General features: G+C 38.0%; 1 protein-coding gene across 2 annotated transcripts; it reads right to left on the minus strand.

The window, feature by feature from the left end:
* Nucleotides 1-26,190: 26,190 nt before the first annotated feature.
* Nucleotides 26,191-92,555, minus strand: RB1CC1 (RB1 inducible coiled-coil 1; the record flags this gene model as incomplete). 2 transcript variants are annotated; one of them, XM_082498876.1, is made up of 22 exons in its annotated part: nucleotides 26,191-27,231; nucleotides 27,591-27,661; nucleotides 30,443-30,579; nucleotides 32,394-32,452; nucleotides 35,358-35,405; nucleotides 36,775-36,826; nucleotides 40,393-40,633; nucleotides 40,754-40,862; nucleotides 42,993-43,152; nucleotides 47,287-49,199; nucleotides 55,674-55,800; nucleotides 57,443-57,546; nucleotides 58,775-58,836; nucleotides 59,690-59,771; nucleotides 59,851-60,037; nucleotides 62,262-62,446; nucleotides 68,848-69,018; nucleotides 72,932-73,367; nucleotides 74,356-74,558; nucleotides 85,319-85,489; nucleotides 85,753-85,879; nucleotides 92,449-92,555. In XM_082498876.1, the coding sequence occupies 22 exons, from the start codon at nucleotides 92,517-92,519 to the stop codon at nucleotides 27,154-27,156; spliced, it is 4,794 nt and encodes a 1,597-aa protein (XP_082355002.1). In that variant the 3' UTR covers nucleotides 26,191-27,153. The 2 variants fall into 2 exon arrangements, with proteins under 2 accessions (XP_082355002.1, XP_082355001.1); XM_082498875.1 differs by having other exon boundaries at nucleotides 30,452-30,579; nucleotides 92,449-92,519.
* Nucleotides 92,556-144,179: the final 51,624 nt, after the last annotated feature.

Here is a 144,179-nt window from a genome sequence, read left to right on the forward strand (position 1 = left end):
TAGGCATTGCTAGTTGGTCTGTAAGCCAGAGGTCTGTGAGGGCCAGCAGTTTCCCTCCCACATTCAAACATGGGCATCTGACACGTAACATATCTGAGGAAGCAAATGCATCTCTCATCCTATGAGAATCCACTAACTTCTCTATTACTGGTAGCTGATGTATTCTGAATCAGGAGGATTAGAGTCTTCTTTTGGTTTTTTGCGTTTTTATTTTTTCCCCTTTAGTTTTAACTGTGAAAAGTATAGCTGCTATATAGCCATATGTATAAAACGTTTAAGTCCTCAAATCACAGGATTATAGAACTGCTGGTTGGAAGCCACCCAGTCCAGACCCCTGATTGAGTGGGAGGACCATGTCCAGCACTAGAGCAGGTCAGCCATGGCTTTGTCCAGTAGAGTCCTGAAAGCCTCCAAGAGCACCAATCCCAGCTCTTTTTGGCAACCTGTTCTAGACAAGAAAGGATACTCTGGACTTCCCAAGTTGTGATGCTTTACCATCTTTCGCTGCCCAAAAAATCCTGGCTTTACTGTGCTTGGAACTCCCCTTCAAGCAATCTGAGGCTGCCACCAAGTACCCCGTTGGCCTGCTCTCCAGTAGTTGTACGCTGCCATTAACAATCCCTCCCTGCCATAGTCTTTCATCACCCTTTCAGCCCCTTCCCACAAGTCAGGTACCTCTGACTATCTTGGTAGCTCTCTGCTAGATCTTCTTTCACTCCAACATCCTTCTGGAACCGAGGGACCCAGAAGAGAACACACTACAGCAGCCTCAGCACTGTCAAGCAGACAGAAGAAAACCTTTCTGCTGGCCATGTTTCATTCAAGGTAGCCCAGCATGGGTTTTGCCTTACTGCTGATGAGAGACCACTGTTGACTCCTATTAGCCTGCTTTCTGCTGTAACACCTGGTCCTTTTTTATCAGAGCTATTCAGCTGGTTGCGCCACAGACTGTGCTGATGTATAAGTCTGGGGGAGCAGAGCTTTTGCACATGTCCCTGCTGAAACATTATGGTCTTTTTTAACCCAAATTTCAGTTTTCTCAAGGTCTGTCCTAATTCAGTATCATCTTCAAATCTGCCGAGGGTTATGTTCTGCCTCATCGTGTGAGGCACATGGTCCACGATGTTTCCAGGAACAGGGGCAAGGCAGTCTAAAGCTCCCCTCATCCTCTGTTTACCTTTCCCATCCATCTTCCATAGTCTCTCACCTGTTGCTCTCAGTGGTGGCTCTCCCTCTTCTTCCCAAACCATGATGGGTTTGGTTTTCATGTGAAGACTGGGAGGAGAGGAAAAAAAAAAGAAGTGTTAAGTACTTCAGCCTTCTCTGTGTCATCCCTCCCTCAGTTGTCTGCCACCATTCACTCAAAGCCCACATTTTCTCTGAGCTTCTCTGTGAGCAAACTTGTAAAATGCTTCTTTTATGCCTCTTACTGTGCTCAGATCCAGTTGGGCTTTGGTCTTCCCAATGTCATATCTACGTGTCCAAGCAATGTTTTTATACTACAGCTCTGCAGCCTGTCATCGTTTCCCCTTTTTATGTGCTTCCTTTTTCCCTTTTAGTTCATCAAAAAGCTCCTTGCTTAGCCAAGTAGGTCTTTTGCCAGAATTATCTGTCTTCCTGTAAAATAGGATGATTTACTCCTGAGCTTTCAGGGCATTTTCTTCAAAAATAAACTGCTTTCCTGTGGAGCATGGCAGCTTCTCACTAGATTTTTTGCCTGACCACCCCCTAAACAAGACAAAGTTTGCTCTCCTACAAGGGGTATTAGAAGGACAGATGCTGTCCCTGCCTTTGTGATATCTTTCCATAACATTAAATTTCCTGAGTTCTGTGTTAAGTTCCTTACATACTGTTCCACTCGCTGTTTTGTGTATCTTCCCTTCCCTCTACAACAAACATCCTGTTACTATTTCCCACTTCCTTCTTGTTTCCCCTCCCCCCCCTCAAAAAAAGGATGCTTTTTTTCTTCCTATAGCCTTCACTATTCACACAATATTATGTAGAGCTGCCCTCGAGTTATACAGAAAAATAGAATAAACTGCTCTTAAAGTGAATATTCCCTCACTGATACTTTTATGTGGAGCTGCCTGCAAGTTATACAGAAAAATAGAATAAACTGCTCTTAATGTGAATATTCCCTCACTGATACTTTATATAACAGTTATTGAGGGCAAAATACTGAGAAATTTATTACTTGGAGAGATGTAGTATTTCTTGTAGTGACCACCAGCTAGCGTTTCCAGATATTCGGTAGTGTAGGACAGTGGACATCTGGGAATCCTGGACAAATAGGCACAACGCCAGTGGGCATCAGGATCGTGACTGCCCACGCAACAACGCACTGCACAGCGCATACGTACCTGGTACCATGGATTCACTCTGTAACGCAGCGCAGGGTTTGCGTCCACACGTACCCTAAGCACAGAGCATCAGGAAGGCATGGAGCCCAGAGACTCCTTGCTTTCCCTGGTACTCTTTCCGGCACTGAAAGACATTGCTCGCTATCCCAACTCCAGGTACATCCTGGCCGCTTCTTGAACCACACTGCACATTTTGGTTTTGTTTGGGTTTTTTTTTTTTTTTTATTACATGGTCTACAGACATAGGCCAGCTGTCTCTTAAGTAGACACATTAAAATAATATAAACAATAGAAATGTAGTAAAATGCTCTTTAAGACTTCCTTAGAAGTAAACGTCTGTGATCCTGTAATGTAATTGTCTCATTTTCATAGAACTCTGCTGTTTGCCATTAGAACTTGCACGCGCTTGGAAAAAATTAAGTGTTTGCCCATTTGTTTTTGTTCAACAGCTATAATAAGAACTTCCTGAATTTCTGTACTCCTTCTGTGGAAAAGGTGTCATAGCGCTCAACTGAAAATAAAAATATTTCTAGACGGTTGTGAAATTTTTCCCTTTATAGAAACTTGCTGATTTTCTAATTATCACATTTTGAAGGCTGCAAGCCTTTTCCCATAATACATTTTGGAAAATATTTCCCCCACCTATGACATCTCTAACTCATTCTGCTAAGGATCCCCTTTTAAGAATATTGTCCCAACTTTAGCTTCACTATTCCCCTTCATTTACTATTTAGGGCTGCTTTCTCCTCTGTATTAGTTTCTGCAGATCTGCTGCAGCACTGCTTTTTTATGACCCATATTTGGGTAATATTCCTACCAATTTCATTTGCCTATGCCTCCCGGTTTTGACAAAAAAGGATAAAAACACTGAGAAAGGTACACGAGAATAACCGAAATGATGCACACATTTCATTTTGGGAGAAGTTTAACGTAGCTCCAAATACTTGCTATTGCTATTTCAAATCAGCTCAGCACATAAACTGTTTACACAAGACCTCAAAGTCAGACTGTATTTAACTAAGTCATACTCACTTATAAGGACTACCATTATTCTAGGAGGGAATTGTCTTCAAGCTATTAAACAAGGCCAATAATTTCTATGATGTAGCCATATTCAAAATGTATAAATGCTGCTCCTACATGTTACTTAGTACTCTGCAATTTAATGTATTACATTCATGAACAAATTTAAATGTCAGACGGTGAATGTATATAAATTCATTATGGCATCCTTTGAAAATACGCCCTTACACTTGTAGAAGTGGACAAGCTTCACCTTTCACCTGAAAGTGATAAAATGGAAACATAATACTGCCCTCCACCTACGAACTCTCATTGCTCTCAGCGGAGCCCAAATCTGCGCTGTTACAGCAGAGATCTCTAATGTAACAAAATGTTATATTAGTCAAAGATTTCGGTAAATACAGGTCATGTCTGCGCTATGATGCGCTTCACAGCTGTGATGCACTTGTCCCTAATGCAATAAAACTATCAAAGCTGAAAGTTTCTTGCAGTCAGTTTACATTTTGTGATGACATTCCCTTGAATCTTAAATGTACCAGCCTTTCTTGTTTGTGTGCTCAGAGCTCTCCTCCGGGAATGGAAACATTAGCTACTGATGAAAATATTCATGAACTCTTTGTCATGCTGTTTTTATGGAAGGAAATTCCATCTATATCATGATCATGAACTGACAAGTAAACTAATCTTTGCTCTTATGTATTAGTCATATTTTCCCTTATGTACTTTGTAGAGCGAGTGGCACATGCGTATTTAATTTAATTCTGTATAAATATTCAACAGGGTCTTTATCATATCACCTTGATAGCTCATTTGGGCTAATAACATTTAGCCTTAGAGCCAGAAAAACAATAAATTTTTCACACTTAATACAACAGCATGTGACGTTTCTCAGCACTCACCCTTGCTGATTTAAGAATAACTAATCCTAAATTTGCATGTCTGATTAAGGAACCGGCCAACGACAACTATGATCTCCACTTTATTGTTGACTTTCAGTTACAGCATTCATCGATTTATCTGCAGATTTTATCCATTATTATGTGCAAGCACTATTCAAAGAAGTTTTCGAGCTATGATACACTTGAATTCTCCCGTTAGCATGTGTCCTGGTTTGAGGTAAAACAGAACCGATTTTCTTCAGTAACTTCACTTCTTAGCTGGGCCTCTTCTAACTACTGAAATTAACTGCATATTGTGCAGAAAATGTTCACTCTCTCAGAGTGATAAGACCAATGTTTATAGCTGATGCCCAGGCATGGGATGGAGAGAGGCTCCTGCTTATACTTATTGCTATAACCCCCAAGGCCAACCAACTTTGTTATTTGCCACGTTGGAGGGTCGGAAGCGGAAAAGCATAGTGGGGTCCCACCTGCAGGGAGGAGCGGACAGGACAGGTGACCCAAAACTGACCAACAGGGTATTCCATCCCATCTGCCTCATGCTCAGTATAAAAGCTGAGAGATCAAAGGGTCACGGGCTCTTCCTTCAATGGCCGACATCTGAGGAGGACTCTGTTTGTCTGCCTGTGATCCTGATCCGGAATCCAGATCCGGAATCCAGTTCCCGTCCATCACTGAGTCCAGCCTGGGACTGCCCCAGTGCCAGCCGGTGATGTGATTGTCATCTCGGGAGCTTGATACGGTTTTGTATATATTTTTCATTATTTCTTTTTATTTTATTATTAATATTTCATTAAAGTAGTTTAGTTTCTTCTAAACTCATAAGTCTCTTTTTCCTCCTCTGCCTCTCTCTTTGTAGAGGGGAGCATCTGTCAGTCCCATCTGGGGTCCCTCGGGTCCCCAGTGGTGGATTTGGCCTAAACCACAACAGCATGTCAGTTGGTTTTCTTCACATTGTTAAATGGTTGATAGTGGAGAATATAGAGTATCCTATATAGAGTATAGACACATCCTGGGTATTGTGATTATTATTATTTAATACTCATAACAACAGTGCAACACAAAACAGATAGACCAAAGCCTCTCTAGCACACATGCTTATGGCCCTCAGAACAGTCCCTGCAGCTTTCTGAAGGGATTTGTGGTTCCGGCTCACCAAAGACCTCTGAGAAACTTTTGTATCTGCTTTGCCTTTTATATATTTCAGAGAGAACATCTCATCTTCATCAACAGGACACGTCTGTGCATCACTATTAAAGTTACGGTTGCCATTAAATGTTCGTGGCAAGCACCTTCACTGCATGTAGCTGCACAGTTTTCCTAGGAAGTGATGGGGGGAATGTTTCCCACCTAGTCTACCTCTTCTTCAGAGGATATGCCATCCAGTGCTCTGCCCCCTCAAAATACAAGAGCTAACAGTGGTGGGAGGGGAAAGAGTCGTGACCATGCAGCTGCACTAATGGGGCACAGAGAAGCAGCATAGGAGCTCTGTGCGTGAACTTGACATCCCTGGCTCTATGCCTGGTTACCACTGCCAATATGACATCACTTCACTAGGACAGCCAGACGAGTTTTCAAACTGCCATTGAACTGGAGGACAACTGAGTTCATCTTTCCCACCTATACTATTTATATGCAAGATTTTCAGGAAAAAGTATATTGCACACTACTCTATTTCTGACCCAAACATATGTTTGCAAGGCAGCCTACGATCACGTACAGCTTAGAAATACAGTGGGACGTAGGAAGGAAAAAATTCTTACGTAAGCTTCAGCTTCACTTACGCTGTAATACCAGTTGTATTTTCCCTACAAGCCAATGATAGGGAGATCAGAGTTATCAAAAGTGAGTTCAGCCATCTGAGGAATGTGACTGGGCAGCTGATTTCCATGATTACCCATTCTGCTCCCCAATGCCTTTCTTACGTGGGAAGATGCTCTAGCTGCTTAACTTCGTCTCACTGGAATGTGTTTTGCAAATGTTTTAATAAGTTGTGACCCTACTTGTCTATGCAACGCGGTTCCTCAAATACTTCAACTATGCTCCTCTCCTCTCAGCTGTTTAAGCTGCGAATTCCATAACGCCTGGGATGTTTAGGAAAAAGGGAAGTTTATATCTCACTAAATAGGGCTGTTGCTGTCCCAGTGACAAATTCTCTGGCTAGATTAATATCTGAGAGGCGCTTTTTTTTTTTTAATGGCATGTTTATTATCTTTCATGACTCTTGTGAGGCCTTCAGAGTATGCTGGATGTTTTCCACCTCCCACAGCAGGAGTGTTGCGGGAGATGTAACCTGCTCACAAATCTCTCCACATCTGGCAGCTGCAGCAGCTGAAGAGATGCTCACAGAGAAGGAGTACATTACCTTCCACTGAAATGCTCATTCCCAGCATTGGCATCGTGTCCTGCTTAGGCACAAATCCTAAGGTGTGGGAAGCCTTGCCATTCATCGGCTATCAAGGGGCCTCTGCTTCCAGGAGCAGCTGTCAGAGGGACACCATTTGTGTTTGAACAGACCTTGATATTACCATACCATCTAAATGTTTAGGTAATAATTTTATTTAACAAATCCAGATCAGAGAAAGATCAAAAGTCTAAAAGTGGCTTCAAACCAAGTTGAAGGGAAAAAAAAAGGCTACAAACCCAACACATCATGCCCATCACATTTCAAGAAGGCCAGCCTGAAGAGACTATTAAATACAGTTTTGAATGAGTTTGGAAAGAGGAAACCATAATCAGTTTTTGCTTTACTAAGCCAACAGCAGCAAATGCCTCTGAAGATGTATTAAAACCGTTATGTCTACACGAATGCTAAAAGCATAAGTCAAGTAGCAATACTTACCATTAACTGTCACTGCCTTGATTGCTTTGATTGCTCTTGTGTTGCCTCCCTTGCTAAGGCCTTGAAAGGCTGCATAACTGCTCTTTATATGATTTTAAACATTACGTTGTTCTCTCTTCTGAGCAAACCAGAGACTCAGTTCTCCAAAAACTAGCCTGGCCTTTGGTCTCTGTAGCTTTGATACAGTAGCAGTCAGTCTACCCAGTTAGCAAAGGTATACTTGTCACAACGCCTCACTGAGATGAGATGCCAGTGTGGGATGTGGTAGCAAGATTTGTCAGTAGGACCTAGGTTCTTGTCATGGGCCCATTAAGCTATAAATAGCTCACCCTTATGTTCCAAGTCCAGATCCACCTAAGCCACTTCAATCTTAGTGGCCTGATCCACCTCCTCTTTGTATCGATGTTCTTCAGTGGCCCAACTCTTAGGTATGTGAGCATCTACGTAACGTACTTTTACAATCAGATTCTCTACCTGAGCAGCAATGTCTTGCCATAATTCAGCAGCCCAGATGGGGCAGCTGATCTGCTTCCATTGCTGTAGCCACCCCCACAGCCCATTTGCTCATCCATGAGTCAGTATAGAGATAAAGTACTGGCCATTTTTCTCATTCAGCAATATCTAAAGCCGGCTGGTTGGCTTTCACTTATGCAAGCTGACTTGATTCCCCTCGCCCTTCAGCAGTTTCTGCAATTTGTCACGTAGGACTCCACACAGCAGCCTTCCACTTCCGATGTTTTCCCACAATACAACAGGATCCATCTGTAAACAGGGCATACTGCTTTTCATTTTCTGGTGATTTATTATACAGAGGGGCCTCTTCAGCACGAGTCACTTCCTCTGGTGGCACTCCGAAGTTTTGATCCTCTGGCCAGTCCATGATCACTTCCATAATTCCTGGGCGGTCGGGTTTCCCCTTTGAGCCCATTGTGTTGTCAGTGCGACCAACTTACTCCATGTAGCATCAGTTGCATGACGCATAGAGGGGACCCTCCGTTTGAACATCCAGCCAAGCACAGGCAATCCAAGTGCCAAAATGAGCTGCACTTCAGTACCACCTACTTCTGAAGTGGCTCGAATTCCTTCATATGCTGATAATACTTATTTTTCAGCGGGAGTGTACCAGGTACCTCTCCGTGTAAAAGCAAACTGTGGCCTGCACTCTGCTGCCAGAGGGATAGAGAAAAACACATTGGTGGTACCAATTGTTGCATACCGCTTGGCAGCCTTTGATTCTAGTTCATATTGGGGTTCTAGCGTGTCTGGTAAAGCAGCAGTCAGTGTTGGTGTGACTTTGCTCAGGCCTCAGTAGTCCACAGTAGTCCACTCCCATCTCCATTAGAATTTTGCACTGGCCATATGGGACTATTAAGAGGTGAATGAATCTTACTGATCACTCCTTGACTCTCCAGTAGCTGGATAAACTTATGGATGGGAACCATGGAGTCTTGATTAGCACAATATTATTGCTGGTACACTGTCATGGTAGCAATTGGCACCTGCTCTTCTTTAACCCACATCAACCCCACAACAGACAGATCTTCTGAGAGACCAGGCAAGGCAAGTTAGACTGCTGTTTAATCTTCTCCATACTCGAGGCAGCTATACCAAAATCCCACTGGTACCCTTTTGGGTCTTTGAAGTACCCTCTCCTGAGGCAGCCTATGCCAAGGATACATGGAGCCTCCAGACTGGTCACAACAGGATGCTTTTGCCACTTCTTCCCAGTTAGGCTTATCTCAGCCTCCAACGCAGACAATTCTTGGGATCCTCCTGTCACTCCAGAAATACAGATGGATTCTGCCCATTTGTAATCTCATGGTATTAGAGTATATTCTGCACCAGTGTCCACTAGAGCTTTATACTCCCGTGGGGCTGTTGTGCTGCTGTGTCTGTCCAGTTCATTATCACCAGGGTGCTGGTGTATGACATCAGTGCATTTCATACAAACTCTCAACACATGGGTTGCATGCACTGGATTTTATCTGGGTCTTTGGATGCCTACTCATCATCCAGGTTGCTATAGATCACCGCCAACACGGCTAATTCACTCAGATACTGGATATATCTCCTTTAATGTTGGTCCATTTGCTTTAGGAATTTACAAGTTCTTCCTTGAAGAGATATCCGTCCTTCACACTTGACAGGAGTTGCCATCAAAGACTGAGGACTTCTGCCTTTTTTCCCAATCTCTTTGTCAATGGCTTTATCCTTATCAAGGGAACCTAGCTGCTGGGCTTGCTTAGCGTCTAATTCATGACTACTGGCCCCAATATCCCAGCATCAGAGTAACCAGCTGAGAATTAGCTCACCTGGTTGATGGCTAAAACCTTTTTGCATATCCTGCGGCTCACTTTGGGATAGGATGGTTTCTGTCTTATTTATGATTTCAGTCTCTTCCTCCTCCTGGTTTTGTGTCTGCTCTGCTGCAGAATCGGCTGCCTCTTCTGATTTTTTCTCCTGCTCCCCCTTGAAGAAGCTTCTTCATCCCTCACTGAACGAGCTGACTTCCGCTTCCATTGTTTCTTTTTAGTTATAAGGGTGACTGATATAGTGTCTGCTTTAGCCATAGTGTCTGTTGGTAAATTTTCCCTTTCTTCTTCCTGAGGGTGCTGCTTAATATTGAGCAGTGTTTGGTAGATGTTGGTCAGGGGTCACCACAGTATGGTAAGTTGGGCCTCTTTGGAATAGCCACAACATATTCTTTTTTTTCCCCCAAACATTCTATCACTTCATCAGGATATTGCAGTTGTTTGAAAGTGAAGCTCCAGACCATTGGAGGAAAGAGGTTCTCCAGATACCTGCCCATACTCTTCCACATGCCTTGCCACCCATCACCATAGTCTCGCAGAGCCTGAGTCATGTTCTTGAGTTGCTTGTTAACCTTAGACAAAACCAGAGCAACATTCCTAAAAAATACCAGCAGAAGTATTTTAACTACCCAAGGATGTTCAAGATACTGAGAAGTTATTGTAAGGAGGGAGAAAACATCACAGAAGAAGGTAGTGAATGTACCATTCCATATTTCCTCCTCAAAAAAACTCTCAGAGGAAGAGGTATAATTGTTAATTGTCTCCATGAGATGGTACCCAAAGTACAGTAATAGCTTCAGTATGAACCCAAATACCAGATTAAGTTTACTGTCACAGAATCACAGAATGGTAAGGGTTAGAAGGAATGTCTAGAGATTATCTAGTCCACACCTCCTGCTAAAACAAGTTCACTTCAAGCAGGTTGCACAGGGTTGTATCCAGGTGGGTTCTGAATATCTCCAGAGAAGACGACTCCACACATCTCTGGGCAATCTGTTCTGGTGCTCTGGCACCCTCAAAGTAAAGAAGTTTTTCCTTACGTGGAGATGGAACTTCCTGTGTTCCAGTTTGTGCCCATTGCCCCTTGTCCTGTCACCAGGCACCACTGAAAAGTCTGGCCCCATCCTTTTGACACTGACCTTTTAGATATTTATAAGATTCCCTCTCAGTCTTCCCTTCTCTAGGCTAAACAGACCCAGGTGTCCCAGCCTTTCCTCATAATAAAGATGTTCCAGGCCCTTAATCATCTTTGTAGCCCTCCACTGGACTGTCTCTAGTAGTTCCCTGTCTGTCTTGAACTGGGGAGCCCAGAACTGGACACAGTATTGCAGATGCAGCCTCACCAGGGCAAAGTAGAGGGGGAGGATGACCTCCCTAGACCCGCAGTCCACGCTTTTTATAATGCACCCCAGGATACTATTGGCCTTCTTGGCCACAAGGGCACATTGCTGCTTCATGGTCAACTTGTTGTCCACCAGGACTCCCAGGTCCTTCTCTGCAGAGCTACTTTCCAGCAGCTCAACCCCTAACCTGTACCAGTGCATGAGGTTATTCCTCTCCAGGTGCAGGACCTTACACTTGCCTCTGTTGAACTTCATTAAGTTCCTCTCCACCCAACTGTCTAGCCTGTCCAGGTCTCACTGAACAGCAGCACAGCCCCCTGGTGTGTCAGCCACCCCTCCCAGTTTTGTATGATCTGCAAACTTGCTAATGGTACACTGTCCCCTCATGCAGGTCATTGATGAATATGTTGAATAAGACCAGACCCAGTACTGACCCCTGGGGAACACTGCTAGTCACAGGCCTCCAACTAGACTGCGCCACTGATCACAACTCTCTGAGCTCTGCCATTCAGCCAGTTCTCGATCCACCTCGCTGTCCACTCATCTAACCCAGACTTCCTAAGTTTACCTATGAGGATGTTACGGGAGACAGTGTCAAAAGCCTTGCTGTAGTTGAGGAAGACATCATCCACTGCTCTCAATATCCCATCTCTCTCTGTGTTTTAATAACAAATCTCCTAGGCAAAATATCACTAATCACTACAGAGCACAGCAAACCGCAAAAGCCAATGCCAATTTTCGACATCCACAGCAAAAAAAAAGCATGCTGCAGATCAGATAAACAAATATTGAGAACAGATGAATCAATATTATGACCTGCAACTGTTAACAGATATAAATCCCTTCTAATACGCTCTGGTCAATCTGTTATCTCAAACCCTTCTATACCCCATGTTGAGAGCCAAAAAGGACTGTCATGGTTTAACCCCAGCCAGCAACTAAGCACCACACAGCTGCTCGCTCATTCCCCCCCAGCAGGATGGGGGGAAAAGAATTGGCTAAAAAGGCTAAAAGCGAGAAAACTCGTGGGTTGAAAGAAGACCAGTTTAACAACTGAAATAAAATAATAAAGAAAATAACAAAGAGAGAGAAATAAAACCCAAGAAAGACAAGTGATGCAAATTAAAAAAAATTGCTTGCCACCAACGCACAAATGCCCGGTGAGTCCCTAGGCAACAGCAGCCCTGCCAACCTTTCCCCTAATTTTATTGCTGAGCATGACATCATATGGTGTGGAATATCTCTTTGGTCAGTTGGGGTCAGATGTCCCAGCAGTGTCCCCTCCCAACTTCTTGTGCACCCGCAGCCTACTCACCGGTGGGGTAGTGTGAGGAGCGCAAAAGGGCTTGACTCTGTTAGCACTGCTCAGCAGTACTAAAACATCCCTGTATTGCCAACACTGTTTCCAGCACAAATCCAAAAGATAGCCACATACTCACTACTATGAAGAAAATTAACGCTACCCCAGCCAAAACCAGCACAGTTCTCAAAATGATGTTGTTGCAAGCTAAGCACCTGGCAACCTAAATAACATTAAGGACAGACAGCGACATAGGTATGAGATACATTCACAGAAGCCAACTCAAAGTGGAGGTCCGCATGCATTCAGAAGGAAGAGTGAAGGAAAAGCATGGTGGGTCTCAGGGAACTGGGTTTCTTTAGGCAACACCCAGCCTCACTGCTAGGCAAACCTGGGATCTCTCCCAATGACTCGCATCAACCAACTATTCCCATTTCTGTGGGAGTTAGTACAGCTAAAAAAACCCAATTGTTCACAAAACAACAGTGAAAGTGTTACCCTCCTCCTGTACAGAGGCTTAAATCACAGTCCTTGGTAACAGGATACCGGAATTTGGCTCTTTCTGGTGCCTGAGGAGACCTGAATATTGTATTTTATGAACTACTTACTGAAAAATAACCTACCATTCCTTTGAGAAGAAAGGCCATCACAGACCAACCGCTGACAGCACATCAAATTCCTCAAGGAGACCTTGGCCATGAACAAGCCTAGAGATAAATTGAATGGTTGGCTAATTTTAGCTGGAGGGAGAAGGGGCACACAAAAACCTCACAACTTAATATAAAAATCCAGCCCAAAGTTCTGTTTATAAAAATTAAGCCATTAATTTCCCAAAGGGGCAAAGCAGAATTCCTGTCCCTGCTTGAGGAGATTCAACTTCACCTCTTCCACCATTTGGAGCATGTTTTGCCATCACATCTAACAGGACTTAAAGGGAATCATCTCCTGGGGGGTTTGTCAATCACCTTTGTGTCTCTCTGTGTGCCAACACCCATAGTCACTTTTTATTAGTATTGAACTTGCTCAACACACTGGTTTTGGTTAGTGTTTTTGAATGTAATAGCGACTAATTTTGAATGTTTGTAATATTTCTAGATAAATATTTAATGTGATGCCTGCACATCCAACACAATGACAGCACCTTCAGCCATTTTCTCCTCTGGCAACACAGCACTCAGCCAAGGCAAAGCTGTCCTAGCGACAGTTTGATATCCACGCTCAGGATAACAGTCTGCTTTGGGATTTCTAGTCACAGAGCTGAAGACTGGACAAACACTGAGTACCATGTGCACAGATACACACAAGGGACACAGGAACTGGGCCACATGCTCCCTCCTGAGAGATGTGGAATCTTTGCCCTTGGAGGTTATCTGCTTAGAGCAGTCAGTCTAGTTGGTAGATTTTTGTGAAGGTACCTTAGACCTGCCCACCCTGCCATCGGCAGGAAAAAACATTCCAAAACTCTTAGGCTTCTAGAGATCAATCTATGCAGTCAATCAAAAAGAAGAATAAGGTGCAAGTGTCTTCAGGAGGGGAAGATGCTTTCCTGCCCAGCAGACACAGGGTCACTCAAGCATTTTTGCATGCAACATAGCCCCGGGCCCTGTCTAATGTGTCCCACACCAGAGACCAGCAAAACGAGAACACAACCTGGAAACTGAGCCACATGTATTAGGTTTAGAAGTCAGACCCATTTTTTCATCCTTATTTTTAGAAAGTAAGATTAATCACTGTGACAAACAGTTAGAAACAGGTGGGAGTCTTGACATCAAGACCTAGTGTCACTGTGGAAGACAGGCTTGTGGTAAGTTACTTTTATTTAGAATCATAAAATGGTTTAAGTTGGAAGGGACCTTGAAGATCATCGAGTTCCAAATCCCCTGCCATAGGCAGGGACACCTATCGCTAGACCAGGTTGCCCAAGGCCACATCCAGCCTGGCCTTGAACACCTCCAGGGATGGGGAAAAAAGGCAACAGAGGTTGTGTTCAATTCAGTCCTAATGGAAAAAAAAAAAAAAAATATAATGGCCTATAGTGTGCCAAACTAAGGTCAAATTAAGTTATCTAATCAGCTTTCTGACTTAAATACTATAAAATTAAGAAAAAAGAACAAAAACAAAACTAAACAAAACCAAAACAAAACCCCAAACCGTATGAAAACACTCAGTAGAACAGCAAACGAAGTCACCCCCAGCTCTTCTGGCAGACAGAAGAGCTGCTCATGCTGGCTGAATACGCAGTTATGGGAAAGCCTTTCCTCAGCACTGTAGAGATAGATCATTCTAAACAAAACCCAATTATTTACTTTTTTAATCTAAGGACCTCTGTTGAATTATTTGAAAGAAATTCATATTTATCCATAATTGAGACACTTTCTCACCGTGGAAATTACTCTAAGAATGTACTTGCTAGCTACAGTTCACAGCTCAATGGATGTTTTCATTTTTTAAGGCACTTCATCTAATTAGCTTGCAGTGGAAGACCACTCTAAAGGGCCAACTCCCAAAATAGTTACCCAGATGTTTAAGCTCATTATAATGAATGTAGATTTGCTTAGTCTCACAGCACAATGCCAAGAGATTTTTAACATGACTATTTTCGTTTTCCCAAGATAAATTAGCATTGGCTTTTTTATTTTACTGCCCCTCCCCCCGCTTTCCTTCCCCCTCTCCTCTTTTCAATACCTGTACTTTCCTCAAGTATCAGAAGTGCAGAACCATTTTTAAGGACACATTTGGCATAAATCTGTGAAAAAGTATTTTAAGTGAGATTAGTTTTTTTTTAATGGTTGAAAAAACAAACATTAAACTAGATAGAACAGATATTGAGAGCTTTAGTTTATGCATGATTAAAAAAAATACCATTAAATCTATATATCTTTAGTAAAATCACAGATGGCATCCTTTCTCGTGAAGTGTATTTTTACTTTGGCACACGTATTTCTTTGTAGACAGTTGTTGACTCCTTTTATTATTTTAAAGATTTTGGAGAAAGGCTCCAAAAGCATTTTTCTGATGAAGCTGGCCACTGCATGATCCTGCAACATCTCCCATGGTGTGTTTAATATCTAGGACTGCTTGAATTCCTGCAGAACACTCCATATCAGTTAATGGACTACTTTGTCCACGGCATTGAAGATACTAGAAGAGTCAAAGGTTCATCTCAGAAAGATGCTAATAGAAACCATTCTTACTAAAGATAAGGCTTCTCATGAATAATAAAAAAAAAATCAAAGGCCAATTCATCAGTTGTCTTTTGGCTCATATTTCCTGTCACAGATGACTCTTTCCAAATTTGAAAAAAAAAAATAAAATTTCAAAGCAACAGCAGGTTTTTTTATTAGTTTCATAACTCCATGGGAATTTCCCACTGTTGTGACCGTGACACTCAGGAATTGAAAGTACCAAAAAAATATCCACTTTCCTGATGGATACCCATCTATTTGCTATTGCTTTCTCCAGCAGAAAGATCTCTACCCCTTTCTCCTGCTAGTCAAGAAACTCAGTTGTGTAAAGTTACAAATTCCTACCACAGGCATAAAGAAAAAAGGAAAAAAAAAAAAAATAAAAGTACACCTCCTAAAAATCAGCAAAAAGAATTCCAAACTCTGAATGGTTAGGACCAGTCCACTAAATTCTAAGTGATGTTTTGCTGTTGCCTGGACTTGCGGATCTTCCTTTACAATAGAACTGCTCTGCAATCAGGAGGCATTACATTAATTTCACTTGGCATCACGGGCCTCAAAGCAAGAGAGATGTTTTCCTCCAGCAGGATGGAAGGTCTGGCATTTTAAATTCACTTTCTTGTGTACGTCTTGAAGTCCCTTAATCTTCTATTTACCCGTCTCTGAAGATATCTTCATTTTCTGACGAGATTATCTTATTCATAAATACTGTTATCAGAAAGAACCACCTTTCTCCCTGCACACATCATGCTACCGCTGCAGTGTCAGCTGTTGGCATCCTAAATAACCACAGATTTTTTAAAATGTTTTATTTTTATTTTTAACCATTGTCTGTTTGGACACTTCAGTGTTACAGGAACTGCAGATAGGTAGGCATCTAACACAGTTATTCTGAGTTTTCTATTAAACAAATCAGAAAGTGGCAAAATACCTTGAAAGTATAGATCCGAGATCTTTGATAGCTTTGGGCATCATCTCCCTTCCATACCCCCCTGCCCAGTGCTTTAGGATGAGGAAAATAAACACATGGAATCACATATCTAAGCCTGACCTTTTCTGCAAAGCTCTGCCTCTCACGCTCAAACTGTGGCTCATGACAAACATTAGACTATCAGGTTTCCTTCATCTGAAGCCCCCGAGATGTTTCTTTATACTATGTAACATCACAGCGAAGCCTCAACAAGGATAATGGTATAAGAAATTAAGGGTAAAAACATAAGTAAGGCAAGTACCTGTTTTTTCCTCCCATGTAACGCAGAACAGTCAGAATAACTTTGATCTTCCCTAAGCCGCCATCTTGGGGTGTCTTGCTTGTCTTGGCCTTTATTTTTAGCATATACACCAGAGCCTTGAGCATTTCTCCAGTACCTCTAGTCAAAGCAGTATGAAAAGGACTTCGCAGATCTCTGGCCTGGTCCGAGGCTTCCATGTATTCTTTTATGTAACACACGAGGGATTGTCATTCTGCTCTGGAAATACAGCCCCATGCAGGATCGGATGTCTTTCATTGACTACTTCATATATTCGCATCAACAGCGACGATTTTGGGAACCTTTTCCCATGCTAGAAAACCAGCAAAACTGGAAAACCCAGGATCCATAGGAGTATTTGATGAAGCACACAGGAACCTTCAGAAAGCATCCATGACCTTCAGCACAGGTTGCACTGAGCCACGCTACGGCTGCGTACGTGGCTGGCATCACCCACACGTAATCCTTTCACCGGTGTGGAAATGCACATCATCAGGCACCGCTCTGCAGATGTCACTGGGCCCCCCAAGCCCCACTGGCTTTCCCTGGGGCCACAGCCACTGCTGGGCCTGCTCTTCCCAGCAGCCTGAACCCAGTGATCTTCCCCCAGTCATCCTTTCGGCTGCGTCAAAATAAATCAAAATTTCCTCCCCCCTTCAAAGCCGACAGCTATTTCTGTTACAAGAATATCTAATCTATGACCTTTCAGGATTATTCTAGAATCTACATCACATTGCGAATTTCCACTTCAACCCTGAATAACATCATTTCCCCTCTGTTATTTCTTACAAGTACTGAAGCTTTTCCAAGCAACTAATACCATGAATAATCAATTTTCTCTTCTACCCTGAAGACAACAAAATGTTTCTTGCTTCTTCATAGTTTTAATATCTTCCTGAAAAGGAAGCAGCCATTCCCTCCTTAAAGTTGCCATCTAAGAAGCACTCAAAGTGTGAAGTCATCAGGTCAGAAACGAACTATCAACAGTTGGGCTTTATCTGCCCGGCATGGCACTGCTCCACTCCTCTTCTTTTGCAGTTCAGGACTTTGGGGTAGAAAATGATGCAATCTTCTCAAAGAAAAAAAATCTATAATATTCTCCCATAGTATCACATAATGGAGATGAGAAATCAGGAGACGAGAAATCAGGAGACAAGGAAAAGCACAAGGGCTAAACATACCATGTAGAAAGTGGAAGACATCACAAATGGGAGGAAAGGAATAAGATGCTGAGCAGCTGCAGGTTGTAAGGCTTACTCTGCATGAAACATGGACCTGGAGAAGCAACTCAACTGACATCCTTATTTCTATCTACCAAAACATTTTACAGAGAAATGAGTGGAATTATTAGCAGCTGCTATTACTAAGAATAAGTGGGACTACCATATAGTAAAATATTGTTATTTATCCTTAAGGAAGTATTTTCTAGTCCAATAGTCAGCAAATTAATTTATCCATTAGGTGTAGTTCTTCTTTCGTGACTTGTTCTAAAACTCCATTATTTGTCTAAAATTTGTAGGTTTTGCTTCTTCGAAAGCACAAATGTAGTCTGTATGGTCAGACCCATGCTTCCCTTATAGATATTTTTTTTTTTTTTTTTTTTTTTACAGGAGATATGTTCACTCACAAATCAAAACTAGAGCTTAGTCAAAGAGAGGAGAAATAGGCTACTCAAACTAATACCTCGCAGGAAATTATTCTTTTTTGATGCCTGTCTTGAACAGATGCAACTTTTAAAAGTAGGCCTAGAGGAAGCTGGTCTAATGAAAATGCTGTTTTCATGCTACATAACCTATATAGAAACATACATTAGGAGCAGGGCACCAACAGCTCAGGTATACTGCCCTAGTCACAACACTTTTCTAAAGGGTGAAACACAGAGGGAAGAAAGCAAATAATTCCATTGTAGCTGTTACCATATTTATTGTCTACTTTTATTATTCGTCAAATAAACACGCACAAAAAGTATCTTAAAACCACAAAATAATTGTTTAACTACCCTGCATACATAACTAGATATAGTTCATATAGTAGATAAAAGAGAACCTTATTTTTTTAACTCTGGTTTTAAAATAAGAAAGTATCTAATTCTGTATCTTTAAAAATAGATTTAAACATTACCTATGTAAAAAAAAAAAAGTATGAGAATAATAAGGTTGCTTTTTTTCCCCCCTTTTCATTGAAGTAACCCACAGATTTTGTGTTATAAAAAGACTCTTGGATTCCGGGCACACACTTGAAATAGTAACTTATCAAGATCCATTTTATGCCTTCAAAAATTTAATAATAGTCCTCCCCTGCATTGGAATTTCATCACTTTTTTTTTTTTTCACATCTAGAATGGATTTAAAATGAAAATAACTAAGTCAACTACTTCAACTTCCATGTTATAATCATATGCTTGTTTAAAAAGGAATAACTAAGCATGCAGAAATGGAAGTGTTACTAGTGCTCTGTCATTTATCTAATAACTGTGTTCATAGACTTAACAAAAATATTCTCTCAGAAAGAACCCAAAGAAGGTTATGCAACAGTGACAGACAACGTCCTGTAGAAACTATTCATCTATTGTAAGAAGCTAAAAATATGGAAGTTGTACTTTCTGGAAGTGCATTAAATATATATAAATGCCACAACTGCAAGTGGTTTGAATATTTGTGATTGGGAAGAGTTATTGCTGGCAGGGCAATGGACTTTATTTCTGGGGGGGGGGGGCTGCAAATGACTACCTCTTTCGGCATCACACTTCGCAGAAAAGGAGGTAAGTTCCAAACAGTATCCTGGGTTTAGTTTCTTTGAGAACAACATGCACAGAACTGCTTCACCACTGATCCTACAGAGACACCCTTAGCACTCAGCTGAAATGTTAAACTTGAAGAACAATTTCAGAAATGGCTTTTTGTTCTGCTGGCCAAGGAGCTAAAACCTGTACTAAAATGGTCTGGACCATCTGAGTACTGATTCCTGGGATTTACGTCAAGAGGAATCACAGGAAGCTTCTAGCAGGGCTCCTTCAATCCCCCACTGCCCTCCTCTTCCTCACACCTACATCCAGGGGTTAACGCAGCTGCAGCAGCAGCCTGACTTGATGCAAGCAAAGGCAGGGGGCAAATCATCCTAAAGAACCTGCCCCTGTTGATCCTGCATCATGAATACGGTCACAGGCCAACAGCAGAGTCAGAGCTCTGGTCTCCGCATGGTCTACTGCTCCTCAGCACTTATTCAAACATCCACTCCCTCCTTCACTCCTCTAAACCGCCTGCATCACCTTCACTGAGAGGTTATAGGAACAGGGAATAAGACTTGTAATATGGAAACTAACTCACTCCAGAACCCACAAAGCGGGATTTTGCAAGTGGGTCAGAGTGTTAAAGCATCATATGGGAAGGAGCGTTCTGTTAGAAACAAATATTTAATTCACCACAACGCTAACGCAAGCGATGGGATAATGATTACAGTATGAAGCAGGCAACCTCAACGTCTGACTAATAACCTGCTGTGAGAACACATCAAACACATCACCCAGGCAGCAGAACTGGCCATAAACAGCTGGTGCGTCGCTCCCCTGGAATGCGCACAAGGTGCCATTGACGAAGAAAGCTAAAACACTATAAAACCAGAGAGCGGAGCAGCCGGAGAGCTGAGACCATTACGCTGGGGCTTTCCATCACAGCCGTTACAACCCAGCCCGAAGCCAACGCGCTCAGTCTACGGCAAAGTGGTGCCGCCGTTAATTTCCTACCTGTAAATTCAGCAAGAGGATCACAAGGATAAACAGCGCATGCAGGGAGTCTGACACCGTATTTACTGAAGATGAGAAGGTACGGCCATAAAGGAGAAGAGCATCCAGCCCGTAGCAAAGGGATTTAGCTTCTGCAGAAATCCCCCATTGAAAAAATAAAAATCCCACCAATCCAGGGAAATAATGAACAAGTTAAATACAACAAATATGGAGCAACTAAAAACACGAAGAGCAGGGGAAGAGCATTTATGGAAGACGGTGTAAAATCCGTGACAAGTAGAAAGTAAAAGGATTGCTGTTTCTTTCCCATTTTTCCTTTTTTGTACTGGCATAGGTTTCTCCCCACTGGCCATTAAGCAGCGTTCCTGTACTCAGCACACGTGGGTGAGAGCTCTCACCCAAGGATCTCTGCTCTTTAGGCTGTAAAAATTCATTTTCATTTTACACGTTTCCAATTCGTTTCTCAGTACCGGTGAAGATGGTAACTGCAAACTCTTAAGAATACTCTTCTCACACTGATCAACATGTAAAGTTCAGCAAAAGAGAAACGTAGCCATTAGCACAACATCGCAGATTTGTCATTTTTCTCATCTCATCTTTTAAATCTGGTTTCCAAGAACATCTACTGGTCAAAGATTGAACCACCTCATCTTTAGATTTCCTTCTTATTTAGATTACATTATGCTTAAAAGTACAACAGGGCATTAAAGCTTATCCACGATTTTTTGTCACCAGTGGATAGGTTAAACTATGTACGTGCAAAGGAAAATATGATTCATCTACACAATGAGAGAAATGCATTTGCTTCATTCAACCATACATGGGTATAGAAACGGACTTGATTTGTCAACAGTAAGCTCCTCTTTCCGAACTCACTGAAGAGCTGGAAAGAGTAAAGCGAGACTAAAAAGACAGAAAAAAAGATTATCATAGACAGTCAAAAGGCACTATATAAGAATCATGGCTCATCCTAAGTTTCCTGTGCTGTATCGAGTCAGAAGTTTAACACAATTTCTCAAGATGATTGCTAAGGAACTATATCACAGTTCCTTAGCACAGAAAGATCGGAAGTTCAAGATTACACTTGCAGATTAGGAAAGAAAGAAGTAATTTGGCAGATGAAGCAGCACTGAGACTGATTTTTCCTTCCTTTTTCCCAAACACACACATTATGGAAGTCTAATACAAAGCCAAAAAAATGCACAAGATCCCTATGGATAGAAATTGAAACCTACAAAACCCAGCTGAAAATTAACTACAGCTTTTTAAATCAACCATTGTAAAAATTCTTTTTTTTTAATTGTGTTTATTAGGTCTTACTCAAAGATAAATTCTAAAAGGGGTCTGTGATTTGATATACAGCACAGTACAACTGTGTGCCTTGTGTATTATACAGGGAACGGGATTACAGAGTAAGACCTGACCCACACAGACTACCAACACACAGCTTCCAGAGGTACCCAAGAGGAGTGCCAGAAGTGCCAAGCAGGGCACAGATGCCAGGATGCGACTTTTACTTCTGGTGCTATGTGCCTTTGCACACACTGTTTTACTTTGGAATAGCAGTTTCTCACATAATGGAGAGGGCACAAATTGTGACATAAACTGCCACGTGCTGAAACAGCGGTCCAGGTACCTCAAATTGGTCACCCTGGTTTTCAGGTACCAAAAAAAAAAAAAAAAAAAAGGTGGATAATCTGGAGACTCTCATGTCTTACTTAAGAGGCACATAGCAAGAATTCTGCTTGGAAATCGTCACCATGAAAAGAACAAGAATGCAATCATATGTTCAAGGCAAGGTTTCAATGGATAACTGTGAGAACAGATGCGGAAGAGACAAAAAAGCAGGAAAAGAGCACCTAATTAGCTAACTGAAAACTGCACCCTCATGCATATGAAAGCAAAGTTTGACAAGCAGTCATAAGCTGACATTTCCTAATTTTTCAGTGCTTAAAAACTTAATCATTGCAAAAACTGAAGCACATGCCATTACAGTACACATGCATAACGTGGTTTCATAAGATGGTTTCAAAAGATCTGGTATTCTGGACCAGCCACAAATCAAACACAACACTACATATGTACTTTACTGTTAATTTGGAATTTTTTTGCAAACTCTACAGTGTGTTGTTGGAAGGTCAACAGAAGCACATTTAACTGCACACATCATATCTCTGGCAAATTATTTGTGCTTACAAAAGGCCACTTATAAGAGCTAAAAACAGAAGGATTGTAAATACGGTAAGCATTACAAGGTCTAAAATTAAAAGAAGGAATTTTACTGCTTAGCTGTTTTGTTGATCAAATACTCTTAAAGGTACAATCTCTAAAAAATTATTTCAGTCCAATTCAAGAAAGCTTAGTATACACCAAGAAAGGTTATTTCCAGCCTACAGCCTTTTTAAAAGCAAAAAATTTGGTGCGTTTGCTGGGAGTAGCCATAGAAATAATAATCTGGCAGCTGTCACATTTCTTGCATTTAATATATATAAAAAAAAAACCAACACATTTTACAGTAAAAGCATGTTAAAAGCTAGCATTCATCTAAGACAAAGAATTTTTTTGAGGGGAAAACCTTTAAAATTACTCAAGTTTCAACCTAGGCTTCAAAACAAAGGACTGAACTGAACGTTTGCCAAATTAGTTGTAAACTCAAGACCTTTAGTGAAAAAGTCACAGCAATTCAGCCTGAGCAGAGGGTTGGACAAGATGACCTTGGGAGGTCCCTTCCAACCTCAACTGTTCTGCGAGTTTGACACTGCTTGAGCGTGACAACACTGAAAATTCTCAGCCAGTGTTTGGAGTGTGGGCACCACATTTTCCTGTGCTGCTCAGTACTATATGTGGATGCTGTTAATACAGTGAGTGTTAAAGGAAGTAACTGTTTATCATTTATCATTACTGCTTTAGGACTGCAGAATGGCTTGTAAAGTGATCTAAAGACATCAGCGACCTTAAAATGCAACTCTGAGATAGCTCAATGAAGTTTAATAGCCAAATTAGCTTGAAAAGGCAACAAGGTTCTTGTATGGTAAATGCTACACTTCTAAAATTATCAGTTTGGCACAGAGAAATAATTCCCTGCATTACAATTTATTAATGAAAAATTTAGAGGAATGAATAAGCATTACAAAGTACTATTAAATTTTTTTTTGCTGTAACTGTTTACAGCCAATTGAGCTTCTAGCTAAAACTCCACAAAACAAGAAAGAATGCACTATTAGGTCATGGAGAAAACCTGTGCTGCAAAAAGGCACAGAATAATTTTGTAGGGCAGAGGACAGACTTTCCAGTCCTGCTGTGCAACATATGTAATTACAACTATATTTAGGGAAAAACGTATACTTAAGTGTAAACTGGTCCTACTCACAGGCCACCTTAAGATACAAATGAACCACAGCTGAATTCTAAACAGCACAAGCTCCTGACTTGAGACCTACTGCAGAGCAGTGCAAAAAGCCATGAGCTTCTCAGAGTATTCAGATACAGCCTTCCGAGAACATTGGAAAAAAAAACCCTCCCTTTTAAGTTATTGCATCCTTTCTGTGTTAAGTCTGCAGGATAACATTTGCTTTCAATCAGCTTTCTCTGCCATTCATGTTCCTTTTTGCACTGCAAAAATACAGTTGTCTTTGTGTAAAGCCAGACTGATGGAATAAACAGATAACAGCAGTAGCACACAAGACTTTTTTCCTAATCATTGTTTCCAACGTGCAGCTGCATAAAAGAATTAGAGATATCTCAGATCATCGGATCTATCCTCCAACTTCCTCCCGTCCCCTCTGAACATGCTCCTCATCCAAATTATATAGCTGTATACAAAGTTTTATTATGGAGCAAGATTAAACACATAGGTGGTGCATAACAAGCATAGTTTCAAGAACTAGTAAGGCTGTGACATACAAAAAATATGTAAACTACATTTTTTCAATGACTGTTCAGAATCATTACTGAATATGTTAGGAGTTTGTTTGACAGAATTTCCATTTTGAATATACATAAAGATTATAAAATGAAACACATGACAAATATTCCTAAAACCCAAAGCCATTGCTGGTTATTTATGTTTTAAAAATACAATGTCATGTAACAATAACAGACACATCCTGGTATTCTTTTAAGTGGCAGATATCAACAGGGAAGGACTTTTTATTCCCTCATAGTTTGCATTACAGTACTTCATTTTAATCAATTTATTTAGGTGCTTCACAAGTTCACTTTCCTATATTGCTCATGTGTTTCTGATTTATGTAAGTGTCAGACACGTCTTTGCCTGTCTTAAGCTAGAAATCAAGCCAACTTTCATAGCATCATAAATAATCACTGCTACTGTCCACATAAGCTTACATATTTTTTCATATGGGCAACAAACAGACTACAAAACCCAGATTGTTTTACAGACACAGATGAAAGAATTTCTGACTTTTTTTTTTTTAATTCTCAGCATGGAGTAGTGTACTCGCCTTGCTTCTGCGCTCAGGACACCATCCCAGAGCCTGCAACAAACTTCCACACAGAGCAGCAAGACAGACAGGCCTTAGTGCTTATTGAGATTAGAGTTACCAGAAAAAGTTTAATTTTTGTATGCCCAAAAAAGAGTGGTGCTTATAGATTTATGGTTCTGTAGGGCCATCATCAAATCTGCAGTTTCAACCAACTTGGAAGAATCTGACAAACCAATTTTTGTCAAAACTTTCCTCCATGGACAAAATTCTGGGGGACCTTTGACTTATCTTTGAAGCAGATTATGCAATAAAAGATTTGTGTCTTACATTGTAATGCTGGATGGCACGTCGCCACACAGATCCATTGCTGCTACTGAAAGCGTAACTGGCCTCCCAGAAATGGAAGGACTCTGCCTCCTAGCTAAGCCTAGTGGCTTCTGGAAGATAATTAGTCCCTGAAGGACAATATTCACAGCAGTAGGGAGATTATCTGAGGCTGGGAAAGTTTTGTCAGTGGGGTAAAAGATATCAAGGCTTCTAAACAGTTGGCATATTGGAAGGAATGAACTGTGCTACACAGGCACCTTCTTAAACCACCTGTCATTCAGTTGACTAAAGGAACAAGACTACACCAAATCACAGACAGAACTGAATTCCCATTTAGTTGAAAGTCAACAATTCAGTGATAAAAAAAAAAATTGCATCGTTGCTTTTTTTTTTTGCTTTAAATCTGTTCTATAGATCTATGTTATTTACATATTTGACACCAGGCAGTACTTAATTATGGTAATAATGAAGTACAAGGTACATTTTTTTGATAAGTAATTTTAAAAAAGTCAGTACATCAACTAGCAAATTTAACAATCAGGTAAGAAAGCAACTTGACAAAATGACATTCTTAGATTTATTTCGTCAAAGGTGTTATACAATTACAAGCCCATGCATTTCATAAAAATCTGAACTCAAAATTGTTATGGAACAAAGTTTTAAATAAAGCATATACAGAAGTTTCTAGGTATTCAAGTGGACTGGTTAGTCTGGAGGAATACAATTTGCAACATATGGGCAGAAGCACTGACACTTTCATGTGATCATTTCTTTACCCCTTTTCCTCCTCCTCTTCACACCTTCCGAAGGTAAATCACAGTTGATTAACTCTATGGATTAAGTCCTAGACATAAGCTAATAGTTGAACCCAGAATCTGCCTTTCCTTTGGCTACACTTTATAGTACATCTTTTTAAAATGTTATTAAAAAAATAAAATAAACGAGACTACGTTTGTAAAGTGTAGCCAGTATAACTACTTTGAAAAATGTCACATATCCATTTAATATGCTGACAAAATTAATTTCTACCTAAATTATTTTTTATTGTTCCAAGGTAATTCTTTAATTCCTGAATGTTGTTGAATATTAATGCCTCTTGTAAAAAATTTAGGTATTTCTATGTAATGAAACTGCTGGAGGAATCAGAGAGAAGTTGCAACAGATTAACATGAAATAAATATTATAGATAGTATTTAAAAGGCACACAAATACTTCAAACACATACAGTTTCAAATCTTTATTGTTTTAAAATTCTACATGTCTTTTACAATTACAATAATTTGTTACTTAAATGACTCTTGTATGGTTAATGTACAATGAGTTTTTTCCTGAAACTCAACCATGAAATACAATTTCATCAATATGATTTTTCTAAATAGATTAATACAAGATTTCTGTTTTGTTGGAAAGAACAAGTGCTTCACTTTGAACAAACAGCACAGACGTCTTCCCTTCAGAATCTGTGTGATCAATCCATCGAAAGTGCTTTTGAAGATTGCAGATCTAACTGTGACTGATTTTCAAAATCAGTCTATCAAATTACAAGGGTTTTTTTAACATTAAAGAGCATTTTCATGTAATGAAACAAGTTGCAGTAGTTATTTTTATTCATCTACTGAGGCAAACTCATGTTGAAGAAAAATTATATGATTATCTGCATGCAATGAACACTCCTCCTTAAATAGTTGATGAATTTTACACATATAAAGAATCTGTTAAAGAGTGCAAGTACTTTGATAATGATTTCACAAAAGGACGTATGCTGGTAATAATGGTAACTAACATTTAACATCTAAATACAAGCTAATGTATATTTAGCAGGCAATTAACATGGCTAGCAAACCATGTTTCATGTGGTTGCCCTTTGAGAAAATGAACTCATTTGGTCCACACTCCTAAAGTTAGCTGGGTAAAAAAATTGGAACAGTTAGGGCCAGAGTTTTTGATGAAATTCTTGTTTCTAAAATGTGACCTGTTAAAAAGTAAAAGCAGTACATCAATGACGGATCTTGCCACATGACCTCAGTATAAAAAGATGGCCTGGTATGGTATTTGGAGCGATGAACGAGCACTGAAGGACAAGTCAAAAAAGAATGGAGACAGAATGAACTAAAATTTTTTTGTGTTATACTTTCTTGTTCCACGGTACTGCTTTCACTCTGTAGAATTTTGTACCCAAAGGAACTTTGAATCTGTTTTGTGCCTACAAAAAAAAAAAAAAAAAAAAAAAATCAAATTACATTAGAAATGTGGGATCATTCTGATTTTTTTATTTTTAAACAGAAGCTGATTCCCACCCTTTAGCATTCATGAGACCCTTTGGAGTCTGGCAAATTTTGGGCAGTATGGACAACTACCCAAGCCACTGATTGCTTACTCTTTTTTCTAGTTCCCCTTCCCTTGCTATTCGTTGATTAAAAACAAGAGCAGGAAGGGCAGAATCTAGGACTGTTTTCATCTCACTTGTGAAAAGTACTCTCTGTGTAACAATTGTTACAAACACAATGAATAGAGGAGAAGAATCAGATTTAATCAGATGATTTTCCATTACGATTTCCTTACCTTTTTTGCCTGGCAATATTCCTTTTCCATCACTTTTCCTAGCACCCAAGGTCTCCTAGACGCACCTGAAGCTAAAGAGACAATATATTTATTATTTTAGATAATCAGCTACAGGTAACAGGATATTACATTCAACAGGGTTAAAGATTATTTGCTAAAATTATTTAATTGAAAGCAGAAATTCTTCAAAAAAGAATTTCTTGAAATATTTCAAAGGATAGAAAGTCTTCTGTACTCAGCTATTTTTATTGCCCTTACTGAAACATTTGATTATTTTTCTGTATTAGTGATGGAAATTAGTTACTCATAAATAAGAATTTTAAAGCCCTACAGGTCTGTGAGTTTTGGTTGCAGCTGCCTGAGAGTACCCAATACTGTTTGGAAAGGAGAAAAATGAAAAACCTCAGTAATAAACTGACAGGTCAAAAGAGCAACAGTGGGCATAAAAAAAAACAACTTTCAGCTTGTATCCATTTCTGTAACAGTAAGGAAATGCACATTTATCTTGTATCCCAAGAAATCATACCCATTTTACTTGCTTTGCTCTTTTCTAACTATCACTAATCACAGCATGAAGAAAACATCAAAACGGAAGGAACAGCTCACATATGCTCTGCATAATACTAAAAATCAATGCTTTCCTAAGCATGACTATTTATGAGATACTGGATCTGGTGACTAGAGCATGAGTCACTCAAGAACCATAGTTTGAAATTTTAATCTCGCCCTTCAAGATTGATCTTGCTATTGACAACAGAGGAGATTCTGTTCTACTCCACACTCTAACAAATCAGTGTAAAGTATTAATATCTAGCCTGAATGCTCTACAACTAATATTTAAATTACAAAAAAAACTTAAGTTTTTTTTTAATTTGCTTGTCTGACAGACATCATTGATCTAACAAAGATAGTGAGAAATATGCAGGTTTTTTTTCCTTGCATTTGCAGATGAAAACTTCCATATCCCGAAGATAAGGGACAACACAGAAACCATGCAGTCCTCAACCAATCTCAGTGATGTCATAGCATTCTAAGTGCTCTTAAAGCAGGCAGAGACAACCCACGAGAGCCTAAACCCTTAACGCTTAATACTGTAGGTGGATCTATATAGAATTACTAACTTGACTCATACATGTTGCTACAAAAGGCCAGATTTGGATGCAACATTTTGGCAGCCCGTGAAACAATAGTTTGCAGTACCTAGGTCCACACCAATTTTAATCTATTACAATTAATACTAGTGTTCTGGATTTCCTTTTCCCCACTTCCCTGATGCAGAAATAGAATCAAGACACAGTTTCCTGAAGTACTGAGCTAGAGACAAATGTGTTCCTAAAGCAAGTGGTGAGTCTTTGTGTTTGTTTTATGCGCAGTTTTCTCAAATTTGAGACTAACTCTGATTAGGCAAGTGGTAAGGAATGGAGCAAGCTAAGGCCATTTGAAAATGGGTGTACTCAGAGTGATATACAAATTGATGTGTCTTTTACCATATAGATGTAAACCAATAGAAAGCAAATAAATCAAATATCATGCAGTTATGTACGCACTACTAATGCCATAGTTCAGAATCTATTATATCCGTAAGTAAGACAGGAGTTCTTCCTGTACATTTCACACAACACTATGGGAACAGATTCTTCAGCAGTCAGAATGCAGCTAGAGCTTGGTGGTCTTCTGGAGACTACACAATTGTTTCAGAGCTATCATCTTTCATCATAATTGAAATCAACAAGTTTGCTCATTAAGAATATGTTGACACCTTCTGATGTGCAATAACATACAGAAACTTCTACTGAAAAATTAGAATTAATGCAAAATATTCCGAGACATTTCTTCAACAAAGTTGGGAGCACAGGTGGGTTTGCAAAAAGTACTAGATGTGACAGTTTAAAGATGTTTATATGAATCTATTTATTGTAGCACATAGTTTAGTGCAAAGCATTGTTATTCTTCCTCATTTAAATAAGATTAATGCTTCAATTTAAGTTTACATAGCTGCCAAAAATAGCCAACAAATAACCCGAAGATTAGGGAGGAAAAAAGAAAATGTGCCATCAACTTGAACATAAGCAAAACATTCAGAAATTGTTCTCGGAAAACTTTTAAGTCCTGCTAAACACCATTTCAATTGGGTGGAAAAACTTTATCATCAAAAATATTGCTCGCAAATGCCCATATACTGTGGTCTACATTTTGTTATTCCAGACACCTATTTGGGTTCATAAATTCCAGTCACTTTGCAGAAGATGAGCTACAGAGAACAAATTTTACCCAAAGACAATCTTCAAAGCACATCATAAAAATCAGCTATTAAAAAAGTAAGAACCGAGCATGCAGTTTTGACAGAAATGTTACCTTGCGTTTTCTATTTACTTTCCTCATCAAGAGAGACACTGAAAACATAAATCCATGTAAAAATATGCCTAAGAACTACACAGTTATACATTGTTATTCATGCTACTGAAAAAGTGGCCTGATGGGAATTTTTTACCCAAAGACATATTAACATACACTAATTGTGTACAAAAATCGACATTTTCTGTCTCTTTTTTCCAGGGAGTGGGTGGGTTTGTGTTTTGTTTTGTTTTACAGCTTACTTCAAAGATGCAGATATTTCCCCCTAATTTTCCAAGACATTAATATCCATATAATTTTTTTGATTTAAAATGTTCTGCCATGAAAAAACATTTAGCATCAGAACTAGTAACAAAAGCTACAAAGACAGTTGGTGGCTATCTATATTACATGCTTCGCATTTACGACTTACATATTTATGAAATCACTTAAGTGTTAGAAAGTTAGGAGTGTTATTTGTAGGAATAGATAATAATTGGAAGTAATCTGACACTTACCACACTCACCTGGTTTGAGATCCAGTGCAGCAAGAGATTCTGAGTGCAAGAAATACAAGGTTGGACTAACAGTAAACAATACGTAGTTGTCATGCCTTTCATCCAAGATGATGAGAACCAAATCGCCAACTTGAAAACTGGAGGAAAAACAAAAAAACCAATCAAGGAACTTAACGGAAAAAAAAAAGTATAGAAGCTTAAAACTACATTAATTAGACTGCAATTTTTTGCAAGTACTGCACAGGCTGAGACTTAGTTGAACAGCAGCACAGATGTTTCTACTTGTTACTCCAGCTCATATACATTTTATATTTTCTGAAGTCAACAAAAACCACTACCTTTTAACAAGTGGTTTTGAATTTTTTTTCTACATCCATGAGCTCAAATTACTGTTTTCAGAAGAACTGACAGTTTTGCTTTTACCTAACAAAATACTAACATTTCAAGTTTATATTATTTTTAATCATCATTACTTATGTTAATGATCACTGTATCAGTGTTTAAAAACACTATTTTGATGTTTTAAACTGAAGCCAACTTGAACACGGAAAAATACAGCACCACATTTATGCAGATATTCAATCTTAAAATTTTAAGCACACAGGACAAAGAACGGATGAAGTAGTCATCTGACTTTGATCAAAGGGTTAAAAGCAAAGAAACACCATGGTGACTTTACATAAAAAGTTTCCAAAATCTATATTTCTTCCTAACACCAGGATAACAAAAGGCCACAAAGTTCTCATGCCAAGTTTCAGTAACAGAATTCAGAGAACTCTTTAAACTTCTGTTTCACAGTACAAATGTGTTAGAAGTATATTATTTACCCATGAATGAAAAGAAGTCTAAAATAGCTACAAATTAAGCATTAGACCATGACAGAGCTCTAAGAATGAATGTTACTACTGCTCTGGGGACAGAGGAGGAAGTGGCAAAGAAAGGGGAAAACTCTTCTCCATAAAAGGAGATCGTAGATACATAGTCAGAGATAGGTGAATCTAGACAGAAATCTAGCTCATCTTCTTTAAAGCTCACTTTTGGATCAAATAAACACTATTCCAGGTTTTTCTGCCTGGGTTTATTATGAAGACAGACTATACCGACTCAGGTAAAGACTTCTCTATTGGACAGATGAATTCTTCTTTCATGACATTTTCCTCACCAGAGACTACAAAGAAAGTTCTTAGAATATTCACATGCTCACAGGAAAAACTGACTCTGCACATTGTCACAAAAAAAAAAAAAAAAAAGGCAATTTGGTGGAATTCAGAAAGCATTAATAGAATAATCTGTGGTGGTTTTCTTTCCGAAAGCAGTTTTTATATTACTCAATATTAGACTGATAAATTACTTTAGAACAACTGCCTGTAGCTTTCATATTTGGCAAGAATTAATACTACTTTTTCCAGCAACAATTCTACCTGCAGCTGCTAACAAATTGATAATATCTTACAAAATATTTGAGTTACTATCATTGCATTCTGTCAAGGTAAGCCAAAAATACTGAAAACTTAAGGAAGGTAAAATTTCTCTTGAAATATAATGGAGCACTATACACACTCAGGATGAACAGGACTCCTTCTACTTTTTCTTAGCATGATTTCAAGAAGGTTACAGAGACCCAAAAACTAATCTAAAAGAAAACTCTGTGAGGGTTCTACAAATCCCATGAGGTATTATCCTTATGAACCATGTAAAGAAAGGCACAGAATTCAAGAAAGCCACTGACATACACTTTTCAGAAAGGCCTTTTCTTTCTTGTTTAGAAGAAGTGATTATAAAATTAGATTTATGCTTAACTGGGATGGCTCAGTAACTGACGGCTAAACAACAGAGATGACCTATATATCCCTTCATCACAGAGCAAGAACAGCACAACTGTGACATTCTTTAACTACGTACTTATTGAAGGCATATCCATCTGTTTATATGAAAATTAACACATACTTACTCTCTAATTGCTATTTTTTCAGAATGTCTTGAGGATACTGATGACATGCTCTGGGACATCTATAAAGAGAAAAATTATGAAGTATTGGCAACCTATGATGAGATGTACATTGCAGGTAACAATACGGTTAAGATAGGAAAATAAATTACTTGTAATTGATTTCAAACAGCATCTACTCTTGCAGATCTTATATTCACTCAAGAAAACAGCATACCTTTCTGTTGTCCTGTTGTGTAGCACGTTTGGTTGTTTTTTTGTTTCTTTCTGGGTTTTTTTTTATTTTTTTTAATAGCTACCGTTGATAATGAAATTTCTTACATAATTTACTTCTGCCTCATTTAAACCTGAGAAGTACTTTCCAAATCACTGCCAGCGAAGATTTGTTCTGAGCACACCCAAGACCTACGATATAGCCATGCATGCTAACACAAAAGCCACTGGCATTCTCAGAAAAGCCGAAGGTAAAACACTGGAGGTTAAATATGTTTACTGCAATTAAACTCTGGATGTTGAACTCTGTGGTCTCTCAAGTTTTACTAAGGACTGTCACATAATCTAAAGTTTACTGCAATAAACAGAGAAGCACTCCCTGGAATAAAACTGGAGTCAAATTTACTCAGACCAAACACAGGCTCAATTATGTAAGGTTTTGGACATAATTCTTATCTCCTATATGCCTGATATTTGTCTTTAAATCTGTTTAAATTAATATGGGCACATGAACCAACAACAACAACAAACTAGACAAACTAGACCTAAAAATGAATATAAGTGTACATACACTTTCTACAGTAACTGTGATACTAAGAAATGAAAATGGGTACCTACTTTGTATCTACTAAGGGATACATAGCCCACATGCAGGCAAGTAGATAGAGATGCTGATCTAATGTAAACGTGTCCATTTCATTACCTTTTGGTAACTTCCTCACAGCAGACAATTCATAATTGCTCTGTAGAAACTCTGACTAGAGGTCTTGCAGTTTTTCCATAGGTTCCTACTTCCTTGACCATTTATACATGTGATTCAGATCTAGATTACTCATACTTGAAGATCTGCACGTTTTTTCAGCTGTAACTCAAATATTGTTACCTACAGTCTTCCCTCCACCACGTTCCCAGAAACAGCATCAGCCTGTCTTAATACCAGCTTGAAGCCTATTCACTGCTTGTTTTCTTTATTCCTTCAAAGAATGAGTCCAAATTGAATACAGTACAACACAAAAAAGCTCTCAACTTCAGATAACACTTTCAGCAGTTTTCTTCATGTAATCCAACTTCAGATTTTTTTTTTGTTTTTTAAACAGAAAAAAGGGTCCCTTTCTCAATAATTTATATAAAATAAAAATTCTGGAATAACATTCCTCATATTAAAAGGAGCGCCTTTGTATCTTTTATTGCTTGCAGAGATAACCCACAAGTTTTGCTGCAAAAGTCAGTGACCTGAAAAGATTTTCTTTTATTGTGCAGAACACCTTCTGGGTTCCTTATCTGAAGTAGCTGGATACAAATAAATATTGGTATTTAAGTGTTGATGTGTATTTCTGTTTTAGAAGTGTATTGGGAAGGGAGGCAGGGCAGTGGGGGTGGAGAAAGGGAGGATGAAGAGACATGAAATAAAAATAGTTGATTTTATCTATGAAATGACCAATCTATAAGTAAGAAATTGAAAAGATATTTTAAATTCCTATGCCCATTTAGAAAGCAATTTTGAATTTCTTTAGACACCAACAAGCTGCAAATTTCTCTTCTCTTATGCAGCTTGGTATTAATCATAATGACAAAAAAGAATTTTGCATTTGTCTTGTATGATGCCAGGGTTTCTTTAATTTCATTTTACTCTGAGGTGACAAGAGATCAAGGGTTTAATTCAGGAAATCTACAGAGAGGTTTGGAAGACTGTCCGGTGTGTTTGAGTTTCAGTGTTACAACTACAACTTTTGTGCAATTCATTGGCATTCCAAATTAAAAGAAAACCCTCTTTCACAAAATAAGCTTTTAGATGTTTTGCAATTCTTCCTTATGCCCTGCACTAGCAGGGTTATTATGGACAGGTTTTAATATGGAATGGAAAGTGTTTGGGGGGAAAAAAAAAAAAAACAAAAAAACACCCAGCAATTTCATACCTGAATATGTAGCAGGAGTAAATTATATAGTAAATTTCAACCTTATCCCATACAGAAAAATGGCAGCTCCTACTGGAGAAACTCAACACACACTGTTGCTATGAAATGTAAATTGCAACTACACAGATATTAGTTCCTACTAAACTCCTAGATGCCACCTGTCACTTAAAGAAAGTGAGATCTCCATGGCCTGTCCAACCAATAAACTATCAAAGGACATGTCTATTTCCCATACACACAGTAATTTTTTTTAAGACTTAGTGTTGAAACCTGCTAGCAAGGCTAAACTGTGGACAAATAAAAGAAGGATTCATAGCAGAGGAATCAAGGGAACTCTGCCACTATATTCTTTTTCCTTCCATAGGCACTGTCCATTATTGAGTGTTGCGTTTTAAGACAAAGATTGTTTATACGCAGAATTAAAGTTTCACGCCTTCTAAAAATGACAGGTGCAGTTTTCCAAAAACAATCTCTAAGTTATTGCTAATACTCGTGATTATGCTTAATGTGCAGGCACATTTATATTCTTGTACACTGGCCTTCAATCTACTGTTGTTCAAAAACTGTGCCACGGTGCCACTGAAATTAACACCCTCTACCCCAAGCCTGGATGGCCCGTGTTCTTTGGGAAGAAGTCTCTCTCTCCAGTACTGTGAATCTTTTCCATGAAAAGACTGCTACGTTGAGGTACCTCTGGAAAGGTTATTGTTACCTGTTTGCCACTTGCCTTAGCACCATTTTTGAAGTTAATAAAACACATTTTTAGATTTTAACAAACTGAACATTTGTAAGCTTATTTTTTCATGAGATTTAAAACATGCATTGCACAAATACTTACCAATCTTTGATTTAATCTCTTATTTTCCTCTTCTTTCAACTGCAAAGTCTGAAAGAATATCTTATCTAATTAACTAATTAATACACCTTATACAGTATAAACATTTTTAAAAAGTTTTAATATGACCAGAGCCAGACTACTTACACAATATATGTATTTACTACAGCTTTCAGTTTTAAAACAATATCAAAACATCTTCTGAACAAAGACATGTAAAAAAGTTTGAAGACTAGCAATTACCACAGTGCTACAAAACACACGGCTAAGCTATGTTTATCTCCCTTCTCATCCTTCTCCTTAAGTTAGAAACACATCTCACTGATAGAACAGCAAAAATGTTACTATTCTATAGCTTCCACACGTGAAAAATCCTTTGTAAGCAAACGACAGAATAAAGCATGTAAGTGCTCCTAGTCAGAAACATCCAGCTCCTTGCATCATTCAGTGCCACTATCCATGTTTTCTATCTGATCACAGCTTTTAGTATAAGTGATCCTAGAAAGCTGAAAGCTTAAGACTTTGCGTTTTTTTTTGTTTGTTTTTTTTTTTTTTTTTTTTTTTTTTTGAAGGTCAACTTTGCTTTGAAGAGGCATGGAAAAAGCAACTGGAATGGAGTTAGATATGACTCCATAGTTAAAAATTACTAGAGTCCGAAAGATTTGAATGTAACTACTAAGGGTTAATCTTACCAAGAATAACAACGTTTATTTCATCAAAAAGGTTCAATTACTCAGTGCACATTGAAAGCTATGCTCAAAATAAAAGTTGCAACAGAAGCAAAAACTTAAAGGTATGTACCTGGGAGAAGCAAGGGAGGTGAGGTATAAACTTACAACTCTAGCCTGTAGGAGCATGACAATAACTTAGAAAATTGTAATTTTAAGCACATTCATAACAAGTGTTATTTCACTTTTTACAGAAACTATACTGCCAAGGTTACAGTGTATCCCAGGTAGAATTAAAAATGATTTAAGTAGTAGCAGCCTAAGAAGAGAAATTATCCATTTCCAAAAGAAACAGGTAAATCAATCTTAACTGCTGTCCAGCTGCTTTGGATGCCTTATTTTGAAAAAATAATCAAAACTTTTCTTCATGCTACAGAAATACCCTAGATCAATGAGATGTCACTCCTAAGAAGAAATATTACACCTGACTCAATTCATACTGCAGCCTACATAAACAGAATAAAAAAAAACTTTGAGGTAGGCCAAGTATAATGTATTAATACTTATTTTGAATTCAACAAATTATACTGATCTGAAATGAGTACAATGAAAAACCACTCCCTGGAATTATATTTATAAGCCTTACAATACTATATTGCATCAGAGTATATAACTGACCACAGCACAACTTTACATGTATGTATTTCCAAGTACTCAGTTGTAATGCTTAACCTCCCAATCAATCTACTCACTCTTTCGAGCAACATTATCCTCTGTTTTTCTTCAGACATATGGACATTTTCACTAAAAGAGAAAGAAGAAAATGGATAGGGTAAAAATGATTTTTTTTTTCCATGATCAAAAATTATCTTTCCTACTCCCTCATTTTCACTAAGTGATGAGAGTCATGTTTTTACGAGCACAGAGGGAACAGCACCCTATGAATCAGCACTGACATTTCTGGCAGGTTTTTAGGGTGTTGGTTTTTTTCCCTTTTCTTCCCACCCCACCTCCCCTGGCCCTGTAATCCCAAGGAGCTTCTTTGTTGTAACAAGCCAGTGAGTTTTCAGTCATTGATTAGTTTATTAAGTTACATGGGACCATTTCTGCATATTTTACATTATTTTCAAAACATCAGGATGAAAGATACAGCTCCAAATGCTTTAGCAGTTAACACTTGATATTGTGGTTCAGCTCTACAATGTTGTATTTTCCTAGTCTTTGTTGATTAAAGGGTCTGTGCCTTGGAACTGTCTGGTAGAGCGATACAAATGTGAACTCCCTGATTGTCTGCATTTACCTGAGAGAGAAACTGAGCACTGGGGCATGATAAGATAATGCTAACGTCCTAATAAGGAACCTCCTAAGAACACAGAGTAATTCCTAATACAATTAAAATATATTTTTAAAGGCAGGTTAATATGGAAGAAAATATCAAATCTATTTATTACCTGACTTTTAGTACATTACGCCAAAATTTTTTGTTCTCAGGCTTACCTTTTCAAGTTTTTTTTGTAAACCTGCCTTGAGAGTTCAAGGACTAGAATGATTACTGTAAGAAATAGTTCTCCTTCTAAAGATGGGGCATTTCAATGTTTTACTGATTATCAGTGCAAGTTTAGTTTGGTAAGCAACAACTATTTTCATCCTTGCTTCCACAAAGTTATTTAGTACACTGGGTATATTATTATTAGGGTTAGGCAGCATCGGTTGTGATGGGCACTGATTAAAGTGAATGTAAGTAAATCTAACAACTCTGCTTTTGCTTCTCTGGCAAAACCTCATTCCACTTGTGTGCTTTCCAGTCAGGTTCATTACTTCTGAGAGAGGTAAGAAGTAGTCTGAGATTGTTCAAAAAGCTAGTAGCACAAAAGTGAAAAAATGCATAGGTTGCAATTTCTTAATGATCTTCCACAAAGATTCTAGGTAAAGGGGTAGCAACCAGGAGCTCACAATCAGTTGTTTTCCTTTCAACAACACACTAAAAATTCGCAAGCTGTACCAAGTGGGTGATTCAAAGATGCAGCAAATTTCTTCAGGTAAGTGTCCTTAATGAGCAAAAAGAAACCTTTAGTCATATTAAGGGTATAATGAAGTTAGTGTGGGGTTCTGAGCTTTTTTTCATGTAAATGAATACAAACATTATACTGTACAGTTCTGAAGCATAAATGATATTTTGAGAACTCTCAGAAATGAGGGAAATAAGAACATAAGAACTTTTTTTCTTTTTAATAAGATGATGAGATCTGTCTTCCCAAAATGCCCCATTGGGGTTACTACAACAAAGCAGGCTTGCTCTTTATTCAGAGTAACATGACACAGCCTACGATATTTATCAACTTCACAAATTAGAAAGCCTATGTGAGGATTAGGAGAAGAGAGGAAACCTGACAATGCGATCATAACTAGTGTATTAGAAGTCTATAAAAACCTACTGCAGGTGTAACAGCATAAGAGAAATCACTACATGTGACTGCTAATATTTAGAATTGCCTTCTAATTCAACCCCAAGTTTCCTTAGGCACCTTAGACACTTTAGGAAAGGATCTTAAAAAATTAATATTCCTAATATAAGAGAATTAAAGAAATGCAATATTCCACCACAAGGAGGTATAAAGCATTAGCACGAAATACAGTTCTCACGAGTTAGTAAAAAGTACTATATGTTGACTATTTCAGTTTTCTCTTAGGGTGCTACAGCAGAAACATAATCATACTGTAGATTTAAAAAATTTTTCTAGTTTTCCCTGGGTTTTATATGGAGTTAAAAAAACAATTGGAATGCCCTGGACAAAACTTTTTCACCTTTTTTTTCCTGAATTCTCTCCCAATAATCTACTCTGAATGGATTATAATACTGAACTGAGCATGATAATAGCTGAGTATCTTCTAGCAATGACTCCTACTTTAATGCACCCATATCATGTGCTATTCATTTTGTCTGATTATACTCAGAAAGTACATGTAACAGAATGTGCTCATTTTAGTAGAGAATTTTTAAGTATGACACTATATTTGTTAAGAGAAATTTATGAAAATCGTTAAGAAAATTGAAAAAAATTAGGGTATTTGCATGCAGAACTACTTTTCTTGGAGCATCAGTCTTTACTATTCAAAAACCTTCAAAAAATTACTTCAGGTACATTTAAAGAAAAAAATCCAGGCTCTGTACATTTTCATGGAAGTCAGTATTGAAAAAAATGCAGAAAAATACATCTATAGTAGGCTGGACTTCTGACAGGTAACAGGACATATTTGTACCAGTCAGAATTATTTTAATTCAGAAGACTTCATAGTCATGTACTGAGACCAGATCACAGTCTAGCAGCTTTACACGTAGACTTTTAACTTAATAGGCAAGGCATTATATGCCAATACTGAAGTACCTTGCTATTGTCGGGCACCCAAAACAGAGAACACAGGGAAGCTGATGACCGCAACAAAACTCCGTTAAGTTCCCTCTGATCTCTATAATCACCTCCATATTTCAAGCATAGCTTCAGATACCTACCTGCAAACTAGCCCCTGCCTAATTAAACCTCCATACAAAAAGAGTGTGTGGTATCAACATAAAGTTACTTGAATCGGCTGTAAATCCAGATTATCAGCCAGATCCAAATACATGAGAACCAATTTTAAGGGAAAAGTTTAGTTTGAAGTACATAAATTGCTTGCCCTAGCTGTTTTCCTCAAGAGTTTAAACTATTGGAATTTTTTTTCCCAGTCCTATCACGCCTTCTAGTAAGTCAGTAGTATATCACAGCTGACATTACTGATGATTCAGAGGTTATACAAACGGATGCTGAATACCTGTCTTTCTCGCCACTAATACGGAACATCAATCTACCAAGGCCACTTAATCAGCCTCATTCCCATTACTTGTTTCAAATCCTGAGGATTCAGCCCTATTTCTACCATGCATAGGTATCACCCCATGCCCTTTATCGAGGAACGTTATTATGCTACCTTACAGCCATCATGTACACAAACAAGAATAAAAGTTTTATTTTTTTAAATGTTCAAAAGATATGCCAAAAACTTGCAGCCACACAGCTCACCCTGGGCCACTACTGCAATTGTTGTTCTCCTGTTTGACTTACATTTCATACACTTAGGTCTACTTTTTCATCTCATAATTGCAGGGCCAAGTTTCACCTGTAAGTTGCATACTTCTAAGTCATCAAAAACACGTATTTCTGATGACTGTGACACTGTATTGTATGCATACATTTAAAAGAAAACTTTAAGCAAGAACATCAAAGCAGAATGAGTGTTAAACATACTCATTTGTACTTCAAAACACCCAACAGCAGATATTTAAAGAACGAGAACATGCTTCGTGTATTTCTCCTACAACACCCCACACTTACTGCACAGCCATCATACTGGTTTCCATCGTGGAGTCCAGTCTCCCTTCAGCTGTAATGTCAGCAACCAATCTGTCTGTGTCAGTGGGAATATCAGCTGCGCAGGCTCCACAGGCTTCTGAAGCCGCCACTGAGTAGGTTGATGGAGAAAAATTACTACTTCTCAGTTTATTAACTTCTTCTTCAAGCTTTTTCTTCTCTTCAAGTAAGCGAGCTCGATCTTCAGAAAGTGTTTCAATCAAATCTATGACACAAGTAAACAAAAATTCTCCTAATAATGGCAGCACAAAGGATCAAAACCAATCTGTAGTGAATGGAATTGTCCTATTACAAAAGATGAATACTTCTTCAGAACTTTGCTTACCCTTGTCTTTTTCTTGCTGTTGTGTTAGCATTTTTAATTTGTCACTAAGATCATTAATTATGTTCTCTTTTTTCATTTTCTCTCTTGCCAGAACAGTGTTAAAGTTGGTCTGAAAACAGAAAGAAGTATTACTGAAAAAAGATATGTACTGTATAAACGTAATGCAAAATACATCAGTAGAACAAAAAAGTACCAAATATATCACTCATTTCAGTTTCCTAAATTATAATTAAACAAGAAGCAAATTTGTTTACATATTACTTTGGTGAAGAGATAACTTGTCTGAACATTTTATTTTGAAGTTTCTCTGTAATAATTTTTTTAAATTTTTATCCCTCCTGTTCCCCCAACCCCAATATACAAGTGTAGTAAAATTACAAAGAAATGATTTATTTATTTAATGATGATTTAATTTTTTTTTAAATACAATACTTTATATTCCAATTAATGTCCACAGTTGCATGTATTACCTTAAAAACATTTACTTTAAGGACTAAAATGGTTATTAAGATAAAGCTGCACTGCATCAAGATACGTTACACATAATAAAAAAGAAAAATATCATTATTAAGACACTAGAATATACTAGAATCTCCGTTAAAAATAGATTTCAAGTCCTGCATTAATTCCTTAGTGAACAATTAAAGCAGAACTCATACAGGAATCCTGGTTAATTTGCTTGAATAACTGAACATAAAGCTAGCGTATCCTTCTGTATCAGCGTATCCTTCTGTATCAAGGTGCCTCTTGAATCCTTCTAATAACCATTAAGCCCTCACCCTTTCTACTCCTACAGTTGTGCTGAAGAGACAGACAAAAACTACCAAAAATCATGTTTTAAAAGGATATTTTAAATTACAATTTCATTTATTGGTGAATTTTAAGATCCAGTCATGACCTATGACTATCAACTCTCAGTCTTAAAATACAAGCTACTTAGTGGGCTACACACCTTACATAGTGGTGCACAGCAGTATTCAGTAAAAGTAACAACTCTAAGATAACTTTACTAAGGAAAAAAAGAAATGGCATCGAGGGTGAGGTTTAATACCCACAATATTCAGTGAGCTAGTCCAGTACACTTCCAGCACTGACTGGTACACCTACTTTTTGGTTTGTGTTTTTTTTTTTTGTTTGTTTGTTTTTATAAAAAAAAGAAAGTTCCATCTTTCACTGGAATTTGCTGATAATGCCTCAGAACCCTTCCTTCCACAGTCTGCTTCATGAATGAAGAAAATTATTAGACACTGAGGAAAATGCCATATTAAGGCAGATTCTGAAGAAAAAAAAGAAATCTTACGATTACCTGTGTGATATATATTTCAATTAGGTATGCTATGTAAGGCTCACTTCAGTATTAATGCCTGCAGTTCAAAACTATTCCCTTCTTTATAACTGACTGTGATTTTCTGCTCTCTGCACCAAATGATTCATAGCATTCGTTCATCAAGGCTGATCACCACACTGTCCCTTTGTCCTTATTTGATCCTACCATAGCGAGGTACTTAAAACAGAAAATCCTTTCTTAGTGTTTAAATGCAACAAAGCTGTAGATAATAGCTGCTACTAAGAGAGATTTAATTTAAGAACTTAAGACTCATCTACAAAATCTGACAGATTCAAGATGTTTTGAAAGGAAAAATGTGTGGATACATATGTAATTATTATATGCGGTGCAATATAATTTTGTGTCAAGGTGTGGAGTACATAGTATTTCCAAGTATATTAAGTAAAATATAACATTTGCTTTGAACCTCAAAAACCACCTGCCCAGGCTAATAAAGTTCAAAAAGCCATTAAGTAGCATTCCAAACCAAGTAGTATTTCCAAGAATTAATTTTGTGCTGTCCACAGATATTGTATTGCTAACTTAAACAATATTTAACTGGTATCTTTCTAGGGTTCAGTAGATTAAAGGATTAAAAATTTACAGCACTAGCTTACAACAGAAGCAAAAGTGAATAAACATAAAAGTTGAATCCGTATTGCCCGTTTCACAGGTATTAAAGGTGGGGTTTTTTTGGGGGTGGTTTTTCGTTGGTTTTGTTTTGGTTTGGTTTTTTTTTGCTTAAGTGTTGGATTCCACTAACACATCATATCCTGGCACCAGATAATAGCACACATTTAGAATGTATATAAAAGTGTCGTATAGAAGAAAAAAAATGTCCTTAACTTCCAAACAGCAAAAGAGCACATAATTGTCGTGGGAGCAAAAGTAATAGAAAAGAATCGGCTTTACCTGCTGTTCTGCTGTGAGCGATGTTCTGATGTTCTGCATTTCTTCATTCTTTCTTTTCTCTTGTTCTTCAAGTTGCTCCAAGAACTTCATTTTTTCTTCCTGAAGCTTCTCTTGAAGTTCAGCAACCAAGCTTGATTCAGCAGATGATTCAGTGGGAGGACTTAAAAGAAAATGTTTACGCTTTAAATTTGCAGCATATACAGTCGCAGAATACATGAAATAAGCAAACACACAAAAAGTCAGAAGTTCCTTTTGAGACATTTCTTCTGAAATATTTAATAAATACTGTATTCTAATTAAGTCACCACTAATCTTCAATTCCACTTTTTAATCATGAGCATCTCACCAAATTTTACTCCTCTTAGGCATTCCGGTTTTTAGTGTACTACACTGGCTCGAATTTTGAAGTTTTGTTGAGGGAGGGGTGTTCTTGTTTTCACTTTTCTAACATAACCGAAGGCATGGAAAGCAGTAAAAAGAGGAACAACGCTGATCAACTCCCTGAAGATTCTTAGTATGTTAAAACACAAAGCCTCCACATGATTGAAGCAATTCAGCAATAAATCTGATGCTAAGGAATCCAGATGCGAAACTTAGCAGAATTTGGAGAACAGTAGAAATGATCATAAAGAAAGGAAAGCATCAACAGTCAATGAGGCAGGAACGATAAAGATCTTAAACAGCTCATGAAAGAGGCAATGTTACATAGGCCAAATATTTTTCATTACCAAACCAAAACCATTAACTATGCTCTTCTGCATTTTGGCTTGAGTTATCAAGAACTATCACTGAAAAACATTGGGATAGAGAAATCCCTTTGTTGGGCAACATTTGTGAAAAACTATTATTTTAAATTTCTATTATTTCTCTACACCAGAATCATATTTAATATAAAGAAAAAACCCCAAACCTAACTTGCCATCTATATACATGTGTCAATGGTTTTCTCTAGCCGGAGCAGCCTGGAGTATGGTCTCCTGATATTAGGCAAACTGTGGGGAAAGCAAAACATCATGTGCTAATATACTAACACCCACAACCAGAACTCCCAATACTAAAAATGCTCCAAGAATTCTTCTTGCTTCATAATGCAAAGCTCTGTTAAGACTGAGGGCTACAGAAACCCAGAGACACCAGAAAGATTAAGCACAGAGAATATGAAAGAAAGCTCAATTGCAGAGGAGGCAGGGAACCTAAAATTGATTGCTGAACACTGGGTGGGAGTTTGGGCATCCATGAAACGACCAATACCAGCCATTTCTACAGTCTTTGCTTTACCATACGACCCAGCACATACTCACCTACATCTGTTTTGCCATTAATTCTCCCTATCAAGTTAAGAGAGCACAGGCTAAGTTTGTCTGAGAAGTGTAAAGAGGAGGTACGCCTGCACCTTACTTTACAAGCAACAAAAATTCACTCGTACTATTCCACATTATCTAAATGCCAAGTTAACATATCGGCCTCAACCCAAAGCTGTTAGCTGCACTGAACCAGAGCAGGTATCAACTGCCTCTCAGATAGGCTGCCTGGACTACTGACTGTTTGCAAATGACACCCAAGTAAAGGATATTGTTATTCTGCAAAGGATGCTAACATACATTCCTAGTTTTTCAACCTTGTTACTACATCAGGTATTGGGTTTACATATTTAGTCTTCAAAGGTCTTGACAACTATGGCAATAGTGACAACTAGTTTTTTTTTTTTTAGTGTTTTCAAGATACCAAAAGCACATGCCTTCAGAGACTGGGGTTCCTTTACAGTAGTAAACACTGTACCAGTCTAAGATGACAGAGGATGTATTTACCAACACTACCACTGTTCTACCACGTGGTCATATACTGAAGATACAAACTATTATGCAGTAGCTAAGCACTCAAAAAGCCCTTAAGAAGTTGCCAATAAAAGACCTCTGAAAGCCAACTGAAGTTCTCAGAGTAGCAAACAACCTTTGCCATTCCAGAAATCAGGAGGAAAATAAGCAAAGAACAAAGCAAGTCATAAGACACTCGGGCAAATCTTTTTTATGCCATTGAGAAAGCATTTTTGTGCTGGATTGAACTTCCATTTATTTCTAAATTAAGCCTAGCTGTGAGAGAGATCATGTGCTATACAGAGAAGCTCCACTACTACTGATGGTCTGATAGAAGTGGCTGGACAATACCAAGGCTGGAAGACAGCAAAGCTGTAATTCAGTTTTCAAAGCAGTTGGGATTCCTATTCTATTTTTAACATTCTTTACAATGTTATAAATCTTTTGACTAACCAGCAAACTGTTTAACAATGAAAGTCATTACAGAAACTGTCTTTTTCAGTTAATCTTGGTTAGTACATACTACACACAGTAGAAAGATTAAATAGGAGATTTACAAATGCCTTGCAGTTTTATTATCTTTCCTAATCATGTTGACTTGAATTTCAGGCACATGATAAGCAAAACACATTGATTTTCATATGTTGGTAATACATAGGTCACAAACATTTCTTTGTCACTTCTAAATATTTTTGTTAGTTTTCATTTGAGTTCAAAACCTAAATTCCTGATACCGGAGCAGTACCCAAGTCAAATTTAACAATTCATATCTCTGTCTGTGTTTTCCAGACAGCCAGTTAACACTGTTCTTGCAGAAAAGACAACTATCTGACAGGCATATAGGCACATACCAAATAAAAGTTGGTTTCTACCAGTACAAGTTAACTGCTAAACAATGACTGAGTGAGGATAACAAGTCAACTCAAATTATTGACATAGCTTGGGGTTTTAGGAACTCAAAAAAAAAAACCAAACAGCTAGACAGTGACTTTGAAATATTAAGACAGATTCACATAACATATATGTCCTCTGGAGATAAAACACAACGTGTCTTTATTCTAGAGAAAAAGCCTAACAGCAGATTAAAGACACAAAGAGCAGCCTTAGGAGGCAATACATATTTTAACATCACACTGAAAATTAAATTACTTGACAGAACTCATAACAAACTACTAATGCTTCTTTAGACTGAAACAGATACTTCCTTGAAATACATTACTATCAGTTTTATCTAGTTTGTGTAAGAACACGCAGCTGTGCTCAGTTGTTCAAATTTAACTGTAGAATTGAGTTTTTAAAAAGTGATGACAACTACATCTTTTTCCTGTTGAGTCAAGTTTTAAAAACTTCTACATTGTATTAATACATATAAAAGGAAAAGAACAGTTTATCTTTTTTTTATTTCACCATAATTCACTTAGAGACTATTTCATTCAATTAAGAGCAGTTCTTAATTTCATTATATCCCAATCACAATATTAATTCAAAAACAACCTTGATATAATTTTTTGTACACTGACATACAAACAGACACTGATACAACATCATTTAACGATGGATATGTTCACATATTAAAATCCTGAGGTAACAGGACTGAAGTGGATAATTCAAGTCAAGCAGATGTTCAGATTTCCCTTGCACTATGTGAATTTGGTGTGTCTGTTGGACTCTGCATAACATCCCCTAACATAGAAAAATTCTAGTATTTCCATTCCACAATATCATAATCTACTCTGCTGAGAGGCATTATGAACTAGTAAGTAGGTAAGATAGAAGTCTGAAAGAGTAATTTTAGGCATTTATGGCAAGATAAAAATATGTGGGTTTTTTTAAACCAGAAAAAGACTGCAGAAACTAACAATAAAAAATAATTATGTTAGATGTTCTTCAAAATGATGTTGCCCTCATGTGTTTCATTATTAAGTTCAAACTGAAGACCTCGAGCTGTGGCAGCTAAAGGCAATGGTTGTCCAGGTGGCCATGGGACAGTTCTCAGTCAATCATATATATTCCCACACACTTTTTCATGCCACCATTATTACCAAGAGTGTATAGTTAGCCAATCAAAGAAAATTATCAGCCTAAAAGCTAGCCACTGCATGCTCACACAGTGCTAATACCAGAGCAAAGGATGGGAAAGGACAGAGAGGCTGAGACCATCAAAATCAGAATTTCAAGCAGCAAACTATTGTGGAAACACTCCTTCAAAATAACATTACAAGACTGAAATGTAAAACTTTCATTGCTGTCTGGAAATAATATTGTATAAGTTATTTTACAATCTTTAAGACTGATGACAGACACAGGAATATCACTACCTATAAAATGGAAGTAACTTGAAACTTGAATATAGAAACCAACCCAGATAAACACTATTACAAATGCATAGAAATGTTACTTACTGCACAGTACATCGTGAAAATACCATATTAATTACATTAAAATAGTAGGAAAACACAGCAACTTAATTCTTACAGTACCTCCGATTTACTTGCATCTCAAGTTGTTGTATTTTTTCCAAAAGCCCCTTTTCAGCAGCTTCCCTCTGTAATTCAAACTCTTTACAAGCAGTTTGTACTGCATCCTCTTTTTCACAATTGAGCTTCTGAATGAGCAACTGCCTGTCTTGTTCTTGGTTAGATACTAACAGTTCTTTCTCTTCCTTAAGCTTATGGATAATAGCTTCATATTTTTCCTGCTGCTCACAGAGAGACAATTTTTCTGTTTTTGCCTTTTCTAGGGCATTCGCTTCCAACTCTAACTTACTTTGTAATTCTGTTATTTGCTCCGAAAGTCTTTTTTCTGCCTCAGAAGTTTTTTGATGAAGAAGTGTTACTTTATTTAGTTCAGTTCTAAGCAAATTTGACTCTTCTTCATATCTGTCTACTAGCTCTGAAATGCACTGATCTTTCTCAATTGTCATCAGAGTCCTTAGTTCTGACAAGCCCACTTGGTATTCGTCACTGTTAATTTGTATTGTATTGTTTAATTTATCTATCTCCTTTTTTAAGCTTTCTGTTTCCTTATCAATCTGAGATTTTAAGGTCTCTTGTTGCTGGTGTCTGCTTTCTTCCAAAAGAAGCTTCATTTCATCAGTTTCTGCCTCCTTCAGGGCAAGTTCAACTTCTAATTTGCACCTCAAATCAGACAGATCTGAAATCTTGAGTTGTAACTCTTCTACTTGTTGTTGTTTCTCTTGCACAACTACTGCATGAGATTCCTGCATTTGTTCAAGTCTATGCTGGTTCTCTTTTTCTAATTTATCTAGACAGTCCTTGTGCTCAGCTAGTACCTTCTCAAATTCCTGTAAATGCCTGGCTTGTAGGTTGTTTTCCAGTTCTTTTAAATGGCTTTGCTCTAAACTCTCGAGTTCTGCCCTCAGGAGTTGTAGTTTTTCGTTGCTTTCAACATGAAGTTTTTTCAAGTCTTCAAGTACTACCTCACGTGACTGTCTCAGTTCCTTAATTTCACAATTCTGTGTCTCCATTTGGCATTCCAATTCAAGTAATTTCTGGTCTTTTTCATTCTGAAGGCAAACTACAGCTTCTTTCTCATTTTTCACCATTGCAAATTCATCATTCTTATTCTGAAGAACTTCCTCCAAGCCTAGTAAGTCACCTTTTAACTTTTTAATCTTCTTCTTATTTTCTTCACCATCCTCCATTAATTTATTAATTTTAGTTTCATATTCATTTTTCAAAGACTGTAACTCTTTTTGATGTTTATCTTTTAGTGTTTTTTCAAGTGAAAGTTTTACCTTCTCAATGGTATTTACTATTTCTGATGAAGTGCATTTTAAAGAATTAGAAAAGTCACACTGTTCTCTTTGTACAAGTGTTCTAAAGTGGCAGAGATCATCTTTTATACCTCTTAAATGTACCTTTGAGTCTTGGGCAATAACCCTACACTTCTCCACGCAAGCACTGAGAGATGCTTTTTCTGAAACGTCCTTTACACAAGAATTTGTATCTTGCATACGTCTACTGTCTATTGCATTGATAACTGAAGAATAAAGAGATTCCACCATCATTTCTGGACTTTGTGGATCACTTATTACATTAGGAGATACTGGATTTTCTTCTATTACAAACTCATTTACTGCTGACATAAAGTCAGATTCTGGACTTTCTGCTAACGAATCCAAGTCTAATGATCCTTGCTTAAGAGCTTGCTCCAAGTTCGGATGGGCAATAGTTTCAAAATCAAATGTATGAGCATCAATGCTGTCTGGAGACAATTCTTCTAATGGAGCTGGGGGACACACAGGAGGACAGAGGGGACCCTGAAGACTGAGTGATGGAGGAGTTCTTGAAGAGGTAGCAATTGCGGTTGCTGTTGTACTTTCCATCCTTGGTGTGGTAGCAGATTGTGGCGATGCTTGACTATTGGAGGCCTATAGGTTATAAAATATGAAACAAAACATTTAACAAAGTGACAGGCAAAACTGTTGAACATTTTAAATTGATTAAAAATTACCAGGCAAAACAAGAATCTAAAGTCAGCCTTATTATCCATAACAGTCCAAAATACATATAACTAAAATTTAAGTAAAAATTGCAGAAATTGAGAGAATTTCAGTAAGTTTCAAAAAAGCACCATTTGCAAATACATAAATATTAAATGTTCATCTATCCAAAAGTCCTACATAGATCACAAATACTTGTATTTGGAAGGGCTGAAAGGTTTGGATGATACAAAAAACTGAATTAACCAGTCAGAAATAGGCTTTACTTTCTAACAGCTTATGGGTTTCAGTTTTCCTAATAATTTTGTTACCAAAAATTGTTGTTGCTAATACTGCTATTAAAGATCAGTGTAATGCAGTCACTGTTAATATACTAAACTAAGAAGGCTCACAAAAAGCTTTACTACAACAATACTGTTGTCTACTAACGTATCAAAAACAAGCATGAGAATTGTTCTGCATGTGAGAGTGTACAAGTAGTACAGTGTAATGAAGGGCACATTCTAATTAAGAGCAACATTCTGACTTTTCAGAATGAATTTCATCACAGCCTGAATAGATCTCCATCCCTGCCTCCATGCTGCTCCTATCACTCCCAATTTTTGTCATTGTGTCTCTAGACCTCGGATACCACTAAACCTGATTCTGTAGCACCAGATCCTTCAGTATTCAGCTGAAAAGCTAATAGGTAGAATAACCACCCATAATCATCCATAGATAACAGCAGTTTGTAAACCAATATAAAAATTAAGTAAAGCTTCTCCACCTTCACAGAGCTGTTCCCAACTAATTCTGATCAATTCCAGTGCTTCTGATTCTTAAAAAGCTAAAAACTTACCTTCAAATCAATTTTCCAATTAATTGCGATTAAACAACATGTTTAAATCTCATTATCATCAGTTCTTCCTCATTACTATATGAATTATACAGCAAGATATCAAGTTCCGGTGCATACTCTGCTGTAAAGTGTAAATTCATGTACAGTTTTTGAAAACCAATCTTTGCTATTTCAAAGACATCATACTTTTCTATACTGCCATTGAGTATATACTTTAAGTGAATTCAGCTGAAGTTTAATTTATCTTAGCTATAATAGTTGTAATTGCAGGCCAAGTTACATGCACTTATTTCTATGCATCTGAAATTCAGTAAAACACTGTTTTGAAATGCTTTAAAAAATAATCAACCTCAGCAAGGCCTTAGAGACTGTTTAAACAGCCTGTGTTCTGTGATTTTCAAGCTTTTTATACGTGACAGACTCAATTTTGCTTACAGCATGATGTATCTACAAGATTAGACTTCAGTTATAGATTTTCTTATCTTTGCTATGTATTTAATAGATTTAACATAATAAATTTACAGCTTGCCAGCTTTGTTTGACAGAATAAGTCAAGTGTGTATTAACGTCCGCTTCCTTTACTATCTTCTCATCTACCAGAACTAGGAACAAATGGTAAACCTGCAGTATCTTATACTATTAAACACAACAGGGAATAAAGCCCTAATGCCAGCAATAATATCATCTGCAGATTCTTATAAACTTTAAGCTTCAGCAGGTGCAGAACACATCCCATTAGAAGTCAACAAGCAACGTATAGCATTAGTATTCAACAAGGATGCATTCCTGAACAAGGTTGTAATAGGATGGATAGAGAAGCAATTTTTCCTAAGAAAATTACAACAAAATACACACAGTTAAAATACTCTCCTTATGTATCTGTGACATGTAGGACAAAGAGGCATGGGCAGGATTGTCAGAATCAAAAACTGGAAGAGAGGTGGAGTTTTTTTAATGGGTCAGTGTTCTGAAAGATCTCAGATGCATTGTCTGTACCACCATAGCCCAACCATTATCTTGCTTTTCCATCCTTCATCTTTGAAGGATTTGTTTGATCTTATTCATCTGAGGAATGTGACCATCTTGAAAAGAAACTGTTCTTAAAGACTCACAGAAATATTTATAATAAGAAATTCCCATAAAGATGTCCAGTCTCAAAGTGCTGGAGATCTTTCAGGATGGTGCTCTTCTCCAAAAAGCCAACACATCTCCATCTGATAATCTTGCTTGGGCCTCTTTTCCAAACCATCCAACACTGTCTCCATGCATTTAAATTGTGTGTCTGGTATTCTTTAGTACGTCAGTCTTTATTGAAGAAACTTTTGCTATGCATTGAACTCAGCTACTCGACTGGTGTCAGTTTGTGAAGGTGGGCAGTAAGTGATCAGCAACAAAACTCAAAAAAAAAAAAAAAAACCAAACCAAAACCAAAACAACCCGAGACAGAAGTGACATATCGGCTGCTGATGTATAAATAGCCGATTTTTCTTTTCTCTTCCTTTTACAAGTCACTGCTACCCAAAAAGGGATCCTGTTCTCAGTACCATGTAAATGTTCTCTTAATGGAGATGTGATGTGACTAACTGAATTCTGAACTGAGAGGTAGGAAGAATATTTCCAGCTCTGACACTCATCTATTTAGCAGAGCTGCATTTACACCACCTCCATTTGCCTTTGCATCTCTATGAAAGTAAATTATACAATGATTTTGAAATCCAATGATTAAAACCCACTGTAAAAAAAAAAAAAAACAACCCTTAGGTTCATTATATACAACATATTGTCTTTATTTATAAAAATGAACATAGGACATAGACAAAAAAAAAACTTAAAGGGAAACAGTCCTTTTGTTAAAGGTACAGTTAGTCCAGGTTTAAGCATTTCCTTTGGGTTTAATTTCAGCTTGATGTTTATCTAAGAAAACTTAGAAAAATAAATATTGAAGGATACTGTATATGCTGATACACACCTGGATTCAAAGCATATGTTTTAAGTGACAAATATTTAACATTGATAAACCAGAATTTTACCAGTAATAAAAGCTAGCATCACAGAAATCAGTTAAGCACATACTGAAAGAGCACTTCAAAGACTTTGGATATTAGAAGGCCCTACGGAAAGCCACATGCAAAGGAAAGGTGGTATCTACTTCTGGCAGAATCATCTTAGAAGGTAAAGAGTAAGGATATATCATGAAGAAGAAAACAAAAAACCAAACTGTCACTGTGTGGAGCAACACTGTACCGAGCTTGGTTTCCTCATGACCTGGGGCTGTAACAAATTCCATGCCTCTGCAGTGGGCACTGTGAGGTGGGTCTGTAGTTGGAGTACCTGTTTACTGCCTAGTGAGGAGCTAAATCTCACATTTTGAGCAGCTGAAACTATATGGAAGACTTAGTTTATCATTGCCTCTGTTTATTGTTGCCTAAGAAGCTGATGCCTGCCATTTAGTCTATTTACAATCTACAGGCAGCAATGTATGCATATGTCATACACTAATTTCTGTGATGAAAAAGGAAAAGGAGTCAAGAGCATGAGAAAAAATAGAAAGCAGAGACAGAAAGGCAGTGTTAATTTTTAAGTTCTCAGGTGTTGCTGGACTACATGTCTTGTTCTAGTTCTGTTGCTATGATAAACACAGTCAGGGAATGGGACAATTCTTGGAAGGATTAGAAACAGTGTCTGAATTTTGAACTCAACTACAACAAATGGTAGCTTCGTATTCTGATTTGAAAAACCAGCTTCTCTTACAAGAGAAACTTTTAATACCAAAGGACTACATATGTTAGTCACCTACTGACCATGGAGAAGACACCTTAACCATTTTACCTGACTGCTACAGGTACCTTAACTTTCTCCTGGACATCTTTAACCCCATCACTGATCTACTTAAACTTCATCTATATTACGGAAATGAGAGGGCACAGCAGTACCTTTGGTGTGAGACCATTAAATTTCAAAGAATAAGCAGAAAGCTTTAAAAAGGAAAACATTTCAAAGTAGTAATAAATTAAAAATGCACAACAGTGTTCTTTAACTACTCTGAAGTAATACTAAAAAAGAAATTGGATATCAGATAAAGGAGCACATCATCATTAACGTTCTATGAACTTGAAAGCTGAAGTAATAAGAGTTACGGGGACACTTACAAAATGCTACTAACATACCCAGTAAGGTATTGGAACTCCCCCCTGACTTGCTCTTTGCTCACTTGGCTGCAGCCACAGCTTCCCCTCCTTTCTAATGCAACTATCAAAAGACCAGCTGCTGTGGCTGATGCAGTAGAATGAACTCACACCTGACCCAGACAGAGCTAAACTGCTGCACTCCCAACAAGCTGGAGTAACTATCCCAGTCTATCTTAAAGAATCAGGCTTCTGCTGCCACTTGTATAGAAAGGGAGGTTGGGATCAAAAGTGTCTCCTCGGGAGGGTACAAGAGCAACATTCTGCTATATGGGCAACACAATGTCTGCAATCATTGCCAACCCTGCACCAAGCTGGGAATATATCTCAGTTCACCAACAGAATGTGTAGGTGCATGAAGCTGTAGGCATCTTCAGGACTATTATTAAATGTTTATTCAGCCTTCTAATTATATACTGTAAATCCCCAGTAATACTAAGGATAAGAAAGGAACATTTCCAAATTATTTCAGTAATTCTACACAGAAAAAGAACATGGGCAAAAGTAGTACAATTTAGAAAACACTTCTAGATCATCTGTGGAACGGAGCAACACAGAGAAAGACCTAGTATCTTTCATCAAGTAATAACAAAAGCACTGTCATTGAGAAAGAAAAATCTGACAGATCTATTTGCTTCAATTCCAAAAAAGAGTTCAAATGAATCATTGAAGTTACACACAGAAATGGGCGTTTTCAAGATGACATCATGAATGGCCCAGCTCTGCCTGTGCAATGCAATTTACTCTAAGGAAAGAGACAATTATCTAAATCTGTCTAAGCACTTGACATTTCTGAGTCAGCCAAGAATCCCAACTGGTCAAAGCACAGCATAAGAGAAGAGTGGAAAGAACAGATTCCCCTGATTTGGAAAACATCTTTTTTGTGCACTCAGATACCAATAAACATTTCTCAGACAAGCAAATCTGAACCAAAAAGGGCAAGCCATTAAGACTTGAACAAGTAAGGCACCTTTCCTGTTTATTTTTCTATTGATATTATGTATATTTAATTAAAACTTACTCTTTTGATTTATTTCACACACTTCTGACACTGCAAGCCTTAGTGAAAAAATAATTCATTAGAACACCTGCCACTATCCTGGTTTCTAATGAGATAAATTCCAGGATGCTTCAAGTTGGGGGCGAATGTCTGTATTTCAGAGCACGGTCTGTTGGAAGAGCATGCTCAGAAAACTCCCAGATCTCACAAAATTTACACCACTGCTAGCCATTCCACTGGCTAATACAGCTGTCAGGCCCTAACACTCTGGTTCTTAATGGCTGTTCATTTAAAAAACATATAAAGAGAGAAAAGAGGTAATAACACACCTTTTCTATATTACAGAACAAAGAGCAACCCAGATATCATATTTTACATAAATGAAAGACTGCCAGTAAATCTCTTGCTCAAGTCCCAGAGAACTAAGATAGAGAACTTCATGTCAGGAGTTTGCTAATTCAAAATTGAACATGCCCATAACCTTGGCAGTTATAGAAGATGCTTCTAGTCAGCAAAGCGCATACAAACTCTTACACTGTAGATGATGGAGTCGCACAAAAATGACAACTCTTCTATATTAAAACTGCTACAGAAACCCAATTTGAACCAGTCAACTTCACATAAAGTTTTAAGCATTGCTAAATTCACCCAGAGTTTCACTGCAACAGGCTACAGTCAGAAGCTAAAAGGACCTTGTTTGGTACATTACGAAAGTTAGAGGCTGAACGGACAGAAGCAAAAGTGATTGGCAGAAATAGTGTTTCTACGGGAAAGAACCTGCTTGACAGGTAGAGTGAAACCAGGAAGAGATCTTTTTGCCACCTGTTCCTTCTTTACTCAGAGAAAAAGACTGCACATATTTCTTCCCTTCCCCAAAAGCAGGACTGCAACAAAGGAGTAGGTGACACATCAATATTCAGGCTAATGGGGACAACCAACCAAGGCGCTAAACTATCCTTAACTGCTTGTGCCAAAAGGACTTAAGCAGCAATGCAAAAATCTAGAATTAACAACTTCAAGAGACAAGACAAAATATACATATACTGCCCACAGAAGCTTGAGAAAATGGCAGAAAACAGAAATATTAACAGAATACTTCTACAATTTCTGTGGAATATAAGCATCTGTTAAATGTTAAGAAGGTATTCACTGTCATTTGACAATTCTCTAGATAGACTCACTTGTTGAAGAGCTCAAAATTCTTAGAATATTTACTAATACGTGATTAGAAAGGAAACTATTATTATGCAGTTATGAGACCAACTAATCTTTACATCTGGAAAAATAAAGTTTCCTTCTGAAGTGGCTGATAAAGAGTATTTTCATAATGCTGTTTTAATAGAATATTCTCTTTTCTTGGTAAAGAAAAACAAAAATACCTTTTGTTCATTCAGCAGGTCTGTAATGGTCTGTGACATTTCATCCAAACTCTGTGCTGCCTTTACCAGGTTATGTAGAGCACGTACATGCTGGTGAAGAGGTTCAAAGTCACAAAGTATGGGAACCCTTAAAAACAGTACAGGATTAAATTTTTTTTCACGTTGTTAGGTTAATATTCCAATATATTAAATTATTATGTATATATTCCAACAAGACTAAGCTTCCCTCTGGATAAGGTTTGTACTTTCTTCATGCTATCTATTTCACATGGAAAATCCACTAAGACCACCTGGTATTTGTGTTTTAAATTAAGAACTTGAGAGTTTTTGAGGAGTAGATAATGATAAACACAATGATAGAGAAATAATATGTCAGTCTTTCCTTCTGAGGAAAACACTTACCAGTAGTACCTACAGTTAAAAATAACAGTAGCAGAAGAGAATTGATAATGATTAGATCTGTAATTGAAGCACTTATGTTTGCAAATGACTCTATTCTCTCCAGTTGGATTCTCTCCAATCCAGCTCTTCCTCTGAAGTAGCTATTAATTCTCTACTATTTTATTTTAATGATAGGTAACCTAAATTAAAAGACTGATTAATGTGTCATGATCACATTGCAAGTGTTGCAAGGTAAACTTTCAATTGCAAATTTTCTAAACCCCTGGAAATGCAAATTTTAACTTGTCTTGAGAGTCTGTATATCCATAATTTTTAATTTGTTCAGGAATAGCTCCACTGAAATCATGAAGCAGGAGTTCACACAGACTAACAATATAATGAAAGCAGATTACACTTCAATGTATTTTGCATTCTCTATATATATAGCAAGTGGTATCTAGTGTATTTTTGTAGAATTAAGATTTCAGTAATTGTTCAAACATAATTTCAGAAGACAAGCATTGTAAGTAAATAGAAGCACCATCTTAATTATGCAACTCAGGACTTCAGTACTGACAGAAGATTATTTTGTGCTGGGTCTCAGTTTGCCTATTGCTTGCTCTTCAGATGTTAAATGAAAATACCACAGGAAGTACTGCTCTAAAGCTTCTTCTGAAGTTCAGTGTCTACAAAGGTGTGTGACAGCTCTGCCCACTCAAGTTGCAAGTCCACCACTATGATCAATATTTCCATCAAATGTAATCCTGAGCCCAGAAACCAGGAGGAACATGACATAATCCCACCTCTATTGCCATCAAGTGGAAAGCTATGTCACTACAATGCGGTGAGGGACTTCCATAGACAGCAGAGGCACTTAGAGAATATGCTGTTTAGTAAAATAAGTCTGTCAGAGAAAAAGCAGTAATTGAATACAGGAGATCTCTATGATCTCATGCTGGGCTAAAGAAATTTATTCTATTTCCTCCAGAATATCACTTAATGAAGAGCAAATAATAAAAAAAAAAAATCAATCTAATTCTCATCTGACAAAACAAAGTTATGAATTTATTTCAGTTTAAAACTGACAACAAGTTTTTTTGGTTTTTAGCTATAAGGCAGCTCAGAAGGAATGTCCAACATCCTTTATATCTCAATACAGAATACATGTGTTCAAATCATCCAAGTTTAAGTACATGAAGCATACAGAAAGTACGTATCTCCATTAAGTCAGTGAAGACCACTGCTTAAGAATGATATCGGTTAAAAAAAACATCTTGCCTGTTCCTTATGAAAAATGAACTTGGGGGGGGGGGGCGGGGTGTGTTAAAGGGGGTAGGAGCAGGGGAAAGCTACTTTCGTAACATACGAAGTTTAAAAAGGTGCTTTACCTGAGTAACGGCTGTACTTCTGACGGACAAAAAGACTGCAAAAACTGCAAGTCACTTAATGAGATATCTGGAAGCTCACTGTCAAATCTGCGAGGTTTTCGTGTCTGTATTAAGAAATTAATTTACACATTGTGTTGTTAAGGTAAATAATACAAAGATAACTAAGGAAGGATTAAAAAAGAGCTTAATTAATAACATAAAAGTTGGTGTTAAACTTATCTCCCTCTCAAAAATTTCATACTTTTTTTAAAGGAACCATGCCTGCCCCCAACCCTTCAAAAAATCATTCACATTTATAGTCATTAATCTATACACAGTGCCTCAGGCAGCAGTAGAATACCATATTTCAGTTGGAAGGAACCTCAACAATCATCTAGCCTACCTTCCTCCCAATTACCAAGCTTCATAAACATTAAGGATGTGTTCAAAAAGTTGAGGCATAAGGGAGGGTACTGAAGCTTTCTTTCCTGTGCTGCTAAACATACAGTCAAGTATTAATTCAGTTCAGTATTCAAAACACTGAAGTGAGTAGCATTCTTATTTTTCCAAGTATACTTTAAAAAAAGCTGCAAAGGAAAAGCTTGAAAAGGTTAATCAAGGCAAAGTGAGATGGCAACATCAGAATCAAGGAGAGTTATCTTACTCGAATTAACCAAGCTGTATGAAATCAAAGTTAACAGGCAATGCTTTATTACAGCTATACTTTTTCACCCCTTCATGTTAACAGCCAATGAGAATTTGTCTGGGCAACAGCCCAGAGAAGTTGTGGATGCCCCATCCCTGGAGGTGTTCAAGGCCAGGCTGGATGGGGCTTTGAGCAATCTGGTCTAGTGGGAGGTGTCCCTGCCTATGGCAGGGGGTTTGGAACTAGATGATCTTCAAGGTCCCTTCCAAATTAAACCATTCTATGACTCTATGAAGAGATGAAAATGCCTTCCCATTTATCCAGCAACTATAGAAAAACACAAAAACCTTTTACTTTTTTACCATGCGATTAATTTTATGGATATATTATTCAGAAGAGAGGATTAGATGATCAAATTATCCCTCCTGGCTTCTTTTTTCTGATCATTAATAGCAGGTTTTTGTTCAATACCACAGACTCTTTGTTAAAAAGGCATATCAAGTTGACATTTCCTCTCCCACTACACTGCATGTTACGAACCAATGTTAATACAGGTCATCTGAAATAGCAAAGAACACTAGCTCCCAGCTTCTTCAATGTCAGGGCAACATGACAGGCATATAGCTTGAATAAGTTAAGCTTAGGTTTTAAAATTTATGAAATTTCATAAAAATGAAATAAAACGCCAAAATATATTGAGTACATACACAAAAGGATGGAGGCCAGGAGTCAAGTCCTCTAAACAAACGATTCCTTAGAAAAGACTTCCCTAAGCAAAGAAAAAATGGTTATTTAAAAGAAAGAAATGCAACATACAAACAATGCCTCAAGAGAAAACAGTTGAGCTACTGCAGTTTTAACAGCTGAATTAAATTTGAACGCATTACTAATGATGCCATTTCTTGATAACATAAAATTGCAAGCGACCACAGAACTTCATGCAAAACCCACCATCCAAGTAGAATGTCTCACTTCACTGAAGCCTTTTTGCTTAATGTTCACTCCTGCAAAAGCCTCTACTTTTTCAAATTTTAATTGCAAACTTGCTAATCTCCTTTCCAAAATTTTGATAACCTTTTGCTCAATATTCTTATTTTAGCAGTTCATTCAGAACAGAAGTTGCAGACTTTGCAGAGGAAGAGAGAAAAAAGAAATCAGATTTCTTTTACAAGCAACTTCATAATTTTTAACTTTTTGTCAAGCTCTTTAGACACGGGTTTTCATTATTGTTTTTTTTCTGAAGCAGTACAGAGGAAGTTGTAGTGGTATTCAAATATTCAGTAATGGTTTAAAAAGTGTTACTTAAAAGAACAGTAAAGCTCACAGAACACGTTCAAACAGAAAATGCATTCAAATGTAATAATTAGAAATCTTACCTTTCATAAGCATTAAACTAATTAGAACTTTTACAGTATTTTGGGTAATATGTATGAAACAGTTCATTCATTTGACTAATAGAAAAATATTTTGTTCATAATACGACCACCTGGCACACTGCATGTTTTTCCTATTTAAGTAAAAAAATTATACAGGTATGTAAACAACATAATGAAAGTATTTTAACTACAAGGACAGAAATCACTTAACCGCGATTCTGATTTCACAGAACAGAAAGTACTTACTGAACAGTTTGCCAAAAGATTCCCTTTTTGCCTTTTCAGCCTCATACAGGTGTTTCCCATCTTTTATTAAAGCACCTGCCCACTGCGGAAGGGAAAAAAATATGTCGTTAGTTCTTAATTTATACATTGACACAAAGGTTTGGTCTTGAAGTTCTACTTACCTCCCTGTAGTGTTTTATGAACATTTTTCTCCTCACAACCTCAACAACTGCTAGACAGTACATTTGAGGAACAGTACTGAGAGCCTCTACAACCTTGACCCTTTCTAGGAGCTCTGTTACAAGACGTAGCAATGCTTGTAGTTTCTCTCCATCTTGGTCAGCATGAAGCATTACAAAACAACACCACCTACAAAAGTAGGTTACACTTTAGAAGATAACAACTTAGTCATCTTTTCTGCATTTAAATGTCACTAAAATTAGCAACATGTCTGCATGAACTCAAAAATTACATCTTTCTACATGGGACAACAACAGGTTATCTGGATGTACCAAGCAATTCTGAATTCAGTAGTCATCCTGCAGTTCCCTGTTAATTTCTCACAGTAAGATACCCACATCAGTGCTCAAAAAATGAACAGTTACCATTATTTGAGTTAAGGTATTGGTTTTGACAAGTAATGCTCTTAACATACATAACCTTAAGACGAAATGATAACATAGCTTTCTCCAGAAGAATTAAAAAAAGCTGGTACATCCAGAGCAACTGCTTTTTATTTATAAATCCTAAAAATACTTATTGAAAAGCATTAACAAGAAATATTAAGGGTGGGGATACCGTCACAGAAATAAGATCAAAACACTTTGAAAAGTTCACACCATCGACTCATGCACTACAAATAATTCTCACACCTTGCAACCACATCTTCAATTATCTTATTAATACAATCAATACATTAATTTCAAGCACAGCTACCAACATAACTAAATAGCAGGATAACTACTGAAAAGGTGAGTATGTGTTGTGTTTGAGGGGAAACTTTACAGCAACTTTGCCCCCACAGAAGGCATAAGGTGGAGGTATACCCCGCAAGTAACAAAAAAAAGTTTTTATTGACAGAAGTGAAGTAAAAATGAAACAAATACAGAAGAAGTCAACATTAAGCAACTAGGAACTTATACTAATGGAGAAACTACAAGAAACCCACTGTTGACTTTCTCAGAGTAATGAGTAGTAAGAAACAAAAGAGGGCATTACATGAAGCCAACAAGTGGCCAGTTCAAAACACAAAGGGAAGTATATTTTTCACACGACATATAGTCAAGTTGCAGAACTTGCAAAAAACAGGAGTTTGTGGATTCAAAAGAAGCTGGACTAGCTCACAGAAAAAAAAAATAAATCAGCAATTAAACACAGAAGAGCTGCTTCTAGATTAGATAAGAATATTCTTCTCTAAAAATATTTATATATAGTGAAGCTTATGTTCTGTCTCCATTATTAGATTCCCATTATGGTCACTTGCTACTAACTGCTACTGAAGACAAGATAGCAGAGGCTTTGGTTTGACCCGAAATACAGTGGGTTTGTTTTGTGGCTGTTGTATGTTTGTGGTTTGGTGGGTTTTGGGTTTTTTGGTTTGGTTTTTTTTTTTTTTTTTTTCGTTTTTTTTTTTTTTTCTCTGGGGGGCGGGGAAGGGAGAAGAAGTGGGGGCAGGTTGTTTGTGTTTTTGTGGGGCTTTGTTGTTTTTTTGTTTGTTTGTTTGTTTTTGTTGTTTGGTTTTTTTTTTTTTTTTAAACAACTGCACTTTATTCTTCTCTTCAGATTTATCCTCTTAGCAAGAAATATGCTAGTGAGGTATAGAGAGTAAATGCAAAGTGATGCAAGTCTTTTCCTCTAAACTCATGAATTAAGTGTATACTACAAAAATGCTTTAACATATAGAAAATGTCTAACAGGGTCACAACATTGCCTAATTATTTGCTGCTAGCATAAACAACGTTTTTCCTTCCAAGAATTATTAAACTCTGTATACTTTTCCTATGTATCTGACATGACAAATTATCTAAAGCTTTCAATTAAAAAGTGCGGTAACGTGAGAAACTATTTCCCACTGAACAATATAGAATACTTACTGCCTTCCATGTTATACAGTAATGATGTTTACGTGAAAGATTGCTATTTTTACTGGCTGTGACTGGATATAATTATTTTTCACGAACCACAAGTAAAACAAAGTACTGGCATGTTTTTCTGCTTTGATGTGATCACAAGCTACTGAAGTATGTTTCACTTATGCTTATTATAATCCTTTGAAAACATCAATATAATTGCCAGTCAAATTTTAAATAAGATACTGATGGCTTCTGAGGTTGAGGAGAGGAGAGGGGATTGTAGGTTCTTGGATACTGTTTTATTGATATGAAGACTGTTTAAACTCTCTTTGTTTCTCAATTTCTCTTTGTTTCACACTTGTTTCAGACTTACAAGTAACTTCGTATACAAACTGAAGTGACCCAACTTTTATTTTATCTCCCATTAAGAAAAACTCTATGCATTACCAAATATTCCACGCATTCTTTAAACAGTCTTTATGCAAATGGAAGCAATATAAAGTTGAAAGGTTGTAACTTACTTCAGTCTGACTTGTAGATTATTTGCAAGCTCCTGTTTGGCAGTGGTACATTTCTGTTTAATATCTAACAGTTTTCTGTGATTAGTTAACATAATCATCAGCTGATTTGCATGACTCAAACACAAATCAGGCAGCACAGAAGGATCTTTCAAGTTCTCAGCTCTCTTCTGATTAGCCAAAAATCCCTAGAGGAAGAGACACGAATGTTAAACAAGCTAGACTAGACAATCAAAAAGCATGGAAGTGATCCATTTTCTCTGTAAGAATACAAGCATTTTAATAAACTTACTGTAACTATTCAGGAGTATAACAGAATGCTACATAGACAGAGAATTGTCATAGTTACTTTCTTTTCATTCTATAACTCAGTCCAAATAAAGTTAATCTGGTTATTTCTCTTCCAAACAGTTACCAACACAACCCCATAAGAACTATACACAACTAACCAACACTAGTGAAAGATCACAAAAGTTAATGCAGCAGAAAAGAAGCTACAAGGATGGAGGGAATCAACCATCATTCTAATTTCTGCAAACAACCAGCTTGTTAACTTCTGGTATAGGCAAGACTTAACATCAACATAGAGCATATTCAGTACTACTGTAGGCTTCAGAATATGTTTTCTGCATAAAGAAATTCATACATGAAGCATTCTTCTTGAGAGCCAAGATCACAGCTAGACATCCTAGCATGTAGGAGTTGGGCACGACAAAGAATTACCTGTTGTGGATGCCAATAGGCAACCCTGAGATGTGGGAGGGCAGAACAGGGAAGATGGGACTGCCTTAGAGAAACATGACTTAGATGGCTGATTACGGTTCTACAAATTTGGTTATTAAGCCTTTGCTTTCTTAATAAAGAATTCAAAACCAGACAATAGTTTTAAATGTTTCTTTTTGAAGCTGAGGTTGATGAGAACAGTGAACCATAGACATTTACACAAAACTGCTGAAAAATGAAACCACTGTCATTGCTGCTTTGCTATTGAATGTAAAGCAACCTTGTCATAAAATGCTATAAAACACATTTGCAAAGCCTGCAATAAATATCTATATCCTAGTGAGACCAGCACAGAAATCAAAGTAAGTATCCAACAAGTATATTAAGTGTAATTAAAAGAAAAGGAAGAAGCTGCATGCCGAAGATGGAAGAGAATACTGAAGAGTCAACCATTTATTGAACTCCGAGCAAGTTATGGGCCAAGTGAGCAAGCAACCTCTGTGAAACAAAAGCAGGTTGCAAACATTTAACACTCTATTATCCAAGCCAAGTGAACAGCAACCAGAAAAGGTGGGAAGAACTGTTACAAAGACAAAGAGGAGGACAGCCCCATCAAAAGAACTTGTGTTGTTTCGTCAAGGAACACAAAGACATTGAAGAAACATGCTGTGTTAATCATTTGGGAACTACCAGGCACCAAAAGCAAAAGCAGTATAGGCACAAGAACATATAGATTTGAAAATATATTTGAATACTTTCAGATCTGAGATTAACTGATGTTTATAAACATTAGGACAATTAGATTGTATACAACTTTGCAACAGGAATAGAGAAGTCAAGAAAATAATTGCTTTTAAATAGCAGCTCAGCAAGCTTTTTAAATGAATCACATGGCACAGAGCCTGAAGTTACACAAAAGTACATGCAGTGAGCTAGAAAATCCCTTCCAGCTTTACTCTTAGTTCCAAAAGGCTATTCATAAATTTAAAAATCTTTTGCCATTTCTGTATCCGTGGATCCATCTTTAAAATAAAATTTAAACTAAAATTATCCTAGGATGTAAATCAGAAAAAAAGAATCTCAGCATACTAGAAAAAGGGCAGTTAAGAAAAACCGCAGTAAACTAAAAAAAAAAAAAAAATGGTGGGGGGAGAGCCCCAATAAATTGAGGAAAAAATCCAAGATCTAAATCAATTGTTCTCACAAGTTCTTGCCGTTCTAGCCCTGATCAGATGACAGGATTCACAACATAAGCATCACAGTCAAACTAAGAAGGGTCCTCAAAAACAGGTATGATAATGCCTTTATGGATTTTTTTCCCCAATGACTATTTCCAAATCAAAGAATCAAAAATAAAGAATATTTAAAGACATTTTAGACTGAAGTTCAAACAATCAACAGGGAAGTGGGATGGTCAGCATTGTATTAAGCAGCTGAGATGACCCTGCATCACTATAAACCTGTAAATCTAACTAAAGTTTTCTTTGATGTAACAAGAAGCAGAAGGGAAATAAAAGCACAGAATACAATAGTGACAATAAGGATAACTCTTCCTGTTTTAAGTCAAAGTCCTTTTCCCAAAAACTTCAAGTGAAAGAGAACAAACCCAGAATCAAGGAGGCCATCTGCAAACCAGGGGTTTTGACTCTGACAGAGCTAACAGAAGACTAACATTTCTATGAACCTAACTGATGAAAATTCATTTTGATGTAGCAGAATGTTTTGAAAAGCTACACTACTAATAGGGGAATTTAAAGAAAAAAAAAAATCAAACACAAGAAAATGTTGGAAAAGATAAGCTATTGGGCAGAATCACGCTGAAAGATTAAAGAGGCTCCACATTTTCTAGAGGTGTACACTGACTGCAATTCTACAAGCTTATGACACAAATCCCAGCTTCCACAAAGAAAAATAGTTTTCAAATTTAACAAAGCAGCTTTCCTTACTAAGTGTTTGGGGCTGGAGATCAACTATTCAACTAGATGACTCAAGATGTAATTTTTCATATTCAAGAGGCTGTTTAATGGTCGGTTCATTTAAAAGGCTGACTGAAAACAAAAGAACTCTTAAGGCACGTCCAAGAACAAGCAAATTATCTGCTGCTAGAAGGCTTAATTGCTTAGTTGACTTTGTTCCATGCGATAAGTTTGCTTTGAATTTTTATAATGAAACTGAGGCTGAAGTAGAAAGTCACGTCAAATTCTGGATAGAACTCCCTCTTTTTCTGGCCTGGGGAAAATAAGCCTACAGCTTCCAATACATACACTGCCAATGGAATGGCTGTTGATACGTTCCTTGTCTTGTTATTTAAAGTACATCCATTTATTTCTTTATGAATAGAAAGGTGTGACATAAAACAAAATGCTTTTATGCTGAAAGGTGTGACGAAAGAAGATTATGTGTGGTGTTTTCAGGTAACACCAAATGCTAACAGTTATGACATAAGTTGTGAGCACTACCTTTAAAAATACGTAAGTCCTCATCTATATTTTCAAATATAATTAAACCCTTGCACTTTGCCATTCTTAGATTTCTACACAGACGATCATTTGAATGAGTAACACAATACCAGCTCTAGTATCTTACAGCTAATATCTCTCAAGTATCTATTTTTTTTTTTTCCAAACAATTGCTAAAAGTAATATGAGAATACTTCCTGAGGCTCAAAACCCAGGATTAAAAATAAGGAAAATAAATAGTAATGTTTAATCATTTTCTTAACCACAAATATTCAATTAACTGAAGCATCAAGAAAACCCAACAAAAAATCTAAACACTCCACCACAATCTGACTGTTCTTACAACCCCTTATATCATAAGTAAAGGAAGAAAAAATTCATAAAAAGAAGACAGATGAAAATTTGAAAGTCACAAGTCTCTGGTAAGTCTTCAAAAGGTAAAAACTCAAGATTTACAGAGGCATTTAAAGAAAGGTGGCAAAGTACCTTTCCAATTGACTTTTAGGCATCTCTCTCAAAAGTGGGATTGGTAAACTTGAGGTAGGCTGTTCGTTCAAGTAAAGAGGGAAAACATAGCTAAGACTGCCACTCACAGAACTGGGCAACCAGGAATACAGATGCAAAAGCAGTTTTTCCATCATGCTAAATCCTCTTGTATTTAGCACTGGCCCACAATATAAACACCTATGCAAGACTGAGGTTTAGCACAAACTTACTTCTAGGCTTCTACATCGAAATTATCTGAAGACGGGCTCCACTTTTAAACAATGCTGCTAGAAGTACTGATAGCACCCACCTTTACGTACCAGCCAGAAGACACAGCAGGAAGCCTGGGTCCTACACGACTGTCCACCCAGTTCCCCCCCACCTCAAAAGGGGGCTATAACCACCTCAAGATAGGGAGGCAACGTTGCTCACTCACTCCTACAAATGATATACCACTGTGCAAGCAGAAATAAGAAGCTCATACATTTGCCTTTCTTCATGGTCCCAGCTCTGATGTAACAGTAAAATCTAAACACCAGGTAATGACCACATATAGATTTTAATATACTTTCAGTTGCAAACAAGGTAATAAAGTACGACCTTAGGTATAAAGTTAACAAGCTCTTCACGGAAACCGTATTCAATAAAGAAGCTTGACTATGGCACTGAAATGCTTAAAAAATATAGCAGCTATATATTTTACATTTTAAATAGTCTTTAATCAAATTTCTTATCCCTTCAAGTGACACTGTCTAATGCAGGCACAATACTCCCTCCTCACTATGAGCTTTGTGATCAACTGATCAATCATTCAGTAACCAGATACTAAGGACTCAGTATTTCCCTTAAAAATTAAGTTTAACCTGCTTATCTCTTATTCCCTATCTCCAACTGAAGTTCTGATTTTCTAATTGTCTTTCTGTTTGTAGACCATAAGGGTAACAGAAAATCTCTCCACAACTCAAACCTGAAGGTCCCTTGACTGTTTCTAACTCCTGAAGTATATAATGCAGCTAACACAGCAGGGTCGTAACTCCTTTTCAGCTCAGAAAAATCAAACAACATGCCTCCACTACATGGAGTGGCACATGAGCTGCATAACATTACCAGGAAAAAGGATAAAGGACAGTGAAGCAGCACACCAATTTTCTGGTTGCACTTATTTGACTCCAGAACTAGCTGAAGGTCAGAAGACCACAACATGTTAAAAACAAACCAACAACCCTGTGTGACAGAAAGCGCTCAGCACATGCCACCTGGACATGATGCAGATTTCATGCATCATTTTCCCTTTTGCATTGAGTTTTTTTCCATTTCTGTCTTCCGTTTAATGAGAGACTGGATGAACTAGTAAAAATGAATCAATTCATAGCATCCTGGTCTCTAGGTTGCATACAAGCAATTGCAAACTACAGGCTATCTTTGACTGTCTACCATTGGCAGAGTTGTCTACTCTTAAATGCAGCTGTAAACCCGGTGGAATTTAGACAGATTTGACAGGGCTACCAAGATGATTAGGGGACTGGAACACCTCTCTTATGAAGAAAGACTGAGGGAATCGGGTCTCTCTAGTCTGGAAAAAAGACAGTTGAGGGGGGACCTGATCCATGCTTATAAATACTTAAAGGGTGGGTGCCAGGAGGATGGGGCCAGGCTCTTTTCGGTGGTGCCCAGTGACAGGACAAGAGGTAACAGGCACAAACTTGAGTATAGGAAGTTCCACCTAAACATGAGGAGGAACTTCTTTACCTTGAGGGTGGTAGAGCACTGGAACAGGCTGCCCAGGGAGGTGGTGGAGTCTCCATCTCTGGAGACATTCAAAACCCGCCTGGACGTGTTCCTGTGCAACCTGCTCTAAGGTGTCCCTGCTCTGGCAGGGGGGTTGGACTAGATGATCTCCAGAGGTCCCTTCCAACTCTATGATTCTATGGTTCTATGAGAGAGATATATATGGGCAGATACTAAGATAATAGTTAGAGCCAGATGTTTTCTTTTCCTTAGGCTAAGAATACTCATTGAAACCATCAATTTTCAAATAAGCTTTAAACATAAGTAACTACAAAGTTTATAGCTGTTAGGCATCTTCATCAGATCCTATTTTTATTAGCAGCTTTGTACATTAATGTGCAAAATGTTACGCAAATACAGCGCAACCTATTTTTAAACCATTCACTAGATTTAACAAGATAGACCTTAACACAAGAAACACCTTAAAAGGAATTTTCAAAATTTTAAAATTTTACCATATTTTAAGTGATTCTTGCACATCCAGAAGAAATCTAATTTCTAAAATAAAAATAAACTAGATGTATTCTACTCCAGAAACAATACCATATACTGATGTATCTCAGAAGCCAGCAATTTTACACCAGTGCTTTGATGAGAATGCTAACTGACTGAATTGGAAGTAAATATATTTTTCCCAGTTGTAACCAAGAGAATGTTGACAGAAATACTTCAGCCATAAAAATATGCAGCTTAATAAGCAGTTGACAAAGTTGCAGTGAACTATAGCTCTGCATATTCCTAGCGCAATAACTAGGATATTTTAAGTAAGACATTTTTGTTTTGTAGAGTGACTTTTTCTCCAATATAGATGAAGCATAAATATAAGCCCTATATTTAAGTTCCGCTACTGTCCTCCACCCACTGTTGCATTTTCAACTAGTTTGATGGTTTTAAAAAGTATTTAAGTTAATGTGGTAGTTGGAGTTATGAGCTGAAAACATGGCCACAAGATGTAAAACCACCAATATTTAAATAAATTATTACGAATATAGCACCTCTGTGAGCATCTCCAGTGTGATAAATTGAAAACGATCTTGCCTTAAGACATGTAATTTTTTTATTGTAATCTTTAACAGCACAGACATATCAAAAATCTACCACCTTCCAATGTTACACACACAAATGTGTATTACCTGAGCAAGTTCTTTTTGTTCATTCACCAGTCTGCTGCAGCTTGCTATCATCTGGTCCAATGCATAGAGCCTATCCTCAAGGCCTTTAATAGCCTTCATGTTCTGATTATCTAGTTTGGCAATAGTTTGTCGACATTCTGCCAGAAAGGGTTGGATAATCCCTGGATCAAGCTGAAAAAAAAAAAAAAAAAAAAAAAAAAAAGAAAGTTTTATTAGCAGTTGACACATTGAAAGGTGACATAAGCTAGCTACGTGAGTTTTTATAACCTTGATTTTTTTTTTTTTTTAAATCTAATGTATGTCTACATCTGTCATCTGTTTCAGAATTCTAAGTTAATGAGTCTGTGGATTTTATATCACAGCATGAATGTCTTTGCAGTACTCCAACCAGACCATCATACAAATCAGGATCCTTTACAAGGGGAAGGAACATTAGTTGAGGGCACAGGGCAGGGTTACGGGAGGAAGAGGCAGTTTAAAGATAATGGACACAGTCTACACTGGAACAGAGTTCATAAAGCTACAATCAAAACAAGTGATTAATATGACTCGGCGGAAAGTGCAGTAGCAAGGGTGGTGGAAAAAAGCTGGAAGACCCATTAGCCTTTTCCCACTAAATGTTTTAATTGATTCCTTAGACAAGCAGATCAGTTCTAAGTAACTGGAAAACAAGCTATGGAAAGATAATATATTTGTAATACTTTTTTTGCTAATGGTTTTCCTAGTAAAAACACATTTTTTAAAATTATTCCATCATATTCCTTTCACAGGCCATTATGCAGAAAAAAAGTGTTTGAAATGTGAAGAGGCTACCAATGTCCACAGATATTAAGGGTGACTCTTGCAAGTTTCACTATACAAGCAGTAAAATATATTAGTCTCTATTTCCTTAGTTCTAAAAACAACATAGGTAATTGCAGTAGCTTATATAGGACAGTTTAGTCTAAACCTGGAAAAAATTAGTTAGGAAAATAACCTAAGAGTCACTAGATGTTAGCAGAATATGAACAAATGTATGCAAATTTATCCAAAATGGTTATGGCATGCTAATATATGAGAATCTAGTGGCAAGGATACTATCCTGTGAGGTCACACTAGTTGTGACAATACAGGCTTCTTTTGACGACATGCAGGGTTAATGTCAGTCACATCACAGAGCAAACAAATTAACCCTCAGAAAAGAAGCCATTTATGAATTAATATTAGCATAAATAAAAGTACTATTTTCCCCTTAATCTATTATTTAACTGAATAAAAGCCTTCATACACAGCACTTTTTCATTCTGGAAGCACCTTTCTAGGTTTTAGACTGAGGAAACTGAAGAGGAAAAACATTACAAATTAAGGAGCCACTACAAAGAATACATCTTTCATTCTCTTGAAACAAAACAACCCCAAAACATACACACACAAACAAAACCAAACAAGACCATAAGGGAAGTACTATAAACTGGTAATTAGCCCAGAACTTTTCAGAATAAACAACTACAGTTACTATTAGTGTGACACAATACATCAAAGTTTACTGAAAAATGCAAAGGTCTATTTTTGGTATGTTATGAATGGTCTCATGAATCTTGGCCTTTCTCAAATGAGTTGTCTATTTTCAAGAACCAGTTATAAAAATAGTCTCTGGGATTAAACCAGACTGGTTTTATAGGATCATCTTCATTGCCACCCTATTCAGAATTACTCCACTGCAACATCCCAAACGGTTTCTTGAGAGACAAAATACTGAAGAACAATATGGTGTGGTTATTTTTTCTTTTTACTTTCATACACTAATTTTTATATCTTCTTACAAAAGAAGAGCCTATTCCCCTCATTCCACCCTGTAATTTATTTCCTCCATCCATTCTTTTTATCCCATCTTCGACCTAATTGCATCTGTAGCACTCAGCTCTACTTTCACTGCTAGATAATATTGCTAACCTCATCTTAAAAGACTAGAAAAGACAGACTTCAGAAACATCTGGTTGTTTCTTACTTAACCACTGCTTTTGCTGCAGCCTAGGTTTCTGCAGTTAGAAGTGTAATTTTCCAGAAACACCTAGAGGCTAGGAGAACCAGATACCTAGCAGCACTCTGTACAACACACCAGTTCTGCCAAGACTACCAGAATCAAAGGTAAAAAGCTCATATTCTGATGTTTTACACTTTCATGAAAATCTTAGCCAAATTCAGAGTTTAAAAAAAAAAAAATAAAATTGCATTCACAAACCATTTGTATGTTTCACGTTTCCATGAAGGAAGGAGCATGGGAAGAACGTGGGAAAAGCAATAAAAAGAAATTAGTGCCATTTTATTCTAGCTTGCAATGTTAAAGGTTCATCTCAAGTAAATATTAAAAGAACAATCATGTTCCAAGATATTTCTTTAGCATTTTCTTCTCCTTTTCAGCTACAGGCCAATTCTGTTTTGAAACTAATTCTAAATCAATGGTAGGCAAAGATTCAATCCTTTGCTTGTGCTGCTATCAAAACAGGGTAAATTAATGTTTTCCTAAGGAAAACCAGGAGCTATCCCATTACTTCAAATCTTTGGATTTTTTGTGAACCAGAATAGATCAATACTGATCAATTACAGTTGTTCTGGTAGTGGCCAGAATAGTCTGACTAAAGCATTTTCCCTACCTGCCAAATCTGCTTATGTCAAGAAAACAAAAAGAAACTTCATTGTTGCAGAAACAATCACATTTTTTCCCTACACAAACCAGCTTAAGTTACAAAACAACTACAACAGTTGAAACAAAGGGTTTCTGACTAGTCTTAGATGAGGCAAGGATAGAAAGCACACAACTACAAGACAGCCTCTCTAAAACACGTGATGTATGTCAGACAACTACAAGCTGATCAACAAAGGCACAATAAGTATATAAATAAAGTGGTTATTGTTTCCTTTTTGTATCTTTAGTATCACTATAGTTTATTTGGAAGCAACTGTTTAATGTCTGCCCTTAAAATATTCATTTTTAAGAGACATTACATTTGTGCCCTTTTAATATTATGTATAAAGTGAATTTAATCTCTAACAACTGAACTACTGGGTTTTGTTACTCTTGTTTTTAGGCTAGTAGGAAAGTACCTTGGAGCATTACTGAACAGGACAGAGAACTGTCTCAGACTTCAGCAATTAGGAAGTTTTTCACAAACAAAACTGAATATTTCTTTTGCTAAAGAAAAAACTTGTAAAATCTAATCTTCCCCTTAGCCTTTTCTGTACTACTAAAATTTAAGACAGCTCAAAATCTTAAGCAGCCCTTAATCTTAAGTCAAATTCTCCAACTACTTTTAAGACGGAATCGAAAAAATCAATGTACAGAACTGACTGCATCATAACGATCCCTAAAGCAGATGGGGTTTAGACATAACTGAGTCTTCCAGTCCTACCTTAAGGAAAAAATAAAGTGTCAAAGACAACAGAAATCGTTTTATTTGTTCAAGATATATTGAGTTGTAATAGTGTAAAATTATACATATGCAAACAAGGCTAGACAATGTAAGGAACATATGCTAAAGTGAAATCAAAGAAAGAAGGAAATCTCAAGGCAACAGGTTTTTAAAAGGTTATAATGCTCACTGGTTAAAATAATCATCTGGAAAGTAAAGAAAGTGAGCAATGTTTTATTCTACCACCAGCAGAAATACAAACTGACATGTTTGGCTCTCTGAGTGCATCTGTATCAGCTAATAAAGAACACATATACATAGTATGTAAACTTATCACAATTAACATGTATTTGTCCCATACTTGAACGAAGGCTTCCGTATTTTCAACACAAAGCACATTAACTTTGGTTCAGAAAATCTTTACTTTCACTACCAAAACAATTTCTATGAAAAAGGCAAAGAAAGAATAGAAGTAAAGTCACTTTGCTTGTACGCTACAAGAAGCTATTGGCTTTCCAACAGGAACGGCTATTTGAGAAACAAGCAAGATAACAAGCATTCATTGTGAAATTATACATTTTCCTAAAGGTCAAATTATTAACACTCAAGAACTCTTAAAATACTTCCCACATCCCCATTGCCACCCCAGCAACATTCAATGCAATATACTGATTTTTAAAGAATTGGTAACTTACCCTGCTCATAGAATCAAAACATTTTCTGACCAGCGATTCAACATCATTAGGTCTATCTTGAACATTTATCCAGTCTAACAAAGACACATTGAAGGAATGCTGATCATCGTCTTTCAATTCTACTGATGTTTCATTGTCCTGGACAGTAGCATTTTGACCAGATTCCTTATCACCTTTTACATTTTCAGGATCTGTGCCTTCCAAAGCTGAATGTTCAACTGACTTGCAAAATGAGGCTAACATTGATTTATTGTTCACTTTAGATATATCAGAAGAAAGCACCGATTCAGCAGATTTCCCATCCTCAATTTCTTCACTCTCTGCCCCTCCATGCTCAGCTGAAGAATCCAGTCTTCCTAAACATTCTCTGTAACTATGTCTTGTTAGGCACTCCAGCAGTGGTATCTTGGCCATGACAGAAACAGCAGAACCCAAGCTTTTGAAAAAAGGGTGAAAAGAAAAAGACATCAGTACCTAGAAGCCAATATGACATAAAAACTTAGATACAAACCACACATAAAAAAGTATTATTTATTTTAGAATCGAAGCAGAATTCAGAATTAATTCGGTAAATATCCTTTCAAAATACTGTGTTCAGTGTCAACATCATGGGAGGACAGCTAAAGAAGTTACAATTTTTGCTTTCTTCCACTGCTGAATATGAACTCTACCAAACTTCCAAGTAGGCTTATGCTTATAATGTAATGAAAAAAGGACAGTTTATTAAACTGTCTATATATTTGGTAAAAGCTACAAAATTCTACTTTTTTTTTTTTTTAAGTTAAAACATAGTCATGCTTTATTTCTTTAATATGTTCTATTAGGCAAAAGCACTATTAAAAAGCACTATTTTATTAAAGCACTCATAGAATTATCATAATACTATAATGTTCAGAAAGATGTCAAAGATTTTCCTTGAAGTAACATCCAGAGTTTGGAGGATACAAATATACATACACATATATATATACACACACGCACACTCTCAAAGTTTTACATATACACCCAAAGATTGTGCTACAACTTTATAGTTTCAACATAGATCATCATTCTTAGTATCTGCTCAAGTGTACTAAAAAGCAATTAATTCATAAGTGCAAATATGTATTTTAATGTTGATTAACGTTTATATTATCTAGCTATTTCTAGTGCATATTTGGAAGGACTTCAGCTCTGAAACAGCTGTTCATTAACAAGCGCATCTTCCACATAATTCAATACAGGTTTCTGCATGCTGATGAGTACAGGGAAAAATGTCAGTTAAAAAACTGACTAGCATAGAACAGAAAGAATGTTCTCCATGACACATAATCAAACAAATACTGGCTTCATTAATTAGAGCTAGAACAGACATACAACACAAAAAATAAGTTTAAAATATAGTAACTTTGGAGATTGAGGCTGAAGTTTAATGGCAAACCTACTGTGTAAGTTTCAACTTGATATCATCTATGGACTGCAGGTAGCTTGAGTATACATTTTCAAACTTGAAAAGTAGTTTTTGGTAAGAGTATGTACAATCTTCCAAGTTGGCCATTATTGCAGCCCAGCCTTGATGCTGAAGATGTTCATCATGTACAAGACCTTCACAAAAGGAGCAAAGTTTCTTGGCAACCTCATACATTTCCTGAAAAAAAAAAAAAAAATTCAAACAAAAAATGCAAATCACTTCAGGTTATTTGTTTTATATAGTTACCACAGTAATGCGAGACATTTGGAAAATATTAACATAAAAAGTGTTAAATTTTGATAGCTATAAAGTTGTACACCTTAAAACTTTAACCAACAAAACTTCCTCTATTCTTAAATAAAAAAAATTGATGACAAAAAATGCATAGACAATTTACTGAGAAATATCTTCAGAACAGGCAGGTGAAAGCTGCAGTTCCAAAAAGCCTTGTAAAATTAATTAAATGCTGCTTATCTAAAATATTCGGTGCACACATGCATGAATAATAATGCATGTACCAATCTGATAGAAAGAGCTGGCAAACAAGGTCAATTAAGGAGAAAACTATTGATGAGCCAAGCAGAAGCTCAGAACAAGACAAATGAATTGCAGGATCAGTCAGCAGAAGCACAAGTGCATCAGATGCAAGAAGAGATGCACGAGGAAAACAGAAGGGCAGATATTAATCAATAGAAGCCTTCAATTAACTAAACTAGATGCATCATGAGGAGCAGCAGTGCAGAGTGTCCACAAAACTAAAACACACCCCGAAACCTGGTATATGCAAAACAACGTGGAAGTTTTTCTGTTAAAGAACTGGATGACAGAGGCATTTTACTGCCATAAGAAGGTGAGAATTTAACAACAACTCAACTTGGCAGAGTTAAAACAGCGATCTACACATGGCAAGTCCTTTACCTTACTAAGAGTGCACTAGCAGCAATGACTACTATATTAAATTCCAACATTTTAACTCCTAGTAACTAATACGGTTACCAAGTTTAGGTTACCAAGTTTAGGTTACCAAGTTTAGGTTACCAAGTTTAGGTTACCAAGTTTAGGTTACCAAGTTTAGGTTACCAAGTTTAGGTTACCAAGTTTAGAAAACAGACTGTCCAGCACAAAGTGCCTACTACTCAAATACCAGAATGAGAAAGTAAAACAAAAGTCATACAACAAACCTTTAGCTCAGTACTTTATCAGTAACATACTACATGGAAAATATTCTCCTGAGCATACCTATATGTTGGGTTTTAACATATACTTACCCTCCAAGGAAAAAAATCTGACTACTTTTTGCAGGTTGAGCATACTGTTAAACTAGGACTGAACACATAACTCTGCTCTAGTACATGTAAGAAAACCATGCATGGAGAAACAAGTTATACAAATACAGTGAGAGCGCAGTATTAAAAACCTAGCACATCAGCAGCAAATGCATTCTGAAATATACTGAACTCACGTTTAGCAGCACATATGCATACACAGAAAAAACTGAGCCCACCAACCCTTATCTTCCTGAAATACACCACAAAACTGCAGACCATTTTATTGAAACATTTCAGAATTAATATTGACAAAACCTGAAAGTTATACACAACCCCCTTTTTAGAAGTCCAAGCCTTGTCTCAAGCAGCATGAAAAAATTCCACTGTCCTTCAAATCATCGCTAAGCTATCAGCAGATTAACAATTTTGATATAAACACATATGCAACTCCAAGGAAACCAAAAGCTATTACAAATTTCTATCACTTTGTAGTAAAGATTGTATTTGTCATCTTGTTTTCCGAACTTCGGCCACTTCCTGTGCACATGAGAATATGTATTTCCAGTTTGAAAAGAACAGTTTATTTGCTGCATGAGCTCTCAGTTCCCAAGTCAAAATCAACTGATAACACAACTGGGACAGCATCCAGATAGTGATGAAATCTGCAAGTCATTTTTGTCAGACTATCTCCAGCTTGTCTAAGTAACTTGTATTCACATAAGCTGACTAATGCAAGATTGACAACTTGAACAATTTTTCATTATTTTCTTAAATTCACTTTGTATACAAACTACTTAAAGGCAAATTCCACAGCATATAAAAAAGCAGAGTTATGCTTCCTCAATTATCCTTTTCAGAATGAAAAGAACAGGCTGTTTTACCCAAAAGTATACTACAAAATACACCAAATATATGAAGCTGAAAAGGTAACTGGATGCCCCCATTGTGTTCTAATATATGACCTTGGAACATACACAAGCATTTCACTTTCAACTCACAAACACTATTCTCTTCCTAAAGTCAACCTTCCTCCAAACTACAGGCAATAATTCCAGAAGTGAGAGCATATGCAGAACTACATGTTAGTTTGAAGACTACAACAATACAAGCCAGCTACAAAAATCAAAACAGATTATAAAAGTCTTTTTATGCAGTTGCTTCAAGCGAGTATTACAGTTACTAGGGAAAGTAAAGACTGGACTTCTACCTTCAAACAAAATGTTTCTTTAAAGGCCCCAGGTAGATACTTTTGTTAGTTCTATTTTCCTTTGGATAAACTCACTTAGCATGGCACAACTCAAACGTGTAATAAGGAAATGTATACACTAGGCTTGATATGACTGCAGTTTCTGCCCCAAAACATACTCTTAGCTAGTGGCCAGTGTTTATTTTTTTAGTTACATCTATTTCTTGTGTTCACAACAAAAGTCAAGTTACAAGTTGGTGTTGTCCTATGAAGCTTTATTATATGTCATACTTGATGCTCGCTTGAGAACCTAAGTGTTGTCAATCTAAGGTTTTAGTTTTAACACGGTTGTTTCCTCAGCAAAACACTTTCAAAGACAAAACAGAAGTCACAAGTTACCAAATTTTAGTAGGAAGGAAAAAAAAAAAAAAAAGTCATTACAATTGAGAGTTTGTTACACTACTTATGACCAGCACTGACACTCTGCAACTAAGGAGTCTAACCTGTGGCAATTTACCCAAATTTAACCAAACCAGGAGCTTGTGTTCCAGCAGTCTGACTCCTGGAAAAGTGAGAGTAAACAACAGTATTTCCCAGAGTGGCAAATTAGTATTTCTTTATTTTTTAGCAATCATATAACAGAAGGGCATTCTAATAAGTGTCAGGATCTGTCATATAACAAAGACAGGTCCAAAGGAACTGTTACATAATAATAAAAAATCCCCAATGCCATCTAAGTATTCAACTAGCCATTCACTGTCAGATGAACTGCAGCTCCTTGTTGTATATGCAGGAGACGTGGACCTTAAAACAAAAAAATCCCCTTATGAAAGCAATCATAAACACAATAGTGAGAGACAAAAGTTTTTTTTTCTGAGCTATTTAAAGCCCACTGAGCTCAAAATTCATTAGCCTGAAAATCAATCTAGAGTTTCTTTCAAATAATATGTTTTCAAAGTTAACCTGCAAGCTAATACACTATAAGTCAAACTGTACAAACTAAACAGAGACATGACTGTTTCAGGGCACATATGCAAGTTATTACAACAGCATGCCATATTATCACCCTCCCAAAGTTATTTTTACATGCGTATCCCAAGTACTGAAGAAATTCTCTCTGGGTGGTCAGGGGACAAGCAATGAAATTCTGTCTGCATGGATGAACGCGATTACAGTGGGTTCCCCACTACTGCTTCTGATGCTGGTTCCTTAGGCAATATCATGAAATAAGCTCATTACATTCAAATAGCAAGGAATATTACTCTGAATTCAGGGGATGCAAGTAAATGGTTCTAACAAAGTTCAAACCACATGGAGTAACTATTTGTCCACCTATCAGAACTGTTTCGGTCTTAGACTATACTAAGCAGATACCAATGCAGGAAACAAGAATACTATGTTAAACCATTGTTTTATTTTTTACTGCTGCACAGAGGGATCAAGAAGAAAACATTGTTTCAGTCAATCCTACAACCCTGTTCTCAAAATGTGAGGGCTTGCAGCAAAAAAATAAAGCGGTGAAGCTTTTTGCTTCCTTTGAAGTATCTAGGTAGCTTAAAAATAGGTAAAAACTACACAGATATTTCTTTCTTATCATTCCATCACTACTGAAATACATCTTCAAGTGGTTTGGCTTCCTACCATTTTCATAGACAAGATTTCTGGGGAGACCTCCTCAAGCTACTTTAGCAGGATCAAGACCAATCTATTTCACATAACCAGTATGTCTGTATGCAGAAAAGCAGCTCTCTGCTAAATGTATAACGTCTAAAAACTGAATTGTGTCAGGCATATAAATAAAGGTCTGCGATCCAACATATGTTTTAACACTTCTCAGTAAAGTTGCCAGCTCCAGCAAAGAAAATGAAGCCTGCCTAACAACAGGCTTGCTTTTGTCATTGATTTTTCACAGATCCACTCAAGGGTAATTGGCAGACACCCAATGGTTCACAGAGCATAAAAATTAACTTCAGCTCCCTTGTAGGGCTACGTCCATTTTACTCAGCTATACCAGCATACCTAGAACACTGACAGCTTCACCATACCACTGGAACATGGACCTCAAGAAACACCACTACCAGTACAAGACTAGACAAACCCAGGCTAATCTCAACTTGCTTTTATGCTGAAGAGTAAATAAAGGCATCTTCACTTCCTAATTTGTCAAGAAATTTAAAGGCCCACAAGACTTTTATCTTTGGCTGGGTGCTTTAACAGAATGTTTACTTGAATTATTTCCTTCGATCATCATAATTTAAATTTAGGTGATTCTTCTGACTGTAATTACTTCCATTTAGAATGTTTCAACCAAAATTATTAGAAGCAACACCTAAAACAGAAATTTAAAAGGTAAAATATTTCCCCTCAATTTCAAGACTTTGTCTATGCATCCTACTGTCGTAATTCTGCTCATCTGAATGAAAAAAATCTGAGAAAGGTCTGTTTGTCTTAAGTGGGTTTTGGACTTACCTCTAAAGAACAAAAGTTCTCAGGAAATGCAGGGTTCTTTCCATTCTCTACAACCCTGTGGTAAAAGGAAACAAGTCATCAAAGTCCTCTATTGCCACGTGTCTGAAATCCTGCAAAAAGGACTCCTTACAGGTTTCGGTCACCCTAAAAAAATCAACCTCAGGCCAACAAAAAAGATCCTTGAAAGTGAAATTACACATGCCTATAGACTATAAAAGCAGGTAAATGCTTATACAGAAGGTAACTGTTATCTTGCTTACCAAAATTAGTAACCAAGACTAATTCATACATCTCCAACTAAAACATCAGTAAAGCTACTGGATTAACCCCTTCAAGGTTTCAACTTTTAAAGACTGTAATTGGAACAGTTAACTTCACTGTGACTGATATTTCATGGCAATTTCTCTCCTTCGTTAAACAGCTGATTACTGCTTTGTCCTTTAATATTGGTCATTTTTGGTGACTGTGTCCTTTGGACATTTGTCCACACAGTTCACAGCTTATTACACACTCAGAAAGTATTTATTTCAGCATAATACAAAATAAGTTATTCTGCAAGTCATAGTTTAGTGACTTTTTCTTCAGTACTGTTTTCACTAGCTCTTCACTCTGACACTAAAAGCAGGCTTGGAGAAGTCAAGTGACAGAATTTACTGCCAAAAAAAATACTGAGAAGCTGACATAAACCACCACAGCCAGGGAATCAAACCATGGTACAAGGTAAGTGATAAATTCTGCTAGCTTGATTCCAAGCCACCAGTCTTTTTCTTCTGGTGATTTTTCTAAAAGCTCGATCTAACAGTTCTGGTTACAAAGACCAACCAAAACAAATGCTGTATCTTTTCATATACCTTAGGGTAAATTAAAATCTACTGCATTTTAACCCCACACAGCTCGATTACTTAAAAGAATTATGAGATCAATTGCTAATCCGAGTTAAAGATGACTGGACTTCTGTGGAGGAGCTAGAATTTTGTCTGGCTATTAGTCTAGTAATTTAGCCAAAAGGAATGGATAGCATTATTTTAGCAATACAATTGCTAGAAACATTACTTTAAAACTTTAATGCTCTTTAAGGCATTGTAACTCTTTTCCAGAGGGTCTCTAAACAGCTTTCTAGTGAAAGAGCATTTCTCTAAATAGTAGATACGCAGCTTTCGGGAAGCATGATTATACTTCTTGGCTTAAGTATTGTGAAGCATTTGGAACTAAACCAAGAATGATCTAGGTACTATGACTGCAGCCATGGTTTTATGCAACCAAACAAAATGACCACACAGTTTCTTATCCTCATTCCCATTTCTCAAAGACAAACCGACCACAATTAACAGTTTGATGATGGCAGCAACAGTATCACACGCAACGTGAAATATATCCACTAACAAGAAGTCCAAGTTTTCACTATCCTCCTTCTGGGACTAATAACATGAGAACTTCACTTAGACCAATAAAAGAAAAAAAAAAAAAAAAAGAAAAAAGAAGAAACTTCCTTTCCTAAAGGTTAAACTACCAGAAATTATTTTAAGCAGTAGTGTTAAAAGACCACAAGATTAGACAAGATGCACACAACAGTTTATTGCACAATGCACTGTGTAGAGAACAGCTTGTCTTCTCCTAAGCTGGTGTGTACGTAACTTTTTGCAAACTGTGCACCTCACTGTCCACATACTGCAGCCCAAGGCCAAACTGCTGAGCAGGAAGAGAGGTGGGAAACCAGGCTAGTTGTAAAAAGGCAAGCTGTAACCCTTTTGGCACAGATCTCAAAAGTTTTTAGTCAAAGGGAAACCAGGATACCGAGACATAAAATGAAAATAAGCTTAGAAAGTTGCTTTAACTGAGAGTTAAAAGCCAATGAGTAGATACAATAAAAACTGCCCAAAAAGGAACTGATTAAAAAAGCTCATGAAACAAAGACATCACACTGCATATGACAAAACCTATGGCAAGAATTTCAGTGTAATTGGTAAAGGAACAAGTTAAGGTAACAGATGTAGCTTCTATTAAGCTACTGAAGCTTTACACTGTGAATTCTATAACAAGATATTGGGTAGTCAACAGGAACTTAAGAAAATCTGTATAGATGTTAAAATCATGAAAGCAAAAAGAAAGAAAAAATTGAGGTATCTTGATATGATAATCACAGTATCGTAGAAAACCGAAAAGGAGGTAATAAGTTTCCCACATGAATTATTTTTTATTAGAAGGTATTAAAATCTAAAAAAGGTTACATATAAGTTAACAAAATTAGTTTCAATTGGGGAAAAAAAAAAAATAATGGCTCCTTTTACATATAGCCTTTTGTCCATGTATGTATAGGGTATAGGTATAAGAATGCCAGGGCCTCCACTGTGAACTAAAAGATGACTTTTATTTATACCTGAATAGTAATTAAAGATATCTGAAGATTATGGAAAAAAATGCAGAAAGCAAAACCAGAATTGCAATCAATAATGGTCAGTTCTAGACAGGCAAAAACAATGGAGAGAAAATAAAGGCATCAATTATAGAAATACTTGTTAAAGAAGACTCTAGAACCACTTGTTAATGTGGAAAAAAAGTTAAAAGCCATATACCAGTGTATACAAAGTATGGATCAGAAAAAGTGAATCAGAAATATCTGTCCACCTTTCTCCACAGTACAAATAAGGTTCAAAATAAGGCGAGGTAAAAAAAACCACCACCTTTCACACAGTTCTACTGCATAGTTGCAAAGTAGTCCAAATTTTTGGCATCTGTGACTTGAACTGTGATTAAATTCAACAGTTTTCAGGAAGACTTAAAATGAGGGAGAAACAAGACAGAAATAAAAGTCTTCACACCCTGAAATATTGATAATCTTACGTACAATGAGTTTGAAGTTAATAAAGTATATGTAGGGCATGAAGTACAAGAGATAACCAAGAGCTCTTGCACAAGCAGTTAGCAGCCATCTTCTGAGCAACTTTTACCATTTCATATGCTGTTTACAGTTTCATAACAGGTCTGATTTTAAAATGATACTGTACATCCTCTGAGCAGAACAGATACCAAATTAAACAGAAACTAGTAGCTATCAAGTATTCTCCCCTACTTTTACATAGTTATACATCACTGTTTCTTATTGTTGACAAGAATAGGTAAGACTTTCTATCATAAGCAACAATTTAGATTGTACCTTTTATTTTCCTAATACAAAACATTTTTATCATGTATTAGTAGCAAATATTAAGTTTAATTAATTAAATTACCCTAAATAATTATAACAGGCAAACCTCTCCATCAAGTACTGCCACTCTGCTTTCCTAGTAAAGCAGATTACTGTTCCTCTAAAATTAATAAAAAGACAAAACTTGGATCACTGTAAGGCAGATTTTTCATGCCAATTTTGCAGGAAGTCTCTCATACAATATTCTCCACGTGGCTTTGGATGCATCAATCTCACAACTACAGAGGTTCAAGCCCTCCCCAGATCTTAATCAATTTTGAGAAGGATTAATGTCCCACGTTCCCTCTTCCTCCCAGCCAAGTGGCTTATGGTGAACCTTGAAGAAGATTAATGTTCTAACCACATTCCCAGTCCTCCCTTAGTTTCTTCTGAATTACTGCTCAATATGGTTCAAGCAGGCATCATGAAAAACTGCTTTAGAACAATACAGCTATACTCCTTTATACAGTTTTCACACCTTGGTGCATCTAAAGTCATGATAGCCTATTTACTAATCTTCCACCCTCTATGATGGTTTTGTCATTTGCCCAACCTCCCAAAGAAGTACCCAATGTACTTTCACAGCCTAACACAGAGCTTATTGTTTTGAAAGATTTAAAATCTTGGATAAAATTAACTATGGGTATAAAACGTATATCAGATTTAAGAATATTACTACCTATTTAATCTTTAAATACATTTCTAAGTTTTTCACAAAATATTCTACTATCACTGCAGTCTTTTTACAAGCAGGGAAAGACTGGAGAAAGTGGGAAACAATAACATTTTTCAAGAAAAATCTGCAAGCTAAAAATAAATCCTCCATTCTATTTAGATCTGTGTTTGAAGACCTTTAAATGCCAAATTCCTCCCCATCCCGTCATAATATTAATAGGTGCCATCGAGTATGGAAAGATTTATTTTCTTCTTGCAAATCAACTCAGAATCCCTCTCTAGATAAGCTTTTCAGTCTCTAGCTAAATATTATAGCTTCAGTTGGCCAATAATCGCTGTACTCCATGCAGAGACTTTTAAGAGTATTTCTGAAATATGGGCTTCCCTTACAGAAGTCTTGCCACCAGAATGAGACAGTAAAGATCTAAATAATTAATTTAAAAGCAGAAACGCTGCAATAAACTTGCTTGCTCTGTGTATTAATACAACCTTCAGAATTAAGGGGGAAGAGAAGATAAAGAGCTTACTCCAGAGGAATTAAATCTGTTCTATCTGTATACTAACTTCACTAGACCAAAACCAAAATTAAGACTCTTAAAGGCCACAATATCAGGGATGGGATAAAGAAAGAAGGTAAAATATCAACAATGAAAAATGTGAGACTGGGTACCACCATCTTTCACTTCCATTACCCTAAGTACAAACACGAAGACCATAGTAATTACTACAGCCCCCTCTTTCACATGAAATCAAAGTTAAGCATTTAACAGGTATCCCCCTTGCCGACTTTTATAAGATCCTCTTAACACCTCACAAAAAATGGTTTTAAAGCACTTCCCATTTCAGCTGCTAAAACAAGAATCCTCACACTCTTCAAGAAGCACAAATGAAAACCTCCCACTCCCAGTTGAATTCACATCAATATCCACTCTTCTCCGTATGACAGTCATATGATTCACAGATCCCTAATAACTCAAGGTCCTATTTACTAAGTCAGCAGTAACTGTCAATGGTGGAGAGAGGAAGAAAGTCTACTGGACTCAATCCTTGCCTTAAATCAGACAGTATGTCAAGGTCAGATTATTCAGGCTAATTTTCCCCCTCCCCCGCCAAGGGGGAAAACCAAAAAAACCTTGTACTACATGCAAGACTTAGCACTTTTCTCTGAATTCAGCTGTACAGTATGAAAACCCAGTCACTTCAAATGCTAAATATTCTTATGGACTGCATTAAAGTTGTCACCGAAATGAAGAAACTTTATTACCAAGACATCATGCTAAAAACATGTATTACTATTCATTTTGTTCTAAGTGCTAAACATAACCATTACCTCACTCCCTGCCATTGGAAGTTTATGTAATCTTTAGAAACATGAGAAATATTTCATGCATTTAAACACAACATTTGAAAAGGCAAATGAAGGCAGTATTTCCTAACACAAAGAAAAGCAAACAGTCCAGCTACTGAAGACATTGTGTCACTCTCGAACATGCAGCCATTTCTGTTGCATGCACACTTGATATCTTACTGACCATGTTGCAGGGAACTAGTTCTCCCTGTCAAAAGTAAGTTAGATTACAGAAGTAATCAAATTGGAATTCTGAAAAGTTTGCTTTCTATGCAAGTAAAAGCCAGCACTCAATAATGAAAGACCCGCATTTTCAGAAAAGGAGGCTTAGTTTTTATGAACGCCTCACCAGTTGTTTAGACATAGAAGATGGAACAGAAGCTTGGCAAGGTGCTTTTGAAAATTATACTGCTAACTTTCTACTTGGGTTAACAACATTTCCAAAGTAACAAACTTTCCTTTTTTTCAGGTTGAGGCAGACTGAAGACACTGAAAATGAGGCAGAGCATTCAGGCATGGGTCCAAAGCACTAAGATTGCTTTTATTTTGCAAATGCTGTAAACATACACATCCATAAAGCTGTATTACAATATGCTTTTGAAAGCTTTGAACATGCTGAGCAAGTAAGCACATTTCAATACCTACCTTGAAACTTCAAGACAAAGGCTCTGAAGAATACACTATCACTAATATGCCGTTCTTACTGTACTTTGAACAAACTATTTCATAATTTGTATCAAGCTTCCTCTCCGACATACAAAAAGGTTATTTTCCTTTAGTGTGCATGTACAGTAAGAATTTACTTACCACAGCAAGTTGTGTCCGTGATGCTACCGTATGAAACACTGCAGGCATCATGAGAGATTCTTCTACTTTCAGTTCCATCTCGTTCTCTGCTGAAAATGTGGTTTTGGGGATAGCTGGTGGACGTTCACACAAGATCATTTCTTTGTTGAATAAAAAAATTGGGTTGGTATCCTACACTCAAAAAGAAAATGAAACCAAACACTGAGTAAAGGCAACATACTCTTCAATCACTGATTATTTAATCACGTGGCTAACACGTCTTAAGAACACATTAAAATCTGCATGTATAGGTTGAATACATAAACATCTGTTTCTCAAAGTGAAGAAATCCAGCAAACAATACACTACAGAAAAATACTAAAAAATCCCTTAGTTAAACATCTTTTTCTTCCCCATAAATGACAGTTTAGACAAAGAATGTCATATGCACTTACTGTTCCAGCACTGTAACTACACACTCTTCTGTCTGGTGCCATACACTCTCCTCCATTGACAACCAGTACTTGGTGCTGAATGGCAATCTTATACTTTGTTTGAATTGCATGTTTCAGATCAGCCACACTGGAAAAAAAAAAAAAATAAAAGGGAAGAGAAGATGACACTATCAGCATATTTGTGTCTCTAATTTTAAGTATTCCTGTAATAGAGACAGGTGACCTGTCTGTGTCAAAACAGAACTTTTTTAAAGAGCTATAACTTTTTTTTTTTCCTGCACAATGACATATTTCTAAGTTTTCCAAGTGCTATAACATGTTGCATTCTGGATATCCAGCTAATAAGTTATCAGCTAAAAAAGCAAAAGCCTCTGCATTACTGGTAAGTAATCTTTTTCCAAGATGATGTGATAGCATGCTGAAATTCTGGATTAAGTCACATCAAGCATTCAGGATAATAATTGTAAGAGTTATATTATATTCTTCCAATATATACTTTAAGAACAAACAGCTGTCTAACTGAAACCCTAGAAGGTGACAACGAGTATTCACATTTCATTATGCATAATTAAGCACAATTTCACCTAGTCAATTCTGAATGATTTACTGTACACAAAGTGCAGTACAGCACTTAACAGTAACAGGAAATTAAACTATATATGCAACAAATGTGTGATCAAGTAAATGATCTGCTCAGGCAGGTGGTCGAACTGAAGGAAGAGGTAGAAAGGTTAAGAACTATCAGAGACTGTGAAAATGAAATAGACTGGTGGAGCCATACCCTGAGGCAAAGGCAGCAGGAAGAGGCTCCATCGGAAGTGGATTATCCCCTTCCCTCCTGTCACCAGGCGGAAGGAGAGAACTTAAGGGATAAGGGGGAGTGGAGTCAGATCCCTCCCCAGAGAGGCAAGCAGAACCCCTCACAGCCCCCCTCACCATCCTAATTGCCCTTGCAGAATAGGTATGGGGCTTTGGAAATCAAGGACCAGGCAACTGAGGATGGAAAGGATGATCCATCCAATGAGGTGCCCAGTGCTGGGCACTCACCCCGCCGCCTCAGGACTTCCTCAACCAAGAAAGAAAGGAAGGTAATTGTGGTAGGTGACTGCCTTCTGAGGGGAACAGAGGGCCCTATCTGTAGACCGGACCCATCCCACAGGGAAGTCAGCTGCCTCCCTGGGGCCAGAATTAAGGACATAAGGAGAAAACTCCCTGCCCTGGTTAAGACATCAGATTACTACCCACTACTGATATTTCAGGTAGGTGGTGATGAGGTAGGTACCAGAAGTCTAAGGGCAATGAAGAATGACTTTAGGGCCCTGGGACGGCTGGTTAAGGGATCGGGAGCACAAATAGTGTTCTCCTCTATCCCACCCATTTGCAGGGGTTGATGAGGGGATAAATAGGAGGAGTCAGGAAATTAACTCCTGGCTCCGAGACTGGTATATCCGGCAGAACTTTGGCTTTTTTGATCATGGATTCATCTACAGGAAACCAGGCATGCTGGCAACAGGTGGGGGAAGCCTAACCCGAAGAGGAAGAAAGAACCTGGGACAAGAGCTAGCAAGGCTCATCTAAAGGGCTTTAAACTAGGTTTGAAGGGGGAGGGGGATGAAACCAGGATTACAAAAGTGGTGCCTGGGAGAAGCGTACCAGTGCTTCTGGGTAAAAGTGTTAGCAAGGTCTTGCAGCCTGTCCCAGTGATGGTGGGGGATGGTGAATTGTGTGACAGAAAAGACATGAGGGGTAGTGATAATTTGGTAGCTACAGTAATGTCTGAGTATGACCAGGTGCGAATTAGGGCTTGTCCCCCCAAGAAAGTGGCAGGACAATTAGCCCAGCTGAAGTGCATCTACACTAATGCACGCAGCATGGGAAATAAACAGGAGGAGCTGGAGGCCATTGTACAGCAAGGAAGCTATGATATAGTTGCCATCACAGAAACGTGGTGGGAGCACACACACAAGTGGAGTGCTGTAATCGATGGCTACCAACTCTTCAGAAAGGATAGGCAAGGAAGGAGAGGTGGTAGGGTGGCCCTCTATGTTAGGGGCAGTTTTGAATGTCTGGAACTTAACAGTGTGGATGACAGTGTTGAGTGTGTATGGATAAGAATTAAGGGGAAGGCCAATAAGGCAGACATCGTGATGGGAGTTTGTTATAGACCTCCCAATCAGGATGTAGAAACCGATGTAGTATTCTATAAGCAGCTGGCAGAGGTCTCACGATCATCTGCCCTTATTCTTGTGGGGGACTTCAACTTCCCAGACATCTGCTGGAAATACTACGCAGCAGAGAGGGAACAGTCATGGAGGTTCCTGGAGTCTGTGGAAGACAACTTCCTAACACAGCTGGTGAAGGAACCAACTCAGGGAAGTGCCCTACTGGACCTACTGTTTGTTAACAGAGAAGGTCTTGTGGGGGATGTAAAGGTTGGAGGTCGCCTTGGGCAGAGTGATCACGAAATGATAGAATTTTCAATTCTTGATCAAGTAAGGCAGGGAGCCAGCAGAACTGCCACCTTGGATTTCCGAAGGGCAGACTTCAGCCTGTTTAGGAGCATGGTCGAGAGTGTCCCTTGGGAGGCAGTTTTGAAGAGCAAAGGTGCCCAGGAAGGCTGGGCATACTTCAAGCAGGTGCTCTTAAAAGCGCAGGAGAAGGCCATCCCCTTGTCTCGAAAAATGATCAGACAGGGAAGACAACCAGCCTGGCTAAATAGAGAACTTTGGCTGGACCTCAGGAAAAAAAGGAAAGTTTACATTCTCTGGAAAAGGGGGTTGGCAACTTATAAGGATTATCAAGATATAACAAAGCTATGTAGGGGGGGAAATGAGAAGGGCCAAAGCTCAATCAGAACTCAGCTTGGCCACTGCAGTTAAAGACAATTAGAAGAGATTCTTTCAGTATATCAATAGAAAAAGGAAGACTAGGGAAAATGTAGGCCCACTGGTGAATGAGACAGGTGCCCTAGTGGTGGAAGACACAGAGAAGGCAGAGTTACTGAATGCCTTCTTTTCTTCAGTCTTCACTGCTAAAGCTGTCCCTCATGAATCCCATACTCTGAAGGCAAAGGGGAAGGTCTAGAGAGAGGAAGATTTTCCCTCAGTTGAGGAGGACTGTGTCAGAGACCACTTGGCCAAGCTGGACATTCACAAGTCCATGGGCCCTGATGGCATGCATCCGCGAGTGCGGATAGAGCTGGCGGATGTTATTGCTAGCCCACTCTCCATCATCTTTGAACAGTCATGGAGAACAGGAGAGGTGCCTGAGGACTGGAGGAAGGCTGACATCACTCCAATCTTCAAAAAAGGCAAGAAGGAGGACCCAGGGAACTACAGACCAGTTAGTCTCACCTCTGTCCCTGGGAAGGTAATGGAGCGACTCATTCTGGATGTCATCTCCAAACACGTTGAGGAACAGGAAGTTATTGGAAGTGGTCAACATGGATTTACCAAGGGTAGATCGTGCTTGACCAATCTGATAGCTTTCTATGATGTTATAACTGGTTGGCTGGATGAGGGGAGAGTTGTGGATGTCATCTACCTTGACTTTAGCAAGGCTTTTGACACTGTCTCCCATGACATCCTCATTAGGAAGCTGAGGAAGTATGGGCTAGATGAGGTGACAGTGAGGTGGATTGAGAGTTGGCTGCGGGACAGAACTCAGAGGGTTGTGATCAGAGGCACAGAGTCTAGTTGGAGGCCTGTAACCAGTGGTGTCCCCCAGGGGTAAATACTTGGTCCAATTTTGTTCAATATATTCATTAATGACCTGGATGAGGGGACAGAGTGTATCCTCAGCAAGTTTGCTGATGATACCAAACTGGGTGGGGTGGCTGACACCCCAGAGGGCCGTGCTGCCATCCAGCGTGACCTGGACAGGCTGGAGAGCTGGGTAGAGAAGAACCTAATGACGGTCAACAAAAGCAAGTGCAAGGTCCTGCACCCGGGAAGGAAGAATGCTAGGCACCAGTATAGGTTAGGGGCGGACCTGCTGGGAAGTAGCTCGGAGGAGAAGGATCTGGGGGTCGTGGTAGACAGTAAATTATCCATGGCCCAGCAATGTGCCCTTGTTGCCAAAAAGGCCGATGGAATCCTGGGCTGCATAGGGAAGAGTGTGGCCAGTAGGTCGAGGGAGGTCATTCTCCCCCTCTACTCTGCACTGGTGAGGCCACAACTGGAATACTGTGTCCAGTTTTGGGCTCCCCAGTTCAAGAGGGACAGGGAACTGCTGGAGCGAGTCCAGCAAAGAGCAACTAAGATGATTGAGGGATTGGAGCATCTGCCTTATGAGGAAAAGCTGAGAGAGCTGGGACTCTTTAGCCTGGAGAAGAGAAGGCTGAGGGGAGACCTTATTATGGCCTACAAGTATCTAAAGGGTGGGTTGAAGGAGGATGGAGCCAGGCTCTTTTCAATGGTTCCAAGTGACAGGACGAGGGGTAATGGGCACAAGTTAGAACACAGGAAGTTCCGTTCAAATACACAGAAAAACTTCTTTACGGTGAGGGTGACAGAGCACTGGCACAGGCTGCCCAAGGAGGTTGTGAAGTCCCCTTCTCTGGAGATTTTCACGACACGCCTGGACGCAGTCCTGAGTAATGTGCTCTAGGCAATCCTGCTTTAGCAGGGGAGTTGGACTAGATGATCTCTAGAGGTCCCTTCCAACTCTGAAAATTCCATGATTCCATGAAATTCGTATAAACATTACAGCCACTTTTAATGTGGACACAGTAAATCAATAAACCATCCCCATTTTTCTTCACCATTTTCATACCTTAAATTCTGGTTGATGACATCTTCACATTACTGCTTATTTTAGACTGTTCGAGACTTTGTCTTGAAGGCACAGGCAAACAGCAAACTAAACAAGAATTTACTAATATGATACAGTAAGTATCTAACTAACACACCAGGGTAGTACCTGTGCAAAAGTATTAAAAACTTTCAGAGTATCAAGTGAATAATCAATATAAGCATCAATGGTTTTGATACAACTCGCAGGGACCATAGCAATGTTACTGGCTGCATGGTACTTGAAAAATAAAGATCAATTATCCAAAATAACCACGATTCAATATGACATCATGAATGACTAACATCTCATGAGCACAAGCTTGCACTCGCCAATTGCGTTACACTAAGCATTCACCTATCACCTCCATGGTCTTTAGTAACATAGCTTGGCCTGGCCACGTACAAGGAGATAGGCCAAGAACCCAAGAGAGTTAGTCTTGCTAGAAAGGGCAAGTCTATATATACAGATACACAGACTAAGAAGTTAAACTGTTCAACTGAAGAGTCTTAGATTGTGTGGTTCAGCCATTAGAAAGCTTCTTTCTCAAAGAACTATCCAACTGAGAAAAAAATTCAGCCCATGCTAGACTATCAGGTGCCTGGACTGGCAGTTCAGATGCCATACCTCACTCACCATGATTTAGGAACAGAATTTCTCAATGCACCAGACAGCATACAGGGGTGCTAACACCTCTGCAAATGACCCAGCAGATCTAGAATGGCTGAGATGACACACTATTACACACTCAATAATACCCTAAGCATCACTAGGCTTTGCAGAAGTGCATACAAAAACAATCAGTGTAGACAGTCTTAGGGCTCTTCAATCCCAAATAAGTTTCAAAATCCAAACCCACTTGTTGAGTCACAAAAATTACAAACAGGAATTCAGGAGAAAGGAAACAACGGATTTGAGCACAAAATCCATGGTAGAAGTCTTTCAAGCACAATTACTTGCAGCTCATTCATCACTGATAGAATATAAAGACAGCAGGTAAGCTTGGCTCTTGCTAGGTCCAAGGTGTATGGCCTATCATGACACTATACACAATTTACATATTAGATCTGAGTCCCACATGAGAACAAGGGAAAAGGATACAATACATCCAGTATATCTACATCTCTCTAAAAGCATCTTCACTTTTGCAAGATGCTTTTAATGTGCAGTGAAAAAAAATACAAATAGCAAAGCTGTTAGGACTTAACTGTGATTCTGTAACACTGCTCATGTTTCAGGTAGCTGGGCATTCAGAAGTTCATGTTTTACATATGAATGCTGTAAAACATTTGGGAGCCTTACAACATAGAACAGAATCAACTTTTACCCATCCTGGACATGAGACAAAAACCTGTATGCCAGCTCTTTAGCATCCAGTCTAAAAATACTACAGAGCACACATTTTCTTCAGGATGAGTATATACTGACAACAGAAAGCAATCTGTAAAATTTCTTCTATTATGCCAGTCAGTAAAAAATAAACCTTTTACAGAGGAATCCTAAATAAAAACACCATCCAATAAAAGGTCACAGAAGATCAGAAATCATTCTGACAGTTTTTCCAAAAAGTACCAAACATAACACCAGACTCAGCTAAGAGCAGCTCATCCTCTGTCACTGCCCCAGAAAGTAAATAACCTCTCCACTCTTTCATGGGACCTCAAACAAACACAACCACCTGCAAGGCATTGAAAACATAAATCAAAAAAAAAAAAAAAACACCAAAAAAACCAACCACCCACCCAAAATTCACTCAAATACATGAAAAACCTAGAAGATAACTAAATGGACATACTAAAAACCAACTGAGTATCATCTCTCCAGAACTCAGAATAGAAAAAGTATATATACTAATTTCTTTTTAATTTAAAAATCAAACAATATGCAAATAATTTACTTTCTTACTTTTGTACAGCAAGTTCTGTGTCAAAGGTAAGGGTAGTTCCAGTGTTGACCAGAAATACATATAGCTTCATGATGATTTCTTTAGATCTCTGAAGTTTATAACTGCCACTGCTATAATCATTTAGAAACTAAAAATAAAAAAACAAAGCGTTAGTTTCACATATGAGTTATGAAAAAGATACATACATGCTTTTGAAAAAATACTTTTAGATATATAGTTGGTGTATACATACGCTCTTATATTCCACTGTTCCTTATCCATTACTAAACATACAGATGCTGTTCTGACTAGAGGCATGGGCAAGGTAGGCCTCTGCATATGCACATGGTTAAGAGAACACATTAAAATATTCACTGAGGAGAATTTAAAAGAAAAGACAAGAAAATTTTCAGCTCTAGAGGCCACCATCTCAGATCATTACCTGGCTTTTCTCAATTATGAAATGCACTTTAAAAGCCCTAGATACAGACATCTTTTCAAGATTTTACAAACAGCAGCATGATCTACGTTGCAAGTATTAACTCCTCAGCTTACAGCTACAAAGTCTATCTGCTCACTACTATCCCTTTTCATAGTTTTTTCACTCAGACACGTGGAAGCATTAGCTAAAAATAAAAGCTAAGATTATATAGATTTTCTTTTTTTCTTTCCTCTCCATTATTAAATAATGGTTTTTAAAAGTATTTTCCTCCTTTTCCAGCACTAGCTAAATTGGTAGCTAATTTCTTCCTAACTAATAGCAAATACAGAGTAATCAACAAAGTGCAGTCCAACACACTGGATGCATTTTTCAGTCTTGTGCCCTGCAAGCATCTGGATGAGTGACTATAAGCATATGTTTTTCCAGTGTCCGTAAAAGATGAAAACCTTGAACTGCTTTGTAAAACACTGAGATTTAATCTAAAATTTTATCACTGAAACCTCCATACTTCCAAGCCTTTTCCTCTTCTCCATAGGAGCTCAGAAGTTTATGAGTAATTTCCTCCACACTAACAAAGCTGCTGCAGAAGTACAAGTAGCACTGCAGTCACTAATGACCTGAAATTTTTTGGTATCGGAAGGAGTTACGAGAAGTTAAGCTGTGGAAGTTTAAGCCATTCAACAATATTTTTATATCATTATAAAAATTACTTTTTGAACTAAATTACTTCACAGGAAACACAAGAAGTCCTTCTTTCCCTGAAATATGAACAGGACACAAACAAGGTCTATGCAGCTAATTGTATTATTCTAAAATGAGTCTCAATTTGCATTTATCTCTTTGCCTAGACAGAGAAAAAACTGACAAACCATAGAGGAAAATAACAAAAACACCATTAAAATGGAGAGGGGGAGAGGTTTTACAAGAATAATTCCAGAAAGTCAAAAGAGCTTTCTTTCAAGAGTGTGGCTTTCCACACACTTTTCAAGCATTAATTACAGTACATAAACTAGTTAAAACATTTTCACAGCAAGGCTTCAGAAACAGAAAACTAAAAAGCTTGCATAGTATCTAGTTTTCATATAAACATTACTTTCCAAGCTGAAGTGATATTTAAGAGACAATCTGTCCAGAAACCTCATGGACATAAAGTGAAATTTAAATCAAATATTTCCCTCTCTGTACCTTAACACTAAAACTAACTATTTCAAAAGAAAAAACATTATCAAGATCAAAAATATTTATGATCGCATCTGCCACGCATGCATCAGTAGTCTCAAACTTTTTAACTTCAAGCAAAGAAAGAATTACCTTCAGGCACTATACGAAGCTACTACCTTCTTCAAATTCAAGAGGAGAATAAATGCGCACATTTGCTTTACTTAATTTTTGGCAACAGAGTAGCATGACTGTTCAAAGCCAGAGAAGATCTGCAAAGAAAAGATACAGAATGCAATTACATGTATTATTAAAATGTCAGAATTTTACAGCCATCATTGCATGTAACCCAGAAATCAGTGTATGTCAATGCCAGAAAGAATAATTATGTGGTAGTATTTTTTTTTCATTAACAATGCTATCCAGTTACAAGTCTGCTCAAAACTGCTACATACCTGAATATTTTTGCCTATAAGTTTGGTTTAAAATAACCGTTAGTCATATTCTTCAGTATTTACAAGGAAGTAAATTTAGTTCACTAAGAAGAACTGCTTGTATTTCTATTAACTGAAAGTATTTTTCAGAACTGGTACAGAATGCTGATAGGATGATGCTAAGAGAAATACAGAAAGTCATAACAAAATGCAGTGTAAAAAGACACACATAATACTGCTGGTGAATGTACAACCTTATCCTGCAGCTGTATCCAACAGATTCAACTTCACCTGAAACAAGGTAACCTTGTTTGTTAAGTCATTCACATACTTTCAAAACATGTAAGATTTTGGGGTTTGGGGGGGAGTTTGGGGTTTTTTGTTTATTTATTTTGTTTTATTTTTTTTAATAAACTGAAGATGTTACATTCCCAGCTGATTGTCACTGGCATCCTTGCCAGGGGCTTCCTCTTCCAGAACCGCTGTTTAAACTACAACAATCAAAGTGAGCCATATCAGCACAGGCGGTCTTTTTAGGCTATGCTAGTTCATTTTAACTGTTGTCAGTGAAGTAGCAGTGCTGAAGGAGAAGGAGCCCTTGGCAAGGAAGGTGGTGATGAGCAGTTGGGCTCAGGGCAGTCAGGCAAGCCCACAATCAAACTCCAAACTGCAAACAAACATTATTTCTATCATGTTAATGCTCTAGCAAGCTTTCTAAGAAGATGATCAGGCACTATAAAGGGTGATAATCCATCACTAAAAATAGGTTTGCTGAAGCCTGAAAACCATTAGAATGTGTAAATCATTTTATACAACTCATGCTACAACAGTAAATCAAAACCACTTCATCCCAAATTTGAAAACATTATGATAAAGGAAAAAGTTACATAACTATTACATGTATTTTATGTGCATGGAACTTTGTTAGGCTGTTATTTGAGCTATTATTTTCCTCCCTCCTGTCCACTCCCTCTTTTCTCCTATGCAAAATGCACACTCATCACCTTGTCACAGAAGCAAAGGTGCGATAAAAGGAAAAAAGCGATGTGTTTAAGTATTACCATTGGAAAACCAGTAGCTGAACTGTCCTCTTTCACTTTAGCTATCAGCAGTCAGTAGTTGTACTTGAGCAAAATAAATTCATGAATACTTGCTTTAGATCAAAGTAATGCATATTACCATGAATAACAAGAAACTATTGAAACACTTGTGCCACAAAGTAGGATCACAACACTATAATCTCTATTCTTCTAATTCCTTTGCAACCAATATGAAGTCAAAACACAAGTATTGTTTCTTCCACCCAACATTCTGACAAACAGTTCTGGTAAAACAGAACTACACTCACACAGGCAGGACAAATTGGTATTAAGTTACTCTTTTAAGAAAAAGATACATTCTATTATTCTTCTGTTTGTATTACTTCAAAAGGCCATTAGGAGAATTTCGAGCTTTTTCAACAGTACACTGTTACATAGGTTACAGGTTTCAAGCTTTTTAGTGTTATGTTGCTGAAATGATATTAATTCATTTTAATAGAGGTTGAACAATTACAAAGTTCAGCAATTACTGAAGACAGAGACAAAACAACTAATCCACACAGATTATTTACTTGAACTGCGTGACCTGTAGTATTAGATCCATGCTATCATATAAACTAGATCCTTCAAATTATGGGATGGAAGCTTGTATGATCAACACCCATGAATTTTCAGTAACACCATTAAAAAAAATAGCTGGAAATTTGAAAAGGAAATTTCTGTACCAACTGACAGAGGACAGAAGACAGACACAAACATAAGAAAAAGAGTGAGATGACAAAAATGAAAGAAAGAATAGCACGAAGTAGAAAAAGCTTCCAGAATTAATTCAGAAGATGTATATTTTCTTACACTAGGTAACAAAACACCAAAAGCAGCCATGAACACGTTATGCTGGTTATAACATTTATTTCACTGCTCTACATTGTGTTTACATTGCAATGCAATTACTACATCTGCCTCACTTCATGAAAGTACCGTAAGCTTTTCCTAGCCAACATAAACTCTTCAACAACAGAGTACTTCTGTAGTCTGTGTTGATCACTACTTTCAATATATGTTGTTTAAAAGTCTTGAAATGTATCTTATTTAGTTCAGAACATACTCATTGTTACATCTGTAAAAGGCAATAAACGTCTGTTTACAGACCTTTCCTCTTTCTAATTACAGTACAGGCATCATGGGTTTCACAGCATTCCACAAATAATCCTATGGCTACACTAACCAACCATTTCTGGTTGCCCTGCTCCATTATCCAATTCTGACTGTTCCATTGTTTCATGGTACAATTCTTTCCAACTTCACAAACTCAAGCACTGAAATATGGTATTCAGGGTAGGACAAAGACAGAAATCAGCATTTATGCCGTTTGGGTTTAAAGGGGCATTATCAACTTTGCTTTAAATTCATTAAGTTTCCTCTACGATATCCCAATATTTAAGTTCACGTACATGTTTTTGGCATCTCATTTCCCATGCTTCCTTTATAAACTTTGGATTATAAACTGAACTTAAGCAAAGTTATTAACACATTTTTCTTTAACTCCGTGGAATTTAAACTGAAGTATGCCAAAGTCATGGCTTTCCTTTAAAGCCAGTGGTTTAAAATTCCATCTTCTAGAACAGCAACACACCAGCAGTATAAGCTACCTTGCTTTTTGTGCCTGGGGAGGAACCGCTTCATATCTGCGCCATACTTATCAATGGTTCATCTCCCAGGTCATAGAGGACCAAGAGGCCCAAACTCTTTCCCCTTTATGTATACCTCCAGGTTTGAAGGGGCTCAACTCTGAAAGCAGACAGACAGAACTATCCTAACTACCTAAGCAAGGCAAGACTCTCACTGTTCACTCAGAAGCCTGCAATTCCACATTGCTAATTATTAAACATTCACATAGCTCTGTATGAAGATCATCTGTACGCTATTAATAAAGGATGTTTCTCTTCTTACTGCAGACCAGCTCAGGGTATACTGCAGGTAACAGATAGTGCCTCCAATATGAGTCATAAATGTCACCCCTGATTACATGGGTCAGGCGTCTCACAGGACATCACTGCAGAATTCCTGCCTGTCAAAAGGTCAATTCATCTGAGGCAAAGGCTGACAAGTCTGTCACATGCTTAAAAGACTCAAGTGCTATTCCTCATTCACTGAATACCTTATCTGGAGAACATCTCCCCTGGGGATGGAGAGCCAATTTTGGGGTGCATTAACATCTTATTAAGGTGTGCTTCACTTCCATTCAGGAAATCTTAAGGTCTGCGTTTGAGATGCTGCAATTCCTGGGATTTCACCTTTCTCTCCTCTCCTTTCAGAGCAGGATTTCTTGTTTCACTTTAACTTAGGCAATTCTATAATAGACAAAGGTACAAAACTAGCACAGAACGCTCCTTCCAGTTCATTTTGTTTTCTTCTACAAACCTGTCTTCTACCACAGGTGTCCTTTATTTCAGGTGTCCTTCTCAAAAAAATGCTCTCTTGCTCCAACTTGTACACCTCACCTGGTAAGCAAAAGATTTTATAGCACATAAAACCCAGTATCAAAGGAAAATGAACACAGAGACTGAAGCTGAATTTAAGGAAACAAACCCTTCCCTCATGTTAGTTGTAAGATCATCTCTAGAGGCAGACTTCAAGGAGCTTTCTTCAATACTGCAACCAATGCATCTAACCAGAAATACATGAATTTTGCAGAAGACTACTACCACCACCAGAATAACAGACAGAATGACCTCATTATGAGGGCACACATTCTTTACTGATGCTTTTAGCAACAGAAATGGCTTAGTTTCTAAAACACAATGCAAATGCATACCCTTATCTGGAGTACTGAAAGGAAACATGCTTCAAAAGGCACTTAAAATTTAAAGTAAAACTTTTTTTTTTTAAATAAATCTTAAGCTGTGATGAATAAACAGGAGGACTCCTCCTGACCCAGTTGCAGAGAATAATTTCATCCCCCACTCCTCCAAAATAAATTTAACCAGAAGGCCACATCTAATCACTGAGACACATTATTCCAGGTGGAGACCCTAGCTCCCATTACCATCTTATATTAAAGCCTATAAACCTCATGTTGAAGCCACGCTGTAGTCTTAAAGAAAGGCTGTCAATCCCTGACATCTGTAAGGTGCCATCTGGAGCTCTATTTATACTCTGTTGAGATGTGCATCAGGCACAGAGGCGGTTACTTAATTACAGCATCTCCAACAGTCACTGTGTTGTTAGCAGCTCTCAAACTCAGCTGCTGGTCAGTAAAGCAAGTCTTTTCCACTCAACACAGGAACGAAGCTGCAATTCTGCAGAACAACCAGGAGCCATGCCTAAGCCCCTACTTCCAATTCACTAAAGAGGAATTGCAAAACTCAGTAATTCAGGATACAGTAAATTCACATGAGGATCCCCCTGCCCCCCCCTTAAGATGAATCATTTTACACAGTACCAACTTAAGAGTTATTATCTGACCACCTTATTCGGAGTTGTTCCTGCAACTCTGAATTACATGGAAGCTCCTTATTCAGTAAAGCAGGTGTAGCAATACCTTCACAGATCCTCCACAACATCAACAGTGGAACAGCAGGAGATCAAAAGCAACCACATCTGGGCAGGTAAGAAAACATTGTGCATGAAAGAGTAGCTTTGAAATTGGTGTGGCTCAAACCAATACAGCTTCCTACAAGTTCAGACACAACTTATATCATGAGTTCTAGGAAAGCAATAGTTTCAAACATGTTCATGAGGCAACGCTGTACATCATAAACATTATTAGGCATTGTGTCATGACTCCATATGTATGTCATCACAAAGCTTCAGATCTGAGGGCTAGCATCTACTTACACTGCTCTTTTCACTGACTTGAGGATTTGCCAAAACACAATCCCTATAATGGATCAGACAAAAGTTCTTCTCCTCCAACAGTAAAAAAAGAGGAAAAAAAAAAAAAACCAACCAAAAAACCCACATCTCTTACCTGACAGACAGTGAAATTTCAGTGCCTCAGTTAATAGGTACAAGTCAGAAAACAAACCAAGATTTTCTGACATTCTTATTGCTAGGAAACAGCCCACAGCCTGTAGAAGTAACCTTTTTCTTTCTTTTTTGCTTTGAAGTGATGGAAACAGTCTTTCCACAGCTGTCTGCAACTTGCTCTTTGACAAAGTTAACTGAAGGCTTTGTCTGCTTTTTTTTTTTTTTTAAAGTATAATTTCACTATTTCAAAAACATCTGCAGACTACAAGTTCCCCTCCAGTTACAGAGACTAATACATTCACTTTGCAAAGAACAGTGCTCTTGGCTATGTGGAGCTTCAGGTGGTTTTATTCAAGTTACTGACTGACTCCATACTGGTGGGAAGGTTCTCCCTGTAGACATACTCTTTAAAAATAATTAGCATGTAAAATCTTACAGTGTTTGCAAGGAATTCTGCAAGAAGCAGCCAACATTTTTTTTTTATTTCTTACATCAAACTCAGACAAGTCGGCACCAATGCTTCTTTCACTAACACTCTCTCTCTGGTTAACCAAGATCATAATCACATAAACACTGGTTACAGTAAGAGCACCAGACTTACAAATCCCTTTCCTCAGCCAGTTCTTCTTCTGCTCCTCTCCCTGCAGCTTCAGTGGTGCAACGTTCCATACTTCTATGGAGTAAACCAGATTACTTTGCTGTAACAAGTTAGAAACAGCATACTTCCCCAAGTTACTGCTAGCTCAAATTAGTTCCATGATTTGGTTCACTACACAGCCTCATTAACTGTTACACTACAACCAAGGCTGGAAAGAGACTGATGAATACAGGGGGTTACCGACCATCAGCACCATTGTCCAAGGTGACAAGTGAGAATTTCCAGAAGGCATCATTCACATTCCTAAGTGTCCATGCTATCATCAGTAATTAATACATAACTTCTTATAAATGGTAACCTATTGAAAAAAAAAGTCAGTATCCTCTTAAAGAGCAGGCTAAGATAACTCAAAAATGGGCAATTACTATGGATGTAATTGAGGACAGAGTTTCTCAAAATATGAGGCCACTTCTTATGCGCTCCCCTCTCCAGATGATACACCGTTGTCACTCCACAAGGTTTTTTCTTCTATGTGGATAGTACAAGGTAACTCACCCAGACCTACTTTAAAGGATGAAAGCACAGAAAATAAAACTGATTAAATGGCATTTATTTCACAGGAATGAAAACACTACAGATAAAAGAAAGTAACAGACTGACAATAATGAAACGTAACACAAGTAAAGATCCTTGGGATTTAGTCTGATTGCCTACATAAAAGTCACAGGTTCTTCCTTAATTAATTTATATTCATAAGCAATCATATTTAAAAATAATATTAAAGTTTTCCTATAATAAGGAAATCCACCACCATCTTGGTAAACTTTTTAAATGATTAGCAACTTCCAAATTTGTTTCAAATTTTTCTTACTCATACAGATGTTTATAAGTTTAGCATTTGACCTTTCATGACCTTCCAAAGTTGGAATTTATCTAATTTCTCATTTTTCAGTTCCTTATAATTCATATCACATATGAACCTCCTCCTATTGATCAAGATTTTTTTTTTTTCAGTGGTATCTGAAACAAACAAGTAAAGGACTATCAGTGACACGCAGAGTCACTATAACCTCCACCCTCCCTATGAACACATATTCAAAAATCATATCTAGGTTTTTGGCAAATCAGCTTACTACTATATTTGTATGTTACATAGTTACAAATCACCTTCAGTCTCTATTGGCATCAATCTGAAAGAAGACAACAGCAAAGTACTGAAAAATGAGAAAAGCTGCAGGATGGGTTTGAAGAATATTAAATTTTATCTTATCTCAAAAAGGTGTTTAGTAATTTTTAACTGCCCTTCTTAACCTTTCTGAGATAAATCTTTGGTAGTTTAAAACAGCTAGCGAAGTGCACTAATAAATCCCTTTATGGAATACTACCAACTTGGGTACTATGCAACCTCACAAAAAAAAAAAAAACACCAAACAAAAAACCCAACCCACAGCTGTTGAAATACTACAAAACTATATTCCTACCTTACTGAACCCTGGTTGTGCTGTTTGCAACCATAACATGAATGTGAAATTGCTGTTATATTAAATCTGCTTTTTGGAATTTATAGGTATTGTATCTCTGAGCGTTTTGCATAACATAAGTTTACATATTACACCCCCTCTTTTCATTCAGACAGAACTGAGAATTTTGAGTCATATTTTCACTTTTTTGTTTAAAGAAGCATTCGCTGAGTTTGAATCAAGTCTCTTTCAATATGTAGACAACACAAGCCTTTGTGAAGAATATTTTTCATTACAGCAGACAAATAAGTCACCTTGAGTTTACTAGCAGAATATTTGCAATACAGCATAAGCATAATACATTAGCAGACAGCGGCTAGTCCAGTTACACAATATATTCTTATATAAGAATATCCACTTCATCTGAATTTAATAAAAATACACACTCTGGAGGACGGAAGGAAAACTATAAATAAAAGCACCAATTTGTCAGTATGAACTGTCTACCCTAGACATAACTACACTAAAGAGGGATCAAATATCCACACTTTTGACATACCTGCACAGCTTCTTGGCATCAAACACCAAATAATATTTGAGGTAAACCATTGAAATTTAGAGTCCCTGCAATATCAGGAAAACACCACCATTCAAATGATAGAAAAAAATTGCTGCAGCCATATCTACAATATACATAACAGACAAAAGAGCATATTTTACACAACATAGCACGAACATATATTCAGTCCTACAAAAAAGTGGCAGGTAAGTCAGTTACAAAAGAGAAACTGAACACTAAATTGAAATAAAAATTGAGAATTTAGGAGGAGCTACCTCAAATGTTCACAGAAATAGTTCTCAGCAAAGCACCATTCTTAACAGAATTTATATTTTAGCTTTGCTAAGTGTGGTCTGATTTTTTGAATCCATGATAGAAGTAAAACTCTCCCTGTAATTAGTTTTTCAATGCTGCTTTCTACCTCTAAAAATACATATTTGACAGAGCACTGGAACAGGCTGCCCAGGGAGGTTGTGGAGTCCCCTTCTCTGGAGATTGTCAAGACCCGCCTGGATGCAGTCCTGAGTAATGTGCTCTGGGCAATCCTGCTTTAGCCGGGGAGTTGGACTAGATGATCTCTAGAGGTCCCTTCCAACTCTGAAAATCCTGCGATTCCATGATTCCGTGATACTGCTTTCAACCTGTTCAAACTGACAATGGCATACTGGCCCTTCAAACACATCTTCAAGAATAATAATGAAGATTGATGTATTGTGTTTCTATCATACAGACACTAGTTTAACCTAATCCCTCCAAATAAAAAGAACAGGCAACTGAAATACTCAACACACTATTTCCCCACCACCAAAACTTTCCTACTGTCCTGAAAAAGAAAAAAAAAGTTTCAAAAATGAGCGTTAGGAGTTAAGAAAATATAAGTTATTTCATAACAAGAAAATAAAAGCATGTTCTGAACTCAGAGACCCATTAGAATACTCCTTAAGCAGAGCGGCTTCCAAATATTTGCACATCAGTCTGCTTGTTGGACCTATGGCATTACACAGCAAGACAGATGCAGGACATTTGGAACCCAACTAGTCAACAAAGCAGTTTTACACTTCACTTTCAATCAACAGGTAATCAATACAGGTCAGAGAAAAACTCAAAGAATACTTAAACAAGTAATTTCACATAGAAAGCAGGCTATTAGAGATTTATATATGGCACACTGTAATCATTTCACCTTGATGTGACAAAGACAGCAGGCCCAGCTGCAAATTCTGTTCCCAAAACAGTCCCAAAACAACAGTTCCCAACAGTCCCGATACATGTAAAAAAGCTACACTAGCTGTTGCTTGAGCTGCTACTTTGAGCTCGGAACCCCACTGGAACCATGGCCTGCAAACCCGAACAACAAAAGGAAAATACACATCTGGAGATGGACAGAAGACAAGCAAGAACTGCCCTGACACCCCACATGGTTCTCCTGACCAGTCAACAGTAGTCAGTCTGAATCTCCAAATGAAAATTTTCTATCAGTAAATTTGTTCTGAAATTTCTATCAACAAGTGTCAACAATTTGGATTTAGATATTATTTATTATTAACAATTCAGTTATGTTCAAATCCCATTAGAAAACACATCAAAGTATATCCACTTCCAATGCTGCTTACAACTAGGGATAGAAATAACTGATACATTGCTATGACGTCTTCCAACTTCTCTTTCAACTGAACTGAAAACTAAATTAAAAGTGGATCTGCAATATGAATTAACTCATAAACAAACAAGTGGCTGTCACAATAACCACAGAATCCTAACTAGCTCACAAAAAAAAAAAATAAATCATTATTAGAAATTTCTCTATTGCCATTAAGCATGCTGTAGGCTTCTACGACAAAGAATTCATGTCAGGATCTTTCAACTTGTACAATGAAGGCATTACTCTGACAAATCAGCTACAAAATAGACATTTTTTAATTATAGCAATGAGATTAGTAATTTACGTATTAGTGATACATTTTTTGCCTGCTTGGTATCAGTGCATTCAATCAGGTCCTGCAGTATAATACAATATTATTATCTCTCAATAATACTGATTATCAACTTTGTATCAGAATGCTAAGTATTAGTAGAGTCCTTGTAAGTTGTAGGGTATTAAAAACCACTTCCCCCCCCCCCCCCCCTTCAGAAACTTCTCATATAATGTTATTGAGCTGTGGACCAAAATCAGCAGCATAACTTTCTTGAGCAATATGCAAATGCAGAAGGGGACGCATGACTGCTTGGACACTGTCCAAGTGACTCTTAAGTAGCTCGTGTGACAGCCAGGTATGCATACTATAGTTTTTCATTTTGACTCGCTTCACTTTACCACAATATGCAAATGAACCCTATCTGTGCAATAAAAGTCTCAAGACTCTCACACCACTCAAGCCAGTATTCCACAGAAACTAACTGCTAGCTTAAAACCAAATGAAGACTGATAATAACCCACCGTATAGGATAACATACAGAAAAATTCTTTGAAATGATTCTACTGTAACTGCCACTCTCGTATTAAAAAAAAACACCAACACCAACATGTGCTACCCCTACCTCCCCCACCATACACTCACCCCCTACTTAACCAGAATAACTGAAATTCTGAGAAATGTACAGATAGTTTAGAAATTCTGTTTTTCACCTCAATTTTTGCAAGACTATGTAACCTTAGCTGTGTTCAGACAACATGCAAGGGACAAACAATGTTTTAAACAGACACCAAAGACCTCAAAATAACCCTTGCCCTCTTCTCCAGTCACAGCACAAGTCTACTGCATACGCTTCTAATTATAAATATGGTAACACGACATGGGGAGAGAGCCAGCCCCTCAAATATGATCTCAGAGACTACTAACCCAAATCTGTGCTGAGCAGAAGGCTAGATCAACACAATACAGTATAAGATAGGTTTGCCTTTTTTTTTTAAATCTACAAAATATACAGCTACTTATACAAAGTATACAACAATAATATACTTCCAAAGTGTAATTAGGTCTATTTCACACTAATCCATCAGCCCAAAAAACATTGTATTTCCTGCTCTATAAGTGGCACAGCTTAAGTCCCTTACTTCACGTTCTTCAGTAATTTTCTTTACTACTCCCAACATAATAAAATAAAACCATTTTTAGTTCCAGACAGCATTTAAAGTAAGTACAAATATATCCTCTCCACACTTCCACTTAAACAGATTTTCATGATGTTTAAACATCTAATTTCTTTCTGGTTAATATTTGTTTCTTGGCACTAAAGTTTATGTTAAAACACTAGATAATAGTGAAGTCCTTTCTTCGTGTGTTTTGTCTTCTAAAAATTTCCAAAAGTACTAGATATTAAACATTTTTTAAGTTGACAACAACCATAATAGTGCACAAGTTTCTTTATTGTTATGAAGGATTTATAGCATCTAGTATTCATCACAGTACTTCCCAGCTGTATGAACTTCAATTGTAAGAAGCATGTTTTTCCATTCTCGTTATTTCTCCAGCACTGCTCAGGTATCTTTCACCCTGCAGTCAACCAAGCAACTTCAGAAGTGTACGTTCCTCCATAAAGCCAATGACTTAAACTACTTACGAACACTTACGCAAGCGGCAAAAAAAAAAAAAAAAAAAATACTTGACCACCTCATTCTCTCCCACAAAGAAACAAAGACAAGAGGTTTGTTACATACAAACCACAGGGAATGGATCACGGACAGCACATACCACTTAACTACTTCAGACAAAAAACCAAGCTATGGCTATAAGAGGACCAAACTAAAATTTCTGGGTTGGTTGTTTCCAAGTATCTCTGTTTAAGATGTGATTATTTTTTCTTTCATCTCTAGAAGTTAAGTAATAAACACGAAAAAAGTGAGTTCATTTAGTTTTCCCAGCATTCATATTAGCATTTCTACCTCTGGATCACTGTCAGCCAGAACTTTGGGGGGCACCGAGAGGGAAACGCCAGCACCGATCACAAGAACAGCCTGAAAGCATACACGAAAGCAACAACGAGAAACCGATGGGAAAATTCGGCACACGACATATGCTTCCTCGGGAGCAGAAGCAAGTAAACAACCCAGGGAAAGGCAGAACAACGTTTGTAAACACCACGCTTCTGCACGGCGCTCGTCCGACCGCTGCCGACGGCGAGCACGGAGGCGCAGCCAGGCTGAGTCATTCCTTGTAGTAACTTCACCGCGACTCCCTCGCCCTGGCAGCGGAGCCCTGGGCAGGGAGGCAGCACCCCGGCCCGCCCGGCGCTGCCTCGCCGCCCACCACCAGCCCCCCTCTTCCCGCCGGGCTGCGCGGGGTCACCCCGCCACCCCGGGACCGGAGCCAGCAGCGGGATCACGGTCCTCCCCGACCCCGTCACACCCAACACCACCTCACAGCTCTTTGTCACCCACCCCACGGGTGCAGCCCCGCGTCCACAGCCGGAACCGCCGCCCCTCGCCAAGGCCGCCCTCCCGGTAACCCTCCCCCCCGGCTGAGAGGGGCCGAGACGAGCAGCGGGGCGGCACGGGGGGAGCCCGCGCCTCAGCCGGCGCCACTCACCCGAGGGTCCCGCGGCAGCGCCGCGCATCCTGCGGCCGGCGGCGGCGCGTTGTCCCCGTCTCCCCGTCCCCCCCTCACCGCGCGGCCGGGCCCGGCGGCTTAGCGGGGGTACGCGCCGCCTCAGCGGTCACCGCGCCCGGACGGGGGCGGGGAGAAGCGGTGGGCTGCCGGGGAAGGCGGCGGCGGGGCCGGCAGAGCCGGCGGAGCGGGCTGAGGGAGGCGTGGGGGGAGGGTCGCGGGGACGGGGAGTCCTGGCGCAGCCGCCGCCGCCGATGTTTGTTATTGTCGTCAGCCGCTTCCGGCGCGAGTGCATGCCGGGTAGAGGGCGGCCCGGAGGAGGAACCGCCGGGCGGAAGCGGCGACCATGGCGGCGGCGCGCGGGCCCGGGGGAGGCGGAAGTCGCGCCCTCGCGCTCACCCCGGGAGACCCCGGAGACCGTTGAAGCGCGGGGTGGGGGGATGGAGGGGCGTATGTGACCGGCGGCCGTTAACCGGCCGGTGGGGGTGCCCGTTCCGAGGCCTTCCCGGCTCGGGGCCACAAGGCCGCCTAGGCCTTACCGCAACACCGGTAACGAGGCGAGCAGTAGCTCTCCGGCGCATTTAACCAACGTTAAATTCATTCCTCCCCCAGCAGGAGAGGGCGGCTCCTGGTGTACTCGCCGCCCAGGCCGGGCTCCTCTCGCTGCTGCCTCCCTGCCAGGGCCCTGGGGAAGGGCAGGTCCCCGTGGGGGCTCACAGAGCTTTTGACACAGAGGACGCCGTAAGTTGTAGGGTAGGAACCAGCCTCTTTTTCTGTCCTGTGAAAATGAAAGTGAACCTCATATATGTCACTTCCAGGCTTCTCTTATAGGTTCTTTTGAGGTTTACCCCACTGAACTTCTCTTTGAGGTGGCAATACAGCCATATAAATTGGAGAAGGGCAGCTTGGAGAGGGGTGTGAGGAAGCAGCATGTTTCACTCAGAACTGCAGGTGGGAGTCACGATGTTGGTGTTGCCGACAACTGGTTGAGGACATCTGTTGTTTGCCTCGGTGGCCGGTCCAGCCCAAACCACAAAAACATCCTCCAGCAAAGATCCCTTGAGCACAGCATATCGCAGGGTCGTAGCTTCTCTGCTGCCTACAGTAACCTCTCCTTCCTCCATAACATACGCTATAGGCAGCTGGTGATAAGAAATTCAAAGCACAATGTCGCGGCCAGAATATGAAGCAACCACATCAGAAGAGGAATCTGGAAGAGAGCATGAGCATCACGTTTTCAGCCTACAGAACAGGTGCATTCAGTAAAATAGCTAGGTTCATTATATAAAGCATTTTCTTCCCCTCACCCAAAGTTTCTTCTTAGGCCTGTTTAAAACTCATGCACAGCCATTCACCTAATTTTATTTTTTACTTCTAGTTCACCAGCATGTAAGTCTACTGCTTCTCACAAGTTGGACCAGGCTTACAGTTTTCACAGGAAACTCAGTAGCAACTTCTGCCAGGTTGAAGAGCTTCCTGACTGTCTGTCACGTTAAAGACAATGTTGAACTGTCACAGCCTGTCCAGACAGTTATTTGTTCTTGGAGAACACCACTGCCATAGCCTTTTGAAAGTAAACACTGCTTCACTACCCCCAGTTGCCACCTTGTGGCACCTGCTAAACAAGCGTTCTCCAATTTTGCAACTTGTTAGGAGACATGTCCTATTTACCCACATTCTGAAAGACGTCTTTGGCACTTCAGGCTGCAACAGTGAATGGAACTGAGGAGACATCGATACTCTGATGAACAGACATAATGTAATGGGAAACATAGTACAAGTTTCTAACAAAGCAATTCAAGGCAGTTTTGTGTAATATAACACTGATTATCTCAAAGTTAAGTGTTATTTTCGTTCCTCAGATGTCAGCTTCTGCTTTTTGCGTCCACTAAAATGGTCTTCTTCATAAATTCTTTGAAGTGATGAAGGATTAATCTTTAGGGTGAAGGGAATGACGTACAGCTAGAACTTCATAAAAAAAGTGCCATACACGCTGTAAACAGGGAGGTAAGCCAGAGGTAAAAAATAACTTTGAGGTTTAGTAAGCCTGAAGTACCAGTGAGCCTCATTAAACTTGTCTTGAGGAGATACTACTGAGAGTGACCTCTTGCAGTTTGAGCTGCTGAGAGATCAGCAAGAGAAGCAGCAGCAACTATTCAAACACTGAAACTGCAGCGCCAACAGGGTTTGTAGTTTTCTGGCAAAGCACCTCTGCCACTCAAGCTCTCAGCAATTGCATAAAACAAGGCTCCAGGCACTTAAGCACTGTTCACTTTTTTTACAGCATGTATGGGACAACTGTTGATTTGACAGACAGCTCAGGCAGGACTGAGGCAGGAACCGGGGAGTAAGCAAAGCGCTGCTAGCAGAGCAGGTCGGTCTGGCTGGTTAATGTAACATTTCATTATGTTGCTTCCTCTCAAAGTGATCCAGAGCCACTTCATGCCAAGCAACTAATTACAGGGTGTTTTCAAGAGCCTGTCTGAACAAAAACAAAAGTTTAACATTATATCTAGCACTTCTATCCTGAAAAAGCAATATTTTATGAAGATTATTTTGCTCCAGGATATATGAAAAGAAAGCATTAAATCAGTGTTGCTGAAAACTTCACATTTTTAAAGTGCTGTACCAAATGTAGGTAATTATTCTTTCAACATACTGTTTAGGATTCACCTGTATATTTTTTTCACATTCCGTAAAATAGACAAGAAGATTGAAGGAGGTTTTCACTGTGTGCCATTAGTTTTGGGTGCTAAATTTAGTATACCAAAGAATGTGGCTCTTTTAAACTCCATGTTTATGCAGCTGTAGTCAGGGAGCAAAAAGAGCAGGCTGCTCTGCAAGGGAAGGCAAGCTGGGAGCCAAGGCTGGCAGCAAGGCAGGCAGAGGCACTGTCATGGACAAGGGGCGCAGTCCCACAGTACCAGAGTGAGGTCTGGTGACAAAAACCCGGTTCAGCCGCCTGTTCGCTGACTGATGGACAAGTCCATGGAGAGAAGGCAGGTCTGGGGTGGAGCCAGCACAGTGCAACAGGATCAATGGGGTCACAAGCTGCAACCTAGCTCAAGAAAGAGCCAAGGCCAAGGGCTGAAGCTTGAATGCAGCTCCTGAGCAAAAGGGAAGCAGCTCCCACCCAGCACTCTGACAGCAGCCTAAGCAGGTCGCATGGCCACGCTGTGTTGGACCTGGCCTCGAGCAGGGGCAGCCAGGCTCCTCAGAGGGGGAGAAGGGCTCACAGAGCCTGTTAGTGCCTCCAGGGCTGTGTCAGCTGCCATGACTGGGAGTAGATTTATATGCAAAGTTAAAACATAGTGTAGATACAGAGCCCGGTGTGAAATAAACAGGTAAACCTATTTCTGTTACAGATTACTATCTCCTTATAGTCACTCTCGAAATTGATTTATCTGTTACGAATATTTGTTCCCCAAACTATTGTCAAATTATATCCAGCCTAATGCCTGAATATGGTGGTCAATTCTGCCTTAGCTGTTGCATTCATGCCTCCTTTTGGCTTACTGCAGTGGCTCTGCTTCTTTTAATTTAAATATACCCTTCTCAATAGATTTTGTATATTAAACCAGATACTGTAAATGTGATTTACAATTGAAAATTCCAATTGTAAAACAAAATTATACATATAAAAAATTGGAAACATTGTTGATTTGCTACTACAAACTGTGGGGATGATGGATTTCTTGAAATCAAGAATGAGTTTTGAGAGATGCTTTAGACAAAACAAAACAAAACAAATTATTGAGTTTGTTCAATTCTGAAAGAAAATTAGGAGAAAATTAGATGAGAGTTAGTCTGAGCATTCTATTTTCTTCCAAAAACAAATGAGACAAGACTGTGAAAACTCCCGTTTGATTTACAATGTGTTTTAGGAAAGATGTTGAGTGTGAATCTAAACTTTCAAGGATTACAGTGGCTAATTAGCATCACACTATTACCTCAGCTGGGCAGTTTCACTGTCAGCCATTTAATTTGTCATGTGTTTCTCTCTGGAGATGTTTATTCATATGTGGTTCCTTAACACCTCTGTTTTCTCCATGACACCAAATAAACTAAGCTTCCTGAGTTCTGCTCTTTAGAGTTTGTTCCCATAGTTCATCTTCTCCATCAAGTACCCGTCTTAAACTGATAACACCAGGTTAGAAAAATTATTTCAGTATCAAACAGAGAAGTTGCATATCAGCCTTTCTGTGCAATTTTAATCTACTGTGCCAGTAATGGACCAATACTGTCAGTATTTATTTAGTTCCAAATGTACTTGAAAAACCACATCTTCCCATTTTCTTTAGCTCTACTTGCCATAAATTCTCCCTGTGTACTTCTGCTTCCCCTACAGTTGCTGTCTTCATCAACTTCCCTTCCTTTTGTCTTGTCTTTTTTTTTTTTTTTTAATATTGGAAACAGCTGCATTCATTTCCCTGCTAAACCAGAATGACGTTTTAAGCCTAAGTTCCTTCCTTCTCCATTGAGGTTTTGTGGCATCTTGTAAAGTAATCTTGAACAAGTATTCATTTTCAATGTAATTCTTTTTCCTGCAACTAAACATTTTAATCACTTAAAAAAATAGTAATTTTTTAAAGCACAAAGTATATATTACTGTTCTGAACTGGAATATACAAAGTAAACACCAGTCTCCAACAACACAAGTTCTCCTGCATGTTAGGGAGAGATACTTCAAGAACTTCTTATCCATTAATGTAGCCTGGCAGTCTATAACAAACATCAGTTACTATCTCATCTCTTGCTTCTTTTCTAGAAGACTGACTGGTCCATAAGCTCTCAGTAATTTGTTTTTGAATGGTCAATGACTCAGGAGCAGCTGATGCCATTTTTGAAAGCACACCACTCCCTCTGACCCCTTTATGGATCATTCCTAACCAGTGATTTTAACATTGTGTGGCTTCCCAATATGTTTCAGTAATTCTGACTACACAGGTTTTGAATTCATGAGTGATTTTTCTTGTTTATTGCCTGAGCTCCTTGCAGGAAGGGGATAGTTAGCTTCAATTTAACATCTAGGTCATAAGATCAGTTCTTGGTCCTGGGCAGAAATATGCAAAGGATATTTAAACCTCGGCTAAAATAGTCGTAATGGACATAGCCTCAGAAACAGTTAAGAACAGAAGCTCTCAAGGGAAAACAGGCAGCCTGAATAATCTATATAAATAATGTATAACAGTTTTCAAGTATCAGCAGAGGGCCTGCAAGAAAGCTGGAGAGGGAGTTTTTACAAGGGCATGTAGTGATAGGACGAGGGGGAATGGTTTCAGACTGGAAGAGAAGAGATTTAGATTAGATATTAGGAAGAAATTTTTCACTATGAGGGTGGTGAGGCACTGGAACAGGCTGCCCTTGGAAGTTGTGGATGCCCCATCCATGGAAGTGTTCAGGCTGGATGGGTCTTTGAGCAACCTGGTCTGGTGGGAAGTGTCCCTGCCCATGGCAGGGGGTTTGGAACTAGATGATTTTTAAGTCCCTTCCAACCCAAACCATTCTATATCGCCTGCTGTGTGTTTTGATACGAGACCCCAAGTGTGACATGTAGCAACTGGACCTTCCTACACCACCACCTCTCCACAGCACACAGATGATACTGAACGTAACAAGGCCAAACAAGTAATACACTGAAGAATACACGGAACAACAGTAATCTTACATTTATAGAAAGGTGTTGCTGTATTAGCATTACTGAATATTTAATGCTACTGAGAATAGAGTTCCCATTTTTTTACTGTGTAGCAGATTTGGTTTTTTATATTAAAGCACTTAAGTCATGTTCACATATACGTTCATAGTTTTAAGTGTTAAGTCTAATTCCTGCTAACAATAAAATTAATTACATAAGCAGTTATTTTGGTTGAAGAACTTGTACCAAAAATTAATTTGGCCTACATTGCTAGAAACCTGATTTATTTTTCTTTTTACAGTTATGGCACAGGATATACTGTCCCCATTTGCAAAATAACATCCTAAATATCTAATGGTCTTTCTGTTCACGGATAACACACTCTGATCCTTTCATGATTTGCATCAGTCACTCTCCTAGTTTGGTAACTGCAAAGACAGAATTTATAAACCAAGGGGTGCAGGCACACCTGTGAGGCTTCAGCTCCTCCTTTAGCCCCAGCAGTGAACTTTGTCTCTCACTATAACCCCTGGAACAGTACGGGAAGCCACCTGCAAATGGCAGTATTGTTCCAGGAACAGGGATTTTGGGCGTCTCCAGCTGAAACCCCAGGCCACAAGTCAGCCAACATGGAAGTGTACAGCTGGCCTGGAAATGTACCTCATCAGGCACTCCAGTGAGACAGACTCAGATGCTTCTAGACTATTTCCACTCCTTCTATATTTAGATTTTAATGTGCAGTCTATTTTTTTAAAGGCAAGAAAAGTATGATTACATTTAATCTAAGTCGCTAATTGAGACTTTTTTTTTTTACATTTTGTTAATAAGGACTAATTGCCTTTTTAAATAAGCATATAAATTCCCCTTTCCTCCCCAAGCTTTCTATCAACACAAACTGGAAACCGAAGATGCAGAAACTATCCATTTAATATATTTTATTAATTGCATTTAAATAAACTATTGAGCCTTAAACCAAATATATAAAACTTACTTTGTGCTTACATGAAGATGAGTTGTTAAATGAAAATAACATCTATTAACATGTTGAATTAAGTTTTAGTTCTTTGTTCTAGCAACATAGCATCCAGCCCTTTTTGTTTCATTTTTATTCCTGAATGGAATAGAAACAAAACCGTCATTTTTTTCCAGCTCCCAGAGTCTCCATTCAAAGAATTAGTCATTGACCTCAATTAACTGAATAAACTGAAATCATGAACTAAGTAAACTGAAATGATGATTCTTTGCATCTCCAGAAGATACTGCACCTATCAAACATTCCTAAGTACCTAGTTACATTATTTCAAAAGATACTGTAGGATTAGACTAATTTAAATTAGGTTCTAAATACTTTTTTTTTTTTTTTTTTTTTTTAGAAATATGACTATTCTAAGTGCACTTGCATTCATTACTCATTCTTAGGAGCTTTTTTATATTCATTGATGAGATCAGGCGTGGGTGCTTGTAGAATCCTCTTTCAAGGCTTTGCAGCTTTGGAATTTGCTCTGCATTTGAGCTTTCCAATACAGCAACTCAGATTACTGCTGGTTTGATTGCATCGTTTCTGTTCCCTATGCATTTTAAAAGCATGTATAGATTGTTCAAATCAGAGTAGACTGGGAATTGTTTAAAGTGATGGAGGTTATACAAAGCTCTTAAATATACGTCTTCCTAAAATGTATTTCTGAAATGATTGCATTTAGTGTCTTTATAGTCCAATGTATGAAGGACACCAAAATGGAAACTAACATGTACAAATGTCTACTAATGACAAATTACTTTCTTTTTTTTTCCACAAGCAAGTTAGAGATAATAGACATCAATACCTGCATAATTATTTGGGCACAGGAAAGAAAGAAAAACACGTCAAAACTGTAATGCTTCCTCTCCCCCCCACGCACAGTTGAGAGGACTTTTTCCTGGAAGACTGGTTTGGGGTTTTGCTTTTCTTCATTCTTTACACTATACATGCAAAATCAGATTTATACCTGAAGTTTTGCAGAGTTGTGATTTAACAGTGAAGAAACTAACTTCAGTAAGCAGTATGTATGTTGTTTCCTCAAATACGTAATCCCGGTTAATTAAAATTTACTGGTTTGGATCCATTTTCACAGAACCGTTCTGATCAGCATTAACTGATCCTTTTAGCTGTATTAACTGAATTGAACTGTTGGCATCATAAAGAAAAAGGGTGATATAGGCATCACATCAAACTATAGATTAAGCCATTTTATCTATTTGCCTTTTTTTGAACATTGCCCTAACATTAGTACTTTTTCAGTCTTTCAAAGTTTTCCTGATTTTCACATTTTTATTAATACTAACTTCAGTGGACCACAGTGTACAACCCCAAGTTACCTGGACTTACTCACTTAAATTATGTGAGTTTCTGGTAACTTTCTTAGTTAGCAATAGCCAATTTTCACGTTATTAACATTTTCAGCACCTTGTTACAGGCTCAGTGTTAGTTCTAGGACTTTGGGAATAAAAGAGCGTCTGACCCCTGCCTTGACTGGCTGGACTTTAGCTTTTCAGTGTTTTGTGTTTCATAGCTTGCAGTTCACATCGCTCCCATCTATTTCTCTTTTCCTCTAGTGTGTTATATAGCTATGATTAGTTTTGGTTTTGCTGCTCTTGTTTAATTTCAGACTGTGTCTTTTATATAACTGGTGAATCTGGACAGGCTCTTAGCAGTAGCTCTCTCTAGGTTGCAGAGTCAGGGCTTTTTGTCTGCTTATCAAATCCTTTGAAAGAATACTCAATTTTCATCCACGGTTTTCTTTCTATGTGTCTTTTCAGATCAGTTTTGCCCATTAGCTTTACCCGTGGAAAATTAGGCAAAAGGAATTGCCAAGTTTATGCACGCTCCCTAATATGAACAAAATATACCTGTTCTGAATGTAAGAAAAAAAAGTATTGGTGGCCACTAAACAGTCACAAATCCCAGTTGAAGAATTAGTTAATCTGGATTTATCTACAGGAGGAATTGTTTTTTTCCAGTTTGGTTATAAGAGATTATTTTTGAAAGACAGAGCTGGAGAAACTTCATAAAGAATTTTGTTTAATATTTCTCCAAGCCCAAACTCAACTTTGGAGTTTGCTTAGGATGCAGAAGAAGAGAACCCCAAAATATCTGCCCCAAATAATTCTTAAAATCTGAGCCTGCTTAAGCTTGCTTTTGCATTATGCTCTCCAGAGACATGCAGAAATTCAAGCATTTCCCACAATCGTCTTTAATTCAGAAATAATCCAGACTAATCCAGACCAATCTGATAGCTTTCTATGATGTTATAACTGGCTGGCTGGATGAGGAGAGAGTCGTGGATGTCATCTACCTTGACTTTAGCAAGGCTTTTGACACTGTCTCCCATGACATCCTCATTAGGAAGCTGAGGAAGTATGGGCTAGATGAGGTGACAGTGAGGTGGATTGAGAGTTGGCTGCGGGACAGAACTCAGAGGGTTGTGATCAGAGGCACAGAGTCTAGTTGGAGGCCTGTAACCAGTGGTGTCCCCCAGGGGTCAATACTTGGTCCAATTTTGTTCAATATATTCATTAATGACCTGGATGAGGGGACAGAGTGTATCCTCAGCAAGTTCGCTGATGATACCAAACTGGGTGGGGTGGCTGACACCCCAGAGGGCCGTGCTGCCATCCAGCGTGACCTGGACAGGCTGGAGAGCCGGGCAGAGAAGAACCTAATGAGGTTCAACAAAACCAAGTGCAAGGTCCTGCACCTGGGGAGGAAGAATGCTAGGCACCAGTATAGGTTAGGGGTGGACCTGCTGGGAAGTAGCTCGGAGGAGAAGGATCTGGGGGTCGTGGTAGACAGTAAATTATCCATGGCCCAGCAATGTGCCCTTGTTGCCAAAAAGGCCAATGGAATCCTGGGCTGCATAGGGAAGAGTGTGGCCAGTAGGTCGAGGGAGGTCATTCTCCCCCTCTACTCTGCACTGGTGAGGCCACAACTGGAATACTGTGTCCAGTTTTGGGCTCCCCAATTCAAGAGGGACAGGGAACTGCTGGAGCGAGTCCAGCGAAGAGCAACTAAGATGATTGAGGGATTGGAGCATCTGCCTTATGAAGAAAGGCTGAGAGAGCTGGGACTCTTTAGCCTGGAGAAGAGAAGGCTGAGGGGAGACCTTATTATGGCGTACAAGTATCTAAAGGGTGGGTTGAAGGAGGATGGAGCCAGGCTCTTTTCATTGGTTCCAAGTGACAGGACGAGGGGCAATGGGCACAAGTTAGAACACAGGAAGTTCCGTTCAAATACACGGAAACACTTCTTTACGGTGAGGGTGACAGAGCACTGGAACAGGCTGCCCAGGGAGGTTGTGGAGTCCCCTTCTCTGGAGGTTGTCAAGACCCGCCTGGATGCAGTCCTGAGTAATGTGCTCTGGGCAATCCTGCTTTAGCAGGGGAGTTGGACTAGATGATCTCTAGAGGTCCCTTCCAACTCTGAAAATTCTGTGATTCTGTGATACTATCTCAAAAAAACTTTCTTTTCCACAGACCCCCTAAGATCATTGTGCTGCTTAATATTTTGCGTACATTCTAGCATGAATCAGGGTGCTTTGTGGTTTTACTGCAGACGGCTAATCTTAGAATCACCACACAGTGCTAATGCGCTATATGGGATTTCAGATTGTAGAAGTGGAGTGGAACTTGCTTTACGCAACTGTCTCTTTTATCAGTGACAGCACAGCTGAAACATCGTATGGCTCAGCCAAGGCTGCAAAACCAGTGAAGGGGAAATTCCCAATCAGCTAATCCAGCCCAAGCTCTGTGTTGCTGCAACTACGGCACTGGCAGTGCTGCAACCAGTTTAGGGCTAGCAGAGTCAAACCTTTGATGAGAGGTTTTATGGTGACTTGCCCTCTAACTACAGGGTTACATTTCTGAAAGTCTGTGATAAAAATTATCTCAAATTGCAGATAAAGATTGGCGAGAGGATTGCACAGGTGTACTCTGCAGAAGACATATCCACATTGACAAAACAAATAGCAATAAAATGGAGGCAATTAAAGAAAATCAAAGAACTAAATAGCACATGAAAACTCGTACAGATGTAAGGAAGAGCTTAGCGATGTGCTTAACATTGTCATTAGAAAGAAAAAGAGGAAGAAACCTTAAGAAGAAAAATAAGTGAGGAGCAAGGGAGAGCAAGTCAGATCCTAAAGTGGCATTAGGCACAGAAATGTTACACGCTTTGGTGCTTGGTGACCAAAGCAAGCCCTGGAAAAACCTAGTAAGATTATTTTGTGATTTCAGTTGACTGTGTTTTTGAAGTACTTCTAAATCCTCAGCTAAGCTGTGCTATGGTTTCACAGCACATTTCATATGATCTTTTTAACCATCCTGCTGCGGTGATTTGTCCTTAAAAACAATTTTTCATATTTTGCTGAAGCTGTTAGACGGGTTTTTATAATATTTAGGAGAAATAAATTGATCCCATTTCTCAAATAGTTTCATGGGAAATCTAAAAGCAGGGTCTGAGCTGTAAGAGTTAGGTCAAGGATTCTTGGCATGTCTGTGGTCTTACCAAAGGGAAGTATTATGTTTCCTCTCAAGCCTAAATGGGCAGTTGATTTAGGTACTAGAGTTCTCTTTTTTAAACCACGCCTATGTATCTAGGCTTGTTCTGTTCATTCTCATGGCTGATAAAGCCAATATGCAACAGGGACATTTGCTTGTGTAGGAGGCAGTAATAGCCTTATCATTGCATGAAGGTTGTCTTAGAAAGCTACACTACTCTATCCTTTCTCCACAAATGGTCCAAAGGATGCATTTCCAGCCATAGTATGAAATATAATAGCCTCTCATTTGCTCTTCTTTTGAGGATTTAATACACGTTATCTGGCTCCCCCTGTCATAGGCATACGAGCCAGTTCGGGTGGCATCTCATCTGATACATAATCCTTGTTCTTGAACCAGGTGCAAAGATGGATAAACAAAGTTCCCCCCTGGCTATTATTGGTAACAGATGCTATCAATCCAAACAGTATTCCACTAGGTTTTACTAGCTTTTAAGGAAAGTGGCAGAGTATTCCTGCTGCTGTTAGCTTTAGTTAATAGACAAAGCATTTTTTCTTCTTTAAAAGAGGTTCTTCTTTGTTACACCGCATAGTTGAATAATACAGTCCAGCATTACCTGGCTCTTTTATAGATGCTGTGGTTTATTGCTAACACTACGTTGCAGTACTTAAAACGCAACACTAGAGGTCATTGCTAGTCTTTAAATTTTTAATCTGCCTGAAAGTAAGTTTTGGCACTCTGGGAATTTAATGAGAAATTATTTTTTTCCTTCTTTAATCATACACGGTGTGGAGTATGTCTGGCATCCAAATCCCTCTTGATCTAAGGTTTCATAGGTTTTCACACTTCATTTTGGATTTTTTGTAGATTTTTTTTTTTTAGGAAGTAGGTTTTGATTTATTTTTTTTTATTATATTTTTTAAGGACCTTTTTTTAGGAATAATACAGCAATCCCAGAACAGACAAGAGAATATATTCATTAAAAACAACACACTGGTCTAGGAACTTGCATGTCAGTCCTATGCTGTTTATTTCTTACTCTCTAATTGATTCTTAATTATTTCCCTAGTCTCTCATTTAGCAAGGATTAATTTGCTTTTTGATATTTTTCATTAAAGGCCAATATTAGGAATTTATACTAAATTCTGATGCAGAATATAGTATGTAGAATCCTTGGTGAGCTTAGGAGAATTTTCAGAAAGAAAGTTTATCTTTGTTCTGTTTGTTGTTTTTTTTTTTTTTTTTTACAGTCCAATGATTGCAAAGTTGTCTGAAAGTCTTTTACTATATGGAAAAAGGCATATTCTTGAATATTTCTAATGCTCTAATGCTCTTGCTTTAAAATCAAGTAGAAATTTCCAGGTCAAATATTTAAGTACTGATACTTAGATATTTTACTAGATTCGTAGACTTAATTTCCCAAAGGATTGATGCTATTGGAACTGCTTGATGGGTTCTGAGGCTTCCAACTGAAAATTACTCTGTTCAATAATTGAAGATAACCATAATAAAGAATTTCTTATTGGAACAAAATTTTTGTTTCCTTAAAGAAAAATTTCAGGTGGGACAGTCATCTCTGGTATCGTATTTGCTACTGAATTCCAAAGTTACTATCAGATTTTCTTTCAGCAAACTTTAATGCAAGGGATTTATAATTCAAATTTGCAGAATAAATAGTTTTCTTTACAGAAAACGAGTTTAAATACTTTCAGAAACCCAAGCTGCTGAGATTTCGTAAGTTACTAGGTGGGTCAATAGACAGGATAATAAGTAATGCATATATTTCATTTGGTTCTAAATGTCTTTGCATTTGCCATATGGACTTCTGAGGACATCCTGGGACTTACGTATCACTTCCCATTCATCTTACTCTAACACTACCCAGAATTCTAGCATCAAGACTACATGACTCATTACTGTACGCCGCCAATTGAAAGAGGATGACACTGTGTTCTTTCTTTTGGTCACTAAAAACTGATAAAAGTGTTTGGTTATAAAGTCCTGTTAAACAGGTTGAAAGTTTTATTCCCCTTACTCTCTTAAATTCAGTATCTACCTTAATTAAGAACAGCACGTTTATTTCACTCTTGCCATAACTGCCAAATAAATATTTTAAAATTAAGTTCTTGTGAACTTATTTTTACTCTTAAATTGTATGGACACCAAGATTCCTTCACCTGATCATGCAAGAATATTGCTGATGTGTTGCAAGGATGAGCAGTTGAATATGGATCTGTTCTTTTTAAACCTTTAAATGGGTGCAACGTGTACCAGTTCTTTAATTATTATTATTCAAAGAAGAATTGTAATATTCTAATCAGGTGGTTTTTGGGTTTTTTTGCAGTCAGGTGGCATGAGTCTGATTTGTAAAGATTGAAAGTTTCTTTTAAAACCTTCATATCTTTCATAGGCCATCGGAGGGTGGAATTAAGGTTGTTTCTATATTTGAATTACTGATTCACCTACATAAACTATTTTTTTGTTGTTTTTTTTTTCAAACACAACTTTTTACTTTTTTTTTTTTTTTAAATTACCCTTTGATTAATATGTTTTATGTTAATAAATTGCCCTTATATCATTTTGGGTTATTTAGCTTCACTATTCCACCTTTTACCCTTGGAATAACATTTATGAATTACACAGATAAGTTACATTTGGCAGCAACCTTAGATTCAAAACCAGATATTAATGCCATGTTAAGTTTGTCATTTTAAGAGTCTGGTGCCATGGTTCCTTGATTAATTCCTTCCTTAATTTCAGCAGGGCTAAATGCATTAACAACATCTCAGGTTATTGATGTTTAGTTTTAATCCTATTTGCTTATGGATATGTAAGCATAGTCCCTGCTTTTCTCAGAATATCTTGTGCAGTATTTGAATGTTGTGAAACGAAAACTGAATTTGATCATGTGGCTGTGGTAAGTACATATAAGTAGAAACAATAGTTTCATATGATCTTTCACTTTGAAAACTAACAAAAGTTTCCTTGAAAAGGTGATCAGATATTCTCAGTGCAATATTACTAATCAAAATTATAAACATGGGTGTTTATGAAGAATAAGGCTTAAACATAATAGCTATGAATATGGCTCTGTTCTTCACTATGCAGGCTGAAACTCTGCTCACTGAAATACTTTAAAAGTGCCCTAGAGACCATGACAAACCTGTCATGTTTGCTTTCTTGTTACATTATGTAGGAAAGGGGGACAATTCATGGGAAAGTATGAAATATATTTAATGCATGTTCTTTTTTTGGCAATTCAGAGTTTTAGATGGTTTTGTTTATTTGGGTTGTTTTTTTTTTTTTTTTTAGCAATATGTCCTAATGTTTTTCTTCACTAGATATATTTACTTATTTCTTCTGTTCAGTTGTAATGAGATATTTTGACTGTGCTTTCTTCAAGCCCACAATTCCCTTAAAGCCCTGACACAACTGGGACCTACAGTCCCTGTTCCTTCCACCATCTTCTTTAATGGTATTGTTTGTTAAAGTTCTGTATTTCCTCTCCATTTCGGATTTCCTTGCCGGACATCCATGTTCGGCTGCATAGAATTTTTGAAGGCTGAGTAACTATATAGACAGAAGAAAACCGTGAATATCCAAACTCCAGTTAGTTTCTGATTAAAAGTTTCTAAATGAAGTTGGGAAAAAATATTTAATTGTTCTGTGTAATCACCACACACTTGCAGAAAGTTTTTTGGACGCTAGATGACAGTGGAAGATAGTAATTGCAAACAGAATTTTGAAGTAGAACATAATTGGAAACACATATTCAGTGAAATTTACATGTTATGATCAATGGTACACCACTAATGTTATTTCTGGAGTTAGATATTTTGCATGTACAAGGGAATATTATTGAACTTACCAGTTTGGCTTAATTTTCTTCTAGTTTTAGTATTTAGAATGCTAATGCCCCAATTTTCTTTCTTTTCTCAGAAGGTTATGTGGTGTTTAATTCAAAGATTGATGGTTTTTCTGGTTTTCTGACACAGCTAAAAGCCAAATTTGTACAACAGAACGATAATGGGATCACTGCACTAGAACAGCAGGACCCATACTCCAATTTCATTTCGTATTAGACTTGAGAGAAGAGGTTGATAACAGAATGAAGTATCTACATGGATATTAAAGAAACATTATTTTTATTCCTCGTTACCATATCTTTATAAGACCAGACATTTTTGCTTATGGGTATTTCTGAAAATCACAGCTTCTGAATAAAGTGATTTGGCTTGTGATTATTTTAAAACTAGATGTCCATGTCTGTGAAATGATCCAGTATCTGGAATCTTAGATGTTGATGGTCTACATCAGTTCCTGATAAGGTACGATCCAGTCATTTCCAATTTCTCTTTTCACGCATCCAGCTCACAGCCACACCTAACAGAGTTGGATAAATGTAAAGTATACTCTAATAAAAGAACTCTGCTTTTGAACTCTTTATCTGTAGATCTTCAGGCCTAAAAAAATGTTCCATTGTGTATGTAAGGAAAGAAAACAAAATTTCGCATCACTAGCAGTCTCATCATTAAGGACTTTGAAAACTTAAGATTAAAATAGGTATTTTATCTATGAATTCACATACAGCAAAGCTCTGAAGACTGAAAAAGCATTTTTCTGAATTACTCTTGCCTTAAACCATTGCTATTTGTGCTATTAACAATAACTCCGTCCGGTGTAATAATAAATGAGTGAAAGTACACTTTTTTATGAGCATCTCTTGAAAGAGCAAAATAAAGATGGTCAGTAGTTAAAAATACAGCAGAGCCAACAAACTGGCAACATATTTGTGTTTCAAAGGACAACAAAAAGAGCAATAGGGCAGATATAAAAGAAATATGCTGTTCACAATAAAAATGGAAAACTTATATAAATCTATAGGAATGGGTCCCAAGACACTGTATTTTAGATGGATGAGATATCCTACCAGAATTTTAATTTAAAAATCACTATGCTTTCCGGCAACTGGAGACAATGTGTTTGGAAAGCACAGTGTAAATTAACAATCTTTGTTACAAACATATAGTTGACACTGACAAAGACAACCTACACCAGAGGTTTCTTCACAAAGGCTTTTCCAGGTCCCATATCAGAACACTTCCTCTGAGAGGTAGGTGATGGATTTAGCCTGTGAAGGGGAAGCTAGAAATAGTTTCCTGTCTTATCAAAAAGTAATAGATTTACACCCAAGATATACTCCAGCAATACTGAGATTTTTATGAAACGTGATCTAGAGCCAAAGACAAACAGCAGAATTACCTTAGATTTCTTCAGTAAGTCTAAATCAAGAACAGATGAATGAAAGCATACCTTTTTTTAACATAGCATGTGATTTAATTGGTGGAGTAGTGTATTGAGTACAAAAGAGCAGTATGAGTTGTCTTGATAGTGCAAAGAGCTTTTCATGTTTGACAAGAAGTTCCTGTTGTAGCACAACAAATAATCCCGAAGTGATGGGTGAATTGCTTCATTACTGTCACACTCAGGTATGTAATAGTAAACTCTGATAAAAGTGCTGATTTATAAATGCAGCTAGAAGAAAAGCTGAAGAGAGGCCTGATTATTTTCAGTCAAAGAAACTTTAAGGCAGAATTAAATCTGTTAAACCAAATGAGCACTCTCCCGCATTTCTCCCTCTGAAAAGGATGTGAAAGTAAACGAACACAGAGATATCTTTCCAAGCTGCACTCTATTTTGCAAGTCTGTGAGGAGTCCATACAGAAGCCCTCCTAGGTAGTGTCAAAGGTCTGGCTGTATTCAGAGAGAACCTTACACCAAGCCATGGAAGGCAATGGAGATCACGCAGAGGATTTGTACCTGTTTAAGAGAAGGTTCATCCCTGCGACACTGTCAATTGGACCTCAGTACCTCCAACCAGCATGTAGGTAGTTTGAGAAAAAATCGGTCCCAAAATAAGAAGTGCATCTCCTCCACACTGCTTTAGAGATAGAACTGCCACAGCGTATCCATAGCAAACAAATATTTTCTTGAAGCTATTTGTCATTCCTCATTCCCGGTTGCCTTCCTAGGACCCTAGAAGAAAACAACTCTTTTCAGTGTAGGAGTGACTCAGTTTTACATTAAAGGTGTCAGGCTGAAGAATGAAGCTGTTCATGGTGCACGTAACAGGGAAGCACCTAAACCTCCTCTCAGGGCAGCAAGGGGAGCTGAGGCTGAAACAGTGTTGCTCCAGGGCTACCTACAGCCACAATCACCGGCTGGGTAGCAAATAATTCGTGTCAGAGATTTTCGCTTGGGATTAATTGCCTTTTGCTCAAAATGTTGCTTTTCAACTTCAGTTTTATATCATAGACTTAAAAAGAAAAACCTAAAACTGTTCAACAGAGTTGTGCTTTGCACCAGGAAAAATTCCCTGGGAGGTGAAAATACAGTCCAGCTGGTTTGTGTCATCATTTGGTAAAGATTCAAGTGAAGACATACCTGACATAATGCCGTTGTAGGTGTAGGAGCAAGTTAGATATAGAACAATAAATGTTTTATAGACAATGTATAAAATAACGCTAAGCTCAAAACTAGGTTTAATCCACACATTTTAAAGCATTAATAGTCTCCCGATGGCAGAACAGAAAACTTGCTATTGCACGGACATACATCCTTTCCTTTCTACAGTTTTGTGGGCAAGAGCTTTCCGACTTCTGACATACGATACAGTAACACTGTCTCCCGTAACATTATTTTCTCAAATGTGCATTTTCAGAGAGGTTTTCAGAGTCTGATTTATAAAACTGCTACAGCCATTACTGTCGAAAAAATGACTGGGGAAAGCAGCATTTATTCATTCATTTTGGCTGCTGGAAATCATTGTGGGTGTTGCTTTCCAGACTCTTCTTCCTCCACCATTTCCATGAAAAGAGAACTGAAATTTCTAACCCATATGGAATCTAAAAAAAGCAAACTTTGTGCACAGTCAAAATATTTGTTCTTGGTTTCATCTATTCATATTATTTTTATTAGCTGCATATATTTTTCTATGAGACATTTGTGATGTGCCACAGTTGTTACAGCTTAGAACTGAAACTAAGAACTATTTTGAAGAAATTGGCCTAAAGTGTTGGGTTTTTCTCTCTAATTTACACAATACAACCTATTACTCGAACTTTGCAAACTGAGCAATGATAGTGTTGTAGGTTTTCAGATTAAGCAGAAACAGCTATATCTGTTTTGTTTCTCTTGTTTTACCAGTCTTTGCCCTTACTGCTGTCAAAGGCAGGTGTGCTTGAATGTCAGAATTAAGTAAGGATCTGGACCAAGCAGTACTACTGCAAGCTTGTGAAAAAAACCCTATAATTTCATATACATGTCAAGCTTCACACAACCGCACTAGATTTCAATTCTAAGGGGACAAATCTGCCAAGAACTTGCTTGAACTACTCGTATATAAAGAGAGGACAAGACTCTCATGGACATGGATTTTTAGCGTCATGATGGTCAGAAATGTTAATATTTTCCTTTCTACAAACTCCTTAAATGTGTTACAGTATTGTGAAATACAAGATTAGCAGCTATTGACAATTCTGTGATGCAGGAGTCAATTTTTATTTTGAAATTCAAATTACGGTGTGTAGTTATGCTGAGTTGGATACAGGCTTTGTGAAGTTGTATGTAAGTAGCGAGAGATTTACAGGCATGCCCATAGAAGTCTTATTTGTCTAATTTATTCATCAGCAGTTATTCCTAACCACACATTAATAGAAATGGTCTTCCGAATAAGCCTGTATTGAATAAAATATTCCAGGAAATGCCTGCCATTCATCTCATATTCTTAAAAAATTTCATCTTATAGTAGATAAGATGTAATGGAAATAATATAGATGTAACACAATGTGTAGAGATATAAATGCTGGATTTAATCAGTATAATCTAAAATCTGAATGTACAGTCTAAATCAAATAACCTGTATTGCCTACTAATCTGATCCAGTCACTAAAGAAAATGTTAGCAGCCTTTCAGAGGCCTGAAGTATTCCATTGATTTTAATAGATAGAAGATAAATATAGTACATTTCATAAGCCAGGAATATATGTATATTTTAAATGCCAAGAGGGACTTTTTTTTTCCCCCTAAGAACTAATACATGTGTCAGCAAAAAAAAGCTTACCATAAAATTAGCATTTTGTATCGGAAGAGGAAAGACTTCGCATTATAAGTGTATTGATGCTGTGGTATTTTATTGAAGTTAATACTGATTGCAATGAAAGGAAAGAAACGTTCTGAGGTGAACATACAGATGGTAATGTTGTATTGGAAAGAGGACATTGAACATTTCACTGTAATTATACCACACAGTAATAGGTTCAGAAGCCATTTTCTCTGCATTCATGCAAGTATGTCTTAACAGTGGCTTGTGTGGTATTTAAATTCCATCACTTGTTATAAACTGTAACGGTAAACTATTATCTGGAAGCACTCCAGACATTTTCATGAGTCACAGTTAACAATGAGGGAATTATTAGTTCTAATTTGACATTCAGTCAAAACAAATGCATTAAATGACCAAAAACTCTAAAATAAACATCTTGATCTTGACATAATTCCAGTCAGTATGATTAAGGGCATGCATGTTTATTTTCTATGGCTGAATTAATAACCATGGCATTATTTATTATTCATGGTCTAAAGAATTCATCAGTGTTGTTTTCAGACCACAGCTTTCATCATTACTAGCGCAAAGCCGGCACCTCAGCGCTCGCTGCAGCACGGAGTTCGGCTGGGTCCTGTATCCTGGGCCTATGTACTCTGGCTATCAAAGCAAACTTAAGTTTGAAAAAAGTACTTAAAAGCATGCATGTAAAGAAATGATGAAAGCAAAACAGTTTTGTGGAGTCCTTGAACACTGATAATCTCAAGATAGAGACCAGGCTTTCCCAGTGTAGCCCTCCACCTGGGTCTGAAGAGGATCTGTGCATTCATAAGCACACTGGAGCTATCTGAGACCCCATTACCTGCTCCAGTTCTCAAGCCCATTAAAGGAAAGGTGTTGATAAGTTCCTAAATATTCACAATATTTTCCTTTTCCCACAGAGGATGTCAAGGCAGTTAAATGAAAAGAATAAGGGACTCAATAGTACAAAATAAAACGATAAGGGACTCAACAGTATAAGAATACTGAACTAGCATCACAACTGAACTGAATACTCTTGATAAGTAGGAAAGTCTAAAATCACTTAATCCAGTTTTCTCTTGTGGTCTGTTTCTCATTACATTTCTGACAATGAGGTTGAAACCTTCTGCTTTGTGTGGTACTTGTTTCTTGGATTTAATGTTGTCTCCTAGATGTTTTTAGAGTTGATGATTGGGTGTCCAAATTATACCTTGTAGGGAAAATACAAAATACAGCTCAACAGCTGAACCCTGTTTTCAGTTCACTATTGATGCTTGACCTCCGAAGTCATAAACCATTCCTAGCAGTAGGATATGAGAGGCAGCATCTATTATCTTTCTGATATGTGAATCTGACTGCTTTTCGCTGGAGAATTACCTTAGCCTTACTAACAGTTACATGAGTATGCTGAAAGCATCTTAACACTAAGGCAGCCTTTCCAGCACATAAAGGACTGAGAAAGCATAGTGTGTTTCTCACTTTCTGAACGTGCATAAATTGATAAAATAGGTTTTCATGCTGTGTATTAAAGTCAAAGATGCTTAGTAATACACTAATATAATCATAAATATTTCAGATAACACAGTTATGTCATCAGCATATATCCCCACATCCTGGTGCTGGTCAGTGCCAGTAAGGACTCTCTAATTGTTCTTCTAAATGTCAATAAAAAGGGACTTGGATGCATCAAGCTGTGTAGTTTCACAGAAACCTTGTTCTTTGACAACAGAGCAAAATGCTTTGCTAAATTCTCTGTAAATCACCTTTCTGAAGATCAGTTCTGAGATACCATTCCTGCTCTCCTCTCTTTTCTGTATGAGTATCTTTTTTTAAAACTGTCAGAAGACAGAAGGATCATGAGACATGGAAATATACAAGCCCCTCATTTTGATTAGTTCTTTCTCTCTTATCAGAGAAGGTCCTCTGGTTCTCCTAATTTGGAATAGTCACCAAACGAGCATCAAGATCTTGGGAGTTAATGTGTCAGTAAATCTTGAAAAACTAGGGTGGAGTCCTAAGTACAGTTAGTGGGGATGAGCCACTTGTTTCAATAAGGTCAAGATTACATCTTATGAACACCTATATCCATAAATGATAGTATAACGCAGTACAATAGTGCCTGTGTTAGTTTTAAAAATTTAGGAGATGAACAAACCCGTTCAACTGTGGAACAGACTAATTGTAAGCATAGTGCATGGATTGCCAATAGGGCAAGCCTAAAGGGATGATACAGATGCTCACGGGAGTATCACTAAATGGAACAAGTTTCAGCCCTGCAATTGTTATATTTATCTAATAAATCACCATTGCCAAAATGTGTCACTGGGCAATGAATGGCAAAGAGTAGTCAGATTGTGGTAGCTCGAACACTGGGTTAGCTGAAGGCAGTGTTTAATCCATTTTAAGCACTTCTAAGAAGGCATTTGTTGCTTTCATTGACCTTATCAGAGGGGCTAAATATAGCTATTTATTACTTTCCTGGGAAAGAACAGAGATCCCCTCTGTTTAACTTGAGCTGAGATTCACAGAATAATTTAGGTTAGAAGGGCCGTCTGGCATCCAATCTACTCCCACCTCCCCAGCCTAACTTGCAGGGCCAACATCAACGTTAGATAAGGTTGCTCGAGGCCTTGTCCACTCAACTTTTGGATATCTGCAAGGGTGTAGATTTCACAACATCTTTGAGCAACATGTACTGGTGTTTAACCACTCTCATTTTTATTTTTTTTCCTTATAGCTGTCAGAATTTCCTCTGATGCAGCTTGCGGCTGTTGCCAGTCATCTTCTACACTTCTCAGAGAAGCTGCAGTTAGTCTTCTATAGTCTGCCCTTAGGTAGCTGAAGACTACAATTATGCTCCCTCACCTTTAGTCTTCTCTTCTCCAGGCTGAAATAAGCCACCTTCTTTAGCCTCTCCTCATATGTTATGCTACAGCACCCTAACGATCTTAGAGCCTTTCTGCTGGACTTCCTCCAGTTTCTCAATCTCTCTTTTGTATTGGGGAGGAAGGGGACACAAAAGAAGATGTAGCAGGTCAGACTTACAAATGCTGGCTGGAAAGGAATAATCACTTTCCTTGACTTCTCGATACACTCTTGCTAATGCAGCCATGTCACCTAACTTCTTGTCTACCAGCATCACAGGCTATTTTCTGTAGGGCTGCTCCCCAGTCAGCCAGAGCCCAGCTTCTACTGTTGCACGGGACTATTGTGTCCCAGGTGATGGACTTCACCTTTATCTTTGCTAAACTTCCTGAGGTTTCTCCTGTGAAACCTATTCCTCATGCCTGTCAAAGCCCCTCTGACAGGCAGCCCTTTCTGCCAGCACATTGACTGCTCTTTCCAATTCAGTGCCACCTGCAAGCTTGCTGAGGGTGCACTGTGCGTATCCCATCGTTCAGGTCATAAATGGAGGTGATTAACGATATCTGCTCCAGAATCGATTCCTGTGGGCAGTGCTTGGGTCTAGCCACAGTCAGGCTGCAAACTGTGGACTCTGCTTTGAGCCTGCAAGTCCCACCAATTTTCTGCTGGCCTTAACGTACACCTATCCAAACCCTCTCCCTCCAGTTTGTCTGTAAGGATGCTGTGGCAGATGGTGTTGAAGGCCTGGCTAAAGTCAAGGGAAACGAAGTTGAATGTTTTATTCCTTCTTCACAGAATCAGCCACTTCCTTGCGAATGTGCAGAAGGTTGGACAGCTGAATTGGGAAAGCCCTACTAGCTACTCCTGGTCATCTGCTTGCTCGTCATATGATGGGAAATGGCTTCTAGGCAGACCTGCTCAAAAATACATTATTGATAACAAATGGACGAATTAAGAAAAAGACTTCATCTCCAGCCCTTCCGTGTTCTCAGAGGAAGGCTTTAGTTATTATTATTTAACATCTGTGATGAAAAGAGTTTATAGAGCGAATGATCTAAAAATGATCCTAAGTACAAAAATATCTATGCACATATGACATGAATTGCATCAGAAAATAGCACTTTTATTGGGAACTGCACATCCTTTATTGCATAGCAGTAATAAAGCCTAATATTTGATTAAGAAATAAGATAATAAGAAAATATTGCATTTGTTTAAATAAATCAGCTCTGACTGAGATTCAGAAATAGTATCTCATTCCTGTACTGACAGATTACCAAATAATTTCCTGGGTGATGGAACAGCAGAGAATTTTGCAAGAGCCAATCAGACTTTTCTCCAAATTATGTGTAAAAATACTCTAATTTTAATCTCTGTGTCTTGACGGGTCATGAAAATCAATGAAAGTAGGGAGTTTGGTTACAGAACACTTGCATTTTGTTTTCTAGATTTCATAAATACAGCTTATTTTTCATGAGGCTAGAAATCATGCTATTAAAATAAGAACCTACAGTTTTAGAGTTACAGCTCAACGCATTTCTAACCACTTGCTTCACAGTTCAGCAAATGCATTGACACAGACTTCAGGAGCTGTGGATTGTCTTGTAAAACCTCTATTTGAACCAAGGCAGCTGCTTGTATTTTAGCTTGTAAAACCTCTACTTGTACCCAACCAGCTGCTCAGCAAGGAGGCTACACCATCAGCTGGGTTGGTATAGCAACCACGAGCAGTTGTTAACCTGAATAACCTTTCATTCAAACAGTAGCAATAACCTTTCATTCAAACAGTAGCACCATGGAACAGTGCCAACAAAAAAAAAAAAACAAAAAAACCTGCTTTCCTGCAGGAGATGAAACCACAGTAATGGAAAACCAAAAAACATAATGTGATGTATGAAGAAAAGACACATTCACTGATTAGATACAAACTGTTGACTTGTCAAGCTATGAGGAAAAATGTGTAAAAATCGAAAAAAAATGCTTGAGTTACTGAAACGCTTAAAATTACGGGGAAGGAACAGCAATAGTTTTGGTGCTAAAGCAACTAGCACGTGGAAACCTTCCTGTGAAAATGGCATCAGGCAAACAGACCCCCTAAAGCCCATAGCTAAACTCTTCCCAGATTGCTGCCTCCATGGAAGCACCTAAAGCTAGCTGGCAAGTTCAAAAGCAGCCACATCATGAGAAATGAAAAAGTTGAACTCTAAATGTGTCAACCGGCTATCTTCATTTTTCATCTCTGAGTACCAAATCCATTTAGAAGCATAGTTTTCCTCCCCTCCATATATTCACCCTGCCGCTAGTACAGGTGAATAAAGTTCAGCTCTGTGGAAAATAACTTGTTTGTATTGAAAGTCATGCTCAAATGGGTTTAGAGATGTCAAAATAAGGAACAGCTGAGAAATGTTTGTCTGAAAAGATTTTGTCTTCCCATGTATATAGTTTTGGGAAATAGATTGGATACAAACAAAGAAAAACTTTGAAAAGAGGAAAGATTTTTTAAAAGATCTTTCCCTGTTGTTTTTAACTAATATCTAAAACCTCTTGGATAGCTTCTTGTATCAACCTCCTAAATGCATTTATTTAAAGGTACTATTATTAAACAAAAAAGAAAGCTGTAATTATACTCCTTCAAATTCTAGCATTAAAGAAATGCACAGAAAAAGCATTTTCAAACCTGTCCTTTAAAAAAAAAAAAAAAAAACAAAAAACAAAACTTTGAATGGGAGACAATTTTTGAGAAATAAGGAGAATATACTGTATACTGTAGTAATATACAGCTTGCAGAAGGGAGCACAGACAGAAGGAGAGACAAGTGTGGAAGAAGCAGAGAAGAGTTAGTCTATACATCTACGGCAATCCGAATATGTAGTAATTTTTGCAAATCATCACTGAAGAGAGTTATGGTTACATCCATTCTGTATGAGCAAATCAGACCTCTTTCCTTCAAAACTAATTGCTCAGTCAAAAAGAATTAAAAATCTGTGGTCCTACTCCTGTATACATTTGATCTAATAGTTATAAAACTGATGATTTACCTAAATCTAAATTTTACAGCAGAAAGTCAGTTGAATGACGTTTTTTGAGTTACTGACCACTGAAAAGAGAACCTTATCCATTTCCAGTTGGAACTGATTTTCAAAGTGGAAGTATTTAAGGTTTTCTTTGAGTAACAGCTTTTACTTTTTTTTAATAAGAAATATGTCTTCAGAACAATTAGATATACTATGTGATATTAGTGAAGAATTCACATATTTTCTTGGTGTCTGGTGAATACGTCCAGTGAGTGTTTTATGCAGGCTTGAGAGGACCTTAGAGCTGCAAGTTAGTGTGAGCAGAAAGAAACCTTCTTAACTTCTTTATCCATCTTTTACTTGGTGCCAGGAGCTTGCTGCTATTTTGAAATACAGAGCCTTCAAGACAATTAAACAGCAGGAAAAATGGAATTTTCAGAAAGGCTGGGAAAATTAAAATGAAAGAAAACTATGGTTTTAAGCAAGGTAAAACCATGGTATTAAGGATTACTCGTAAGTTTACTACATATTTCTTGAAAGACAAGATGGGACAACATCTACTCAACCATAACCTTTGCACAAAAATATGCTTGGGAGAGAAGCCAGCATGAACCAACATTAACATCCATTTTACCAAATATACTATATAAGGAAACGTTTGTATTTTCAGTTGTTCAAACAGTTACATACATGGAAAGAAGTAGAGTGAGGGAACAGGGACCTGAGAATTTTTTATTAGTTTTGTTGAACTCCTTATGTGTGTTTGGGTTCCAAATGCTTGGAGTGGAAATGCAGCACTGTGAGAGGATCATGTTAGCTGCCTGCTTCTGTTAGGATGATAAGTGATGAAGCGTCTTTACATCTTTACATTTCAGAGTTGGTGTTTCATTAAAATTAATTGACAGTTCACAGCTCTCAGAAGGATTATTTCAGTAAGGGAAAGCAGACTTACAAGCACTTGTACCCAGCTCATCACAGCAAAGGAAAATCATTTGTTTATACTTAGATTTTTTTGAACAGCCATGTCAGTTACTGCTCCAGTGTCATCTCTTCAGTTGCACCACTATAACTGTTTGTGAAGCTGTGTGATAGCCAAGGAACAAGGGTGAGTTAAAAATAGCCCTTTTTTCACTGCTGGTTTAATTTTCAGCCATGAATTTCCCCTTCCAGTTGATCACAATATATAAATAAGACAGTAGGACAGGAGCAAGGATCAGGGCTGGAAGCAGCTTACTCTTTCATGGAAAGAACCATGCTGATAACTGTACTTGGAGGTCAGAGCACAATTTGACATCTGGAACATGCAAGGTATGGGAATTTCTGGATTCGTACACAGCTCTGATTCTTGTACTTGGGAATCTAGTTCCAATGTTTTCAGTCTGCTAACTTTCTCCGCTAGTATTTTTCACCACTTGAGATCTGGCTATGCAACTTGATCAAGTTATTTACCTTCTCAAAATGTGACCAGGGAGAAATGCAGAGGAGACAGTGACTGGGTTTGTAGGTGACTGAAAAAAGGAAATCCCATTCCACAGAAATAACCAAAACTAATTACCTTTACTTTAATTCCACATCAAATCCTCCCCTATCTCAACCAGAGGGAAATGCCGTGGTACACTGAGGAGCGATGTGAGATACTTGGCAAGCTGAGATAAGTTGATCTCTCAGAAGACCAAAAGTGTGAATGAACAACAACAATTTTCATGAAATACACAGCAGTTGACCTGGATGTATTGATTAATACTGATAAAATATAACATTTGAAGCACATGTTGAGTCAATACAATGCAACATTCATTGCATTTCTTCGGAGAAATTCCATTGAAATGCTTCTTTTCCCATTATTTTTTTTTCAAATGAAACTTTGTCTCTACTATTAAGGAAGAGAAGAGACTGTTAAGAGAAGAAATTAGCAGAGATTTTATGGTAGAGAAGTGAAATTCTCTCTTCTTGTTAGGTTAGTATAGAGCAACACATTAGGGTTTTTTAATGCCTTTCAAAATGCATAAATAAAATGTTCACACATCGTTTCTTCCATCTGCTTTAGCTATATAAAGCGTCACTAAGGTGTTTTTGTTTTTAATCTGCTTTGCTTATAAATTCTAAAAGAAAGTAACATCATGGTGCATTCAGTCCAAGTCCAAAAATCATCCAACATTTTAAGCATCTGCCCTTTTAATGTCTGGCAAAGAGCAAAGCAAAAACCCAGATATCACTGGGGACAAAACATACTCTCTACTTTGGCAACCAACAGTCCTGTCAAAGCCAAATGTGCTCCCAGGCAGTCTAATGGCTGTTATTACTTGCTTGAGGTGCCAAAACTGCTGTTTGGAAAATGATGTTAGAAAATGAAAAATTAATCAGCATACATTAGTTTTCTTCATAGCTATCTATGGTAGTAGAAACTGTGTGATACCATATGGCAGACACCAGCACTAAATATTTTGTTTTGCATAAGTTCTCTTAACATTTTTGGTAAGCATCGAGTTAAGGCTCCGTTCCTCTTACAGAAGAGTACAGTGGTAAAGGAAAGGACTAAAGGTATTACACTTTCCCCCCATGCATTAGCCCACAGAATATCCAATTTGCAATATCCCTTTTGCACTACAGACCTGAGTACACGTCCTATAGCAGTACCAAGGACCAAAGGCAGAGAAAAGTGCGTATCTCACAGGGAGCAATACCTAAGGTAGCTGCCTCAAAATCACACTGTGGCTGGCATATGTTATTTATTGATTGTTGCCTCATCCTATCCTCAGGCATCATGGTTATCAGGTGTGAAGTATGTCTTGTTTTGTAGGACAAAATATTTTGTTCTTTGCATTATAGGAAGAAAGAAAACATATGTGATATTATTCATTATATTAGAGAAGGCAAAGTCATAGAAAACCACCTTGTCATTGAAAAGTGGGTGGTGGTTAGATCTGCTATGCTAACTAGCTCTAAGTAACTTTCTTTCAGAATCTGTTTCTTAAAAATTAATCCAATTATAACCTAGCCCTGCCCTGGTTAGTAATTGTTGCTTTCTTATCTGATTAGTTAATGAGAAGTCAGAAGTCATACATTCAAAAGTCCTTAACTTTGCTAAGGTAAGTAATTTTCTTCAACATTCCAGTACTAACTCCTTTTTCATTTGAAACCCTGCCCAAGAGATCTATTCTGGAGTCTGGCAATGTCTCCTGACAGTATTCAAAAAATATTTAAAAAGACATTTTCGTGGGTTGACCCCAGCCAGCAGCCAAGCACTCCCACAGCTGCTTGCTCACTCCCTCTCTCCCACAGCAGGAGCGGGGAGATAATAGGAAGAGAAAAAGAGAGAAAACTCCTGGGTTGAGGTAAAGACAGCTTAATAAGGGAAGGAAAGAGAAAAAGACAAGTGATGCAAAGGCACTCAGTCCCCCAAGCAGACCTCAAGAGGCTCAGCTAGTATCTGAGCACCCACCTCTTTTTTCCTCTACCCCAGTTTTTATTGCTGAGCATCACAATATATGCTATGGACTATCCCTTCCACCAGCTGAGGGTCAGCTGTCCTGGCTGTGTCCCCTCCCAGCTTTTTCCTTGCCCCCAACCTGCTCACTGGGGGAGCAGAGCAGGTAAAAGAGAGAGCCTTGGTGCTGTGCAAGCACTGCTCAGCAACACCCAAAAATATTAGTGTGTTTTCAACACTGTTCTAGCCACGAATCCACAACTCAGCACCTTATGGGCTGCTAGGAACAAAGTTAACTTCATCCTAGCCAGACCCAGTATAAGCACTTCTCAGTGCATGCGTAAGGATCATAGAATCATAGAATTGCTGAAGTTGGAAGGGACCTTTAAGATTATCAAGTCCAACCATTAACCTACCCTGACAAAAACCACTTCTAAACCATGTCCCCAAGTACCATGTCTACCCTTTTTTTAAACACCTCCTGGGATGGCAAATCCACCACCTCCCTGGGCAGCCTATTCCAATGTTTAATAACCCTTTCAGTGAATTTTTTTTTTCCTAATATCCAATCTAAACCTCCCCTGACATAACTTGAACCCATTTCCTCTCATCCTATCACTTGTCGCCAGGGAGAAGAGGTCAGCCCCCACCTCTCTACAACCTCCTTTCAGGTAGTTGTAGAGGGTGATAAGGTCTCCCCTGAGCCTCCTCTTCTCCAGGCTAAACAACCCCAGTTCCCTCAGTCATTCCTCATAAGACATAAGGATGACATAAGGATGACAGTCTCTGACAACTCCTCTTTGACACTGTTGATGAAGAGAAGAATCAGCTCTCACAGACAGATCAGGGCCTCACTCTGAAGAGCCCTACACTTTTGAAGCTGAAGACTGTACGCCCTGTTCCACTCCACCTACACAGCGAAATTTGCTGTCATTAGCTGTGCAGCATATGGGTCTGCTGCAAGGTCAGGAAAGACTTCTGCTCATATGGCATCAGATGCATCTGCTAAAGGAGCTCTTTTTTCTTTTTAAGGATTATTTGCCACCTGTAGGAACAAGTAATCTCTATCATGGATCAAGTTTGGGATGAGCACCCAGACCCACCCAAGGGACAAATCGACGGCTTCTGGCCCTCGATGCTTTCAGTTTAGGCAGAAATCAAGAGACAGGTCAAGGAAAGAGCAAGATGCTATTAATAGTCCCTGGGCAGAATACATTTTGCTCCCTATTTGCTCAGAGCACCTAATCTCACCCAGCAGAAATGCTTTCTTACAAAGAATATGTTACTGAAAATACACCAAGCAATCCTTTTTACAGTGAACAAAGACAGCAGGGAATGTGAAATGTGATCGACAGCATGAACTAATTTTTTTCAGACAACAGTTCAAATTAAAGACATTTTTATATTAGTGGTTTATTTTCATCTGGAGAATTATTCTTCAACATTAACACAATTCATTTTAATGTAAGTGTGCAGTACAGAATACAGGATTTCATTTTACTTAAACAAATGTTTTAATTACAGAAAATCTCCATTGTTAGAGGTCTTTTAAAACACAAGAAAAGTAATATTTATGGGGAAAGGGATTTTTAAGGACAAATAATTCAAATACTATTCAAGACTAAAAAAAAAATCAGACCAGCTCTTGATTAGAAAAGAGGTACAATAGGAAACGTTCTCAAAGAGTTCTTGAGGAAGATCTGAGACCCTCCGAAGGACTGCAGCAATTTTTATCTATCCTGATTTTATGTGTATAAACATATGTAAGGCCAAGAGCATGGGTTCTTATGCCACGCAGGGGAGCTGAGCAGGATATGCATTACCAGAGCCACACCAGTGACTGACAATGTCATCATGGGGCAAAAGGATTTCCCTATATCCAGTCAGCACCTTTCTTGTTTCAAGTTGTGCCCTTGGTCTCTTGTGCTCCTACTGCTCCACCATAAAGACCCCAGCTTTGTCTTCTTGATATGGTATCTTAGGTATCATGCATGAAATTAAAAATCTGTTTTCTGTCTGTTGTTAGTGTAAAAATATACCCATTTAATATGGTTAATGCAATCACGTTTCCAATTGGCTGTGCTATTTTTGAAGACGACTAGGAACACATAGCAAATAGTATTTCTAATATTTCCAGGAGACCAAAACAGACTCACATACTGTTAGATATATAGTGCTATTTGGTTAATGACTTAGGACCTCAACCTAAGATCACTAAGTCAATTTTATTTTCAGTAAGAAATGCTGTTGTGTCTTATTCACTTCATCTTCAGTGAGAAGTGATACTGGAAAATATAATAGGTCACTCCTACAGAACAAGTGAACATTAAAATTAGATGCTTTCTTGAGGTAACTTATTCCTAAACATTACCATAAAGTACATATTAAATGTTTCATAATATACAAGTCTAACTCATTGAGAACTAAACTACAGGAAGTACAGAGAGGCAAGAAGCTGCCCTGATTTCAAGCTTTGTTTTACCTGTGGTCACTCCATAATTTTCCAAAGGTCAATAATCTGCATGGTTTTCCCAACACTCAGGCTGTAATTTCATTCTGCAGACTGCACAAAAGCAAGAAAGGTAATGTGGACATATATTTAAGCTTGTTAGAGCTATGATCAAATAATACAGTTTAGCCAGTCTATCTGTGTTCATGGGATGAGTTGTCCATGTATCAGTGCATAGATGTCTTTAACCAAACACACCCTCTGCCTGCACCAAGCTGTAATCCCCCCGTGACTGGCAAGGGACTATCCACTGCAAGCTTTGATTAAAATTTTCCTGCTAATTTAGCTGAGCTGGAATAGCTCTGTAAAATAAAACAAAACCCATTAACTTCAATGGTGGGTGTCTGTGTGTCGGAACAAGGAAATTAGATGAGCCTGTTTAATTGAGTGTACTCAACAATTGATTGTTTAATTATATGTACTAAACCAAATTTGGATTGTTGTAGAGTTTGCTTCCCTGTAATTTTTTTTCTGTCACTGAAAACCGTGGGGCTGAAAATAACTGCAATCAGCTCTGATTTTTGTTTTCTGAGCAAGCAGCAGATTAGCAATTTTATTAACATTTGTAGACAGGTGGGTTGAACCTTTAACTCTCCCTCTTAAATATATTTTGCATTTCTAACAAATTATTTATATTGCATTTTCCTGCATATATTCACGGCAAAATTAATAACCACTTGTTGTTAAATAATTACTCCAGTGGCCAAATGTTGACATATTGCTGCTGAATCTGGAGGCTGAAAACTGGCTTCTAATATGGTCAGTAAAAATAAAAAAGATGGTTAATTTTAAATTTAGAAAGGTAAAACACAACTCAAGGTAAATAAAATTTAAAAAAGGAAAAAAGCCTTTACCATGGAAGTGTACATATACAAGACTGAAGAAGAGGAAAACACAAGTATATAAATGTGAATGTTAACGGGAATTGTTTTTAAATATTTTAACATGTGCAGGAGAAAGAAAGCCCTTTTAATTTAAATTCTGTACTTATTGAGCTGAAGTGGAAACTTTAAAAAAAAAACAACTCCCCGTCCCTCCAATACATAGCAAATGGGAAATATAGGCAATGAAATGTGAATAAAGTCGACAGTTACAAAGAGGAATACATGAAAAATATGCCCAGGAAGGTTAAGGATAAGGCAATTTTTAATATATTAGAGACACTGGAGTCCAACTGTAGTACAGGTTTGATACAGTTTCCAGCATCCTAACTACATTTCAAGCAGGAGCTTTACCCAAGGCTGTTGCAGTAGCTCTTAAATGTACTTGACAAAACAGTTGAAGGCACAGCTGTATGTTTGGGTACCCTTGAGAACTTTTCCTATAATGCTCTGTTGTGGTTTAGGCCAAAATCCACTGCTGGGGACCTGAGGGACCCCAGACAGGACTGACAGATGCTCCCCTCTGCCCCTCTTCAAAGAGAGAGGCAGGGGAGAAAAAAGAGACTCATGAGTTTAGAAGGAACTAAGCTACTTTAATGAAATATTAATAATAAAATAAAAAGAAATAATTAAATATATACAAAACTGTATCAAGCTCCCGAGATTACAATCACGACACCGGCTGGCACTGGGGCAGTCCCAGGCTGGACTCAGTAACAGACGGGAACTGGATTCTGGATCTGGATTCAGGATCGGGATCACAGGCAGACGAACAGAGTCCTCCTCAGACGTCGGCCATTGAAGGAAGAGCCCGTGACCCTTTGATCCCTCAGCTTTTATACTGAGCATGAGGCAGATGGGATGGAATACCCTGTTGGTCAGTTTTGGGTCACCTGTCCTGTCCGCTCCTCCCTCCAGGTGGGACCCCACTATGCTTTTCCGCTTCCGACCCTCCAACGGGGCAAATAACAAAGTTGGTTGGCCTTGGGGGTTATAGCAATAAGTATAAGCAGGAGCCTCTCTGCATACCATGCCTGGGCATCAGCTATAAACAATCTGCCTTACCACTCTGAGAGAGTGAACATTTTCTGCACAATATGCAGTTAATTTCAGTAGTTAAAAGAGGCCCAGCTAAGAAGCGAAGTTACTGAACAAAATCGGTTCTGTTTTACCTCAAACCAGGACAGCCTCTGACTGCAAAACCTTTCCCCATAGCATGGTTTTAGGGATTTTAATATTGGTAGGAATAGAATGGCCGGATAAGTCAGAGAAATTGGGGTCAATTTTATCCCTAGAGACCTTTTCAAAAGATAAAACTCAGTATTTTTGAAAACACAGGCTTGCAATAGTGCAATAAAATTGCAAAGAAATTCCCAATGCTATTAAAATTCCACTTAACTGGAAAGAAGTTGCATAGCACCTCTATCATCCCATGAATTTCTAAAGCAGACTCTTCATCTTCTGCAGCTTAACCCGCTGCTGTACTGTCCTGTAAAGGATCTTGTTGTTAACGACGTAAACTGCTCTGAGGTTTCAATGTCTTTCTTGCATTAAAATGAAATTCCTGTATTTACTGCCTCTCCCTCTTTACTTATGCCTAGGCACAATTTTAGGTCATAGCATGTGCTTTTTTGAGAGAATTCTTCCTACAGTTCATGTTGCTTTCCACCTAAAATTGGAAAGACATAAAAATTTTGCTCTCTTAATTACTATTTCTTATAAAATCTGATTACTGCACATGTTGATGATGCCATGTCTTTTTAAGAGATCTGCTGTGAGCTTTGGAGACCTTTTACACGGACATGTTTTAGTGAAAAGCATTCAGTGAAAGCTGAATTCATGATAGTGTTGGTGCATCATTCAACGCCCATCCCACGCTTGAAAAGCTCAAAGAACAGTCACAGATTGTGCCTGTTGCCAGTTCAAAAAACCTCCACGCTTTTAAAATTGACTTTAAATACACCAGTGGCAACTGGAAGGATGAACAAAAGTCATTATTCCATTTTTGATGGGTAGGTGCACATTTCATAAGTGTGCATTCACAACTTACAACTCATTCACAATTCACAACTCATAGTATCACCCTACCAAATCCCATCATCAAGACAGATTGGAGGCCTTGTAAGTTTCTCCAAAAGGAAAAAGAACACAAAAAATTAGTGAAGTTGGTTTTTTTTTGGTTTTGTTTTGTTTTGTTTTTTCGATTATTAAAAAGTGAACACCCCGTTCAGCAAGAACTGAGGAGGCTCTGTTTCATTTCAAGCCTTTCTAGCCAGGACTCTTCCCAAAACGCTTTTTTATCACTTGCTGTTAGGTGAGGAGTGTGGGGGGAATGTTTTTCCTGCTACAAACCCCTCCTACATTTTCTTTTGCAATACTTTGCTGCTTGTTGCAAACATGCTGCTCCAAAATAATAATTTGTGTTTACCTTCAGCCTTTTTACTAAAACCTTCTTTTGCTCACGTAGTTGTTTTCTTAAGCAGACCTGACCTGAGGTAGCGGCTCTTCCAGGCTCAGCTATCTTGTTCCATGAGAAGCTGAACTGTATTTTCACAGCTGGTGGCAGAGGCAGTCTGCGTCAATGAGCAGCCTCCCTGCGCCTCTGCCCGCATCTGCCCTGTACAAAACACATCAGTTGGCTGGGCTGGCTGGAGACAATGATCAGCCAAATCTGTTTCTGTTTAGAAGATAGTGCTTCCTGTGAAACAGTCAGCTGAGGTATTTGAAACTGTACCTACGTGATTAGCTTTTCCCTATGTGTGAAATGCCTTTGACAAAGAAGTTACTGATTTCATTTTTTTTTCTCCCTACAGAGCAGAACGAGTGCCTAGGAAGGCACTCCATAGTCACAAACCTGAATTTACTGGCAGTGAAAGTGTAAGGTTTCACACGGTTTTGTACAACCAAACTTTTCAACAGTATTGTTAAGAGCGATAAATAAAGTGTTCATTTGAATTTCTGAAATGTGTTGGCAATACTATAAGCTAGAAGTTTAAATAAAGAGTTTCTGAAAAAAAACTATGGTCTTGCATTTGAATTGTTTTCTACAGTTCAGTGGAGGAAAATCCATCTTGTATTGAATTATGGATTTTGCAATTTAACTTTAATTTCTTTCAATTCTTCTGAATGTTCATAAATTTTCAGGCACAAATTATGAATTACGGCTAAAGAATTACTTTATGAAATATTTTTATTTTTTCCCATACAAAAGTATGGGCGATTTACTAGGTGCAAGTAATTTACCCTGATTTAGAGAATAAGAGGGAAAAAAAAAAAAGAAGAGATAAAGCTAACCTATCTACTTTAATCCGTCTGGTAAATTATTGGTAAATCTGTGAACAAGTGTAGTGGTAGCACCGTGAGCATGACGAAAGAGTTAACATGAAGAAACAAGGAATGATGAGTCAGCTTTTCAGATCTACACAAGAGAGAAAAAAGGAAATTGAATGGAACTGCATTTGAATTTTCATGAATTGAAATGAAGTGAAAATGTAATCTCAAAATGAAATTACATTTCAGTGTAACTGAAATTGTTATAGAATTACCTTTATGTAGCCATGGAAATGCAACAGAAAAGTATTGTGACAATTAACTTTGTGTGCCTATTGCCTTGTTTAATGATCCTTTTCCATTAGCATTTTCCGAGCCAATGCCCAATCGTTTTATGCAAGCGCATTATTTGATTTAGGCATAGATCCAGTGCACTGCAGCACATAGTAAGACCAGTTGTTCTCCAGGTACCCAGACCCTGAGCTGAAAGACAGGATTGGGGAGCAGAATGAAGCCCCCATAATCCAAGGGGAAATGGTTAGTGACCTGCTGCAGTGTATGGGGCTGGATGGGATCCACCCAAGGGTACTGGGGGAGCTGGCGGAAGAGCTCATGAAGCCACTTTCCATCATTTATTGGCAGTCCTGGTTAACCAAGGAGGTCCCAGTTGAGTGGAGGCTTGCAAATGTGACACCCATCCACAAGAAGGGCCGGAAGAAGGACCTGGGCAACTACAGGTCTCTCAGTCTGACCTCAGTGATGGGGAAGGGTATTGAGCAGAACATCTTGAGTGCTATGACGCAGCATGTACAGGACAACCAGGTGATCAGGCCCAGTCAGCATGGGTTTATGAAAGGCAGGTCCTGCTTGACTAACCTGATATCCTTCTATGACAAGGTGATGTACCTGCTTAGTAGACAAGGGGAAGGCTGTGGATGTTGTCTACCTAGATTTTAGTAAAGCCTTTGACACTGTTTCCCACAGAATTCTCTTAGAGAAACTGGCTGCTCAATGGCTTGGATGGGCGTACATTTCGCTGACAGAAAACTGGCTGGATGGTTGGGCCCAAAGAGTTGCGGTGAATGGAGTTCAATCCAGTTGGCAGCTGATCACAAGTGGTGTTCCCCAGGGCTCAGTATTTGGGCCAGTTCGCAATGATCTGGACCAGGGGATCGAGTGCGCCCTCACTAAGTTTGCAGACAACACCAAGTTGGGCAGGCCTCACTGGGTCTGAATTAGTGTTACTGAACTAGTGTTACAATATCCTGCTGTTCCTATGAAACGTTGAAACTGCTGCACCAGTCCCCTTAAACACAGACCACAGTTTTAATTCTGAACCTTACAAAGCCTGCGAGGGATATTTATTACTCATCTGCTTCCCTCAGATGCCAACTTTAGGCAATATGGCTGTTAATTTACAGAAAACATTTAGGCACAACACCATGTGTGTTCCCTGCCAATGAGAAAGCCAATGCCACCACTTAAATACATTTATACATATAAAGCATGTAAATACATATTTATGTATTTATCTGTATGTATTCATATGTAAATACATATGTATTTACATATGAATACACATGTATTTACATATGAATACATACAGATAAATACTTAAATACGTATTTATAGCTGAAACATTATAGCATTCCTTTTCATTTAAAAATAAGATTCATTATATGAGGATGCAATAAATTTCTCTTAAATAACCCTTCTTTAGCATCTATGAAAACCAAGGAAAAAGTGAGAAGTTCTGACTTATCTTCAGCTAAGTCTGATGTTTTGGATGGTTGTTTAACCAATCCTGTTAAGCTGTGCATACCACTGCCTAACGTGTGTTTAAAGGCTTATTACCTTATGATGCGCAGTATTGGAAATAATAGTAAATGCGTATGTGTAGCTTTTTAATCTTGATGTAAACCTGCATACTTCAAATCATCATTGCTGTTGACAGTGACCCAAACCCAAAAAAATCCCTTGACTCTAAGGAATTCACTCTAAGTAAAAGACGGGGAAACAAGTACTGCAGAAATCACATTACTTAGTTTGAACAAATGTTTTTTTTTCCCTCAAAAAACCCCCAGGGATAAGATTTGTTGATGTTGTTTTGTTCCCCCTTTGTTAGCTGTGGTATTGCTGAAAACCATGTGGCACAGCGTCCCGCCTCCACTTTTCTCTGTTAGTCACTGGTAGATCAGCCTCAAAACAGTTGAATGCACAAAGCACTCCTCGAACACTAGAGACATAATTACCTTCAGAAACTTTAAAATATTTTATGTAACACCT

The sequence above is a fragment of the Vanellus vanellus genome (assembly GCF_965231255.1).
Source record: "Vanellus vanellus genome assembly, chromosome: 2".
In the NCBI taxonomy this organism is placed as follows: Eukaryota; Metazoa; Chordata; class Aves; order Charadriiformes; family Charadriidae; genus Vanellus; species Vanellus vanellus.